Genomic DNA, 112,829 nt, shown 5'->3' with positions numbered 1-112,829 from the left:
GCTGTCCAAGTGCATGTGGCAAGCTGCTCTGGGCTGCCACAATGGGGGGACTTAAGCTGCCAGATAAAGAGGCAGGTGTTCTTCCTGTACTTAAGTCTGAGGAGACCCAGCTGTCTTCTGCATCCCTTGGAAGATCCTCCCTGTTGGTGGTGGGGCCTTCCGCAAAGTCAATCCATAGGACCACCCAATTTTTCTCCACAAAACTCTAATTTCCCAGGGCTTGGCAGAGCCACCACAGGTGGTGAAGGACATGACCCAGCACTGGCAAAGGGAATTCAGAACAGGGTGAATTGCACATCTGGAGCACACTCTGTGCTTTGTAGACCAATCTTCTGTGCTTTGGAGAAGAGAAGAGAGAGGGGAGGGGAGAGGAGAGAAGAGGAGAGAGGAAAAAAGGGAAGCAAGGAGGGAAGGAAAGAGAAAGAAAGGAGACAAATCATATTTAGTGCATTTATTCATTTTGAATGAATATTTTTACTTGTTTGGGTGGAGACAGAGAAAGAGAGAGACTTATAAACCTGTAGGAAGTTGCTACACACAATCACCTGCATATTTCATTCACAGACTATCTCTTGTAAAACTTACAAAGTACTTCATTTCACAGAATATTTGGGCTCCTCATGAGCAGCATGGTATGCATCAGCCATGTGTTAGAGCAGTATGGCCCCTGTATGGATTAGCATGCGTGGTAACTCATTGCGGTGCAAGTGCAGAGACAGGTCGATGTTCACATCTGCCTTAAGCACAGGGCTCTGCCCCACAGGGCCAGAGAGGTGTCCTGTGCTGGCCCAGGTTGCTCGGGTCTCCGGGCCAGTGGCACAGGCAGCCAGCTGGGTGCTCATATGGGGCTGGGCTGCTCTAGCTGTTACCCAGCATCAGTCCCCCTTGCTGGGGAGTGGGAGCTGTCGGGTCAGCACCCGCTTAGCTTCTCCACAGGAAAAAAAAATAACAATAAAAAAAAATTTTGCTTGGTCCTGAACCTAAGGCTGTTGAAATGGGTCTGGCTTGTCCTGTGGACTCAGTCATTCAACACCAGTGAAAGACACACTTTTTCTCATGGTTTGGGTGCACTGCCTGGGCATAGTCTGCCAGGGAGGCCAGGTTTATGTTTACCTCTGCCTGGAGCTAACTTCTAGAGTAAATGCAGTGAACTATACAAGTTACATGCTGGTATTCCAAGCCCCAGAATTTGGCTCACACAGAAGCCAAGCAGAGGGGCAGTGCTGACAGCTTAGATTTGAGCTGCATTTGAAGACCGGCAGGATGCGACACTGGAGCAGCCTGGAAGAGTCTGCATTGCTTGTGGTTCGTGGTTCACTGATAGCTACCAAGCCTTGGTTTCCTGCAAAGCCCCACTCATTCCTATGTACAATGACATTATTGTCCCAAGCTGTAGCATTTTATGCTTTTTTATATGTAGTACAGAGGTGTTCAAAACCTTTTTTTTTTAAAAAAAAAAAAAGTTTTGCAAAAAACATCAACATTTGAATATTGGTTTTCTTTCAAAATGTTTGAAAAAGACATTTTATTACATATATATATATATTTCCTTCTGAAAGCAGTATTAAATGAGTGATTACCTATATGTTATGCAACAGAAGCACAATTTTAATTACAAAATACACATTTAGTAGCATTTTGATCAGTTTGAAAAAATGGAAAAAGGCACATCTTTCCCCCAATTTTTATTATTATTATTTTTTTTAAGCCATCTTTTTCCCATGGAAAAATGTCATGTTAAAAAATTAGGATCATTTCTAACTTTGCACTAAGCGAGTCACAGCACTTAATTTTTTGACCCCCTGGAGGTTTTAAAGTCTCTCTCCCTCTCTTTTATATTTACATTTACTGCTATAGAGCTAAGTGCATTCTTCTGCCTGCCCTCACCCCCCACTCCCATGAGACAAGGTTGAATTCACAGCCCTGGGATAGCAGTGCCTCTTCTACATCACAGAACACTTCTGCTCAGCAGCCTGTTTCATTTCAGTGAAGGTGGCTTGTGCCTTTTCTTTGATCGCATCCATGTCCATATTCTGAATATTCTGCAACTGTCCCAGGATAGAGTCCTTGTCCTCTTCTTCTACCTGATCTTCTGCCACCATCTTCTGAAGGTCTTCTGGCAAACCCACATCATCTCCAGCCATCTGAATTTGATTCTCATCCAATTCACTCTGATACAAAACAAAATAAAAGCAGTACATGAGAGTATTTCTGCTTCCCCAGGACCTAAAGAGCCTCTTTTTTGTTCGTTTGTTTGGTTTGGTTGGTGTGGGTCCTGCCCACAGGGCAGCAGTACCTGGCACACCTTGTTAGGGTGCTCACCACTAGGCTAGTCTTTCCATGAGGCATGCGGCTGTCCCACTGCAGTTACCTCCTTGAGAAGGAAGGTGAACAGCCCAGGCTCTGCTGCCAGCATGCACAAGTTTTGTGCTGCATCTTGATTACCCTTCCCTTCAGGACTGGATGCTTTGGGTTTTGCAATTTTTCTTATATATATGTATGTATGTATGTATACAGGCAAATTAAGATACTACACTTTTAAATAAGAGGCTACATTGTGCTCCATGTGCATGCCAGGATAGCTGTAGCTGTGAATCTGTAATGCTTTCAGGTAAAAGTAGGCGGTGTGTCAGTTTGTAGAACCCAAGCCAAGATCAGGAAGAAAACCACTGGTATTCCAGTGGCCTGCTGGAAGCTGCCCCGGAGTCAGATATATGCAGGTGCTGAGTGACGGAGGTCAACTTCCTAGAAACTGGCCACTGGAATATCATGGTAGGTGTTAGCTCCTCTGACCTAATATAGAAAGTAAACTCACTTTTTCTGCCATTTCTTTTCAGGCTATTGACAGATTGCTGTTAATCCTCCATCCGTTTCATTATATGAAAATAAGTATGGCATTTGCCTGATAGACTACTTTTTTGTTTTCATTACAGCTGGGAAGGTAAAATAAATGGCAGTTAAAAACAGTGTGAATCTGAGCTGCTAAATGACATATATTTTGCTTAAAGTAAAAATAGGTCCTATTTATAATGCAAGCCTAATAGCCACAGGGCTTTATTTGATCAGCTTTACTGCTTTCTACCTTTTGTATTAGGGAATGGATCAGCAAGTAAATTCACCGTTTAGATATTTGCATTGAAACATGTTGTAGCAACAGGGCTGTCATGAATAGATTCTTCTGCCCCAGCACTGAATTATCGACCACTATCATGCAATGCCTAACTATCGCCTACAGTTACATAACGAATAGCAGCCCCCCTCCCCGCCCCTCCCAAATCAGGTGCTCTATACACATGTATGCAACGAGGTCTGCAAAAAACTCACTCTGCTAAGGTCTACCACAAACCCACAAGTATATCAGCAGCACTTTGTTCAATACTTCAGTTTCACTGAAGTCACACTAGTTGTGAAACTTCTTTTCTACTCCTGTTCTGCAGTTTCAACCTGGAAGGTTGCTATTACTTTTGTGTTTCATATACTTTCTGTTAGGCAGCAATTAAATAACAATAATTAAAAAAAAAAAAAAAAAAAAAAAGCTAATGCTCAAACTGTACAAAATTTTATATTAAAACAGAGAGCATTTCATCAGGATACCTGCCATTTTAATACCTAGACATGCTCAGGAGAATAGACTGGAAAATGGCCTGCAGCAGTTGCAATCGAGAGAGAGTAAGGGAGAGATGAGATCTGGTGATTATCAAAAACTGGTTTCAGCAAGGTTTGACACAGGCCCTGCAGTTCCCGTCTTGGCCATGCCAATGCCAAGTCCCTGTAGCAGCTCGCTGTTCTAGCAATGGGAAGGGACAGTAAATGACCTTCCCCTTTTAAGACCCTTTGCATTGGCAGAGGGGCATGAAGAAAGCTGCATTAATGCAAATAGGATTTCTGACACAACTGAGGTCTTTCTGGGTTTTCAGTGAACTGTAGAAGGAGCCTGCCCAGTTTGAGTGTTTAATATGAAGTATCTTCTACTTAGAACTTCGCACAATACAAAGGTCACACAGTGTAAGAAAACTTAGAATTACTGGAAAAAAGGTCTCCATCTTCACCAGACCATGTCTAAATCTTATCTAGGCCTTTGGTTGGCACTCCAAGTCATGACGAAGAGCAAGGGATGCCTGGCACATAATCAGAGCAACGCTGTAGTGCTGGTAAGTGGGATAATAGGAGGACTTAACAAAAGCAAGGATGGAGGTTTGGTGCACGTCTGAGAAAGCAAAAAGAGACAAGAGAAGGAACTGGTTAAGCAATTAAAAGGGCTGAGATGCAGTAGGCACTAGGCACACTTGCTTCCTGCCCGCCTGTTGAAACACTCCATCAGTGGGGCTATGTCAATTTTTCAAACAATGGCGATTTTGTTCACATTTTGTTGTGGATTCTGATGGATCCTGAGCACAGAAGAACAGGATATTTTGACACAGTTCACACATCAAAGATAAGCATTAATGCTTCATTACATCTCCAAAATGAAGCATGACAGCAGCAAAGGCCTGATATGAATAAGTAGCAATGCTGTCAGCAGGAGGTGTTTTTGAGAGTGAGAGGGGTCTTGGGTTTGCATGAATGAATGAATGCAAGGGTGAATGGAAGGATGTATATGAGCAATGGCTGTGTAGTTTCAGGCTTTTGCAAGAACAAGCAGGCTGGTATGCTTGACTGCATAGCCACTATTTACTGTTACATTTACTTGCACAGCATTATGCTTGTAATAACTATACTTCCCGTTAATCTGATTTCCCCCATTTCTTCTGAAAAATACAGAGAGGTTTATCATGATTGATGCTACTCAATCATGTAGCTAAAATGAGTAAGGAGATCTCTTGACCCTGTTGAATATGGTTTGCTGCCATCAAATCTGTGGGAGCTAGTAACAATATCCCAATCAGCAGAAGTGTTCTTTATTGATTGTGTAGCAGGAGCAACAGTTTAAGCTTTTAATCCACAAGCAATAGCTATCAGAGGAGTTTTCCTTCTGAAATTCTCCCACATCACAGTACAGGATGATAAAAAGATACTGGGCTACTTATTGAAGAAGTCTTCCTAAGCAGCCGATGACACGTTTTCTTTCCTTTAGAACTACTTATAATTTATCATCACTGCATGCTAGCATATATTTTGTGGAGAAATGGCCATATAATGCACATGAAGGCAATGTTGGCAAGTTGAATTACTGTTTGGCATGTTTTTGCAGCAATGTCCCCTGTCCTGCTGAAGTCTGAGATGTGATGCATGGCACAGTTTGGGGTTTCAAAGTGATCTCTGACCAAAGATGAATGTATCCAGATGTGGTTGAAAGCAGCAAAATTCTGTCAAAGTCACTGAAATTCCACCTGCTTTTATCCTCTTGATATATAGCCTGGCCTTGAGTAGAGTCAATACGAGCTCCAACACAGGAGCGTTGCTCAACAGCAAGCAAAGAAGCCAGCAAGATGCACATTGCCTCTTCTTTTTTCTTCTAAAAGTTGTCAGATCTGGTTCTGTTCCTTTGTTGTTTAAATGGAAATGTTACCTTAAATACCTGATTTTACCCAGTGTTGGGGGGGGGGAGGGAGGTTGTTTTGTTGTTGTTGTTTGTTTTTAAGCCTGGTGGAAACAAGCTTTGCTTTCTCACAAGAAGAGATGAGACAGTTTTCCCAAAGAATGTTCTTAAAGTCAGGTAAATGCTGCTGCAAGCATCTGTGTACACAGTGAGCATGCAGCTCCAAGCACACACTTTCAGAAGCCCAGAGCAGGAATGCGGTGCTGGAAATGCACAATTATGTCTGTTAGTTGCAGGCAGCAGCTTGGGATCAGAGTGCAAGCAGGGTCTGCAGCTCCCTGCTGCCCCAACATGCACACAGGTGGGGACTGTACCTTGCTCAAAGCCAGGTACGGCTCCAGTAGTGATGGAGGCACTACCCTGCATCAGAATACACCCATCTTGGACCACAGACAGCATCCAGATAGGCAGTGCTAGTGGATAGGACAGGTTAGGGGGTCTCTGACAAAGCCACACAGAAAGCCCCCCTTCCCTTAGTAAACCTACAGCAGGCTGGATCGTCTGTCTCCTCGTGAATTAGCTCTCCTATCCCCATAGTCTCCATGTCTCTGCAAGTGCTCAGCCACCCTTTTAGGGTCTCTGAGAACACAGAAACAACATCTATTCTTAGCAAATTAAATATACCTCGTGCTGGTCTCTTGCCCCAAGGCCAGCTGGCCTGCAACAACCCACGGCTATGCTATTGAGCTTTTTTGCCCTACAAAACAGGGTGGTCCCATCTAACTCCCTGTTGGGAATGCCTGTCCCAGCTCCCAAACCAGCCCTGGGAACTGCCTGGGAGAGTGCCCAGGCCAAAACTGGGACAGACACTATTCTGACAATTCAGCAGCACAGATGCTGGAGCCTGAGTGCCTGGGAGTGTTCTTTGACCCCAATTATGCACCTGGTGCAGTAATGCGGGTCAATGGATCAGACTCAGCCAGATCCATTTTGTTACAGGAGCGATCCAGCTCTGAGTTCTCTGTACAAATGTGGCAGGCAGCTGTAAGCAGAAAACAGGCTGTCTATTTTTACCAAGTCTGTAAGAAAAAGTGATGAAAGCTTACTGACTAATCCCCAGTGGAGCCAAACTGTTTTCCAGCATCACTAAGCGACACATAATTTTCCTTTTGGTTATCTTCCTGCCATAAAATTTACCTGTGCCTATACACAGAGACCCGTAGATAGGAGAACCCAGACCTGATCCTGTCTCTTGTCCCCTGCAGTGCACCAGCTGTGTACAGAACCAGAGCTCACCGACAACTTGACCTGCAAGCAAGAGCCGCCACGAGCGATGCAGCATCATGGTGCTGACCTGGCCTCTCCCCGCGAGCCTCTCCTGTGCCATGTCCATGGCCATGCTGGGACCACAGGTAGGGGCACCGGGCAGGATGAAGTAGAAGGCAAGAAGTGAATAAAAGGGTTTTTTGTTGGGTAGTGTTTTTTGGTTGGTTGGTTCGTTGTTTGTTTGTTTTTTGTTTGTTTGTTTGTTTGTTTGTTTAAACACACATTATTACTTGCATCACTACGCATTAGCGAGGTTTTAGCATATACATTTTTGGATGACACTCCTCTGACCATAAACACAGCTCTTCAGGAAAAACACAGAGGGGATAGTGCGATTTCCAAATTTCAAATACAAGGATGCTGAAAGTAATTTGTGTTCCCACAAACACAAACTCACCAGGACCATCTTCTTTTCTTGCCTGATCTTCTCTATTGCACTTACTTGTAATTACTGAATCTTTCCTGATTCTGGAAATGAAGTTTCTCAAGTTCCATAGTTAGTGGAGTTGCCCAGTCTAGTCCCACACTACTAGTATTTTAGATGAAAGCCTTCCTCTAAACAAAACTAAACTAGATGAGATCAAATCACTAGCTTGCAAAACATAGCATATGGTGGAACATCTCTTTTCACCCTATCTTAGATACCAGATTTATGCTAAGGTGACCCTGCCCTGCTGTGTGTGTAGAAAGCAGTTTACAAGAAAGCAAGTGGAATGAAATCAGCTGGCATGAATGTTCAAAATGGATGTTCAAACAAGTGGTAAAAATGCACTTTGTTTTGTATGGAGGTGATGCACTGAGTACTCTGCAGAGGCAAAAGTTGTCCACAGACTAAATGTCTCACGGCTAAAAACATCTTTCTGATGACAAACCTAAGTTGACAATTCTGTTAATAGGATTAGGTTCATTAAGGGACTGCTTTCTCTTATAAATGTGTCCCAGATAGCATGGAGTTTTAGATTTTGAACTGAAAAGGGGGCCCTGCTTAGTTCTGAGTTTCATGCTTTCATTTGCAATGTGTGCTAGTGAATGATACTGGCAATATTCAGAGTTTCTATCCCTTAATGCGCTACCTGATATGACTTGCAATTTTCAGAATAACTAATGTAGCTGGTCTACGTTATCACAAGTCTGAGAGCATTTTGCTGGCATAATTTTGTGTCATAGAATTGATTTATTATTTTTTTTTCAGGGACATACGCTATGTATGTAATAATATCTTTCTTTTTTTTTCCTGTTTTCATAAATGGTGGTGAAAAGAAAGGAGACCTTCATGCAATAAATGTAGAAGTATTTTCTATAAGTAGAAGAAAAAATTTGAAAAGAAAAGCATGTCCTGCTAAATTACTTGAAACCACTGAAAATCAGAGAAGCAAAGTATATGCTTAATAAATTCTTTTCTGGCTTAGAGCTCCTGTCCTACCTGAGAGGCAGGTCCTCTTGTTACTGAAGCTATGCTTAGTGTGTACCACAGACAAATCCTGCTGGAGACGGGGCAGGCCACTGCTGCATGCCCTGGGCATGATGAGGCAGCAGCGCACTGGTAGGAGGTCAGCCAGGGGCAGCTGCAGAGACCTTATCACCCTCCCAGAACTGGAGAGAGCACTGCAGATGGGAGACTTCCAAAACCACAGACACCTTGCTCCGCTGGCTTTTATGCGAGAGCTGGGTATGTGGTTATGCTTAAGCCTTTGAAAGAAGCATTTTTTAGGGCCTTACGGAGTGTGAAGAGGATGTGGGGAAAAGCTGTTCAGTAGCTGTCTCAGCACATGCTTCCAAAAAGGAAAACAAAGCATAACAAATGATCTAGTGTGATTTTACTACATGTCCACTATCTAGACTAATGTCTAGAGATTTAGGCCAACAATCCAATCAACCACTTAAAATCTTGTACTTCCCTGTTTTGCATAATTAATCTTTCAGTAATTAAACTCACCCCCAGGATATTTTTTTCCTCTTTCTGTTCTTGTCATTCTGCTGAGTACCTGCAGCCCAGAACAAATGGTATATTGCAGCTGATTAATACAGAATAGCATGGAGGATGCTCCTTATATCCCATGTATGACACTGGTCATGCACAGAGCTAACATATATGCACATTTCTCCAGGCATATCTCTGTCTCTTCTGGCTGGACATTCTGTTCAGAGGGACTCTCAAGATGAGTTATGTTTGGCTAGACTTTCCGACGCCAGGCTATAGCTGTGAGCAGCTGCCTACTGCTCCCTAGCACATTCCCTGCAGAAACAAAAAATCAGCTTTATTCACACAGCATGTATCCTGCACGTTCCTCGGGCCCTGTGCTGTGTGCAGGCAGCATGCACAGTCTGTCTGTCTGTCTGACTGCCTCATCAGGACTGCACGACTGAGCTGAGGCACTCAGTGGCTTTGGCTCAGCCCAGGCTGGTCCGATGGCCTGCAGACGGTCTGTGCAGTCTGTAGGAGGTACGCAGGTCTGGTACCTGCTGGAAACATCAGACTACACAGTGCAGACATGTATGTCTATTTAAAGGGACACTCAGCCATAATACCAAGACCTCTGGGCAGTGAAAAAGAGTAAAGTGTAAGTACAAGTACAAGTACAAGTAAGCGTGTGGCCTTGGGAGCAACCTGCAGAAGGCCAATCATACTTTGATTTAAAGGGGTCACTTATATGAGAAGCAATAGGCGTGGCAGAAGTCCTCCATTTTTGAAAATGACAAAATGTCTTCAGATAATTTTAAAAGCCCAATGCCCTTACAGAGAGTTTGTTGATCTGAAATGAGTTTTTATGTAATACTGCATTCATTGTAAATTTACGTATGAAAGCTTTGTTCAACATTTATACATTTGGAGGGAAGGGTGAGTGGAAGTAGCTTAGGCGAGGCTTTCTCCACAGAATATTTTCCCCTGATTTTTTTTTTGTAATCGTTTGTTTGTTTTTTGTTTGTTTGTTTGTTTGGTTGGTTGGTTTTGGTTGCAAAAAGACAAGTTTTTAAAAGCTAGAGAAAAAAAAATATTTTTCACCTCAGATTATGAATGAGGCCTGCCAGACTGGTTAAATACAAATGGTGTGATTTTATCTAAGTCACAAGATTCATTCATTTTTCAACCAAATTGCAAAGTTTGCCTTTAGGTTCAAGCAAATAATTGTGATTTCACATAAGAGTGATGTAGTTTTATGAAAATGGCACTAGAGGGCCTTCGACAGCTCAGGGTTAGACACAGCATCTACCACCTCATAGAAGAAATACATTATTTATAACTGGTGTTTACATTATATAATCACTTTCTGAGCCTAGGTTTCCTGATTTGTTTCCTAATTTGTAATTGTTTCACTGCTAAATCCTTTACTTCTGGCATTTCTGATGTTTTAGTAGGTAATTCTTTAAACAGTACATCAGAGATGGTTGCAAACGTTTTAGTATTTAGTTGTGCTTTCCACAGAAAACACATACCTATTTAATTTTATTCCTTACACACTCTAGGATAGTTTTTAAAATTACTCAGTTACATTTGACTTTGATCCCAGTACAGGGATCAGGCCAGGTAATGTGTCTGAGGGGCTAGCAAGCTGAGGCCAAAACTGCAGTAAGGACTGCTTATATCTAATCTAAATCTCCCCTCTTTCAGTTTAAAGCCATTCCCCCTTGTCCTATCCCTACACCCCTGACAAGGAGTCCCTCCCCAACTTCCCTGTGGCCCCCTTTAAGTACTGGAAGGCCACTGTAAGGTCTCCCCGGAGGCTTCTCTTCTCCAGGCTGAACGACCCCAACTCTCTTGGCCTGTCTGCATAGGAGAGGGGCTCCAGTCCTTGATCATCTTTGTGGCCTCCTCTGACTCACTCGAATACATCCATGTGCTGGGGACCCCAGTGCTGAACACAGTGCTCTAGGTCTGTAGCCATGCAACCTTGCATTTTTCTTCCTCACTTCAGTAAAACACTTTCCTCTGGTAGACATCAGAAGACATTATTGAAGCTTCAGCCTTGCACAAGCACTTTGCAATGCTTCTGCTTTGACAAAGTTAAAATTGCAGGACTCGGCAGCTCCTGGGAAGGTTTTTCTTTCAGCTTTTCTTTAAGTTGGGTCACCACTAGCCTTGGGGTGACTCAGTGTTCCCTGCTGTTACGTGACCTCTGTGATGGCAACCCTGAGCAATCACAAATGAAATACCCTGGGGTATTAATAGTTTATTAGTGGAGAATATTTTGAGTGTGTTGGACTTCCTGTTCATAATTAATCCCATTGCTACTGCTTAATTAATATAGAAACGGAGAAGTTTCATGGGTAGTTCTCAACCTTGACCAGGGCCATCATCCCAATTAAATATCTCATCCCAGAACAGAAAGGGCTGGAAAATGTGGGCTACTTACTGCTAGAATATTGTAATTACACTGGTATAATAAGAAAAATTCTATCTACCTGGGCTCAAAATCAATGAAGAATATGGGTTCTTAATTTTCTTGAAATTCCTTGGAGTTTATCACCTGAATACCTTTGCAGTTATGCATCACAGAGCAAGAACATAGGACTTTAGTTAAACACAACTGAGTTCATCCCATTTGGAAGCTGAGTGACATGACAAGGGCCACCAAAACACAGAGAAATCCATATCTTCATGTGACTGACGGACCAGCAAGCTCCAAAATCTGCTGACTGCAGGAGAGGCAAAAAAAAAAACAAAAAAAAAAAAAAAAAAACAAAAAAAAACAACAACAACAACACAGAGACCACACAGATCACAAGGTCGTAACAATATTTGTGAAGGTAAAAGCAAACAAGGAAATCCAGGCAACAGCCAGGAGGCATTTTCAGGAAGCGTTTGCTCAAATGACAAAATTTCAGTAAGTCACTGAAGTTGTATTTCACATAACTGTACCTGAAGCACATCTTAAGGAAGCTGGAAGAATAAATCTCTTAAGAAATCCTTTGCAAGCATTGAAAGAGTAACCAGGCTAAGAGCAGTTTAATAGCATATAAACCACTAGTGCTCAGGCTCAGTAATTCCTGGGAGAACTCACATGACTTTTTAACAATAGGGGAATAAGGAGGCTACACAAACTTGAGTCTGCAAAGCCCTTCCAGAAGTGACCTTTACTCAGTGCCACTGCACAGGCCCGAGCCCAGGGAGAGGCGCAGCCTGAGGTCAGCAGAGGGAAGGCTGCCTGCAGGGCAGCAGGCTGCAGGAGTGCAGCCACTGCTGTTTGTGTCAGGACGAACCCAGGGAAGGCAGTGCTTCCTGAGCTTCCCCCCTTCACCCAGTAAATCTGCCAGGCCAACAACAGCAGCTGGAGAAGCTGTGTCATGGGCACCTCATGCAGAGCCGCAGTGCTTGCTAGGCTGAACCATAGATGAGAAACCAGAGCATAGAATGAATAAATGTTATGCATGTGCATAGTAGAGAAATTCAGTAAGCTCAAGACACAAATATTCTTCTCCCTCCATGTAAGAGTCCAAACTACACAGTCTCTGGGAACTATTTATAACACTGCTTAAGACAGCATTGATTCAAGCAAAGACAAACTTCCTTGTTCTCCAGGAGACATCGAAGCCTTTTGGTGCATTGATTTCCTCACTGCAGTGCTCTACAGTGCCTGATAAACAAGGCCAAAAGTTGCAAAGCCATTCAAATCTTCTGCTCTTCACTGTCCTGTCAGTAAGACTTGAGATCACAACCTGATCTCTCCTCTTAAAACCAAGCTGGCAATGAACCCAGAAATTTGGGACACCCCAGCGTCTCACAAAATTCAGATGCAAGCTCAAGTTTGTGAGCATAGAGTGAAAGATGGGATTGTTCTGCTAATTCCAGCTAAAGCAGAGTATAAGAACCAGTGTTTTATGGATTAGGGGTGGAATGCTTCTCGCCTAACTTCAGCTAGTCTAACGTAGCAATGTGACCCCTTCTGTGGGAGGCATGCATCACTGGGAGGTGAGCCAACTCCACCTTAAACACCTATCTGGAGGTTTGGCTAGATGAGGTTTCGTGCTCATTTCTTTCCATTGATGACAGAGTCCCTGAGTGGCTGTATTGCATCAAGTGCTAATTTTTTTAGCAGCTAAGTGTACATATGATGGATTCTTCACCTTCCTCCATTTTAATTAACCAGAAAAACAATGAGAAATACTGACCAGAAAATAAATAGTAACGACTCGGAGCTGGCAGGCAAGTAGCAGTAATATAAGCAAGCTCCAAAACTGCTAAGAAGAAAATGCTTCCTTGGGGGATATAAATTAAATTTTCAAAAACACTAACATTTCTTGGCAGTAGCAGTTCTGAGCAAACACTGTTCCATACTACTGCTTTCCTGCCTGTTGAAGAAGCCTATGAAATAAACATAAAAACAATCTTTCAAAGCACAGAATCCCGAGTTATTTTCTCTGTGTTGGAGCAAACAGTGCAGCGTACTCTGGATAAAATGGAAAAGCATAACTAATGGACAACACCCACATGCCAAAAAACACTTGGTTGAACTAACTCATAGGCTTTCAATTCTGTGGCCCAGAGAACAGTCTCAAATTTTAGGGAGTCCCTAAGTGCATGGTAGTAATTTGCACACATGAGTCTTCAGTTACATCTTCAAAATGAATGGGAACTAAATGTAACTTCAACTTTACAGATGTTTGAGTAGAGCACCATTAAATGCTTCAGGATGACAGGGAGATATTGCATGAATTGGAAAACTATGTTCCTTGTCCTTTGGGGAAAAAAAAAAAAAAAAAAAAACGGGGGGGTGGTATTTCATATTTTCACTGTATATTCAAAGGAATTTAGACAACAAAAGTCAGAGCTTAGGGCACAGGGATGGGATTCATCTAATCTAACAACTATGAACAACTGTAAGAATACAGGTATCTAACCTAACATCAGCACTCAGGCTTCCACTAGTGATTGAAACTTTCTGTGGAATACTTTTGATTTCATCTGCTGTTTAGAAATAGTGTATTATTGTTCTCTATTTACTTCCTTTACAGTGGTCACGAATTGACACATCTCCATTGCATCCCCTCACAGGCACGTTTAACCGATGCTTGTGCCAAGGCCATTCGAAACTGCAGATTGCTTTTGTTGTTCTCCTATCATTTTGAGACAGAGTGATTAAAACTGCATTCCAGTTTCAAGTTGTTAAAGACTGCTAATGTAACCTAATAATGTTTTCTGATTTTGGTGTCTATCCCTTTCCTAATGATTCTTGAAATTTCTATTTTCCCTTGGACACCAGTGAGGACTCCTCTGATGTTTTCTGTGACTCATTTGCAATGACTTTGAGATCTCTTTCTTGACTGGTAGCAGTTCATTTGAAACCACCCATCCATAACACACAGAGATAGGGCGGGTATAACACACAGAGATAGGGCGGGTTTTTCTTCTTTCACTACTCTTGCAGTGCACCTCATGCAGTGTTTCACTGCCCATTCACTCACTATCATTATCGTTTCCTGTAACTGCTTAAGCAAGTTTTAATTTCAACACCCTTAACACTTCTGTACATTGAACTCCCTCAGCTAATTACTGAATATGTTAAACAGCTCAGATTTTTCGCAAAATCTTATTGCTTACCCTCTCCATTGTGAGGACTCATCATTACTGTCCTTTTTCTCCTAGCTTTTGAATATTTAGTACTTCATGGACCTTCCTTCCTGTTCCACCACAGTTTGTTTTTTTCAAAGAGCCTCTGGGGAAGGAATTTGACCAAAGGTGTATATATATATTTTTTTTTAATCTAAAACTAATCATTTTCACCTTTATAATTAGTCATCTCATCAGAGCATGGTGATCAGTTTGAAAGGTTGGGCTGTCTGATACAAAGGTCTTTTTACTCTTCTTCCCATCACATGATTTTTGTCCATATATCTGTTAGCTATCTTTGGTAGTTTTCCCCGTTTTCCCCACATTTCCTTTAAATAAGTCAGTTACTGATTTATTTTCCCATCTATATCTTATGGAGCCTTTTTTTTTTTTTTTTTTTTTTTTGAAAACATGTTCACATTTGCCACCTTCTGAGATTCAATGGCAGACAGAGTACCTCGGTAAGTGTGGCCATTCATAATCTGAAAGTCCTTTACAACTCTTGGGTAAATACCCCGTGGCCCTGGAGTACTGTGCATGGTGTAACAACCTCCTCTGACAACCCCGAGTGGAGAAAATTCCTCTGATTCACTCCCACAGAAGAGACTGACTGACTGTTCGCAACTTAAATTGCCACCTGGGCTTTCTGCCACGACCCAGAAGTTATCACGGCTGCTTCCTGCTTTTAACAAACCTCCAGATTTCAGTTGTTTGCAGCTTCTGATATCTATCTCTATATATTTGTTTTGTTTTGTTTTGTTTTCTGGGAATACTTTGCAAAATAAGGCAGCAATAAGGAAAAGCAGCACTAAAGAAAAAAAGAATGGACTGTTTGCCCTACTTGAAAGACGATAATACAAATGAGCACTCAGAAGTTTGGAGAGTTAGAGTGTACAGCTTGTAGAAGAGTTTTCAGTAGTTTTGCTTATTTACTTTCTGGTTTATTATTATATATATTTTTTATTTAACTGGTGTATGTTGCTGATTTAAGAACATATGTACTAGCTGCAAGGCTCAGTCAGACCAGATGTCCAGCTTGCCCGGTCTCCTATTTCAGATCTGACATTACAGAGATTACTACAAGAATCTTTCCATTTAATTCATCTACTGAGCAGGAAAAAAGGGATCTAAAACCAGCAGCCACTAGGAAAATCCATAGCTGTGGCCACCTTGGCTTCTATACTGAGCTGCAGCAAGGATCTTGCTAACGAAGGCAGTTGGCTGCTTTCGGAGTTCTGCACGGGCGCTGTCTGCTCTAAAAACAGCCACTGAGGTAGGTGAAGTCACAAACTACAGGCTTACCTTAGGGAGTCTGTACTTTTCTCTCAGATGAACCCTCAGACAGGCTCTCTCTGCCTTTTTCTGTGCAAAGGCTGCATCTCTTTCCATCCTGGAAATCAGAAAGGATAATAAAAAAAAATTAAAAAGGAAAAAAAAAAAGTTTCTTCAAGATACTGATGAAATACTGTCTGTTACAATGGCAGAAGTTATTCCTGAAGTCATGTAACTTGCTCACAGGCACAAAAAGAGTGATAACAACAAAGTGATGCTCAGGGGCTCAAATTCCTGAATCCCAAGCTTACTCTCAGTGCACCTCTCTTAAGTACTATGAAGAATGAAATACTGCTTGTCTGGAGTTTGTGTCAGTACAGGCTGTTATCGCTCACTGTAGCAATTCTAATACACAAAGCAGAAAATTTATGCTTGTTCCTTGTTTATCCCACCAGGTGCACTTACAGTGATGGCAATGTTCCTGTTCTGCAAGCAGGACATTCTTCTAGCTTGGAAACCCATGGTAGAGTGTTTTTTCTAGGTCAGACCAAAAAGTTCACCTATCCTAGAGTCCTGTCTACAACAGTGGACAGTGGCAGACAAAGACAGAATGTAAGAGCAGGATAGGCATCCTGTATCATAACCGACCAGCTTCCTAAATTCATTAGTTTAGGGACTGCTGGAGCTGGAAATTGGCCCTACATCATCTTCAATAGCTTTGGATGGTTTTTGTCATCTGTAAATTTTCCCAGTCTTTTCTTAATCATTTATTGCTCCAGAGCATCCTATAACAACTAATTCCACAGCTTCTCTCTGTGGAAAAGTGCTTCTTTTGCCTGTGATTTTATAAAATGCTTTAATTCAATTCAAAGATTCTTCATAAAAATTCTTTGTTAGATTACTTAGATATTTATTTCAAAATGTGTGTTGTCAAAGATGATTTCTGGTAATATTTGATATCATTCACCTTCCCCTTTTTTTTTTTTTTTTTTGTTTTTTTGTTTTTTTTTTGTTTTTTGTTTTTTCAGAAGAAGCTTCATAGAAATTCTCAGGCAAAATTGTTTTGTTCCAGTATAGATATTTTATCATGTTGAAAATTTGTCACATTGGAATGAAATATTACCTTTCCTCTGCTTCCACAAAAGAGTTTTTGCATCACTCTTCCTCTCTCTCATTTTTTAAAAGAACTAGTTCACATCAACTGCAAGCCATCTTAAACTTCTTTCATCCAGTAATAGATGGGATGATTGGGAAAAGGGTTTTTTTTTTGCACTTCCTGCACATTTTTGCCTTCTTTCTCAACCTTCCTCTTCTCCTGCCCATTCCTTCTCCACAGGAGCCCTTACTGGCCCAGGCTGGTGTTGGGATATGTTCCCACAGGGTAGTGCTCCCTGCGATGTTACAGATCCCTTTGGGTGCTCTGTGAGGCTCGGGGGAAGGAGGGGATTTTCTATTTAGGTAGATCTGAGCTTTTCACTTGTCCTGGCATCACAGGAAGACTTGGCAATCTTCCACCGTTGCCTGGGCCCTGATCTTACACCCTGTTGTTCTGGAGGATTTAGTTATTCCCAGGAACGTGAAGATTTGTGGCTACAGGAAACAGATACAGGGGTTGTTGCATGACAGCCAGGAGCTGATGTACAGCACAAACTGGTGCCCCCCCCCCCCCCCCCCTTGCTTTTAAACTCTTGTGGTGCTGGAGACAAACTCTAGAACCATGCTGGAAACTGCTGGCACAAGCCAGCTGTTTGTCTCTGCATATCACACACTTTGCTGAGAAACAGCAGTCCTTGAATTTTTGTGGGTTAGTCACAAAACAAAACAAAACAAAACAACAAAACAAACAACAACAAAAAAAAGACAGGACAGTCATGTATCAAGGTGCCTGAGTATGACTCCAGCAAGGCACTTTACATCCCTGACCTCCACTCTGTACAGCTGAAAGCTGGGTAAAATCCAGACAGCCCTTGAGCAGATGTTCTGCCTGTGCCGAACATTTCTGACACACATTTACATAACCACACAGCATGTGCTATCCTCAGCCACATCTTCTCTCTGAAAGTACTGCAGATGTTCCTACTGTAGTTCCAAATTGTACTTTCAGAAGTGCTCCTGCAGTGACTCCTCAATACATTTCTGTATGTAACAGACATGCCACACTTGAAAACTTCATACAAATAATAGTTTTTCCTGCATTCTTCCCATTCCAGGAATCCTGGTTTGACTCTGTCTCTTTCAAATATCCTGTGACAAAAAGACATAGCAAAACATTCTGCATTTTATTCAAAAGTGAGTATTACCCACTCAAGGTTTTATGATAGAAACAGCTGCTGCTAAATACAGACCTGGATACCTCAAATTCCGTCAGTCATTAGCCTTTCACCTATAATCATCTTACGTGAAGGATTTACACAACCATTATGTAATTGATCATTAGAAGAACAGATGCACCTGAGATTTAAAAGTCAATTGTTTTCTTATAAAGAAAGCAATTATAAATTATGCATGATTTGACTTACACTAAAAGTCCTTTATTTTACTTCTGTTTTGATATTGGAACATAACAAGGGGTGAAGATTATAACTACAGGAAAAAAAAAATTACATTCATGACATTTAATCATCTGAAAAGTTCTGCTTTATTCAAGTAGATTTTAGGAAAAGTAACTAAAAATGCAACTAGAAGAAATAACCATCTTAAAACTTATGTCTAGATAGATATTAGCTGTTTTACATAGCACTCATTACTTTTTCTGTGTCTGCCATTATAAACATGGACCAAGAAAGAACCATACATGTAAAGTGTACTACACATGGAGTTCTAGGAGAGCAAATCATATGGATTTTAAAATCAACTACTACAATATAACCACCTTTGTACATGTGAAAAAAGTGTTATATATAAGGCAACTCCAATTAATCCAACACATCAAGCTGTGGTGAGAGCAGGAGAGTGTAGGAAAGAGTTGTAGGATGAGGGGGGAGAAGGAGGAATACAATAGTTTATCATTTACAGTTGGTGAAGTTTTTTTTTGGAAAGCTTCTCCAAAAAAGACTTTTCTGCTAAATATATATATATATATATATGTTTGAAGCCCTAACCCTAGGAATGTCTGTCTTCTTCTTGGGTTATTTTTACCTGCACAAAGTCACAAAGAATCAGCCCCATACTGGTAATAAGGATCAGGTACTCACTTCTCCTCAACCACTTGCTTTTGATATTCCTCATACTCCTCTCTGGTCATTCCTGCAGCGGCTGCTGGGTCGGAAGGAGTGCTTTCTTCCTTGTTTTCTTCCCCTCCACCTCCAAGTCCCAAATTCTTTACCTGGTTGCTCAACATACTTTTCATTAGGAAGGCCATCCTCTCCTCAAGAAAAAAAAAAAAAAAAAAAAAAAAAAGCTACAAGAAAAAGCCAAGCCAAACAAAAAAATGTTTTCAAAACTGACAGTCATAAGAGAGTTTCTACAGCCACAGCAGCTCTTCAAGGGCACAGCACTAGTGAAACGTGAATGCCAACACCAGTTTGTCAGCCATAATCTGGATTAAAGAGTGAACTCCTTAATATCTAGAGGCAGATGGTTCAGATTACTCAAAAAAAAAATCATTAGATGCAGCTACCTACTTTTTATATTAATACCGTAAGCTAATTATATATATATGTGTGTATATATATATATAAAAATTATTGTGTGCAACATCCCTTTGACATCTTCCATCTCAAAACTCTCACAAAGACCAAAAAATTTTCCAAGGAAACAATCAATGTGAAATAAAAGCCTGGTTGACTAAATGGCTATAATAAAACTGCAAATTCTGGGCTACTGAGCAGAAAATCCTTTGAGGTTTACACAGTCCAATGAGATTTGAAAACTGGAATTCTTCATTAAGAAAAAAAAAAAAAAAAAAAAAACAACTAATCATTTTTATCCAGTAATATGTTATCACATTGGACAGAAAGTACATGGAATTTTAATTCCCTTTTCATATGATTTGTTTGTCTCACAGATGAATGGGGCATTACTGTCATCATTACTTTTTTTCTTTTGAAGGGAATCACATTGTGTTTTCTTAGTGTTCATTCCTTGTGGTTTATTTCACTCTTCCCTAGGCTCTATCCAATTAGATCACCACCTTGACTGGTGCTGCATACAATAAAGGAGAAATAAATCTTACTGAGCTATTATATGTGGGCTGCTGGTGCTAGGTTTCTAATTTGTCAAACTTTTGTTCACATCGTTAGCTTCATCAGGTTTATTCAGCTGAAGATCTGCAAGATCTGCTACCTAAATCATAGGCTATTTGACTACCTACTAAGCCTCAAATGTTCATGATTTGGAGTTTTGAATATTTATTGTACTTCGACTAGCTGCATGTGGCATAATGAAATATCCTGTCGTCTTGATTATCTAAGTGGTTCTCCTAGCACTCTCATAATTTCACTGAGAGATGGGAGGATTTCTAGTTTGCCTAATGCCTTAATCTGCATTAGAGCCTTTCTAATTAAAGCAGACCTGTTACTATTTTAAAATGGAAAAAGAAAAAAAAATACCAGGACCTTCTGTAATCCTGGATTATTAGTGATTAAACAAGAACCTTTGAATTTATTTTTGAAACAGAGTATCACTCAGCAGCAAGAACTCAAAGTCACAACAAAATTTCTTTGATAGAATAACTATACCTATGAAACAGTTGCTTTTTTTTTTTTTTTTTTTTTAAATCAAAATTGATTTTGATAATCACTCTGCACCTTCAGAGCTATGCATAAATTGCAAGAATTTGTTGGAAGAATCACCTTTTTGCATCTGATCAACTTTGACCTTGATTTCCAAACCTTATTGTACTTGTCCAAGTGCTTAACAGAACTGAGATCATACAGGTCAGATAGTTCATCCCAATTTAAGTAGAGAATGCTAAACCTGATTATACCTTACTCTGAAGTTGAAAGTGTAAAACTAAACACAATTTATGACCTGTCAAAATTTGAAAACTAAAAATCCAGCATTTAGTTTATACATAAGATGTCATTGCTTCTACTTCACAGAGAGTTACTTCAAAATGGACCTGGCAATAGTCGGTCTGATTTTCTTTAGCACCCAAAGACTTCCCTGTTTCAGCTTGCTGACCCTCTGAGGCATCCAAGGGCAGAGTGGCTGATGGTATCCTGCATTTCCCATCCTTCTGCATTTTAGAGAAGACTGTTCAAGCGAGCTGACAACTAGCCAGCACTGTGGGCCTACTGCTGGTCCCCTGTAGCTGTGCAGGCATGCTAGCTCCACCAGAATGTGACATGTTATTGCCTCATCATTCTGTACCTGTGCTTTAAGTGGTGCTTTTCTACTTTTTTTCTCCATTTACTGGATTTGACATGATGCATACAAGCAGGAATGGCTCTAACCTGCAACTCTTCTGCCTTCTGCTGAAGCCAAGACCTCACTCATTTTGGTGGTACTTGGAAAGCCCAGCAAACTGGCCTAATCTAGAGTCTGCCAGGAAGAAGCCGGCCTTTGGGTGACCACTATGACTGTGAGCAGTACAGCCACCCAATACAGAGAACAAGACCACAGGACCCCCTTTCCCTTACGCAGACAGCTTTGAGGGGAAGAAGCAACAAGAAAGGGCTATTTATAGATCATTTGACTTGAAGTTGACAGCTCTAAGCAGAAGCCTCTGGGGGGAAAAATAAATAAATAAATAAATATAATTTTTTCCTGAAGTGTAACCTGATTCACAAAGGTGTCTTGCCCCATGTTCCTCATAACACAGTGAGAGCAGAAGGTGCTTCATCAGTTCAGGTATATCTAGCAATAGAGGTGGCTAGAGAAAGAGGACATCACAACTCTGGATAAAAGTTTTTGTCCTGCTGACCTTCACACACACTGCTTGAGCAAAGCTAACAGAAATGTGAACATCAGAAGCTGGAGGATTGTCTTCTTGATCTGCTTCATCTCCAAGCTGTATCTCACCCAAGTTCACAGGACAAAAGGGTACCGTACAAACCATGTACGTATCACAAAGAGGCTTTTAGTGGCTTGCAGAAGCATTTGATTGGGCAGCCTAAAGTCATACATAGGCAGTGTTTATGCACAGATCCTAAAATTCACCTAAGTTCAGTAACAGTATGTTAGGCATCACAGACAATCATACTACAAGAGAAGTTTAAGATCAGATAAAATTACCTTTTGATTGTTATCATGTTCTCTGAGCTTTGACAGCCATTGGGTTGTTAGAATGCTGGCCCACAACATCACCACTTAGTGCCAACTGCTTCTCAAGTCCTCTTGAAGTGTTTGGCTCATCTGTATCAAAAACTCCAACAGGAGCAATGCGTTTGCACAGTGCGCTCAAAAATGTGACATGCAGCACTGATTTCAATTAATAGGTTTCAGAGACTTCTACTTCTGTTATTCTTTGAGCTACTGGTCTTTACTGATGAGAACTTTCCCTGACTTCAATCACTACAGAAATATTGCTGGTACCCCTTTCTGCCTAAAAGAGAAAGGAGAGGAAGGTTGCATAAGATGCATTCACACAATGAGAGACTGAGAAGGCAAGAAAGCTGAAAACTGTCTTGGAAAGTGGTTGCTATGAACCTGAGATCTTGCCCTCCAGGTCTTGAGATAGGTCTCATGAACCAAAGAGTAAAAGGGTTTCTAATGTCTGATTTGAAATGGAAGATAACAGAAAAGTACTTTGAAAGTTATTGACCCTACTGGCACTGGAAACCCTAAGAAACACAGACTAGCTGTGAAACTTTCTAAGACTAAATAAAACTAACTAGGGAACTGCTGACTTCATTATGGATTCAGCAAATAATAAACACTCGGTCCAATAAGGAACACATTGCTCGCAGTACTACCTAGTTACCTACCCTGGGTGTCAAGGACTGGAATCTCCAAAGTAATTCCTGCTCTTGAGAGGTGCTGTAACCACTGCCTGTACTGGTTACAAACCACTTACAACTTTTTGTTGATTACAGGAATCACAGGCTTAATAAAAGCATACAGTCGGCTGCTTATTAAGTACTGGTGTTGCTACTTCCTTGGCTTTAAATCAATGACCTTCCCCTATAACTTAAACGAAAACTTAATTAAAGGCTCATTTCCCATGTTATCTGAACTGGACAACGTGAAAAGAAAAAAAGCCCAAGTTCTGTATCTAAAGAACAGAGGCACCTGCAACCTCAGAATAGAATTTGGAGTCCCGAAACAGGCAATTCACAAAGGGCAAAGTCCAAAAGCCTCACAGACAAGACAGCACAAAAATGCTATTGACAGGCAAGCATCCAGACCTGAGAACGTGTTCCCAAAACAGGGTCACAGCAGACACCACCAACCACGTCATCCAGAAGTAGCTAAGCATTCTTTGAAAGGGCCCAGACTCTCCCACCTCTTCGTCCCTCTAGAACAGGATGTTGCTTTTATGTAAGTTTGAACTTCAGACCATTTGCAGAGAAAGACAGAAATAGGAATTTTAGGTCTTTCTCAGCTTGAACAGGTTCAAGTCAAGACCCACCCACCTATCAGGCAATTTGTTCCTGGTTGGGGAAAAATCATAGTCAATGAGGGGATGCTTAATCTTCCTGTGAGAGATTACTACAGATGATTTACTGGACAGAACAGTATAAATTAAAAACAACAACAACAAAAAAAAACACACACACGCACAAAACCCATTGAGACTATCTTGTTTTGGGTAGACATGCTGTTTTTTAATAAACCAGGGCAGAGCACGCAGATGAGGGCAATTTGGGGAACTTGGAAAATGAACTACAGACATACCAGCAATCTTCAGCTCAAAAAAATTAGGTACTTTGTATGATCAAAGCGGCCAGCAAACAACTTGATTTACTGTTAAGAGACTTCGAAGTTGACACAGTACTTTTCACCTGACCCTACATATCTGATACTCTTCACACAAGCTTTTGAGCAAATCCAGTTCTGATTAGAGTTATGTTTGAGTCTTTTGTTCTGAAGAACAGCATCAAGAATGCTTCCAATACACTTAGACTTCAGTAACACATACCAGATTAACCAGATTAAAAGAAAGAAGTTTACTAAAAATATGCATCTTTATTCAAATAAGGTTATTTCCAAACTCCAACCACCAATTTACATTATTCAGAAACAAACATATGGAAATGTCAGCTGTTCACTTTTTTTTTTAAAAAAACAAACAAACAAACAAAACAAAACAGTAGACAGTCTTCGGTGTTACAGTAATTGATGCAATCAATGATAAATGTCAGATTTTCTTCAAACAGGAAGTTAGGTAATTTAGAACTACTGAATTTTGCTTGAAAGATTCAGGTATGACTATTTATTTAGTATACTCTAATACAATGAGAATCCCTTGTCACAGCAAAGTATTTGCCACTTATCATTCACACTTCAAATACTGGTATTAGATTTGCTCTCCCATCATATTGTCAAATTGAATTGAAAGTTGTCTTCTCTTAGTCCTGAAATCTTACTTGACAAAATGAAATATGTTATCAGTGTTGAGAGAAACTTCATATCAAAAGGCTACATTAACTGACAAAAATTCTTAAAATCCAGATTTGTTGCTAGCACTTCAAGAGTAGCCAGAACAAAATTTGGTCTGTGTAATTGGGAGTTTTCCTTTGATCCAGTGAGTTGTGAAGCAATTACTGATGTTCCAGGGAGCAATGACTGTGAAATGAAGCATGAAGCAAAGTTATCGCTTGTAGGATGTTACACGTCAGGCCTTCTGCTCCCTAATGCAAATGTTTTCCACATGGGAGACAGGTCAGATATACTAGCAGGGTAAACACAGAAGCTGAACCCCATATGAGATATAGCTGTTGATGCAAGTTTGTCCCTAACCCCCAGTCCCAGCCTTCCCTTTTTCCCAAGAAACCACACAACAGTATGGGGCGTCCAGCTTTGAAACAGTTATAATTGGAGAAGTTCACAGTAACAAGAAGTACAGGCTTCCTCCAATACATACACTGGAGCTGTTCCTCATTACACCAGACCTATGCACCTAATTCACTAGGATACAGTCATTAGCCTTTCTGTACAAAGGGTCTTGCAAAGCCTGCTTTGGGAGAGGGAGTTCATTTAGGTGTTGCACTGATGCAAGAAAACTAGCAATGGACAAGAATAACAACGTATATCTTCAGAACAATTTAAGAAAATATATTAAGCTTAGTGAAAAAAGTCAGGGTTGTAATAGTTTGGACTCAAGGCACCTGTAAATATTTGCTGGTGTTAGAACTGAATGGATAAATTCCTGTGTGTTACTCTGCATTCTCTGAAAAGGTTTTCATTTACTTATCCTACTTATCCAGCAACATGAGCTTGAGGCAGTAGTTTCTCCAATTAGTACACCAAAATCTCAACTTCAGAAATGAATCTATAAAGCTATACCAGTATGCTACACAGCATAGCTATGTAAATAGGTGTGTAGGTAGTATAATTTTATTGGTATAGCACAGACACCCACTTTTGGGGCACTGCCTTTTCAGTAACAAAGTGTATTGCATAGATTTATCATTTCTCCAAATTGTCAGGCACAATGCTAGAAGTGTTCTTCGTAACAGTGAATTTGGCAGCACACATTGCACTCCCAGAAGAACAGACTGGAGAACTGCAGGAGTAGTATACTAGGTTCCAGACAAATTTTGCAGGTTTTCAGACAAATTTGTGATTCAAAGAGAAACATCCAGAGACATTTGTGTATTTTATAGAACTAGAAGAAAAACAAAACTATTCTAACTCTACACGAAAACAACTTAAAGACAAAAGTTACCACAGATATGTAAACAAGTCAAAACAAATTAATTTCACATTTCTAATTTGGGCTTTCTGCTTTGTTTCGTTTCAGAAACAAATGTTCATCTGATTAGCAACATCAAAAGAAAAACACGTTCAATCTTACACGTTAGGTATTAAACCAGGAATTGATACACAATACTGGTTCTACAATAGCTGCTGGACTAACAAACATTTCTGAAGCAACAGTCTGCAAGGAAAGTTGTTAACATTCAGTATTTGTAGTTTAGAATACTTGCCATGTCAATATTTAAATCAAAGCATCTGTATTTGATACATGATAGACACAAGACAGCTTTATAACAGTAAAGGCATATTTCCAAATTCAACATATCTTGAAATCAGATAGGAAATGGTATAAAGCAATGGCATCTCTGTTGAAAAAGTTCCAAAAAGTCTCCAAACAAGATTACAGACAGACTTGAAACTACAAAAAAGAAATCAATCCAAATATATCTGAAGAAACTACTTGATCATGTTTTTTTTGCTCACTGCCTAAAAACAGTACCCGAAATAAGGAGATAAGACTTTGTTTGCTTATCTTGTATAGTTTGTTCTATACCAGATATCAGCAGTCTAACTTAACAGTTAGCAGGACTGTCTTTGCATCCATGTACTAAAGAAAAGTTAGAATCTGTATATCACAAGGAGTTAGAATTTTCAAAATCATTCTTAAGCCATTAGATCCAAATAGTAAAGAAATGAAATGTTTATAACAAGTTTTCCTCCCCTCACAACAGAGAGGTGTAGTTTTGTTTTGATTTAAATTTTTGGTTTTAGAGGATTTTGGAGAATTGTGTGTGTTGTTGTTTTCTAAATCTGATACGTATACTTAGTGGCAAGTTTTCTGCACAAATCATCAATTCACAAATTCCCATTATCAACAGCCACCAAACATGCTTATTTTAAATCCCTCCTCTGAAATTCTAACAGAAGAGGAATACAGTAAACACCTTCCGGTATTTATCAGAAACCTAATTGAGAACAGAGCCCTAGATAGGGTCCGCAGCCTTCCCATTCCTAGCATTTGCTCTGCTGCTCCCCAGTCCATTTTTAACTTGAATATTAACAGTTGAAATGAGAAGATGGTTTAACAAAGTTAAATAATTTACAATATTGAAGTATATCAAACACTAAGTTTTCCCTCATTTACAGAGCTGTATGATTTTCTGTGCATACATACTGCTGTTATGTACACACAAAAGGAAGAGGTCATCAAAAGAACTTTTTGGCTGCTGCTTCTTGTTGACTCCTGAAAGAAAAACCAGGAGAGAATTCATTATGGATGTACAGTAAAAGATTACCTAACCGGTTGAGATAGTTCGTTCTTTTATTTTGGGATTAAAAGATTCCATTCCCCTTCAACAGAAGCTTAAAGAAATCAAACATAAGTTGTATCACAAAAACAGTATATAAGTTACTCTATTCACAAATATAAAGGAAGCATGACTATAGTTCCAATTTTGCATCAGATGGAAACATTCTGGGTAGAAAAAACTGTGGAAGAGCTTATTAATTTATTATTAAAATTCTCTAATTAATATTCTCTAAAGCTTCTCAATATCTGATTTTCCTAAAGATCATGACAGAAGAGGAAACGTGCAATTAAGCAGCATAAGAACTTGCTTGAAATAGAAATAGGATTTTTTCACTCTGGCACAGAAAATTATTTTCTTTAGTGGATATAGATACTGTACTAGATAGAGACACACACACACAAATAGAAGTACAAGGGTATCAGAAAGAATTGAAGGTGACCAGCTCCTCATTTATCTTGGAAGTCATTTCCCAGTTGATGAAATAACATGACATTAAAAAAAAACTCCCTACTTTGTGAAGAAGCAGACATACAATAAAAGTTGATGATATCAGAGCAGCATTTATATTATATTACTACTAGTTATTCTTCCATAAAGGTAGCAAACAGCATTTTCTCTTTGAAAAGCACTGCAGCTATTTTGGTCCTTTTATTCCAAAGAAGTGTCCATGTATGAGAGAAACAGGACCACCAAACAAGTAAGTCCATATTCTCAATAGGTTTCCCTTTCCACTGACATTTAATTTGAATGTTATGATGTTACAAAGAAGAAGAGAATACAGCAAACATCCCAATGTAAAAACCGAGCAACAACCACCAAAAAAAAAACCACACAACCCACCCCTCCAATGCTAAGAACTCCATAAAACATCAGTATCTCCTTATCTGTCTCTTACACAGGATATGTATCATAAAAAAGTTCACTGACAAATCTGTCAAATCAGACAAAAGCTGTTAGGCACATGTAGCAAAAACTCAGATCATGTCAGATTTTGTTAATAAATGTCAGTAAGTCCAGTAGGGGACCACAATGATGGTCAGGGGCTGAAGTGCATGCCTCAGGAGGAGAGGTATGAGGAACTAGACTTGTTCTTCCTAGACAAAAGAAGGTTTTGAGAGGTCTCATGGCAATTTCCAATACCCAGATGTTATTGAAGAGACAGGAGCTGTTTATTTAGAGATGCATGTTAAGACAATGATAGATAACAATCAAGTAGAACTTGAACAGGCTGAACTGAAGACCTCAAAAGGTCTCTTCCAATCTGAATGATTGCTTGTTTTAAAGAAGATTAATATAATCATATCATCGCAATTGCATTTCTACTCAGAAGTTCTAAAATCATTTGCCCTGTTGTCTTTCAAGAAAGATATACTTACCTATACATGATATAAGCAATGAATAACACTGTTTGCACTGCTACAAATATGAAGAAGTGCATTGTAGATAAGCATGATGGAAACGGTGGCAAGTCTGGACACTTTGACTTCTCACTGGATGGCTAAGAAATAAGAAAAGTGTTATCTGAGAAGAGAAACAACATGCCATCAAAAGATCGCTACGCAAGAAACAAAACAAGGTCTGTGCACCATGATCTAAAAATTGAAACAATCAGAAATCAGCCAAAAATGACAACTACTTTGAGAAAGTTAATTTAACTCCCTGTTTTTCACTTTCCCCTTTCCTCTTTGTTTCTCAGATAACCTGACTAACGATAACCGAAGGACCACAGGAGAAAGAAAATAACAACCTTGTATGGGTTCATAAGCTAATTCAGCCTAATTGCTATCTAGGTAAGACTAATGTGTTCCTGAATGTTAACACAGTCATCTTTAACATTTACGTATCTGAAGCAGAGCTTTCCTAAGTTTCCCCTGTTTAAACCTCTCCCTTCTCTGCAGAAGCTTACAAAGTCTCCTATATATGGAACTGTTAAGCAGGGGTACAAACACAAAAGCACCTACAAAACTTAATTGCTTGACCTTGTTTCCACAGGAAGCTAGACTAAAAATCATGCTCTTTGTGCAAAACTTCTCATCAAGACACAGATCATGCAGTTGGGTCAGGGCAGTGCAGTTTCAGCGAAGCAGCTTAATGAAGGATTAATTGCTCTGTAAATCGCATGCTGGCTCATCCCAGCTTTTTACCAACAGCCAAATAAAGAAGCATTACAGTCATGCTTTACACTAACAGCACACAAATTACCATATTTCGTTGTACTAAATGCTCAATGTCCCTTTTTACTACGTGAAGGTGTTCTTTGATGTCATTGAAGTGTTGAGTCGCTTCATAGACTCCTGCAGCAGAACCAGGATGTTGAGCTCCACTGATCAGCCTCAGAGTATCAGCCATGGAATTCCTAAAGCAAGACGGACAACAAAACATCATTCAATACAAAACATTTTTTATATAAACAGCATTTATGTTGGACACATTTCAGTCCATTAAAATTAGTCTGAAATACACAGGTACCCAAAAAGGCAGAAAACATTCTTCTGGCTTACAAGAATACTTCTCAGGAGGCAATTCCTTAACCAAACTATTGTCTTTAATATTTGATTCTGCAGACAGTTTCAATTTGTACAGTGTGCTACCTCCCAAAGTCACACAGAAAACAAGATCTGGCAAATATTCTATTGCTAGACATCTGCTTTGCTTGATTGATCAAGTCTAAAACAAGTCCTTTATCTAAGTCTCTTGCCAAGGCTTTAGGATAAACAGAGTATAATACAATCTTTGAAGAAAGCCAAAGCTGTTTTATAAAAATAAATAAATAAAAGCAGTCATGTAAGAAATAAAAATAAAGAAGCGGCTTTAGGGATAAGAAAAGATTTAGATACATCCTTGTTTCATGATTATCACTTATATGAGAAACTCATTTCCTATATGCACTGTCATAATACTTAATATTGTTACCATGTGAATTCATTTTGCTGCTCTAACAAATCATATTAAATCCCTGAAAAGTTGAGGTTCCATACCTAGTTTTGTTTGAGGTGAACTAATCAGTGAGAGAAAAACACTTAGTCTCTAGTCAATATGTTTATATAGTTTTCCCTTACTGTGATGTCTCTTTTCAGTTGCAAAGAGGATTATTTTCAGCTAAAATATTTATCATGTGAATGTTAATCTCTTCGTTATTAACAGAATAAGCACTCAAAATGTACGTCTTTGGATTCCTGTTTAATTTACTTCAAACTTCACATTTTCCTTCAGATTAGAGTTTACTTTAATGCCTTCAAGGTAAAGTCCTAACTCTTTGTACAGTGGTCAGCAATTTAACTTGCACCTTAAGAAAAAAAACACTAGAACGTCATTCCTTGGGAAAACTGGTAGCAACAATACATAAGCGCTTCACAAAATTTTATTATTGATTTTAAATGGTTTATATTCGTTGTGCAAATTGCAAGGTAAGCATCAAAACTTAGATGTTTACAAAGAATCTTCATAAAGATGGTGCTCATCTTTTAGCTTTGCATCAGTTGCTCTTTATGCCATTAAAGTTCAAAACACAGAATTAAAAAAAAAAAAAAAAGGTACCATACAGATTCAAAGGCACTACCACAAATCTAGGTAAAAACTGCAAAACGCAGATACGTTATTATTTAGTTTCACAGCTGCTGTCTCATCATGGCAAAAAATTTTGCAGCATGCTCAACTACTTGAAGTAGCTACATGTTAAGTCAGAGCTACACATTGAATTAATCTACTCAATTATATTAAGCTGCAGATACACCACTTTAGAGAAAAAAGGCACTTAGCAATTGTAGCCCCTCTTAAATGTAGGATTAACGATATACTCTTCTCCAAATGAAAGACTACTAGTTTTTCCTTTTAAGTATCACGCAGACAATCAACTTCACATGAGACAAACAATATTCTGCATACTTCCATAAAAAAAAAATCTCCTCACTTCCAATAATGATCCAAGAATTCCCCTTTTCCTTCCATGTTCGTGAAAAGTCAATCCCACTTCAGCACACTGGAAGACAACCCACTTTCCAGTTTTATTTGTTAAATACAGATAATGTGCTGCACTCTAGGTATGCATGGATTTCTGCAAAACTCTCAGTACTTGCAATATTAAAAACAAAGCTATTGAAGTAAAGTTATCAAAAGGCTTTAACAAAAGACAGCTGCTTGCTCCTACAAGCTGCTGCAAACAAAGATAGGTAAGACATCTATCACTCATTCTACATTTTTGTCTTTGAACCAATAGTATTTATACAGGCAAAATTAATGCAAAAAAAAAAAAAACACTTCCATCTGTCGTGAATTAAATGAACATATCCTGAATAGCATTAGCATATAATCCATACGTTTTATATTTTTATGTTATTAACATATAAAGTCAATTGGTTACTATTTACCTGCTGTTACAATTAATGTTGTAATAACTTATTTTAGAAGAAAGTTTTTCCACTGGAAATTGTTCCTAACTACCCCATGGAAACCCATGCAATGAACAGCGGGACCACTGCCTAATAATTGCTGATTGTTTATCTCGGCCCACTATTTTCAGTGCTAGAATGCAAGTGAGACTCATTTGGTACATCTCCCTCCTTGTACCAGAATCCCTGTGTAATGAACAGAAATCGGCATACCCGCCTTCCCCCAGATTAATCCACTTTGTTAAAAGCAAAATAACTTCCCTAAATAGACATGGTCTGTATCAAATTTAATTTACTTTACTTTTGCATAAACAATATCATGCTGTTCGTTTCTACTGTATGAACATGCAAGATTCTTCTGTAATCAGATGATTAAGAAATCCCCAAATCTTGACAAGAAAATTACTTAAGACAGTAAGTCCTTTTCCTCTGGGATGACCAGCAATACCAACAGCGGGCTGTTCATTTCTATCTATAAATAAAACATTTATTTAATCTAAGAAAAATATTAAGACGACGTTACACAAACTCATACCTAGTAAGTAGTCACTGAAAGGGCAGACTGCCAGTGTTAACAAGAAAATCTAATTTGCTTGTAAGGTATAAAGATTTGTCAAGAATATTAATGCTAAAGCTTCCGTGGAAGAACAAGTGCAAAAAAAAAAAAAAAAAAACAAAACACAAAACAGAAGCACTCTAATCTTCATTGTACAAAAACCTGACCTACTTAGATGAATGACAAGATCTGCCCCTGAACTAATACCAGAGGGGAAAAAAAACACACACACAAAAAAACACGAACAAAAAACAAAACATAACAAAACAACTGCTTATACACAATACACAATATCAAGTTGTAGAATTGATTATTTTTTTTTAAGCCAAAAAATAATGTTTTAACTACTGAAAATGAAGTAGTAAACCAACTTAAAGACATTCCAGCTAACAACAGCTATTGTTAAACATCTTGGAAGCATTATATAAACACCCCCTTGAAAGACAGGCATTTTCTCAAACCCACTTTAGCAGTATCGAACCTTAAACATGGAGATCTTTGCTTCATTTGGTAACTTAATTAGAAAAGTACAGCATACCTCTCAATTGATTAAAAAATATACACCTTAAAAGCTAAACTATTAATCATTTGGGAACTTGCAAGTGCCCTTGCAGATATAGAAGATTCCTGAGAAAGTTAAAAGTCCTGGCAAAAGTCCTGTGACAAAAGACAAAACAAGACAATAAAATCAGGAGCCTTAACATTTGATTCTGACAAGTCCCACAAGACTGATACACAACTGAACTCAATCAGGCAAGTTCTGTGTCTGTCAGTCTCCTTTACTGTGATTATCTTTTGCTACAAAAAGATGCATCAGTATCAGCTGATAGGCAGTTTTCACACAGCAAATAAACGTTAGACCATTAAATACTCACAAATTAGAAAAACAATTTTTTGACAACTTCCCTTATCACTAAACCAAAAAAGGTATTTTAAGTCATAGTCAGGTTTCCAGCATCTCCAAGGATGGAGACTGCAAAACCTCTCTGGGCAACCAACCGACTAAATGTCTCACTACCATCACAAGCAAAAATTTATTTATTTATTTATTTTTTACATCTGAAGAGCAAACAGAACTCCATGTATTTCAGTTTGTGCCCACTGCCTCCCATTCTGTCACTGGGTACCCAGTGAGAAGACTGGCTCTGTCTTCCTTCCCCTACCACCCACACCCCAAATCTTCCCCAGCCCCCATCATCTCTAAAATCAGATGTTTACACACATTGTTAAGACCTTGCTGAGCCTTTTCTCCAGTCTGTACAGTCCCAGCTCCCTTATCTTTCATTGTGTGCCCTTAATCATTGTCACGGTTGTTTACTGGACTCCCTCTACTACCATCCACCCAGACCCCACAAGGTGATGCCACCAATGCTGAGTAAAAGGCAAGTCATCACCTTTGACACACTGGCAACATTGCCTAATGCAGCCCAAGATGCTATTCGTGGTCTTTAACACAAGGGCACACTGCTGTCCCACATTCAACTCGTCTACCAGTAAAGTTCTTTTCTACAGAACTGCCTTCCAGATGATCAATCCCCTGCCTGTACTGATAGATGGAGTTACACAGCTGCAGGACTTTGCACTTGCCTTTAACTTCATGAGATTCTTGTTGGAACACTTTTCCAGCCTGTCCAGGTCCCACTGAATGGTTGCACAACCACGTGAGTATCAAATGCTACTCCCTGCTTTGCATCACCTGTAAAACTGCTGAAGATGCACCCAGTCTTACTGTCCACATCATTAATAAAGATGCTTGAAGAATAATGGCCCCACTACCAACCCAAGGTGCACCATTAGTGACTGCCTTCCAGCTGAAGGTTGCATCACTGATGACAACCCTTTCTTTGACCCTGGTAGTTCAGCAAGACTTTAGATTTTTGTTTATTTATTTTAAGTGGTATCTGTGGGTTTTGTTGTTGTTTGTTCTTGAACTCTTAGAAACAGAACCACCTTTTCATAAACTCCATGAATAAGAATTCCCAGTGGAAATGAAATCTGAACATTTTAATTTGCACAAAACTTCCCTTCAGAAGACCTACATGCCTTAACAGATTTTGCTTACACTAAAATATGTATATATATATATATATTATGTAACTCCTATTGTCCGCATACTCCTGATAAAATGACAAGATACTCCAATACAACATAATTTATTTATTAAGATTCACCAGCTATAATGTGAAGGCATTCATGCTCATGTTGTTATCAATGCTCTAAAAATCAGAGCAAAAAATTTTCATGAGGTAGCAGGTTACCAAACTAGTCATTCTACAGAAACCAACTGGTTCCAAAGGTGCTCGACTTACCTTGCTTTTGCAGCAGAACCTCATGATAAAGTGCTGCACGTGAGGGGGGCTTAACCACTGTATGGACACAAACTTACGTTTATTACAGAAATTGAACAATCATCACTAAGGAACACATACAGAAATTTCAAGTTTACCCACATTCTTCTACTGAAATAACAAATTTGGCTTAAAAGGTGGAAACTAATAAAATTCAAAACAGCCTTAATATTTAGAAAAGAAAGCATTTACCTCATTTCATTCACTTGTCTAATGACCTCTTCTTGAGTTTTCACAACGGTATCAATCTCTTGCTGGGAAACCTGGTGTCGGGGCAGGAACGGGTGAGAAAAAAAAAATCAACATATCTTGGAAAAAATAATTGATTGCACTTTCGAAATTAGGCAGAGATATCAACTGCAGTTTACTTTTTGAGTTACCTGTACTTGTTGACCTGGAACACCAGCTCCTCTTTTAGCAATCTCATCTGTGACTGCAGAGACGTATCTTCTCTGCTCATCCAGAATCATGTCCAATTGTCTATTTAGCTGCTTGATTTCAAGATGAATTCGATTCTGACCTTCAAAGATTTGCCTCAGTTCACGATCATTTACAGTTTCAAAAGGATCATCCGCTGGTAAGAAAAAAAAAAAAGCACAGGAAATAGTTAACACATATGGATTCATAGTAAGCTGCACTGGATTTTTCTTGCACCCTTGAAGTTTCCACACTGACATACTTTTCCAGTAATTAAATATATTTCTTCCAATAATTGGATATATCTCTAAAGTCTGTATATGTTTCTGTTCATTTGTTTTGTTCTCAATACAGGCATGAATCAGAACAGTTCAGTTGGATGGAACCTTCAAAGATCACAAAGAACAACTTCCTGACCACTTCAGGGCTAACCAAAATTTGAAGTATACTACTGAGGACTGTTGAACACTGACAGGCTTGGGGCATCAGCCACCTCACTGGTAAGCCTGTTCCAATGTTTGACCACCCTTACAGTGAAGAAATTTTTCTGAATATCCAATCTGAACAGCTTTCTGCCATTCCCATGCATCCTGCCATCAGTGTTCCTCCAAAGGAACACAGTCCAGCACATCCCTTTCCACTTCCTCTCCTCAGGAAGCCTGAGAGGAAAGAGATCTCATATTATGGAAACCATTTCACAAACACAAAGCCAAAGATTCTTAAATATGGTACAGGGATATAAAAATCAGTAGGAGCTTTGTTAAGATCAGCATGCCACAGTATTAGGCCCTAGTTTTGAACATCCTGGAAAGCAAATATTTTCCTTGAAAACTCAAAAACTGCTCAAATAACTTGCCTGGCTGTCCTTGAACATCAGGATGCTCCTTTTGAAATTCTTCTTTCTTTTTATCCAATTCTTGTTGAAAGTGTTCAAACTCTTCTTGATATTTTTCTTTATCTTTTTGAGGAATTTCTGCATCTGGTGTGGGCTTTAAAACATTATCAAAAGGTAAGGGGGAGAGAAAAGATTTTCTACCACTCCTATATGACACACTGTCCAGCAAATGCTGTCTAGACTTCAGGTCTGATGGCATGACAATTTGCGAAGCACATATATTAACATATGTTAACAATATATTAACGTGGAAGCAAGAAACCAGGCATTCGCATGGAAACTCATGGCTTTTTCCTGAAAAGCCTACTTTCTGCAATTATAAAGAAGTCAAGTTTTACAAGAACAGATGAGGATTAACAGTACAAAAGTGTTCTACAGGAATGCAAAGTTGAAAGTGAAAACAAATTTGTCCAAAGTGTACCTTTGTTTGTTTTCTTTGCATTTTTTGTTTTAATATCAGGATTATCATCAATTCAGTGTTACTTCAAGAGTTCTGGTCCTCAATGTAACTAAACTACTGAAATACTATAGTATTAATCTTATTTTTCCAAAACAGATGACAGCACAGCTCCATGCCAAAATTTAGAAACAGGGATGCTAATTATGACTGCAGAAAAAAATGCCAAGATCTGGTGCTATACATATATTAGCACATTTTACTAGTTATGCATAGAGACACTTACTACTTCCTTCCCAGGCTCAGTCAACTGGAAAGTCAGAAAAGACAGGACATCGTGGTCATCTGGATTAAACAAACAAACAAAAAAACAACAATACTAAAGAGTACTGCTACATATTATAAAATATCCTGCAACTTTTCAGGTCAACCTTCCAACTTATAAAGGATCTCCAGCTAAGAGTATCCTCTCAAACCCCTCCCAAGTTTATGCAGTAGCAAATGAGACTGATCAACATCTTTGTCAGGACAAACTAAAGGTATTTCTATTCTAGGCATGAAAAAGATCTACGCATTTCAGTTATTTGGGAACAGGAGGAGATTAGTTCAAACAGGAAGAGATTAGGTCAAAAATTAGTATAATGGATCAACACCAGCCATAAAAGTGTTTAAAAAAAAAAAAAAAAAAAAAAAAAAGGTCTCTTGCAAGTCTCCACACTGTCTGCCACAATTTAACATTTTCTACCTGCAAGTCCCCCTGTTGCTGCAGATATTCCAAAATATCCTTGTGATGGCAACACCATATCTTCCACTTTAGCACAAAATTCAAAATCTTCCTTATCCGGAGTAAATCCATTGTTAATTAATACCTAGAAAGACAAACACCTATAGTTTTAACCACAAAAATCTATTTGAGAAATTACTCAGGCAAAGCTATTTGCACGATCTGGTTAATTGCTTTGTTAATTCATACTAATGGACACAAATACAACTTATCAGGCAACTTCATAGTTTTTTGGCTTCTGAAAGCAGGTGTTTAATTTCTGAAGATGGTTCTACTAGAAAAAAAGCATAAGCTTTTATTTTTTTAAAGAAGAAAGGCCTGATTCAAAGTTCAACATGAGCAGAATTCCGTATTTTCTATTCATTGCTTAAGAGGACATATTATACAGACGTAAGAGAGATAAAAACTTACTTACCTGTTATAAGAAACAGCAAAACAGATTAATACATGGAAAAATTCATCAAGATCTAATAATACTAACTCTTGTTGAAGAAATCCGTGACTCAGTGATCACTAAAGGCCAATCTATCAAGTATATATCCCAATAGGATTCTGGGCAACTCGTGTTTTTGGTCCAGCCTAGTACAGTCATCCTTACTGCTCTTCAATCGATCCTAAGCTTAGAGATTCTCCCTTCCTCCACCAAAGCATTCCAAGAACCGCTAAGGTTAGCTGTACCACTTGGGTGAGGAGCTTCTAGATAAAGCATCAGCGACTGGGCATATTCAAAAAGAGAGCAGCCTCAGAGTCTGCAATTTAATTTTCATTAAAGACTAACACATAGCTTTTAGCATTACAACTGAGTACAAGGTCCACTTTTTTAGGTGCTCTCATGTTTACTTTTAGAGAAACTTTTACTAAAAAAATGATAGCCGCATGTTGTAACTGACTAATGCCTATGAACAGTATCTTTTCAGTAGAAATCAGAAGCCAAGAAAGAAATACTTCAGAGCTATTCCAACCCAGCACCACATTAGCATTTTTGTCCCCGTATCTAGGAGGCAATCATCCAAATAGTATTTAAGAAGTCTTAAATACCCCCTTACACCAGTGGTTTTCTATCTTCTTTAACATTCAAAGTCCTCCTGCTTCTTGGAGGTGGGAATTCTCAAGCAACAAATTTAAGTGTGCTGTCAAAGAGCTGTCTTTTCTTAATCATATTTTAAGAACCCCCTACAGTCAACTGGAAGCTCTCTGATCAGCTTGAGAAATATGCTCAAGTTCAGGGACTGCTCAACTGTGTGAAAGCTGAAGAACATACGCTGGCTTTGGGACACATTTACAGGCCGGTCAACAGCAACACAGCAGGGTCGGAGCACATACATGTATGAATACAGCAGCATGACTGAACCCCACGTAACATCAGAAAAATCAGCAATACCTGCTAAGTCAGCTCAGAAAGCTACAGATGTGCTGAAAGAACTTGTCTAGTATTCGAACATACTGCACCTCATTCCAGCTTCCAAGCTACTGAGCTCAACTTTTTCAAGCATATTGAAATTAGCGTAAGAGGCCTTTGTAGCAACTATTTCAAACCCCCAACCCCACGCTTGAAAAGCTGAGAAACATGAGTTAATTAGATCATTTCAGAGTACTTACAGTCAGTGTTTTTTGGTAGTATGTAATTTTTGCTCGAACAGGGTAGGGTTTATTACGGAAGTCCCTCTGACAGGAGGCCAATGCTTGAGTGGAACCATCACTATGCAAGAAGACAACTTGCATAAAACTATATCTTATGATATATCAGCTAAGACAAAAAAGCATCACTGTATCACTAAGAAGCATCACACTATTTTTTCAAAATGTAAAAGCTGTTGCAAAAGATGTCTCTCAGTTGTATTGAGCTTTTCTGAAGTCTGGGCTCAACAGTACCAGGTGGTTTACACAGGACACTATAGGTAGAAACAGCAATGGGAAAGTCTGCTTTTAAGACATATTCCTGCACCCATAAACTAACTATAGGCTGGACCACACCAGATAAACTAAATGCCTCTCTCCCCAAAAATACCTCCTCCCTTCCTCCCCCCCCCCCCAAAAAAAAAAAAAAAAGTAATTGTGCTGTTGACAACAGACCATCAGAAATCAAAATTAAACCAATTAATTTACTAAGAGGCAATTAGTTTTCAGCTAATCACTCGTCATCTATAAGCTGCATACGGAACACCCTCATAAGCAATGACGAGGTAAAGTCTGTACTTCCACTTCTCTGAGTTCACCCACACCTAAGGCCACATAACACTTAAATCAGTTGCCCATTTCTGTGCTGTTAAAACAGTGTTTTAACAAACAGAAAACCGTAGATATAAAGGAATACATAAACAGAGTTCCATATAAAATAACCCTTTAAAATGTTTCTTGGAGAGTTTCATGCAACACTTCATTCAAAAACAAACATTTGTCATTAACTCAACATTGAAAATAAACTTACTTCTGATGGTCATACAGAAGATTTCCATTGTTCCCTACAACAATCACTCCAGGATTGTTTTTCTAGAAAAACAAATAGCAAACAAATGGGATAGTTTAATTCAAAGAGAACTATGTGACATCACTGATAGCCTTCCTGTGAAGGAAAACCTAGAAGAATAACACCTTCTAGGTGTTATTCTTATGTCATCTTTAAGTACAGAAAGCAAGATGACTGAAGTAGTGTGTCATCCTGCATACTTTGCAAGAGACAGGTATGTTCTTTGTATAGCTAGGGGTGGGGAAAAAAATAAGTTCTTGGCTATGCCACTGAATAGCATCATTTGATAAATACAGAAATATAAATTCATCTATGGATTTTATATGTAGCAAATATACAGATCTTAGAACTCTTCGATGACTTACTACATCTGACTTTGTCTATGTAACTCAGAAAAACATTCAAACAGGCTGTATGTTGACATCTTGCTGACTTTATCAGTCACTAAAAAAAAGAACTCAGGAGCTATCTGTCACTGGCTAAACAAACATATCCCCAGTTATTTAAACTGCTAGAGAATGAGAACAAGCTGAAATGGGAAGAGCAGAACAAATTTACAGCGCTCTTCCAGATGCCTAGAGGAGTTTAGAAAGTTAACTCTAGTTGTTATAGGAGCATGAGTTTTCAGAGATAATCTCTACTTTCCCTTCAACATTACCATTCATTATTTCCCACAGGAATTTACTGTCCAATTGGACAGATTCCCAACTCTTAAGAAAACAAAACGTGGATTTCAAGAATCCAATAAATGACATATTTCTCTATTCACAGTGACAGGGAGCAAGTGGTCCTTTTTCTTTAATACTTTGAGACCACTACAACTGAAGTATGCGATTGCTTTCCCTCATCACTTACACTGGGACAACAGAATTGTGCATGGTGTAGAGAAATACGCCATAGTTTCTACTTCTCAACAATTGATTTTGATTAGATGAATTGCTTCAGTATCAGCATTACGCCTGCTCAGTACCACCAAAATACTTAAACAGCATCTTCTTAACAGTCTATTCTAGTGTAACAACAGTATTACTGTATTATTTCAAACATATTTGCATATATTCTGCAGAAAGTGTGTAAAACCAGTTCAATTTCATAGCATTAATGAATGCAACCCACGCCTAGTACCCTTTAGAGCATAGTAGACAGATACTAACATAGTATCTTTTCCAACCTAAATGATTCTATGATTCTATTTAGTGTGGTTCTTACTATTTCAGCTGTTCAGAGCTATAAAACTTTTTTTCCTTTTTGAAAAGCTCTTTTCACCATGTCTACAGAGAAATAAAAATTCAACTCTAGGATAGCCTGCAGCTTTAGAAAGAAGTGAAAAAAAAGGCTTTGCAATTTTTAGAATCAACGTCACAACTAGAGTGCTTTGAGTTGGAAGTACTAGGTGGAGTCTACTTCTGAATGCTAACATATTAGGCTGATGTTCAGCTACATCCTAGGCACCTTCCAGCAAACATATGAAAAACAGTACCAGGAAGGTTTTCTCCATACTGGGACTGAAGAAAGTAACAGGCTATCATCAAAGAAGTCTTATGGACTCCAGTATTTAAGACACGTCAGACCAATGCAGGCATGGCACACACTTTCGTTTTGACTAGAAATGATACATCATCACCTTCTTAAAAAAAAAAAAAAATTCACATCAGTGACTAAAATTAATCACTATTTTACTAAAAGAGTCCTGGAACTGGAAAACAGAACCATCCACATGCAAATTTTGACAGATGGTCTTTTCAGCCAGCTAAACTATGCAAAAGTCCACAACCCTGTCAGAAGTCAGAAAAGCTTTTAAAATTCTTAGCAAGTTGAACAACACTCCAATTCTTGTCTTTCAAGATCTAAATCATAAACGTCACCTTCAGTCTGTCAGCTTTTAAGTTTGCTGTATATTGAAACCCATCTGCAGGAAAAAGAAAAAACAACACACTAAACCTTTACACCTACAAATAAGTAGCTAGAACAGTAGAAAAAAGCCAAAGCAGTACCAGAAAAGCGAAGCAGACCAACTGCATATTGTTAGAGTTTCTGAGGACCTTTGATGCATTCTGGACTGGAAAACTGAAAACTCAAAAGCAGGTACCTATAGCAATGTTACTGATTTTTAGATGAAAGTAGGGAAAAAAAAAAAAAAAAAAAAACAAACAGCAACTATCATCATTGCCACAGATGCTACCAAGCTGCTCAAGGCAGATTTGTTCCACAAAAAAAGAGCATCTCTGCTAAGAGACACATAAATCTGCTTCCACAGTAGCATATTTTGTACAACACGCCTCTTCCAAAGCATAACTCTTCAGGTTTACCAACATTGCAAACTGTGCATGGACATTCCAAATTTCAGCTTATACATATGTGCAATGCATTTTCCCTCCAAACCTAACAGATGAGCTAATATTCAGTAGATTCATTATGTGTTACACTCCAACTTTCAAGCTTGAACTTCCTACCCACTCTCCCCCCCCACAAAAAAAAAAAAAAAGAAAAAGTGACACACTTGAAAAAGTATATAGAAGAGGTCAAGCTGAAATTGTATTAAGGAAAACATGACTATTTTAAACCAGCCCTTTAAGTGAAAGATGGAGGGAAATAGGAAAATGGCATTCTATTTTTTCCCCACAAAGCTATATGTACCAAACAGGCAGGAAATTAATTTTATCTCTCTGCTAGAAGAGTTTACTTCCAACTAACCTTTCCGTCATTGTCAAAGGAATCAAAGAAAATTCCAACACCATTCCACTTATCAGCTGCCCCAAAAACAGGACCTTCCATGCCTTGCTCTTCTGTAAACCAGATTGCCTATTGCAGAAAGAAATTAAGAGCTGTAAGTCAAGAGCCACTTTTTGAAGTACGTCTATTTTTTAAACTTAGATCAAATTTTTAATACCAGTCCATCAGCTCCAATGCGGCCTCTTCCTGTAACTCGAAAGGTCACTTCGACTTCCCAATATTCAAATATTGACTTGTTTTTTGTCCACACTGATCCTCTTTGGCTTTTCAAAGAAGTCGTTATTCGAATCTGATCTGCACTTGGTATTGCATCTAGAAAAGAATGGAACCAACGTTAAATAGAATAAAAAGTATTGTGAATGCACAACCAGCCATTTAACAAGTCCTCTAAATTCACAGAATTGTCCAGTCACTTCAGCTCGAGTTTTCAGAACAGCTTTTTAATGGAATACTCTATCACTTGAGAATTAAAACAAAACAAACGGAAAAAAAAAAACAAACACGCAACACCATCCTTACTCCTAATAAGTTAATTACAGTTCTTTTACAGAGTACTTGTTCACCTTCTATTTGGTAGCGCGATGTACAACGTGAATAGAACATGGGTCTTGTCGTTAAGATACTAATTAAGTTTTTTTTAAAAAAAGATTTTGTTTCCTGCCTTAAGCATCGTGTGATTTTTTCCACAAATCACTGTTTTCCCTCCTGCTTTTTACGAACAGATGTTCTAGCCTTCTGTTTAGCGGTTTAAAGAAAAAAGAGGCACGAGTTGAGGGAGAAAGAAGGGAGAAGTGAGGAGTCATTCACACTTATGAAATAACATCTATTTGGCTTAAAAAAAGCAAGCAAGAACGTAACGTGCAGACAGTTTCCTCCCTGTCACCTGTAACTTCACGTTAACATCGAATAGCCTTCAGAGCTCAAACGTAACGCTCTCGAGCCAACCAAAACGAGCTGAATTAATATCTGGCAGAAAGCGAACAGCAGCAGTTAGCGCTACGGCCGAAGCTACCGGCCAGGAAGGCCCAAAGCGCCGCCGCGATTCACAGCGGGAGGGGGGCGTCGGGACGGAGAACTCGCCGGCGACCGGGGGCGCTGCCCCGTGGGCGCAGCCGGTGCCCGGCGGAGCCGAGCCGCGCGGCCCTCGCACCGCGGCCAGCGGGGGGCTGGCGGCTGGCCGCCCGCAGGGACACGTCGACACCTCCGGACCGCTCTCGGGCAGCTCCGGAGCGGCCGCCGGCGCTTCCCCGCTACCGCCCAGGCTCCTCGTAACCGCCCCCGTTTACGAGCCCGCAACCTGCCCGGCTGCGGCCGGCCGGCTCCGGCCACCTGCGCCGTGGCTCCCGGCCCCGGCCCCAGCCCCAGCCCCAGCCCGCTGCGGCTCCCGCCCGCCCGTTCCGTTCCGTTCCCCGGGCACCGTCGCCGGCCGGCCGCAGCCCCCTGCGCGGTTGCCGCCCGCCCAGCACTTACTGCCCGTATGCGCCCAGAACGGCACCGTGCCATCCGCCTGCACCAGGTGCGGCCCCTTGAAGCTGTACTTGTACTCGAACCGGCGGTGCGGAGGCGCCGCCGCCGAGCCCCCCTCCGCCGCCGCCCGCCCGAGGGCGAGCAGGGCACCGGCCACGAGAGCCGCCGCCAGGCCGCCCCTCCGCGCGCGCGCCGCCATCTTGGGCCGTGCTGCGGGCCGCCGGGCACAGCCAACAGGGCGCCGCGCGATTGGCCGAGCGCGGGGCCGGGCCCGGCGGGGCGGGGCGGGGCGGGGCGGGGCCTCGCCCTGCAGCCAGCGGGGGCGGCGCCGCCGCTGCTCGGCCCGGCGGGTGCGCGGCCCTCCCGCGGGAGCGGGGTCCGGGCCTCTGCCTCAGGGCGCCTGAGGGGCCGTGCCACGGGGGGCCCCGCCGGGTTCCCGCCGGCCGGCGGCGTGCTCCTGGCCGCGGGCGGGGCCGAGGGGAGCCGAGCGTGGCTGAGCCATCCCCGCGGTCGCGCCGCGCCCGCCCGCCCGCCCGGCGTCCCGCTACGCGGCCGAGGGGAGAAGGGCGCTCCGGCCCTCGCCGCCGCCGCCTCGGCAGGGGCCCCGCTTACGCAGGCTCTGTCTGCGCCTTCCAGGCCGGTCGCGAGCCCCGTAGAAAGCAACCCAGCAGACAGGCACTGACACGGTTCCCTCACGGCACGAGCCCCGCCGCGCCGGGCCGCGAGGGAGCCGCAGGCCGCCGGCCGGGCGGAGCCGCCCAGGTGAGGACGCGGCCGCTGCCGGGCCCCGGGCGGCCCCGCGCCCCCGCCTCAGGCGGTCGGCAGGGGCCGGTTGCGCGCGGGAGCCGCCTTCGGTCCCGCCGCTCGCCCCCGCCCGCTCCCGGAGGCAGCGAGCAGCGGGGGGGGGCACCGTGTGCTCGCTCGGTTGCGAGGGGCCTTTTCGCCCTCGCCTTTCGTCCCGGCCTTTTCGTAGCCCCTCGTTTCCGAGCTCCTTTCTAGTCCGCTTGCCCAACCTGGGAGTGCGAGCGACTTAACGGTAAGCGGGTTCAGAGCCTCGTAAAGGAGATGGCCTTGGAGTCGTCCGGGAGAGATCAAGTTCGGTTTGTGCTGTTGTTTTCTGTTTGCTTGTTTTTGTTTTTTTTTTGGTAGTGTACGTGCTTCAGCATAGACAAAGTAAAACCTGACACATTAACTGGGAAAGGTATGTGAGCTTCCTCAATTACACAAAGCAAATACACTGATCAGGTGTTGTATGCCAGCAAAATATTTCTGAGATGAATTTTAGAAGAACTTAAATAAGCATATTTTGTATTCTTGATAAGTTAAATGGTAATATAGAGGAAGAAGCACTCGATTTTTGTTTCTGTGTAGTATCCCACTATATTCTAAAGTATCTCTAAATAAGAATATATATTGGTGGGGGGTTTTGGAGTACAGCAGTGGGGGATATTTAGGGAATCAAGAGTTTCTTCCTGGCAGCTAACTGGGCTGAAAACTTACCTGTTTCTCTCTTTGGTAAAGATCTAGAAAGTGATTTTCCTAGTAGAACCCTAGAGCACACTGGCAATACAATATGCTGCAATTACTTTGGGACGATAAAATGGCATATTCATCAGAGATCTGAATAGAACGACATGAAGCCCTGTTGTGTCCACATCATACGTTTGGCAGTAATCTTGGAATTTATCATGCCAAAAAAATAATTGAATCACACTAAAAGAATAAAAACCAAAAGCACTAGCCTTGAAACAAATCTCTTACCTACCCACATACATAAGCATGTCTGAAATTCTACCACTTAGAGGCACAAGCACAGAACAATACATGATTTGCAGAACAGACACTGTATACTGCAAAACTTCATGACATATGAAATTGTTTCAGCTAATTGTATTAGTAGATAAAACAGAATGTTATGCAGTTACTCTTCCATGCATCATTCTTGCTGTCAATTCACCTGTCATTTGATCGATTGTGTCCCTTTGTTTTACACAGTAATTCAGAGTTGTTTCATAATTGTCACACAGCATGTGAAACTCAGACAGTTTCACAGCAGTCCATAGTCAGGGAACAGGATTTCCCAGGTCACCATTTGTTTAATTCTTGCCATTCTGTCAAAACTCTACTTAGCTTGTACAGTCACTCTGCACTGAAAACTTCACTACATTGCAATAACTCTCACTTCAGCCAGTCATTTCCCTCGGCTGAAGAAGAAAATGAAGTAATCAAATTGTATGAACATGTGTAGACACAAATGATCTTAGAGACTACATATATAAATATTTATTTTACATATACATTGGCTAAATGACAAACTCTAGGGATGTCAAACTTCAAAATATTTTATTTAAAGGAATATTGAATAACCATTTATCGTCATACCTTCCCTGTGTGTCCTTTGCATTTATACTGTGAAACTCTCAGCCCTGCCATGCCAGAAAGATTTGGTTAATGCCATGGAAGTTTGACCCTTTCATCTGAACGTGTGGGTAACAGCGTTGCTATCCTGGGAAGGCCCCAGCAGAGCAAACTGCAATAAAAATCTTCCTTCAAGTCCACTTTCATTGCAATTACTACTGTCAAGGTCACTGCGGCCTCACTCGTAACTTCTATCTCAGAAAATCTCTGTCAAAGATATCTAGCTCTGCAAGCATACCTTGCACTTTGTACAATGTTTTGTTCACGTGAACGTTTTTATCATTGTACCAAGTCTGCAAAGGTGTTCCCCTCCACGTTTTTCTATAGAATGCACAGTACAGTGCACGCTTTACGCCAGCACAAAGGACTCCTTCATTAACGCATGTAAGTCATCTTCAGCAGCAGCCTAAATTATCAGTAAATGTCGCATGAGCATTTTTTTTGCATATTAAAATTGCACACACATGGGAAGGCTGGCCAGTGTAGCTTAGTTGAGGACATGATCCCATCATATTTATCAGACTCTCAGACTGGGCAGGGAGGGCAGGGAGTCCCAGGTGCCTCTGGTCCCCCCGGCCCAGCAGCCCCCCGAGCAGGGTGCCCAGCCCCACATCCCGGCAGCTGCTGGAGACCTCCCCGAGGAGCCCCCAGCCCCTCTCTGGGCAGCCTGGGCCAGGGCTGCGGCACCGCCTGGCACAGGAGTGTGGCCTGTCTTCAGTGCAGGAAAAATTTTGGAATGTGTCCATAAGGTAGCCTAAGGTAGCTAGTAACTGGCTTGTCTGTGGTTACATAGCAGATTAACCTCACTTTTTAGACATCTGCATCTACAGGATAGGCATTTACATCTGTTATGGCTGTTCTGGACTCCTTGTATAACCAGCATAGAAAAGTGAGCGCTTCAGGGGCAAGGGTAATCTCATTTTAAGTGGATGCTTAAAAGACATCAGCACGTACCTTAGGAGTCCTGTTTTCTTCCTATCAGTAATACAGCAAGCTAGGTCTGCAGTAGACATCTCTATCCCATGCCTTCATTTAAACGTCGAATCTCACATCGAATGGCTTGGTAGCTAACCCCTCTCTTTTTCTCACCATCCTTCAGCAGCATCACCTATTTCATCCTCTGCAGAGTTTTCTGCTTGTTTCAAACTGTGTTCAGGAGTCAAACTGTGGTCAGGAGTATACTTCTCTACATCATCTGCATTTGTTGAAACAAAAATAATTTGTTTTATCCATTAGATGAGCACTCAGCTCACTTCGGAGCAGCCAAGGACACTCCAACAGCAATGCTTTAGTCATGTACCACCTTTCCAAGAGGGAATTTTAATTTGGAGGTGAACATATTTGAAGACTTTGTAAAGAAAGCATGCACATTTCACTTACTCTCTGTCAGTGCCTATGGTAATGACCAGAAATGGTAGACCAGGGATCTCAACAAGCTTTTCGTGCATGGCTGTACAAAAGCAGAACACGATTCCTCCAAGTATTTGCAGTTTTCTGGAAAAGGAAGATCACAGACTGCATTTTTCTATAAACAGTATTCGTGGCTTTTTCAGGCCTTTCTCCTGATTTGAAGTTTTTGTCTATCCAGTCCAAGAACAGAAATAAACCCCTAGGCATTACACAGTCAAAGAGGTAACACAGCTTTGCACAGCTAAGGCTGTGTTCAGAACATGGAGTATCGTGAACAACCATGAACAACCACTGTTACAACCCCCACACACACTTGCTTTAACATTCTTAGTGCTGTTCCACCTAGAAGAAGAAAGAAACCAAGCCTATCTGTTTCCTAGGCCTGGGTTGTGACAGTGGGTCTGTTTCCCGTGGGACCTGAGCAGGCTGCTGAAATGGGCCTGCTGGAACCTCATGAAGTTCAGCAAACTGAAATGCAAAGTCCTTCACCTGGGGTGGAACAGCCCCACGCACCAGGAGAGGCTGGGGAGTAACCTGGTGGAAAGCAGCCCTGCAGAGGAGGACTTCGGGGTCCTGGTGGACAACAAGTTTGACATAGAACAGCGACAGCACCATCACAGCAAAAAAGTCCAACAGCAGCCTGGGCTGCATTAGGAAGAGTGTCACTAGCAGCTCAGGGGAGATGGGTTTTCCTCTCTACCGTGTAAATAATAACAATTTACATTCTATTCCTAGATTAAACAGGATAGTGCTCTTGCAGTTTGTGGCTTGCACAACCTTATGCATGTTAGATTGCTAGCTGATTCTTTAAAGGTCAGAGGAAAAAGAGTTCTGACTAAAAGCTGGCAAAATGTAGTTCTTAAAATTAATTGCAGGATTAACCTACTTGCTTTTGGATGGAAAGCTCCCAACGTCTTTCCAACACCAATACTCAGCAGCAACATAAAAAATTACCATGGATCAGCTGATGCTTCCACTAAAATCAGTGGAATTTTTGCTGTTGACTTGAACTGAAAACAACAGTGAATCCTACCTGCATGTTTTAGAAAACAGAAATATTCCATCATCACCCTTGAAACAAAGTAAATGCCCCAGCCTGCTGAGCAAGACTGCTCTGGTGAAGATGTTAAAAGGGTGCTAGAGGTAACCACAAGCAGAGTGTACTCAAGCCTCAGATAAATTTCTTTGTGGAAACTGCTGATAAAGCCATATTTGAAATTATATGCTGAGCTAAGAACGGGAACAGCTGATGTGCCAGCACGCGGCCCTTACCATTCCCAGCTGAGGCAGTGGTGATCCTGGAAGAGCCGGAGAAACACTGTGACGTGGCTGTGGGTTGAAGCACCACGGCCAGATTCCCCAGAGCTCATCTGCCATACCCTGCACTCTGGGAGACCGCATTGCTACAGTCTCTTGGTCACCATGAGACCCCTAAAACTCTTTGTATGTGAGTTAATTGCCAGACTGGGGTAAGTAAAGGATCTTGCTGCCTGCCTTGTTAGATCCCTGGAGCACTCTGTTTGCTTTGCTATTCTTCTTTTCTGAACTATTTTGCTCAGTTTTGTCATGGAGAATTGAAAAGTTTTTCCAGGCTGAACTGATCCCAAGCTGAACTGTACTTAATGTATCTTTTACCTGAATTGGAATATGCCATAGACTATAAGGCGTTATTGTACAACTGTTTTCTTTTCACGTTTCAAGATAGAGATCAAAAGGATATAAACCAACGAAATAAACCAGGGGTGGAGATGAAATAGCTCAAGAGCAGCTGAACACAATCTCAAGTGTTTAGGATATCATTTTTTTGTTGGTGGTGGTGTTTTTTTTTTTTTTTTCATATTGATTATCTTCATTCCTGGTAGAGATGTCAATCTAATGGTACAACAGAATCAGCATTTTTAGAAGTGATCTCTTATTCAGATACCTTCATTCCCCTGCTGGTTTTGCTCTGAGAGGAACCAATCACAGCTTGTCACAGCCTAGTAGCTTAGCACTTTAAAAGATTATTTTAGATGACAGCATATTCTCCTTTTCTATTCTTCCACTCCTTTAACCTACACAAAGGGATAGTAGAGGACACAACATTTTGCAGGTTCCTCTGTGTGTTTCCACTAGACTGACAGAGAAAGGTAATTCCTTTACCCCAGGGGAATCTGTGTCAGACCTATCTCTGGCCACCACACCCACCTCTGGCCACCAGACCCTGTGGTCTCCGTTTCTCTCTGTCTCTTCAACCCTTCTAATTTGCTGGTTTGTGTGTGTGTCTGTTTTCTTATGGTAGCCATGAGGTTCCTGTAATGAATGTGAAGATCTGACCCATGTTTCTAACAGACCCTTCTCCAAAGCAGGCAGTGGAACCAGGAAGTTCCCTTCCTTATTCCTGGTATTTTAAGGGGGACGGGAGGGGAGGGGGCAGCTTACTGAATATCAGTAATCCTTTTTTTCCATCCTGATAACTCCCTATACTTTGAATGCAGAAACTGAAAGAAGAGAAGGGTGGATTTCTTAAGAAATCATCTTAAAATGCTTTCTTTTTTACAGTGTGTATGTAAAATATATGTATCTATGTATTTCCAAATGCTTAAGAAAACATCTTAAAATGGTTTCTAATTCTGTGAAAATCAAAACTTTTGGAAGAAGTGCTTGGAAAGCTTCCTTACACCCCCAGATGTCATAGGGCTCACCAGACCCTGTCATTAAGGAGTTTTTCAGTGCAGATGTAATGTATGAATTCTAATACTCTATCGGAGGTGGAAAGGGTGCGTGCATATTTGTGTGTGTGCTCACATAAATAACTAGGTGGCTTTCAGTCATTTGGATGGCATCCAAAGATTTTATCATGGGTACTAGGCTGTCTTAATAATTGTGCATGGAGGACTCCTCACCACACCTCATCTGAAAATGGAAACTCACTCCTTTAAAGGCCGTATTTCCATGCACAGAAAGCTTCCCTGCAGTCCACCCTGACACACAGGAAAACACCCAGAGACTTCCAAATTACACAAATTAACAGTTAAGAAAGAGTACTATCCCTTCGAGCTGTTTTGACTACATGAGTTCACTACTGAGCTCACTGTTTTTTGTTTTTTTCCTATTAAGGAAACAGAAAATGTTTCTTAATTGTAAGAAAATTCTTCATTTCTGTCCTGAAAATGACATTTTAATTCAAATACAGTGACAGGGAAGTGATGGTTCAGCAAAGAGAGAGCGGAAAATGGTTCACTGGAATGAAACCTTCTTGAACTAGCAGGGACTGACAGCCTTTTCATTTGAGAAAATACTTGCCATCATCAGTCCAGTTACTAGTGGGTTGATGCTCACTCAGAAAAACATGATCGTGTTGCTGGAAGTATGAGCAGAGATGCCAAAGAAACTGTGAATATATAGTGCTCACCAATCAAAGCTCTCACACATCTAGAAATGCATCTTCATAAGACAATTATTTTTACGAAGATCCATCGACAGGATCATAAATTTCTTATAAACGTAATGGACCAAAAAACTGTCTCGGACCCTGCCAAGCAATAGATGGCATAGGTTTCTCTGTCATTATTCTCAGAAAAATGCCATCACATTTTTCAGAGGTCTCAGCAGGGAAGTCTAAGACCCTGTGACTATCCAGCGCCCATGAATGTGTCCTTCAGCCTGCAATGCTGTGAGCCCTTGGATACGCCAGAGACCACAATCCTAGGAGACAGGGGAAAGAAAATGGAAAAAAAAATTAGGCCACAGTGAAGCCTTTCTAAAAAGTGCTGGGGGAACCATTGCTTATTGTGCTAGTGACAAACTTCTGAGGTGTGTTGTCTTGTACTTAGCAATTCTGAGCAGGAATGGAAGCGACTGTATCCGTAACTGAAGTGTAAGATACAAGCAGGTCTTAAAGAGAAGTCTGCAATACTGCAGGCTATAGGCAGCACTTACTTGTCGGGGCTCTTCCCATCTTAATGATTAGTCACTGATTTTTATGTGTATCCATGTGAACAAGCATATGTGCACAGACCCGAACTACCTTACCTTTCACAATAGACAGGCATGTGCTGAGGCAGACAGCGCTTTTTTTTGGAACCATGACACTGCATTTTTAGCACAGCTTTATAAAGCTTCTCATGCAAGTGAAAGGCTCACTCCTTGTTAAGTAGCGTGTCACAGGAAACCAAGGAAAGGAAAACCACTGTGCACCTCTTGTAATTTCCATTTATCAAATTGGTGAAACAAGGGTGTATTTTCAGAAATCTTTAGCAATATTTTTACTGATAACCCTTGTTTCACCTCTACAAGGACACCTAGAAGTAGTAAAATCATTTTTCTTTTTGCATTAAGAGTATCTTAAAATGTACTGTAGCTTTAAAGAGGCAATTAGTATTTTGACTCCTTGTTATTAATTCCTTCATTTCCCTCTTACAACCTTGAGGATTCTCTCTTGTTCCTCCTCCACGTCCAGGAATCCATGTATGAAGTGTATTACTTAATTTCAGTTACAATGTTAATTACAGAAGACAAGCGGTTACTGAATCTTGCACCATAATTAATCAACCTGATATTTACTTACTACATTGTTCCTACCGGATTAAGCTGTAGCTAGACAAGCAGGGCAAGGAAAGTGAGTGACAGAAGCATTATCATGGCACTCTGCCTCCCATTGGGAAAGTTCGTCTTCCTTCTGAAAGAGACGCCTTCAGGGATCATGTAATTTGAATTCCCTGTGAATTTGGTGTCATCTTAGCTTGACCAGCTCTGGAAGAACATATTAACCTCCCCTTGTGATTTTCAGAAAACCATTCTAATTTAGCAAGTAATTAAGGGTCACATGTAGGATAAGGAGCTGGATAAGCTTGGATTACGCACAGGAAGCTTTGTCTCCACAGCAACCCCGGCGGAGAGCTGCTGGCGCCGGGTCAGGCCGTCACTGAAGCCCGCGCTGCATTTCCACCTGGTGAGCCAGTGCTGGAAACAAATGCCCGCAAAGGTGGTCATCGCCAAAAACTCCAGGACAAAGGCTGCAACCAGTGGGAGTGTGCTGCCGAGCAAGGTCGAGAGAAGTCCACAACAGTGACGCTTGACAGACCCCATGTCTTTGTAAGCGAAAATTTCCTCGGTCATCATCCACGACTTTCTCTCAGTGTGAAGCGGCCGGTGTCTGCGCAAGCTGCCGCCGCTAACGCTTGGCCTCCGCGCCTGACGTCAGCCTCTGGCTGGCTGCGGGCCATGCCCACGGGCAGCAGGGCACAGGGCACCCCAGCTCAGGGCATGGCTCCCCATCGCAGGGCTGCAGGCTCTCGGAGACAATCTCCTAGATCTGTTGGGGCGGGCACGGTGGGTTAACTCCACAGGCATGGCTAAAACATCCAAGCAGGTCGTTCGGACACGTACCTTTTATTTTTAGCTTTGAAACCAAGAAAACCGTTTTTCTTTCTTGCTCTGGAGAAACTTTCAGATTTCTATCCAATTTAAAATCAACTCCCCTGACTTCAGAAATTCCTTGTTCTCACCAGCATCTATTTCTATGAAAATATACAGGCTTTCCAGTGGAAGAGGCTTTTTAAAAAGCGAATAAGTTAACATTTTCTGTTAACATGCTGACATTGCTTAATGTAAGAAACATTAGGGAATCCAATTATTGTGCTATAAAGCAGCATTACTAAAATATTATAGGGTACAAAGAGTAGGAATGACCTATTGGATATGAAATGCTTTCTCAATTCATTTGTACCTTAGCTATCTCCTGTGATCTGTGAGGGAAAGAACCACACAGGTTTTTTTCAAAGCTCTCTTCAGAACAAATAAGCATTCTCTACTTTTTGCTAAAGTCAGATGACATTGTCATATTATCCCTTTTAACAGTTGGGCCATTCTTGGATCTGGAATGCAGGTACATCTAACTTTATACCATGCTTTTTGGAAATGCATCTCCATTGTGGATATATAAATGAGGACAATTTTTATTTCACCTTCTCTGCTGTTTTCATGTGCAGCCTTTGTTTCACATTAGACCACCGCTGCTGGCACTGTGGGAATTGAGACACTCCACTCTCTCAAACATATACGTTAGAACTTGCCATAAAAAGAAGACTGTGATGAAGGTGAGCTGAGAACCTGTCACGTTTGTGGCAGCCACTGGCCCCAGCGAGTCTGCAGTGAGCATTAAGTATACTGCTGCTCACAGAAAACTGACCAAAGGAGAGCACTGCATGGAGGAGAGATCTGGAAAACACAGCTATCAGTAAAGGCACACTTCTAACATCAGTGAAGATTAGATGAAGGGGAGCACACCACAACCCATAAAACATAAAAATGGTTCTTTAAAAAAAAAAGAAAAAAAAAAAAAAAACACAAAACAAAGGAATTTACCTTCTGTGTCAACAAGTAACTGTTAAAAAGAATAGTGACTTTAAATGAGTATTGGTTTTAAACAGGAAATTTTGTATTTGTTACAACTGCAGAGTACCTGGAGAGAGTGCTGACAAGGCATAGCATCTCTGCAAAAGCTTTATTAGGAAAAGTGTCTGTGCTGCAGTGTCTGCTTGGCAGACATACAGGACAGATCATCTCTGAGAATTCCTTCCTTTCTTGATAATCCTTGCTCTGCTTTATTCTTTATATTTCACAGTTCCAGGCTAAAAAAAAAAGTCACAATAGTATCTAGTTCCTCAAGTGGTATTACCAGGACAGTTAAAGGACTTGAGCAGTGTTGTTAGTAATAATTTGTTTGCACGTAAAAATGCTGTACAGACTGAGATAGGGACAGAGAACATTTTTTCTCTGGTTATTTTACTATTTTATTTATCATGCTACATCTTTGGTTCCCCTGGCCTGGACTAACATCAGAGTTTCTAAAATAAAGCATCCTTGTTCAAACATTATTATGATACCATTTTGTTGCAGAAAATGTTCTGTGGCTCTTCTCTTGGCTGCAAGTTGTCTACCACACCTTGTTGTGCACGGTATGCTATTGCAGGTGACTTCTGGGTGAGCTAAGGCAAAGCTTCAGCTGTGCCAAAAATTGCTTGGAAGTTCACTGGTATGAATTTATCTTGATATGGAACAAATAAAAATATCCTGCCTGACTTAACAAAGTTCAGGCTGCAAAGTAATTTTTGTACCTATCTTCGTATTGGTTATATTAGTGTATTTAGGCAGGATCAGAATCCCAGTGCCACTGAGGTACAAGGAAAGCTTAACCTGATTCCTGGCAGGACTCAGTTCAGCATCTGATCTAGCAGATGTACCAGCCAAAATTTTACCAAGGGTAACAAGTGAGCCCTAGGATCAAGTCAGACATTCCACAACTTAAGTAGTGTAAAATGCGCGAACAAGGTTATGGTGAAGCTTTGTAGCTTCCACATGGCTCTCAGATACTCTTCAGCAAGCGGTCAACTTCCACAATGGTTCCATTCCAGCCCTTTTCTCTTTAGCACTTTTATTAAGGAAATACTGTTAATGCTGGTGTTCCACAGTAAAGGAAGCAAATGCTTTTCACTGTGCAGAAGGCTTTGTGTTCATATTTGCTCTGGTTCCCAAAATAAATAGCAGGCTAGTTAGCAAAATCATGAGTATGAGGTGAAGGCAAGGCACGTCCTCTTCAGCCACCAGTTTAGGGATGCCATCACAGATTTAAAAAAATGGCAGGAGACACCATTTGCTAATTATTATTCCCAGATCAAAACTAAACCTTAGAAATAATGCTTAGTCATAAAATAATAAAGGGCATTGCTCTTTCTGTGACCTGCTTAGTAGATGAGGCTAGATTTCAAAAAGATGCATAAATTGGTTGGCTAATTCCACAGACACATGAGTTAATGAATTGCTAAGAGCCTAACATGCTTTAAAAGTCAAATGGCTTAGCCTAAATGTGGCCTAAAGGTGCAGAAACCCATGGTAGTAATTGTTATTTTGATAGTTTTAGCTTTCATACACATCCACTGGAAATTGGTGGGGGTATCTCACCATGCAAGGATCCTTTTTGGACCCCAGGAGGCAAGTGCAGTGGCACAAAAGCTCATCCTCTGTCTCATTCTTACCTTCTTTTGTGCTTTACTCAGTTCTAGGGCTGCAGACTGACAATATTCAGTCAGCTCTTCCCAGATCTTGTTGAGTATTTTAAATACCGAACATCTTCACCGCAGTGAGCCCCCTTCTAACACACTCTCCTGCAACTTTGAATGGCGAATTTTGAGTTATATTTTATTAAAACGAGCAATTGTCCTGTTCATGTTTATCTCAAGCAGGGACGAGCTGAGCTGATTTAAAAACATCTGAACCTCTTTGAGCATTAAAAGTTGACAAATTTAGAATCTTTTAAAGCAAATGACCTGGAAGTGAACCATGAAAAACATGGAAGCACCCCCAGCTTTGAACTTTGGCTTCTTGAGCACAGCCTCTGGACAAGCTGCTCGTGTGATCCTCGGCACAGCACAACACAACTAACACCACGCAGTCTTCTCACTGCTTCCCCACTCTACTTGATGAGTCCTTTTCACTTGCCAGGCATCTACCCCATGCTTGGAGTCTCACCTCTGCTACATTCGTTCTCTCGTTTGCTTTACTTCACCTCCCCTCCTTCCCCTGTTTGCTTTCTCCAGGATACTTATCTGCCTCCTGACAACAGGCCTTCCCTCAGCAGTTGGACACGTTTCTAGATACTTCATTGTTTCTCTAATGCAATATAACTGTCAGCCCTAATGGGGAGGACAATATAAGGAATGATCAATCCCTAAAGCATCGCTTGATGGCTGAAGGACCGTCCAGATTGTTTTCACTGCAAGCATGCACTTTCCCCCTTTAGTTTCTACATGCAAGCAGGAAGGAGCTCTTGGTAATTTTGGTACCCAAAGGATAACTAATCAGATAAAAGCCACATTCAATTTAACTTTGTCAAGAATTTTACTGCTCGAAGTAGAAGCAATGTGCAGAATTCAGGGGAAAACATACACTTATGCACTGAGACATGCTCACAGCATCCTGGTCACTCAACTGACTGGCTTCCAGGGACCTTGGATGGCAGGGCTCCCGACCGCAGCAAGCGTGCAGCCGTGCAGGCTGGGCTGCCCCAGCCACCCCACAGCAGCGCTGGGTCACCACACAGGTCCCTGCAGAAGGGTTCCAGAGCACGCGTCCAGCTCTCCTTGGACGTGCATGCCCCAGCCCTGCCCGCTGTGCCCATTTGGACTGTGGCTGTATTCTCTGGTGGCATTAAAACCCCATCCCTTCCATTTGCAGCAGTTCCTACTGAGCTTGGCTGCATCCCCCTTGTCTTTCTTCAGTTGCACTGGAAGCTGCAAAGCCTGTTTCAGGCTACCTGGCAACTGTTTTTAGCATCCAGTGTTACCTAAAGGATGGAGATACTTCTTAGTACAATCAGTATTATAGAAAGAGGTCATGCATTTCCCAACATTACACTTCTGTTCTTTTTACCAGAAGAAGTTAAGTAGTGTTGTTTCACAGGAGCCGCTTCTCACCTTTCTCTGAAACAATGATCACTTTTTCTGCAATGCTGAGCTTGTGACTAGCACTGCATGCAGTATCCTGAAGAATCCAGTTCCTGAGTTGTGAAGTCTGTTCCTTATTGCTGGTATGCTTGTTAGTTTCCAGTCACCGCTAACCAAATGACTAGGCTCTAGCAGCAGCACCTTGCCTGATGCTGTACTTTAACTCCTGGAAAGGCAGTAGCATGTAACGGGAGCACTTTAACAGCTTGTGAGATACTCCCCCAGTGAGCATAGCACGGAAACACAAACAGAAGATGAAGCTTGAAAAATCAGGTGCCTTTTGCTTTGCACACTTCACCAACTGCTGCTTTTGCTTTTTCAGGCAACCTGCATTCCCATGCCTTCCTTTAGTCAGTCAGTCCAGCTCACCATATGACCATTGCCATCAGTCCATCAGTCCTGTAGCTTTTCCAGCTGCTCACTGTGCCTGTGGTGTCTCAGGACACGGTACAGGGCATGTGGGCCTGACTCCCCAGCAACCTCTGTCCTGGGCAACCTATGCAGAAGAGGGGTTGGAAAGGACAAGAGTAAAAACCTGCCCACCTTTCCCTAGGGTTCTTTCCAGACTTGCTGTATTTTCAGTCTCCTGTGATACCCTTCAGGTATTTTCTTTGGAAATAGCAGTCCCTTACTGTCACCCCTTGGGCCTTTTCCCTTCACGTGAACTTCATGAACAGGCTTTACTTCCTTTGGAGAGGACTTAATTATTAAACATTAGCCTAAGAGTGTTTGTGGTGAACTGACATTTCCAAAACGACCAATATTCAGGAAGAGACATTTTCAGACTTTATTGTACAGAGCAGCAGGAAGAAGGATGAGGAAAGGCAGGGAAGTTTCACTCACCTGCCTCTCCTGTGCTACTTGCTTTCCCTGGGGACATTACCAACGGCAGCAGTGGCAGGCAAGTGGCTTTTCCACGTGAGGTGCTGTGCCACCGTACCGGGGATACAGAGGGACAGCTGACAAATCCCCTCTCAGGTCAGAGATGACAGATGTGTTGTCCACTGGTGGTAGGAGCCACTGGCCCAGGTTCACCTGTGAGCTGGCCTGAAGGTACACCAAGGAACCAGTCCCAGCAGAAACAAAAGGTGCAATGCTAATTACAGGTGTGATACTGCCTTTGCCGTGTGACATCTGCTCCATGCACTTTGCAACCACTAAACTGTTTACCACTTCTGCAGGAAAAGATAAGGCTTCCAGACCCAAACCTACCAACGAGGGGAGGTGGTTTAAGGCACCTTCATCTCCCGTGTTAGGTGTAGTAGTGCTGCATGTGCCCCCAGGCTGCCTCTGATGCGGCAACAGCCAGAGCAATAACGCCACCATCCAGCAGGACTGGGAACAGTAGGAGCTGAGTAGAGACCTCGGCTCTCTTGCCTCTTCGTTCCTTAGGACCAGGATCACCTTCACCTTCAGAAAATGAAGGTCATTCCTATTTAAATGTGTGCACGTGCTCATTAGGAAGGGAGGGGGCCTGGGAAGCACCTTGCTAACAGCAGCCAGGCGAAAAGTAAACTGGAGGAGGAAATGGAAAGAGGGTAAGATATGTTTAAGGATTACATCTTGGCATGCGCGGCATGTGATTTTACAACCCATGTCATACTGGTTTGGGGTAAACCAGAAACTATTAATCCCATGGGAAACACAGGAAACCCAAGGGACTACCTCCTGCAAGCATTCTGTGAGAACACAGCAGGTAGCAGTGGTGGGAGCGTCGATCTCTGCAGGCACAATCATACCTGCTGTGGAAAACACATGAAGATTTTTAATTTTTAAGTACATAAACTAGGAGCAGGGGGAAGAAAATATATTTGCTCAATTAGCCTTAAAGGGAACCAAGATGATTTTTTTTTTTTTTTTGTATTGTTTTGTTTTGTTTTTAGTTCTGCATCTTCTGGGACTTTTGAGAGCAAAGACCTCCGCTGAGCTTTAATAGGTGGATGGCTCTAGGAACACGTTTAGAGGAATTAATTGTAACTTTGTCCACTAGAAAGTTTCTTTCTACCAGCCAGCAAGAAATCCCTCGTTTTCATGACAACCAAAAGAAAAGCAAGTGCCCATGCATAAGATTGAACAGAATCCTGTTTAGAATGTGAATAGGGGGACAAATTACCAGGCATAAACACCTCCCCATGTAACTGGCTGTTTGCAAACTAATTGGTCTTTCCAACTGCTGAGGAAAAAAAAAAAAAAAAAAAAAAAAAAGATAAAAGTGATGAAAGGGGGAGCCTTGACTGTTGATTTCTCCTCAGCATGAATAGACCATCTGAGTTGTCTTAACAAAAGATGCATCGTTCTTGTATGTTTTATAGTTTTATCTGCTTCGTCCTTCATTTTATTTTTATTATTATTTTTTTGTCCAGTATGAAACTGTTCAGCCAAGCAGTTTTGAACGATTTAGAGAACTGGCTGGTGGTACTGAGTCTGTGACAGAGGGGACGAACTTGTCATCATCGGCCAACTTCTCTCCGGAGCCCATACATATGACGTACATGTGAAAAATGCAACCTTGCACCTACTGAAAGATCACGCCATATGTCTGTGTAGACTATATATAAACAGATTCAGAAATGGCACATTGTTTTCAGCAGTGATGTTTGCAGTGTCCCGTTCAAATAACTTGCAGGATAATTTTTGCCTGTTGCCAGGTGACATCAGCACTAGACCAGTTTTTTTTTTTTTGTACGTTATCGCTAGGACTCAGGAACGCTTTCAGTAGCAGGGAATTCCAGAATTGGTGTAGAAATTCAGGAGGCAATATCAGCCCACCTTCAAAATAGGTGTAAGATACAGACTACTCAGCATCACTCAAAGCCTTTTTTAGGAAATGTGTATGGATATGGCAAAACTGGGATCTAGGAGCTCCAGATGCAGTTATAGTTAACCATGCAGCCTCTTGCAAGAGGTTTAACACTGTACTCTAATCAAAATACTTTACGTAAAACTGGCAAAAAAAAAAAAAAAAAAAAAAAAAAAAGTAACAAACATGCAAAGCATTACGAAAAAAAAAAAAAAAGAAGTTTCTATCTTTTTCTTTTCTTCATGGGTTCAAAATATTTAGGGTATTTCCATGTATGAATTGTTGCTGAAAACGACGTCCGAGTTATTAATTGCATACCCTGTTTTAAGTAGCAAAAGACCAAAGTTTAAGCTTGCAAAACGCCAAATGCCGAAGCAAGGAGAACGGCAGCACGCTCGCCCCCGAGCACGGGCGCCTCTCCTTCTACAGGGGCGCTTGCAGTTGAGCGTGCCGCAGCTGCTCGTGCCTCGCTTCCCGAGGACAGCGAGCTCCTTGGCACCCGCAGCCCCCCGTGCTTCCGGGGCGCAGCGCCGGCACGGCCCGCTGCTGCTGCTGCTGCTGCTGCTGCTGCTGCCGCCTCGGCCTCGGCCTCGCCCGCGCCGTGCCGGGCCCTGCCGCCGTGCCCAGGCGCTGCCGGCCTTTCCCTTGGCGGCGGCCGCGGCTGGCACGCGGGCGGCAAAGCGGCGAGGGACGAACGCGGCCGCCCCGCCCCGCCCCGCCCGTGCCTTTCTGCGCGAGGTGAGTGTGAGCTGCCCCCCGCAGCCTCTGTCGGCGGGTGAGAACCGTCTCTGCGCGGTTCTTACCCGGGCCCCTGCGGCCACGGGGCCCGCGGCCGGCCCCGCCGGGCACCCGGCACCCGCCGCCAGCAGCCAGCCGCCGGCCTGCCCGCGGCGAGCGGGGCGCGGCTGCCGGCCCGGCACTGCCCCTTCCTCACACGGCTCGGGCCAGCGCAGGGCTGTACCCGAAGTCGGTCACGTCCCTTCAGCTCTCGGCTGCGGCAGGGGCACGGCCGTGCGTGCGTTCGTGTGCTCATACGAGGCGGAGGGGTTGCTTGGGTTTTGGGGTGGGGGGTGCTAAGCCCTCATTAACTCCACTCACGCTGTCTTACTCTGTTTGCCAGTGCTTAAGCACCGCTTTTTAGAAAGGCAACCAATTAGCACCTCATCAGCTCCAATTAGAGGAGACAAAAGCAGTGTAAAGATAACTCAATGAGAGGGGGTGGCACAACATCATGTAATCTCTTAAGACAGCAGTGAGCATTCACTGGGTGAGCTGTGCCGGGCCTATTCACTTTTTTTTTTTTTTTTTTTTTTTTCTCCTCTGGATGCATTTAAGACTTTTTTTTTTTTTTTTTTTCTCTTCTTCTGGGAAGCCGGGCCTCCCAGGAGTCCCAGAGTCTCTCATTCAGGGCTACCTGTTTACAGCTCACCGAACAGAAGGACCTAAACAATCCTATATTGTACGCCTGGTGCTTCCTTAAACTTAGGCCTCCACAATGACATGTTTTCAGAAGCTGGGCAGAATAAGTTAAAGGCCGGCTTTATACTCATTAAGTGTTCTACTTGTACTGTCTTCTAATTACATGGCAGGGCAACAATGTATTTTTTTTTCAATGGAGTTCTTTGGAGCAGTTAATTTGGTGCCTGTACTAAATGCCCCAAAACATTAATTAGTGTGGAAGGAACCCTAATTTCCTCCGTGGCTTTCCTCTCCATTTACTTCCCTTGTTTTCACATAGGCTTGGATGAGCCTCTATAATGAAATTACCTCATTAATGCCTTTATTCTTGCAGAGTAACTCATTCAAGATCTACCATTTAGTTTTAATTTAATGCTGTCAAAAGCAAAAGGTGCATTCATGTCTTTGATTAGTGCTTTTTTTTTTTTCCTCTCTAAAGAGTGGACAGATTTAAATTATTAAGATGGCAAGTAGTGAGTTATAATTGGATACAAGCAGCACTTCAGTGAATATTAAATGCTTTCAAAGCCTGGCCTATGTGGTCTGCTGACTATTAACTGTGTCCAATGAGTTACTCTGTGGGTTTTGAATTAACGGCACCTTAGCTACTGTGAAGCAAATTAAGTTTAATTTTGTTTATAAAAAACAGTGAAGTTGCATTTATCAACATGACATTTAGTTGTAGCAGAGTTCGGTTTTTCCCATTATGCTGTACTGACCGCATCACTTGGTTCCTCCTGCTAATGCAGGGTCTCATCCCATACGTCACAGTCATGCAAAGCCTAGCTGGAGACCTGTTTATGTATGGGCAGCAGGATTGAACCTTTCGTTTGCAAGAGCTCCTCAGTTCTCAACGTTGTCAAGAAGAAATCACCCCAGCCACACATGACTGCACTTTTTCTTTCCTCCACAGTTGTGTAATGCTTTCCAGGCACCAGTCTCATAATATTTTTCAGAGATGGGGACAATTTCACCTAAAACAGAACTGAATAAAAAAAAATAAAAATAAAAATAAAAAAATAAAAAGAAGAAAAGAAACGAAAAGAAGAGGGATATTGAACACTTCTCTTCTGTAGTGTGGAAAAAAATGAATGTATTTTCACAGCAATGGTTTTCTGTACTGACATTTGAGGCTGTGGGTTTGTACGGAAACTCTCCGTGAAGGTGGTAGCCGGGCAGGGGCTGTCCTGGATCTGCATGGACATCTGTACCCCACGTTGTTGCAAAGAAGCTTGCCTTCCCCATGCCTTTCCACCTTGTGCTGAAGGGGTCATTTCTACAGGCAAAAGTGTGATAACATTAATAGAAAACTCTGCTGTTCTGGGTTACGAGAAGCTGTATCCCAGGGTACTGAGGACTAGCATTAACTTCTGTAGATTTCAAATTAAGCCTTTTGGTGCTTATTTTTTATTAATCGTTTAATGTTTATATACAGATAAACAGATGTGAAGTGCTGCGTTTCTGTAACAATGAGGATTACTGGTTTGTTTTGCCTCAGGGAGGAATGCAGCAGAATCCTTAAGCAAATAGAAGTCTTCTGGTTTTTGGTCTTCAGGAATACTGATGTTTCCACAATACTGGGCTTGCCCTTTGAAGCCATAGCAGGAAGCATGCAAGAGAAGCATCTTTAGGGTGAGATATTTTTGGGTTATGATTTGGTATAAAATTTCAGTCTGGCTTTACCCACTGCTCAGCTTTAAGGCCTAAATTATGACAGTAATTTCATTCATATTTTTATAGATAGTAATCTTTAGTAAGTTTTAATTTAGTAAATTTTAATTTTTAATTTAGTAAATTAATTTAATTTAGTAATTTTTTAGTAAATTTTATAGTAATTCCCACTGCAGTTTTTTGATCACTTACAGGCACGATTAGAATCTGTTAAAAGACTGCTTGCAGAGTTCAGTGATACAAAATATGTCTGCTGTTAATTGTGAATGCACACTTACAAACTGTTTTCATACCAGCAAGTGAGCAAGCAGGATTTAACATCTGATCCTTGATCTTTAGTTCTCTCTCTTCTTCCTCCTTTCATTTTTACAACCCATGTCACAAAATAACAGAGATGCACTCAAAAAAAAAAAAAAAAGTGCATGTCAAAAGACTTGAGCAACCTCTAGTCTGCCTGGCATGTGTGTGTTGTAATTTATTGTGTGGCTGCAGTGCTCCCAGAGGTCAAAAATCAGAGAATCACATCCATGGAGACAGAGCCTCTGGAGGGCTCAGAGCAGGTGCAGGCGCATCAGCTTGCTCACAGCCTTGTCCACTTGTCCAAGGCCTTTAAGTTTTGAATACTGTGAAAGGCAGGGGAGCTCTCCCTTGGCCCCTGTTCCACCTGCATAGCAAAAACTTTTCCATATGAAATAATTTCCTTAGCAAGGAAAATTACCGTGTTTTCAATCTGAGCATTAAATATCATATGGTGATTTGTTATGATAAGGTTTTCTAGTGCCATCAATTATAAACCTATCATAGTTTGTGTTCTACATATTATAAATATTTGATATATTTATTCCATATTATACATTATATTTGCACAAAATACCGTACAATTATTATATTGTTGGTTTTGTATTATTTAAATAATTCAATATAATTACATAAAATTATTGTAGGAGTAACCAGGTTACCTTTCCCTGTAGAGTGCATATGTTCAGTTACCACCTTGTGTGGAATGAAGATGTGGCCGAGAAGGCTGTTGAGGTGGCTGAGGAAAGAGAAGGGGACTGACAGGTGTGACCCTTGAAGTGCCATGCAAAAGATCCCTTCTGCTGTCTCCCACCCTTTGCAGCACTTTGGGACCAGCTTGTTTGGCCTTTTGGTTCAGAAGTTGTGTTGGCTACGTCTGTGCTCCAGATGAAACAGCACCAAGAACTGCTTTCTGCCACAAGGCCATTTAGCACAGGTTGGGTAACAAGTGTTTCTCTAAGCCATGTGAAGGCTTCAGTCCAGGGATATTTCTGTGTAACATACACTGCCAAATTTAGGCTTCTCCTACCGTCCAACAGCATTCTCCCCCAGGTCCATGTTAGTCTACTGACTGAAGTACGTGCTCAAGAAGCAAGATAACCAGTCCAATTATCTCCTCATCTACAGGAAGTACACACATTTCAAATTATCACACCATAGCTTTTTAGGAAAAAGTGTAAGGAATGGTTCTTGCCATCCACTTCTTTCCTTTTGAAGCAGGGCATTATGCAGAAAAAGAGACAGAGAAGGCAGACAGGTCCCTTGTGCTGGGAGCTGGAGGTGCGTTTGGTCTCTGCTGTCTTTGTATTTCATGCTTGTATGAAAAAAAAAAAAAAAAAAAGTACTTGGAACAGAGACCAGGAGCCAGGAGTCTTCTCTCTAGGGCAGGTGTCCTTGCTGCAGGATAACCGCAATTGTAGGAGTCACCTAAAGAGCTCAGCTTCTGCTCCATCTGGTCCAGTGACTATCAGACATGGAGAGCAGCTAAGGAGCCCTTTCACCGAATGAGCTAGTTGTACGTGGTGAACCCAGTAAATCTGCATGGCTGCATAGCGGCTCAGTGAAAAACTGGGCGCAGTCTGAGTGCTGATCCCAAGACACAGCCTGAAAACGCTGTAGGACACGCAGATGGAATCTGACATGTGCCTATGCTCAGGCAGAAGGCTTAAGTGGATGTATGAGCCACAACAATCACAACCAAAAACCACTATGAGGATCGACTGAAGTGGCAGTTGACATACATTTTCATTCCTCAGCAAGTATGGAACAAAAAGCAACAGCAGACTCTGGGTATACAGGGCAGGCACACGGAGATCGGTGAGGGAAAGGTGTACATAGAGTAAAAGGCCAGCGGAGTTCTGAGGCAATGGGCCAGGCACAGAAGTCTCCAGGGAAGCTTGTGCTGCACAAAGATCTGGGCTGGCCTGGCTCTGATCTTGCTGGTCCACAGCAGGCACCTTGAGGCTGTGCTTCATGGCACAGACATGCTGCGTTAGGCAGCAGCCATGTACTCCCTGACAGCTGCTGCGTGCTGTTAAAGACCTTAACACCTTGGTGCTGTTAAACTGCTTGTGAGGCCACAACATGGGTTAGGTGAAGGAACTGAGGTTAAAAATAGCTGCTTCCCCCTTCTTTGACAGGTTAATTTCAAGTTCCCTGATGCAACTCATTGCACTGTGCCACCTGTCTGTGTACTGGCACTGTTGGGCAGGAGGGAGCAGAGAAGGATGAGATGAGATGAGATCACACGACCACTGAATCATACAACGGTTTGGGTTGGGAGGGATTGTAAAGATCTAATTCCAACACCTCTGCCATGGGCAGGGACACCTCCCGCTAAATCATGTTTCTCAAAGACTCATCCAGGCTGGCCTTGAACACTTCGAGGGATGGGGCATCCACAGCTTCTCTGGGCAACCTGTTCCAGTGCCTCAATTTCCTCCTTATGCCTAATGTCAGCCTACCCTCTTTTAGTTTAAAGCCATTGAGTGGCTAAGACAAAAGGATCTTTGCCACTGATGGAAATGCTAGCCTCTCCTCGAGTAGGAGACAGTGCAGAGCAACTTAAGTAAGCACGTGCACCTGAAGAGCATGTTTTTACCATCCATTTATGAAGAAGGATTCTTAACAGAGGCAAGTCAGTTTCAAACTGGAGAATTAACTACACAGTGACAAATTACTGCTGGTCAGAGCTCTTACACTCCAGGCAGCGAGTGTTAAACCAACATGGTCCATGCAGACAAGACTGCAGTGTGCGAGTGCCCCCTTTTGTTCTAATGAGACTTCGAGAGCTGTAAGGGAATCACAAGAAAGGTGTCACAGCACTGAAAGGTGACTTTTACAGCTAGCTGGAAAAGTAGCCTGTTAACATGGGAGGCTGACAAAGGCAGGAAGGTGGCTGACAAAGCCCTGGTACTGGAAGAACAGTACAAGGAAAATCAAGAGACATCTGCAACCACAGGGCAGAAATGTGAGCAAGCAGAACCTCTTTCTGCATTATGCTGGAAGAGAAAAAAAAAAAAAAGTGTGATATCAGCAGGCTCTAGGATCATGCATTGCTCAGGCATAGCGAAGAGTCTGAGGAAGAAGATCTCTGTCGCATAGCATAAGAGCACAGAAAACACCACCGGGTCCGACAAAGCCAGGCGCTCCGATGGGACAACGGGCAGTTCTGCCTACGGGCACAAACGGGCCCTACTGCTCTCTACAGCTCTGTTCCCTGTGTTCCCTGTCCTCCCCAGCCTCTGGATAGAGATGGCAGGGAGTGGAGGGGGCTGGCTGCACCCTGCGGGGAGGGAGCAAGGAGCTGCAGGGACAGCAAAGCTGTCAGGGTACGGAGGCTCCCATCACTGAGATGGGTAATGGGAGCTAAATGCACTGCCAAACGTCCTTCTTAGGAAAGAGAACAAACTCAGATGTTCAGAATGAGTGAGTGATGTGTCAGTGCAGAGCCTGCACTTTGCTCTCTGGTTCACAAGAATTGTCTTAGGTACACGTAGATACCTCTGCCTGCTTTCCACCTAGCAGGATGCCCTTGAAAGGTTTCTAAAGGCAGATACAGTCCTGCCCTGGCAAAAAAAAAAAAAAAAAAAACTTTCCTTTTGTCTGCTGGAACCCCAGACATCACCTATGCTGCATAAATCAGAGAGATTTTATTACTGCGTGGCGTCCCTGCACTGGTGAATTCCTTCATGTGACCCGGGGCTATGCAGAAAACCTGGTCAAGTCTTTTATTCAGTTTGATCAAAAGAGCCCTGACACAGACAAGCATTTAGCTGAATGAGCGTTTCACTATGAATAGCACAAACATTTGGATTCAAGTGTGTGTTAGCAGCAATCAACTGAAATCTTCATAATGAAGGCCTGTGGGAACTGAAGGTAGCTGAAAGAACGGGAAAAGATTCTTTGTGGGGCTAAGCTAAAGACCTGCTTCTTGTAGGCAGGTCAGCTGTGTTCCGCGCAGAGCCGGCAATGTGCAAACACGAGTATTCTGCCTGGCCCCCGCACAACACCGCTAACAATACGGTGGTTGTGGCAAAAGCAGGTCGAAAATTCCCATCGACCTACCGCTGGGGAACGGGGCGCAACGGCCCGGAACCGGTAGCAGGAGAAGGTCTGGCATGACTTGGCAGTGCTTGCAGGACGCAGTACCTTGCCGGGGAGCGCTCGCCTTCCCTCGGGCCTAGTTTACGTGCCCGTGTGTGAAACAGAGAGGGTTACCGGCGGCAGCGATCCTTCGGACAGCACCAGCAGCACCGTTAAAGAAAAGCAGCGAAGCGGCTGACGGCTCCCGCTGGGAAGACGCTCGATGCACGTCGGTTTTGAAGACCCGCATCGGGGAACCGCAGCAGCGCCGACAAGGGAAACGAGCAGCAAAAGGCTGCGCGCGAAGGCCGCCACCCGGGCTCACCGCTCGCGGACACAGCGGGGCCGCCGCCGGCTGCAGCGCCGGGCGCTGCGGGGCCGGACCCGGCCGCACAGCCAGCAGGAGCCGCGCGCGGCGCTCGGGAAGGGCGCGGAGCAGAGCGGCGCGGAGCAGAGCGGCACGGAGCGGTACGGAGCGGAGCGGCACGGAGCGGAGCGGCACGCCCGGAGCTGCGCAGCGCCGCCGGCTCGCCTCGGGTGCGGGCGAGCTCCGGGCCCCGGCGGCTCGGGGAGCAGCTGCTCGGCCCCCGGCGCCTCCCGGCCCGCGGCTACGAGAGCGCGCGGCGGGGCCCGGGGCGGCAGCGGGAGCCGGGCGGGGCGGGGCGGGAGCGGGCGCTCTGCCGGCCCGGGGACGCCGAGCGGGCGCCGCGGTCGGCGGCTGCCCCGCGGAGGCAGGCTGAGGGCGCCGGGCCCGCGCCGCCCGGGGCAGGGAGCGCCGCGGGCGGGCCTCGTCGCGGCCCTCGGTGCCCGAGGGGGCCCCGGGGCGGGCCGTGCGCTCTGCGCCCTGAGCGCGGCCGGGCCCCGGCGCGGCTCGGTGCGGAGGAGGGGCCCCGGGCAGCGCTCGGCGCTGCGGGGCCGGAGGTGCCGCCCGGTGCGCTGGAGCCGCCGGGCGTCGGCGGAGCCTCGCGCGGTGAGAGCGGCAGCGCGAGGCGCCGGGCTCCGCCCGCGGGCGGGTGGCAGCGCAGCGGCCGGGTGCGGAGGAGGAAGGCGGGCGGGGGAGGCCGCGCGAGAAGCGCCCGGCCCGCGGGACCCTCGCGGCGGTGGCGGTGAGCGCCGGGCCATCGCTGCCGTGCTCCGCGGCCCCCCGGGCTGCCCGTGCCCTGGCGCCGCCTGCTGCTCGTGCTTCTCGTCAGCCCCCGCCCGGCCGCCGGCTCCGTTTTTTGTTGTAGTTTTTTTTTTTTTTTTCCTTCTCACTCCTGTGAGGTGGTGCCAGGCCTTGTGAAAGTCGTTGGAAGATACCCACCGCATCCTTGTTTCGTGTGGTGCTTTATCTAAAAATAACGCTTGTAACAGGCCGTTTCTTACCCACCGTGTATTTTATTTTACAGGTACTGTCCACGCATGTAAACTTCCACGGTCCATTCTTCCAAAAACTAGGCGGTCTTCCGGAGACGACCACAGGAAAAACATGTAAATGACGAGAACGAAGCGTAGAGCTTAGAGGTGCCCCCGTCTGCTTTTCTCAGGCACTCTCCGTAGGTTGCCCGGCATTTACATGCAGGGCTCTGCTATGGAACAGGAGAGAAGCTCTGGGAATTCTCCTGGTGCCGTGGAGAGAAACACTTTTCCGAAACAGCCTCAACATGCAAAGAAAAACAGAGGGAACGGTGTTGTGAAGGGAAATTCTTTTCTGAAAATCTTTCCCTGCATGTACTGGGTCTGGCTGGGATGGAGTTCGCTTTCCCTGCAGCAGCCCATACAGTGCTCTGCTCTGCGCTTGTAGCTAGAACAGCACTGGTACCTCATCAGTGTTTTGTAGATTGTTGTAGCTGGCGTAGCACCAAGACTCTCTCCAAACCCCCCAGATCCAGCAAGCTTGTGGTGGGTAAGAAGTGGGGAGGGGACATCACCAGGGCAGCAGACCTAAACCAACCAAAGGGATATTCCATACCATCTGATGTCACACTCAGCAATACAAGGTGGGAAAGGGGAAGGAGGGGGGTGGCTCTCTTTTTGAAGATAGCTGTCCTCCCAAACAACTGCTGTGTGTATTGAGGCCCTGCTTCCTGGGATTTGGCTGAACACCACTTGCTGATGGGAAGTAGAGAGTAATTTCTTTCTTCCCTTTATGCTTCTGCACAGCGTTTGCTCATTTATTTATTTATTTATTTATTTATTTATATTTTTCCCCTTTTAATTAAATTATCCTTATCTCAACCCATGAGCTTTTCCTTTTCCTTTTCCTTTTCCTTTTCCTTTTCCTTTTCCTTTTCCTTTTCCTTTTCCTTTTCCTTTTCCTTTTCCTTTTCATTTCTTTTTCTTTTCAGCATACTTTCTTCTCCCTCCCATCCCTCTTTTGAAGAGGAGTGAGAAGGAGGCTGTAGTGGAGTTTAGCTGCCCGGCACTGTAAAACCACCACAGTGCAATAACTGTCTGTGTAGTTCTGTCGTTCTCAGTGGTGCTGCTCTTTGACTTTAAGCAGTGAAAAGCCAGGCTGAAATCTGAGGTGAGCTGTGCCTTCTGTAACTGAATGACAGGGCTGGTGCGAATGCCCCCCCTCAACACCTCATGTAACATCCATAGTGCCAGTGAGCACGTGTAGTGACCATCATCTCATCAGAGATGAACCAGCATCCGAAACCCGCGATTCAGGCTGCTCCCCAGTTGGCTGCCATACAAAGCCGGGCATTTCCGAAGTATCTGCTGAACTCTCTGAGTGGTTCTGGTTGCAGCAACAGCTTGAAAAAACAGCGTTCAGAAGGAGGGCAGGGAAGGCGCTTTTTCTTGTCTGGTGGAAAGGGAGATGGAATTTGGTGTGTAAGGGACCAGCAGGCAGGCTTCTTGCATGCTACATGTGGGTGCTTCCACATGTTGGTTTATGTCAGATGATGTGGCAGTTGGTCAGATTTTCCCTTGACTAAATTAACCGATTGTAGTGGAGATACTAGTGATTATCAGTTATTTGACATTTGCCAGAAGCCCTATGGCACACGGTTTGCTTACAAAAAGAATACTTTATAGTGCACCAGCCAAACAAGAAGTCAATGTATTTAACTAACTATAGAAAAGTCCAGAAAACAAAAGAGTTTGATTTCCAAACATATGTAGCTGAATTTTTTGTGCAAAAGCGCAGATCAGGCACACAGGCAAACTTGCTTTTGACAGGCATAGGTGAAATCTGGTGTGGATGGACAATTCCATCCTACCAAACAAACAAACAAAAAAGAATCCCAAAGTGAGTGGAAGGAACCAGGGTAGTTATATAGGGAAGCCTGAGAGCACGGGGAGTTTCAAGGCTTCCTCGTTCCTCTCATTACAGAGCGTCACCTTCAGTTGCGAAACTTCTGTCAGTTGGTTGAAGTGTTTTCACAGTCCATTTCTGCTTCAAGCTTACCACTACCTTTCCTCGCCTAGAATACTTCATCCCAAACAGTTTAGCTACTTCTAAGCTAGAATGAGTAAAAGTTCCTTAGAGTACAGCATTTCTGGAGTCTTGGATTCCTGCTCTGCCTGTCCCCCAGGGCCTTAGGGACGAGAAATCTTAGGCTTAATGTTTTTTTCCCTATGAAATACGGTCGCATTAAAGGGCGTAGCTGATTAACTTTGACTGACTGTTACTGTTTGGATTCAGGGTACTGGACTATCACGGTCACAGATTCACCTAAATGAGGTAGCACGCTCTCGTTCTAGTCGTGTTCAATGAGAACTGTCACGGCTAGGAACAGTGCATTGAAGGGCAGCGTTCAAACGTTACCCCACAGTGACCCAGGGTGGAGGGTGCCAGGTAGGGGGAAGAGAGGCTCGGCCCTTCGACTGCTCCCGGAAGTCAGAAAGGTGTCCTTCTGGGGGGTGTCTTCCCTAACATCCGCTTGCACTGAACGCAGCTTGCATTATTTCTCTCTTGTAGGTGGGGCCTGAGTGGCTCTGGTCGGGCACGCCGTGGTTCCGATTGGCGGGAGGTTTTCCCGCTTTCATGTACAGGTACGGGGGGGGTCTGAGAAATTCCTCCCCCAACCATCCCCCGTGACACCGGAAGAATATTGCACCTTAATGTTGGAAAAACTGTTAGAAAGTTGCGTAAACGCATAAAGCTGTGAGTGGTATTTTTTTGTTTGTTTGATTGCTTTTATTTATTTTTTTCTTTTTTTAGCTCGCACGTCAGCGCTGCTCCGTGAAGCCGTGCCTGCTGCTCTGCTTCTGCACATGCGCGGAGCCGGCCGCCTTGCCTGAGCAGAGGGAGCCGGGGGGCGCTGCAGGACTCCCGCACGCCGCAAAACGGCAGCGCCCTTCTGCGGAGCGGAAGCAGCACCGGCCGAGCCTGTACCGGGCTGGCAACCGGGGACGGAAGTGGTGTCAGGAAGTGCCTTAACTGAGGGCGGAAGCACTCCCTGATTTGCTGGAAACCCAGGGCGGAAGTGTCATCACGGTGTGCCTTAACTGAGGGCGGAAGCACTTCCTGATTGGCTGGGAGCCGAGGGCGGAAGTGGCGTCAGGACATGCCGGCACTGTGGGCGGAAGCTGTCGGGTCGGGCTGGGCCGGGCTCAGCCCTAGCCGCCGACGCTCGGTGCGGTAACGAGGATGGTGGTCGGGGCCGGGCCGGGAGGGGGCGAGGTGCCAGGCGGGCGGGACTGGAGCACCTGCACGTAATTAATATTTTCCTTTTAAACGGTAATATGCCAGTAGTAAGTGGCTCTTCAGATAATTTTATTTTCGGTTGTTCTCATTTAAAAACAGTCTCCTGCTCCTTTAACAGCTTTCTTTTAAAAGACAGGTTGAAGTTGTGCTGGCGTTAAGAAGCTCTTTACAAGGTACTGGGGCTGTCCTGAGGATTCCACTTGACCAGCCAGCAGAAGAGGCAGGGAAACATACTTACGTTGATGGCCTGAACTTCTCTTCCCATTACTCTTTTTAGTACTAGCCAGCGTGTGAGACATCTTTTCCTTCTCCTGTGAAGCAGTGGGCTGGTCTTTCTGGAAGAGGTTGTTTGACCATTGGAATTACACCAGTGAGATTCAAGAAGGAAATGAAATCCAAAAGCAGCAGCGTATCTTTATTATTACGTTAAGTGAGAAAGTGACACGTGGAACGAACTCGTTATAAACAATTCTGAACTCTTTTTCTTAGCGGGAACGTACTTATCTGTACCGTTGAACGTACTTGGGGGGAAAAAAACAAAAAAAAAAAAAACAAACAAAAAAAACCCCACAGGAGTACCTTGGAATACATAGGGCGATTCATCCCTTCAGGATCATTACACGGCAGCTGTATGTCACCACAATACACCTCTTTTGCTTAATGGTGGACTTCTCAGAGGGAATTTACTTGGGTCAGGTATACTGTGTGTATGTGGTTTTATGCACGTAGAACTGCCTGTACTACACTATCTTTTAAATAGGTGGTGGTAAGAGGAGACAGCTTTCTTCTAGTAGATTCTTCCTTAAGTTTCTTTAGTGATTCCGGGGGCGCTCACTTGACCGTGATGTGCCTGACCTGGTTAGCATCTAAACCTCCTCCTCTGATGTGGTACAGCTGTCTGCTAAATTAGTTACAGAAAGATGGTGACTTGAACTCAGCCAGTTCTCTCTTACCTCGCTATTGTTTTATCTGGATAATTTGAATTTGGATTAGAGCAGCGGAGGGAAAAGATGCCTTACACTGAAACGGACGCGAGTCTGTGAGAAGAAAGCCAGGCGTCCTTGGAGACTGTGCCAATGAAAAGGGGAAGAAAAATGAGTGGAATAAATCTGAGTGCACATAGTCCTGCATCCCGAAGGGAGCACAGAAGGAAGGTTGCTTGCTTAGAAGAGCAGTGGATGCTTCGTGCCCGCCTTAAAGAGAATATTAACAGAGAGAATTCTTTGTAAGACAAGCTGCCCCGCGGGGTGTGGGTAGCAAATACGTTGGAAAAAATACAGCCACAAGCTCCGAATGGCACAGTAGGCGAGCTGTGATCAGCCCGACAAGGCCTCCCGCGGGCGCCCTCTGCCGCCACCTGCTGGTGGAGAACGAGTACTGCAGGCGGCCGGGGGGCGCGCATGCGCGGTGGGCGTCCGGGGGGCGCCCTCTGCCGCCACCTGCTGTTGGGAAAAGCGTACTGCAGGCGGCCGAGGGGCGCGCATGCGCGGTGGCGCCGGCGGGCGCCCTCTACCGCCACCTGCTGCTGTTATTCGGGTACTGCAGGCGCCCGGGTGCCGCGCATGCGCCGTGACGCCGGCGGGCGCCCTCTGCCGCCACCTGCTGGTGGTAAAGGGGTACTGCAGGCGGCCGGGGGGGCGCGCATGCGCGGTGGCGCCCGCGGGCGCCCTCTGCCGCCACCTGCTGGTGGTAAAGGAATACTGCAGGCGGCCGGGGTGGCGCGCATGCGCGGTGACGCCCGCGGGCGCCCTCTGCCGCCACCTGCTGGTGGAGAACGAGTACTGCAGGCAGCCGGGGGGCGCGCATGCGCGGTGGGGTCCGGTGGCGCCCCCTGCCGCCACCTGCTGGTGGGAAAGGGGTACTGCAGGCGGCCGGGGGGCGCGCAACGCGCGGTGACGCCCGCGGGCGCCCTCTGCCGCCACCTGCTGTTGGGAAAAGGGTACTGCAGGCAGCCGGGGGGCGCGCATGCGCGGTGACGCCCGCGGGCGCCCTCTGCCGCCATCTGCTGGTGGAAAACGAGTACTGCAGGCGGCCGGGGGGCACGCATGCGCGGTGGGGGTCCGGTGGTGCCCTCTGCCGCCACCTGCTGGTGCAAAACGAATACTGCAGACGGCCGGGAAACGCGCATGCGCGTTGGCACCCGCGGGCGCCCTCTGCCGCCACCTGCTGTTGTTAAAGGGGTACTGCAGGCGTCCGGGGGTCGCGCATCCGCGGTGGGGCCCGGGGGGCGCCCTCTGCCGCCACCTGCTGGTGGGAAAGGGTACTGCAGGCGGCCGAGGGGCGCGCATGCGCGGTGGCGCAGGCGGGCGCCCTCTGCCGCCACCTGCTGGTGGTAAAGGGGTACTGCAGGCGTCCGGGGGTCGCGCATGCGCAGTGGGGTCCGGTGGCGCCTTCTGCCGCCACCTGCTGGTGGGAAGCGAGTACTGCAGGCGTCCGGGGGGCGCGCATGCGCGGTGGGGCCCGGGGGCGCCCTCTGCCGCCACCTGCTGGTTTTTATGTGGTACTGCAGGCGGCCGGGGGGCGCGCATGCGCGGTGACGCCCGCGGGCGCCCTCTGCCGCCACCTGCTGGTGGGAAAAGTGTACTGCAGGCGGCCAGGGTGCACGCATGCGCGGTGGGGCCCGGGGGCGCCCTCTGCCGCCACCTGCTGGTGGGAAAAGGGTACTGCAGGAGGCCAGGGTGCACGCATGCGCAGTGGGGTCCGGTGGCGCCCTCTGCCGCCACCTGCTGGTGTTATTCGGGTACTGCAGGCGGCCGGGGGCCGCGCATGCGCGGTGACGGCCGCGGGCGCCCTCTGCCGCCACCTGCTGGTTTTAATCGGGTACTGCAGGCGGCCGAGCGGCGCGCATGCGCGGTGACGCCCGCGGGCGCCCTCTGCCGCCACCTGCTGGTTTTAATCGGGTACTGCAGGCGGCCGGGGGCCGCGCATGCGCGGTGGGGCCCGGTGGCGCCCTCTGCCGCCACCTGCTGGTGTTATTCGGGTATTGCAGGCGGCCGGGGGCCGCGCATGCGCGGTGACGCCCGCGTGCGCCCTCTGCCGCCATTTGCTGATGGGAAAGGGGTACTGCAGGCGGCCGTGGGGCGCGCATGCGCGGTGGGGCCCGGGGGCGCCCTCTGCCGCCACCTGCTGGTGTTATTCGGGTATTGCAGGCGGCCGGGGGCCGCGCATGCGCGGTGACGCCCGCGTGCGCCCTCTGCCGCCCTTTGCTGATGGGAAAGGGGTACTGCAGGCGGCCGTGGGGCGCGCATGCGCGGTGGGGCCCGGGGGCGCCCTCTGCCGCCACCTGCTGGTGGTAAAGGGGTACTGCAGGCGGCCGGGGGCCGCGCATGCGCGGTGACGCCCGCGGGCGCCCTCTGCCGCCATTTGCTGATGGGAAAGGGGTACTGCAGGCGGCCGTGGGGCGCGCATGCGCGGTGGGGCCCGGGGGCGCCCTCTGCCGCCACCTGCTGGTTTTAATCGGGTATTGCAGGCGTCCGGGGGCCGTGCATGCGCGTTGCTTATTACGTCGTCGTTTTTTTTGATGTGTAATTTCCTACGCTCCTAGATTTTTCTTCATATGTAAATCACACAGAATCACAGATCTTCTAGGTTGGAAGAGACCTCAAGATCATTGAGTCCAACCTCTGACCTAACACTAACGTTTGAGCTAATTCCCGTGGAAAATATTTCATTTACTTTCTTGGTTGTATTGTCCTTTCTATGTTCAAAGCTGAGGCATAAATACGGTAAATTTTGCTTCTAGAAACACCCCAGTTCTTTTGTCTGCACTCTGCATGCTGTAAACTAGGGATAGGCACAAAAAAAAACAAATAAATAAATAAATAAAAGAACACAGCTGCTGCTGCTCCTGCTCTCTTTCTTGTGGTTTGCCCCCTCCCCTTTCCCAGGTGATTGGGTTTGGGTGCTGGGCAGGGCCAAATGGTATAGGAGCCCCAGGCACGGCATCAGAGAGCTCCTTCTGCCCGGGCTGCTCTTTGGGGTCAGTGCTTTGTTGATGCTTCTGTTAGCTACATGCAGGGTTCTTTTGGTGGGTCAGGGTCTGGTACGATCTTTTAGAGGAAACCGATCTAGTAGTATGTGCATTTATTGCTTGAAGCTCTTTGGAGGTGATTAATTGTTATAGCACATTTATGGATAGGATGTCAATGTTACTTTGTGCGTTTGCTTTGTTGTTCTAGGTCCCTCGTGATTTTTGCAGGGTTACAGGGCAGATGCCACCAGATCTACCCCTTTTGTTGTTTTTGTTTTGTTTGATTTTTTTTTTCTTGATTTTTCTTTTTCTTTTTTGGAAGGGGGTTTGGGATTTGAGCGTCCTATTTTTTTGGGTTTGGGATTTGAGCATCTCAATTTTGCGGGTTTGGGATTTGAGCGTCTTAATTTATTGGGTTAGGGGTTTTAGGCATAGGACTTCAGGGGTTTAGTGTGGTAAATAGTTTGGGTTAGGTCCGTAGGGGTTTCGAGGATGTTTAGGGATAGGGCTTGAGGCTTTTTTGTGTAAGGGCGGGAAGGGCTAGGGTTACAGTGAGTGCTGTTAAATGTAGTTCTCGAAAACTCGGCCTCTGATTGGCCGTGCTGGCTGTCCAGGGAATTCTGGTAGGTGTAGTTTTCCGGCACCAGGCTTCCGGTAGGCCGTGTTGACTGCCCGGAGCATGCCGGGAGATGTAGTTCTGGGACTCCGGACCTCCGGGAGGCCATGTTGGGTGCCCGGAGCATGCCGGGAAATGTAGTTCTCGGGAACCAGGGTTGGGCTTAGGGACTAGGGCTGGGGCTAGGGTTAGAGTTTAGGGTGAGGGTTGGGGTTAGGGTTAGGGCTAGTGAATGCTGGTTCTCTGTGTTTGCAGATGACGGTGAGCGTGTTTAAACTAATTCCAGTTGAAGAAGTTTCAGTTACTTGCTTGGTGCCGTTATCAGTTCAACATTAAAAGCTGCAGCAAAAGCAAAAGGGGATTTTTGCTTCTAGAAACACCACAGGTCTCTTGTCTGCTCTCTGAATGTTTTTGAGATAAAACAGATTTTAAAAAACAAAGGAAAAGAAAGGAAAGGAAAACAAAACAAAACACAGCCGCTCCTTTTGCTCTCTTCCTACTTTCATGTGCTTTGCCCCTCCCCTTTCCCAGGTGATTGGGTTTGGGTGCTGGGCGGGGCTAAATGCTATATGAGCCCCAGGCATGCCATCAGAGAGCTCCTTCTGCCTGGGCTGCTCTTTGGGGGCAGTGCTTTGTTTTTCCTTCTGTCCGTTGCAGGGTTGTTTAGGCAGGCTGGAGTCTATGGATTTCTGGATTTTAAGTGCTTGGAATTCACTTAGTAGAGGGATGTTTAGTAGGGGCTGCTGGCTCAGTTTGGGGCGCGGTTGTCACTGCAGTTATTTTCCTACAGCCAATAGAGTAAAATTCCAGTTTGCCTTTTAGAGGTGCTATAAGTGGGTAAAGAGAACAGATGGAAGCGTGTGCCACGTGGGGTAGGCAAGCGGCTGAGGTACAGGAGGGGATGAGAGCATGTGATTTTTTTTCTGGGGATGAAATGGACTCAATTTTGTTGGTGTATAATCTGTTCTGCTCCTAGATTTTTCTTTCAAGGTGAAGAAAAGTTTGAGCTAATTCCAGGTAAGAAAGTTCCAGTTACTTGCTGGGTCGTATTGTCCTTTTAATATTCAAAGCTACAGCAAAAGCGTGGGGATTGTGGCTTCTAGAAACACCCCAGTTTTCTTGTCTGCACTCTGCATGCCGTTGAGCTAAAGCAGACTAAAAAAATAAATAAATACAGGAAACACACACACAAAAAACAACAATAACAAAAACAACAACAACAAAAAACCACACCATTGGGTGATGTGTTGTGAACGCAACGATCATTTAATCCCTTTGTTTTCCCAGGTGGTGTGGATGATACTGGTTGCACTGTTGGAGCTTGGATTTGGAGAGGAACAGGTGAGCATAGTTGTATGTTGCATCAGCAGTAGTCAGCGTTGTGGAGAAGGTGGGCATCATGACCGGCATGCTCGTGAATGCTGGTACTCTGTTTTTGCAGCTGATGATGAGCCTGGCAATTGACTAAGATGACGACCAGTGCCTGTGTATTTCTTGAGGTGGAGGGAATTTACCATGCAGCAACCTGAGAGCTAAGTTGGGGGGCACCTGGTATTTGCATATCTGGGGTGGCTAATGGGAGCTGGGAGCCAGAGCAGCGTGGAGCCAGCTGGCTGAAAATACTTGGTGCCGCTGCGAGGGTGGTTCAGGCTGGGTCACGTTCAGGCTGCTTGTGGCTGGGTCACCAGGCTAATAGAAGCAGCGGGATTATTTTGTAGCGTGAGTGCGTGCGCCAGGCGGGACAGTTTCCTTCTGTTCGTCTGTCTTGTAGTGTTGCTTCTGCAGCGTCTGTTCTGTGCTTCTCGGGTCTTGATATCCTTCTAGCTTTTTACACTGGACTGACCAGACAGGCGACTTGGTAGCGGTGCTGAAGGGCCTCAGTGCTTGTTTTGTCATCGTGGCTCTGATCCGAGCACTTCTTGTCTTGCAGTCGCTGCTTGAAGTGCAGTTCTGTTTCAGGTCTCGTGCGTCATATTCGGTTTGAGATCGCATCTGTTTCCATCCTCGCTCTTGTGGAAGTCATCTGGGCCGCATCAGGAGCTCTTGCTTGGGAATTGATTTCCTAAGCGTCGTCTTATGTGATTAAGGAGGTATTGGGGAGGCAAGGACAGTCCCCAGACAAGGACTGTGTATCTCGAAACAAGACACCGGAACTCACGATAAGGAAGCGGCAGACGGACAGAGAAACAAATGTAAGGACTATAAATCTCAAAACTGGACGTTGGAATTCATTATAAAGACACAACAAAGGGAAGAATTAGCAACAGCCAGCTCTTGCGATTAAGAAACATGCCAACTCAGCGGATTCCTGACCAAAGGTGAAAAGTACAATGTGAGGAAGACTCGGGGTCTTCCTCCCAAAGACCCCTGCCCACGTCCCAAAGGCCCCTGCCCACAGTTCTTGGGAGGCTCTGCTCAGGCGCAAGGTGCCAAAAGGCTAATTAGCATGAGAAGCGAGGGAAGGCGGGGGTAGGCAATGAATATGTATAGGCGCCGGTAGAATATTGATAGATTGATTGTATAAATTCAAGACTGCTTTCTGCTTTGGGTATGCACGATAGGTGGAGAGATCCCCCCGTGCATCCAGCGCTGCAATAAAGAATATACCGCTTAAAGGAATTTCGGCTTCAATCTTTGAATCATATGGGGTTTTCAGTCCCCATCCTTCTGGTCTCTTGTCTTGAAGGAAGGCTTTTTAGGCCTCCATCACCCCAGTTCTGGCAGTGTCTTCCAGTCGCGTGTCGTGACATTTGAGTCTCTCCTTGGGTCTGGTGCAGAGCACCTGTTGTGACTTGCTGTTGCCATAGGGCTTCCCTCCGGGGGTCACTTTTTCTTGCGCCTTGTGTTGTGTGTTTTGTTTGTAGTGTTTGTGGCGTGGCTGTGTGTGTATGTGTTTGGTCTGGAGCTGTCCTGCCTGGCAGTTAGTGATGACAGCTAACGTGGCAGTGCATGGGTGTGCTAATACATTGTCCGGACTGTGTTGGCGAAGACATCTGGTCTGCCTCTGCGCACGTACTGAAGGGCAGCAGGCACAGTCATCTCTGTGGTGTTTGTCAGATGTGCGTGTGGGGGGGAAGAGTTGAGCTGCTTGTGAGCAGCTGCTCGCATAGTGCTTGAACGGTGTGCTTGAGGAGGAGGTCTGTGGAATCTTGAAAGCTTACAGATAAGGGGTTTTTGAAACTTTTATTTTTATTTCTCTCCTGTCCCCAGTAGAGTGTAAACCTTTGGAGGAACCTGTCGCAGGAAAGAGCTCCTTCCGGAACTGTTCAGCGCTCCGTAGGCAGCTCGGTGACTGGCTTGGTCTACTTCTGAGGTGTGCTGAGGTATGGGGGCTGCTGTTTTGAAATGATAATATTGTAAACGGGGTCCCTTTGTGTTGTTGAGGGATGGGTGCTAATGCTGGCAGCTGAATGATTATCTTGTGACCGTTTTCATTTGTTAAAGCTGAAACACAGTGTACAACGCGGGACTTGACCGGAGCTGCTTTTGGCAAGGTGAGCGATGAACAGATGTAGCAGGTACTTTAGGGGTGCAGTTGTCACTGCAGTTACTTAACTGCACAAAGTACAGTAAAAATCCTGTTTATATTTCAGGGGTGTTGTAGCTGGCCTAAGAGAGCAGATGGAAGCATCTGCCTCGAGGGCAGGTGAGGGAGCAGAGGTTAGGGAGCAGATGAGAGTAACTGTCCCAGCTGTGCTGTGGCTTTGGATGCTGCTTCAGCCTATGCTTTTCTTTTTGTTTCACAGGTGTGTCGCACAGGCTCAGAGGGGCCAAGCTGCACTCTGAAGAGCAGCACGGGAAGGGCGGGCTGTTTGTGAGCTGGATTGGAGCAGAACTGCCAAGTAGCACGAGGTGACTGCGAAGGGTCTTGCTTTGCAGGTGCCATGGCAGGCTCTCCACAGAAGCGGTTGAGGATTTGAGAAGAGGTTGCAGATCATCGAGGAGCGACACGTGCAGGGACGGCTTGAAAACGGTATGGCTGCTTTCTCTTCTGTTTATCAGGTGTCCCAGGCGACGTGGGCTGTGATGTTAGCCTTTAGGATCGGAACAAAGCAGGTGCTGATGGCGGTCTTCTTCGGTAGGCAAAGAGGTGCCCGAAGCCCCCTCCTGTGCAGCCTGAGCACGCCTCGCTGAGGATGAAGCTTGCTTTCCAGCAGTTCTGGAAACTGTGTTGAGGCTGAAATGCTGCGTCTGTGTTCGGGTTGGGGTTGCACCTTGGTGAGTGTAGGGATGGGTTTTAAGTGGGTGCAGCGGAGGGCCCGGCCCCAGTGTCCTGTAGTGTGTTTTGACCCATCAGCATAGCCTTTTGGTTCTCAGATAGCCTGCTGAAGTAAGTGATTTTTGCTGCGAGTGGAACGGAATTGATTTTGTTGGCGTATAATCTGTTCTGCTCCTAGATTTTTCTTTCTGCGTAAATAAAAGTTTGAGCTAATTCGAGCTGAAAAAGCTTCAGTTACTTGCTTGGTTGTGTTGTCCTTTCAATATTCAAAGCTGCAGCGAAAGCATGGGGATTGTTGCTTCTAGAAACACCCCAGTTCTCCTGTCTGCCCTCTGCGTGCTGTTGAGCTAAGCCTTATAAATAAGTAAATAAACCACAGCTGCTGCTCCTCCTCTTTCTACTTTCATGTGCTTTGCCCCTCCCCTTTCCCAGGTGATCGGGTTTGGGTGCTGGGTGGGACCAAAAGGTATATGAGCCCCAAGTATGCCGTCAGAGAGCTCCTTCTGCCTGGGCTGCTCTTTGGGGGTAAGTGCTTTGTTTTTCCTTCAGTCAGTTGCCGGGTTCTCTAGGCAGGCTGGAGTCTATGGATTTCTGGAATTCTAAGGGCTTGGAATTCACTTCATAGAGGGATATTTAGCAGAGGTTGCTGGCTCACTTTTTTTTTTGGGATGGTGGGATGATACGCTCCTGTGTTTGATCTGTATTTTAATCTCTAGATGAATCAACCCACTTGTGTAACTCTCCAGAGGACTAAAACCAGCTTGATGACGTGCTACAAGAGGCTTGACCGCGTTGGTGCAGTATTACCAAGAGACTGAGCAGGGTCACCTTTTTCATCTGCAAAGGGTATGTCTGTCATTACCCCTGCCGGGGCTGCTATGCATTCATGGCCTTGTGGCATTTGTGGACTTCAGCTTGTTTGTTTGTTTTTTTTTTTTTTATTTGTCTGGCTCTGGTCTCTGTGTTTGAGTCCTCTGCATGTGCCGCACTGTTTGCGTATCCATTGTGGATGTGACCTTCTCTCTTTGTTTCTTGTAGCTCAGGGCGTAGGCACGGAAGCTTGAACGAAGCATGAGGGTGAGTGGACAGCAGTGGGGGCCCCGAGTTGCTCGGTGGACTGTGTGAGTCTGCTTCAGCTGTCGGGCCGGCTTTGCAAGTGCCTTGCGACAGCAGAGTACGTCTCCTGCCACGTTTCTGACACGTGCCAGACGTCAGCGGTTCCAGGGTTCCAGTTCCTGAAATGCTGGAGATGCTCGGAGCACGAGAGGGGCTGGGGGAGAGGGGACAGGGGAGAGGGGGGCGGCTGCGGCTGCGGCTGCGGCGGCGGGGGGGGGCAGAGAGGGCAGCAGGAGGAGGTGCCGTTGCGTGCGCGTGGCCGACGCCCCTCTGGATTGGCTGGACTGCTCCGTCCCGAGGCATGCTGGGAGCTGTAGTTCTGCGCTGCCGGGCGGCCACGTGGGCTCCGGGCTGCGCGGCCGGGCCGGGGCCGGGCCGGGGCCGGGCCGTGCGCGCCGGGAGGCGCAGGTTGCCGCTGGCGGCGAGCGCGGTTGCCGGCGGTGAGGCGAGCGAGAGCCTCCGGGGGTGCCTCCTCGGAGCGTCGGGCCGGGAGGGGCGGGGGGTGTTGAGGCCGGGCGCGGGTCCTCGCTGCGCTTGATCGTTGGGCTGCGCCGCGCCGCGCCGCGCCTCGGAGGCTTTCCTCTCCCTGCGTCCTGACAGCCGGCTCTCTCCTTGTGCTGCGGTTCACCGGGGCAGAAGCAGCTCCCCGCCGCTAGGACCCCTGCGGGGTTTGTTGCCGAGCGAAGGTGGCGCACCGGGTAAAGCGAGGAAAGCCGCAGCTGGCGTGCTGCGGTCGCAGGGTTCTCAGGAGAGAGAGCAGCCCGTCCGTCCCGACTGCCCAGGTAAGTCGCAGCGACCTCGGGGTGGAATCAAGGCGTGCTCGTAAGCTTCCTGCAGCCCCGGCTCCAAGGCTTCATTGAATTTGCGGAAGCGCGAGCTGCTCGGCGCTGGGAAGCGCAAAGGGAAGGAAGGCACGTAGTGCCTGCCGAGTCGTAGTAGCCTCTTAGACCTAGAATGAACTGGCCTGTCAGGCTCTGTCTGTTGCTCAGTCTTTGGTACGAGAGGCTAAACTTTGTCCCGCCTCAGCTTTCGGAGTTGTCCTAGGAATAGACCGGTGCTTGCGGGGCTTTCCAGGACGCTGGTTGCGGTCAGTGAGGACAGACGTGAGAGGCAATTTCTGTCTGTCTGTCTGTCTATTGGTTATGTCCCAAGAGTTTTGCTTGAACTGTGTGCAATAAAGGAGGCCTTGGGCCTGTACTGAGCAGCGAGAGAGAGCAAAACTCTGCGTAAGCACTGGCCGTGGCAACGTTGCTTGGGAGTTGAGCGGCTGGGGGTCTTTCCAGAGGTGGGGGGTCTTCCCAGCGGAACTCGGTACGCAGGCAGAAACGTGACCTTCGAGGTCTTTGTTTGTCTTGCGCTGCAGCTGTGGTATTTGCCCCATAACTGTATGGAGTTGCTGAATTCTAGAGGGGATGATGATAGAGACGTCCCTGGTTCAGCCTTTTTTTGCCGCAGTCCTTGCAGAAGTTGTGGAAAAATGAGTAGTATCCTTCTCTTTAAGTTCACCTTTTAAAGAGTTCTTCCTGCAGACTCCTGTCTCCGTGGTTTAGGTACGTGATTTGTGTGAAACAGAGCCAGGCTTTCCTGTTAACGAGTGCCCTGATTGAAATTCCCTGTTGTTGGAGAACAAGAACCATCAGTGGTGCTTGGCAGTTTAAAACCTCTTGGCTTACGCAAAGGCTAACTTGCCAAAGCGAATGGGAAGTAGCCTAAAGTTCAGTAAATGCGCTGAATAGAAAAGGCCGTCTTCTTGACGGGAAAAGAGCTTTGCAGAACGTGAGCTTTGTTTCCCGTAGGGCTCCCTGCTTGCCCACCTGTTCAGCGATTACTGCAGGCTTTGACTGGTCCCCTCAGGCCCAATATCGCACACGTGCTGTGCTGCAGACGGTGCCTTAGCTTCCATGCCGTCTCGTGCTGCGTTACTTGTACCTGCGGAAAACTTACTTCAGTGTCACAGAAACCCCGTGGGAAGCGTTCCCGACTCACGCCGGTAGGACCATCCCGTCGCGGCTGGTAAAATCCAGGAGCAGGACGATGCTTGGAAGAACGTCACCTATGGAGGAGAAGACAACAGTCTCCTTCCTGTTAGGCAACAGGTTTCCAAGACTGGTTTCCCCACCCCCCTGTGCGTTTTGAAGGAGGCAGTCCCTAAGCTGATGCAATCCAACTATCCAACTGCATCTAAGATGCTGGTTGTTACTTCCATAAGCTATAAAGGAACTTAGTGTGTTCTGTGTTTTTAGGTCGAGGCTTGTGTGCGTGAGTTTGGCTTGTCGCGATGGCCGGTGTAGATGATCGCTCACGTGCCCCAAAGCTCCTTGTGCTGATGCTGGATCTGCCCCACGGTAAAGGACCGCATGCTGTGTGTTCAGCTTTTCTTCCTTACCGTGTCGTCCGTATGTATGTATGTATTTACTTCCCTGAAGGAAAGGGTGGATTTTTCGTGGGTCCCTCTGTGCGCGTCTCGAACCAGGCTGCAGTAAATACGCGTAAGCGAGTAGGCTGCTGCAGCGCGTCCTGGACAGTATCAGGGTGCTACTCTGCTAGCAGTGGAGAGCTGGGTGAAGGTGCCCAGGGTAAGGGCTTGTTCTGCCTCAAGTTGAACAGAAAGTTTCAGGAGTTGAGCATCCCAGGGGATGTTTGTAGGACTGCTGTTAGACGATAAAGGTTCGGATGGCTGTCGACGAAGGGGATTTTGTTGGTTCTTTTTCGATAGCTGTTCCTGCCAAAGATCGCGTCGGTCACAAAAGGTAGTAGTAACCTTGCGGTTTCTATGTTCTGTAGCGTTTGTACTAAAATACACTGGCAGATGAATAAATGAGCAGGTACAAATACACGTGACTCTGTAGCTGAGACTAAATAACGTGCAGTTTCTTCTGTGTTTTATCTTTCAAAGCACGTTGTTGCTGAGCGCCTGAGCTTTTTGCTCGCGTTACCGAGGAAAGGAATGGCAGTGCTTCTTCCCCCCTCATCTCTCTTTTTTTTTTTTCCCCCCCCCCCCCCCCCCCCCCCCCTCTTCTTCCTCGATGACAGGGACTCGAAATGTTTTCCTCGGATGTCCACGTGGAAAAACGAAATAAATAAATAAATGCTGATGGTGAAGACACTGACAGAATTGGGTGACATTTTCAAGGTAGAGGAGGGGCGAAGAATGTGGAAATTCCTGGTACATTAGTGGTGCTCTGTTAACAAAACTGACGTATACGCCACTTGCTGTTCCTTATTTTTTGGTTTGGTTTTCCTTTCAGTAGTCTCCCCGAAGGCTTTTGCGGACACACGGTGTATCTTTTCTGTTCTTCCAGTATTCGTTTGTCAGGAAAGACGACCATGCAATCCGAGGGCTGTGGACAACCATCTACCAGGTGGTTGTTGCAGCCTCCATCGGTCATGTTATTTGTGCTTTTAGCTCGCCCTCTCCTATATCTTGAGTTGAATTTTTTTTTTTTTTTTTGGCAACGCTATGTTTGCAGTGATAGCATTGCTGCCGAGGTATTTTTGACTAAAAATGATCTTAACTGTAGTAGTGAATTCACAGAGTGTGGCTTTGTGTAACGACTCCCGCGATCACAACTTTTTTTTTTTTTTTTTTTCCTTTGTCACAGATAGGAGGAAAGCTCTTTCCAGAGAGATGGAAAGAAAGTTGTTTCAGAGTACGTTCAGAATGTCTGAAGTTGTTTTGGAATTTTTTGTTTTGTTTTGTTTTTTTTTTAGTAGTTAACGGTAGTACAGCCCACAGAGCAATTTCTTTGTGCGTGAGAACTCGCGGGTTAACTGAAAGTTACTTGTTTTATTATAAAACTAGGATTTGAAGCCACGGGCATTCAGAAATGCATATGATATGTCTTGTCACAGTCTTCTAGATCAGCTAACCGGAATGAGAACCAATCTTCTGAAAACACGCAGGGATATCGTGGGGCAGGATGAAGGTAAATGGACACAATTATTTATTAATATTCTGGTACAGCTATTTAATTCACCTAAGTGTAGTGTTTCTGTCCTCGGTGTGGGAGAGGAAGTAGACTTTGCATCGTTTCTTGGGTCAGTCGTCCTTCCCTAGATTCCGAAGGAAAAGAATGAAATTTCTGCCTTCTGTCACAAAACATGTTGTGCGTGCTTGGAATTTGAAAATTAAGTTTCATGGGTGAGCTTTCCTGTGCAACAGGATGCAGTAGATGTTCTTATAGTGATGGTGAAAGGAAAGAGGGGCTTTATTTGCCTTTTGCTTTTCCTTTGTTTTGTAGAGGGAGGAAATAGTGATTTCTAGATCTTAAATGCTAACACTGGAAATGGAAGCATGCGAGGCTTGTATTTCCTTAGTCTTAAGGTAGACTAAATTTAGATACCTTGTTCTGCTGCAGACTGCCTTCACGGCGTTCCTGTTGCTCAAAGGGGAAATCATCAGGAGTAGTTGAAAATGATGCCTTCACCCCTTCGGGAGATTGATCCAGATCAACCAAAAAGGCTTCTTCATACACTTGGCAGTCTGTTCAAACAGGATGAGAAGGTAGGAGAAGTCTTGCTATCTGCTGTATCACTATTTGAAAAGTAACTGAATTGTAACACGGAGGCAAATACTCTGGTAGTGAATTGACGAAGCAATTGTTTTTTACTTATATTAAAAAAAAAAAAAAAAAGGTCTTTTCAGGGTACGATGATAGATGAAGCAGATAAATTTGTTGCTGGGCCTCAGAATAAGATCAAGCGTCCTGGAGAGCCCAATACTCCAGCATCACTAAAGAGAGAAGGCGTAGCACGTCGCCGCTATTGCGACGGCCACAGTCACTGTTGTGACAAACCATGTTGGTGGGAAAGGGCCACCCTGTGCTGCTGGATCTCCGTCACCATATCTGAACCTCAAAGGCATGCCAACAAATAAAAGTATGTTGGAGTTGTTGTAGTACAGGAACTTGTGTGGTCATAAATGGACATAGTGTGCAGGAAAAAAAAAAAAGGTCTCCGTGCTTTCTGTGTTAATTCAAAAGGACACGTAAGTTTTTTAGAGTTAATTGGGACTGAATTTCTTTGGTCGGCTTAGACAAACAGGCTGTTGCTATAGGTAACGAAGTCCTGAATGAGCAATAATTTGGAACTGTTTCTAAAAAGTGCTGAAACCTTTCACCACGATGGTTTGGCGGTAGCAAGGATTTCATTTCAGCTTTTAATTCTCATTTGTGTATTCTATAGTGGGGAAGGGAGAAGTGGGGAAGGAAAGTGTGTAAAAAAAAAAAAAAAAAAAAAATTTAAATTTCTCACAAATAGTAATTTACCCACCTGTTGCAGCAGAGTCGAAAGAAAAATTTGCTGGAACTGGGGGAAGGAGGGGAAACTTTAGTTTACTTTAGTCACTGAAATGGGAATACAGCAAATAACTTCACGACAGTCATATGAGACGGTAGCAGCCCAAAAGGAGGTATTCCTGTGGTTGCGTCAAAGGGTGAATAAAACTACTGAAGTGATCTGACAGTGCTGAGTAACTCTCTCCACAGTACTTTCAACAAGAAGGGATGCAGAATAACGTCCTTCTGTGTTTTTTGATCCTGCAGTTATATGCACTACTAAGCTCCTTCTTAATTTTCAGACACTGGTATCAGTACTGTCCAAGATGGTAATGGAGAGAAGAAAGCAGAAAACTGTCAGTTGCTGGAAAAGCAAATTGATGGCTTGTCTGTGCAAATGGCTTCTTCGGTTCCAGCTGTTAAGGGAGAGGATGAAATGTCACCTGGTGACTTAGACTCTCTACATGATGAGTTCAATTGCTTAAATGATGCAAAGATGGCTTGGATCGTAAACCTGGTACCAATGCACTTGTTCGAGGGCCTCTAAATTACGGCGTGCCTGGAGATGACCAAAAACGAGTGATGGAGTCTACTTCTGAATCTGTGCCAAATTGATTTAAAATAACACCTACAATGTTGGAGGGAAGCGATGCTGGTATTAAAATCAGAGTGGTGAAAGAGGTTCGCAAACGTGGAAGAAGTAAGTTCTTTATTAGTGTATTAAAAATAGGCTAGGGGTACAGCAGACTTTTTCTTGAAATGAGGATCTGTTTTGAAAATAAAACCTCAGATTTGGAATGATTTTTGATTACTCGTGCACAAGTAGTGGAAGAACAAGAAAGTAAGTACATGTATTCACAGTCCAACTTTATATCCTCACCGTCCTTACTGCAGCACTCTTAAGCAGGCTTAGTCACAGCACCATTCGTGTTTTCATAGTTGGTTCAGAGAAGAAAACACAGAAACCAATGAAAAAATACTGTTGTTTCACATCTAAGGTGTCCGGTTCATTCTTTTGCGCTACTTTTTTTTTTTTTTTTTGTTAAACTTTATACGAGACAATCGTGCTCATGCTCCACATAGATCGGTCATCTTGTAAAGAGTAGTTATCTTAAACCTCTGCTTTCAAAAATGACAGCTCTAGGTTGAAACATGGCTCGGTATCCCTTTGTTTCTATTAACTGCTGATCATGGCAGCGTGTTCGTGGAGATGCAAGGCTTCTCTGCTGATTAAACCTAGTCTGCATTTTCCAAGGGCAGGTGTTTCTAGATACTGCTCTTTTAGGAGAACAAAATTCAGCGTTACATTTGAATATCAGCTAATCGATATCACTTCAAATTATTGGTATGCTGGCTTTTTTTTCTTACGTGCATTACTGTATGCAGAAATGGGAAACTCTAGGCTTTGTTGTTTTTCCTTTGGCTGTTGAGATTTACTGAAAATGCATTTACAAGATCTGTTTCTAATATCTGTTTGGATCTCTTCTTTAAGATCGTGAAAAAAATCTTCTCTCTTCTTGAGGAGGTACGTACAAGGACGGATGGAAACTCAGAAGTATTTCATTGAATTTGCTATAAGGGAAGGAGCAAGGTTTGTATAGATACGAATGATTCGGAGTTAAACGCTAACGTTGTTCATGATAGCAAATCTCAGTCTTTTCCAAAACAAGTGTTTTGTTTTGACATACTTAAATTATTACAGTTTCAGCGGTCAAACTGCCGTTGTATTTTCTGAAGTAAATGGTCGTTACCTAGAGCTGAAGTGTGAAATAGAAAGATACGGGTGGTTATGGAAGAAAGACCCAGAATTTGCGTGGGTTGGGGAAAGGTGGCTGTATCAAATTAAATTTGCCATTCTGATGTCAGAAATGAGGGAAGCTCTTCCATGCTGGAAACAGAGAGCCTCTGCTAATACTGTTTGTCGTGGCAAAATAATACTGAGTTATTTAACTGCTGTTTTTGGAAGAAGAAATGAAATTACTTCCCTAGGTTTAAAAATCGTGTCTTAATACAGCACTTAGAGAGAACGCTAGAGGAGCTAGAGTTCAACAGCCTACCCAACAGAGTTAATCAGGTGAACGGTAGATAATAGTGTACCAGCCAGAGGAATACGGACCGGGAATGAGTTTGCTGTGCCGCAGAAGAGTGGAAGAGGACGTAGCTGTTGCCCTCGCCATCCTGGCGGTCAAGTGATCTTACTGTCAGAGTCCGAGAAGAAGCAGCAGAGCTTTAACTTTACGAACCTCTATCGGCAGAAGCTGGGCTGTAACCTTAAGGACGTGCTATGAAAGGTGTGGCTTTTTTCCTGTGGAGGGTGCTCTTTGCTCAACAGGCTGAAAAAAATAACCATTGCTGCCCCTCCTGCAGGTGGTGAGAATTTACTCACTTGAATACTGTCATTAGCCGTTTTACGTGCAATAGGCAGTGGATCGCACTAAAATGGGGCACTGTCAAATGCACACAGTGTCTGCATTGTGGAGAGATCCCATCTGTTGTGTGTCCCCCCCCCCCCCCCCCCCCCAATAAACAAACAAACAAACAAACAAAACTCCCAGAAACACCTGCACTGGTAGTATTGCATGTTGCCAGCACAGAGACGAGGGCCTTGTTCCCGAGAACTGCTAGCCATGCCTTTAAACTTGAGATTCAGCGTAGATCGAGAGTAAAGAAACTGCTGTTGTGTTAATGAAAGCTAAAGACAGCCCTGTGACTGTTACCACTTGGTGGTTACTAAACAATCTACCTCAGACTCTCTTCTGTTTTTATCTGCAGACATTATGAAAGCGCACCTGAGGCTTCCCAGGTCCCTGACTTCAGTTCTCTTTCATCCCGTGAGGAGGACGGAGATTCTTCAGGTGGCCTTGCCTTGGCACACGCTGTGCTTTGGAAGCACTAAAAAGAAATGCTTTTAAAAGTGTGCATTTATTTTAATGTTCATACAAAAGAGATTGGTTTTGAACAGTGTTGTTACCGGATCACTAATTTGATATTTTAACTGTATACATTTTTTAGAACATAGGTGGGTGTGTGTGTGTGTATATATATATATAAAAAAAAAAATAAACCGTTTTATTAATTCTCGTTAAGTGCTGATCTGAGGAGTCTGTAATGGGCAGCGCTGAATTCCTCGAATTGTCTGTCACCAACAGACCGCTAATATTTTTTGTGAAACCAGTCTGCATATCCTGAAACCCCACTTCTGGTAATAGCTGCGGAATGTGTTTGTTACTTACCTCCCGGTAGCACGTACCCTGGAGCACCTGCCTCATCAGTCAGCTCAGCCTGTACAGGGTGTACATTTTTGCTCCAAGGCTAAAGTGTTAAAGACACCAAGTTCCAGCTTACCAAATCCTTGGTTACCCGAGTTAATATCCTCCCTTCCGTTCCTCTTACTCTTTTGTTCAAAGGTAATGTTGTGAATCACAGAAAATGCAACGAAGACTGGAGCACCTGCACGTAATTAATATTTTCCTTTTAAACGGTAATATGCCAGTAGTAAGTGGCTCTTCAGATAATTTTATTTTCGGTTGTTCTCATTTAAAAACAGTCTCCTGCTCCTTTAACAGCTTTCTTTTAAAAGACAGGTTGAAGTTGTGCTGGCGTTAAGAAGCTCTTTACAAGGTACTGGGGCTGTCCTGAGGATTCCACTTGACCAGCCAGCAGAAGAGGCAGGGAAACATACTTACGTTGATGGCCTGAACTTCTCTTCCCATTACTCTTTTTAGTACTAGCCAGCGTGTGAGACATCTTTTCCTTCTCCTGTGAAGCAGTGGGCTGGTCTTTCTGGAAGAGGTTGTTTGACCATTGGAATTACACCAGTGAGATTCAAGAAGGAAATGAAATCCAAAAGCAGCAGCGTATCTTTATTATTACGTTAAGTGAGAAAGTGACACGTGGAACGAACTCGTTATAAACAATTCTGAACTCTTTTTCTTAGCGGGAACGTACTTATCTGTACCGTTGAACGTACTTGGGGGGAAAAAAACAAACAAACAAAAAAAAAAACAAAAGAAAAAACCAAACAAACAAAAAAAAAACCACAGGAGTACCTTGGAATACATAGGGCGATTCATCCCTTCAGGATCATTACACGGCAGCTGTATGTCACCACAATACACCTCTTTTGCTTAATGGTGGACTTCTCAGAGGGAATTTACTTGGGTCAGGTATACTGTGTGTATGTGGTTTTATGCACGTAGAACTGCCTGTACTACACTATCTTTTAAATAGGTGGTGGTAAGAGGAGACAGCTTTCTTCTAGTAGATTCTTCCTTAAGTTTCTTTAGTGATTCCGGGGGCGCTCACTTGACCGTGATGTGCCTGACCTGGTTAGCATCTAAACCTCCTCCTCTGATGTGGTACAGCTGTCTGCTAAATTAGTTACAGAAAGATGGTGACTTGAACTCAGCCAGTTCTCTCTTACCTCGCTATTGTTTTATCTGGATAATTTGAATTTGGATTAGAGCAGCGGAGGGAAAAGATGCCTTACACTGAAACGGACGCGAGTCTGTGAGAAGAAAGCCAGGCGTCCTTGGAGACTGTGCCAATGAAAAGGCGAAGAAAACTGAGTGGAATAAATCTGAGTGCACATAGTCCTGCATCCCGAAGGGAGCACAGAAGGAAGGTTGCTTGCTTAGAAGAGCAGTGGATGCTTCGTGCCCGCCTTAAAGAGAATATTAACAGAGAGAATTCTTTGTAAGACAAGCTGCCCCGCGGGGTGTGGGTAGCAAATACGTTGGAAAAAATACAGCCACAAGCTCCGAATGGCACAGTAGGCGAGCTGTGATCAGCCCGACAAGGCCTCCCGCGGGCGCCCTCTGCCGCCACCTGCTGGTGGAGAACGAGTACTGCAGGCGGCCGGGGGTGCGCATGCGCGGTGGGCGTCCGGGGGGCGCCCTCTGCCGCCACCTGCTGTTGGGAAAAGGGTACTGCAGGCGGCCGGGGGGAGCGCATGCGCGTTGGGCGTCCGGGGGGCGCCCTCTGCCGCCACCTGCTGTTGGGAAAAGGGTACTGCAGGCGGCCGAGGGGCGCGCATGCGCGGTGGCGCCGGCGGGCGCCCTCTACCGCCACCTGCTGCTGTTATTCGGGTACTGCAGGCGCCCGGGTGCCGCGCATGCGCCGTGACGCCGGCGGGCGCCCTCTGCCGCCACCTGCTGGTGGTAAAGGGGTACTGCAGGCGGCCGGGGGCCGCGCATGCGCGGTGACGCCCGCGGGCGCCCTCTTCCGCCACCTGCTGGTGGAAAAGGGGTACTGCAGGCGGCCGGGGGGGCGCGCATGCGCGGTGGCGCCCGCGGGCGCCCTCTGCCGCCACCTGCTGGTTTTAATCGGGTATTGCAGGCGGCCGGGGGGCGCGCATGCGCAGTGACGCCGGGGGCGCCCTCTGCCGCCACCTGCTGGTGGAGAACGAGTACTGCAGGCGGCCGAGGGGGACGCATGCGCGGTGGGGCCCGGGGGCGCCCTCTGCCGCCTCCTGCTGTTGGGAAAACGAGTACTGCAGGCGGCCGTGGGGCCGTGCATGCGCGTTGCTTATTACGTCGTTGTTTTTTTGATGTGTAATTTCCTACGCTCCTAGATTTTTCTTCATATGTAAATCACACAGAATCACAGATCTTCTAGGTTGGAAGAGACCTCAAGATCATTGAGTCCAACCTCTGACCTAACACTAAAGTTTGAGCTAATTCCCGTGGAAAATATTTCATTTACTTTCTTGGTTGTATTGTCCTTTCTATGTTCAAAGCTGAGGCATAAATACGGTAAATTTTGCTTCTAGAAACACCCCAGTTCTTTTGTCTGCACTCTGCATGCTGTAAACTAGGGATAGGCACAAAAAAAAACAAATAAATAAATAAATAAAAGAACACAGCTGCTGCTGCTCCTGCTCTCTTTCTTGTGGTTTGCCCCCTCCCCTTTCCCAGGTGATTGGGTTTGGGTGCTGGGCAGGGCCAAATGGTATAGGAGCCCCAGGCACGGCATCAGAGAGCTCCTTCTGCCCGGGCTGCTCTTTGGGGTCAGTGCTTTGTTGATGCTTCTGTTAGCTACATGCAGGGTTCTTTTGGTGGGTCAGGGTCTGGTACGATCTTTTAGAGGAAACCGATCTAGTAGTATGTGCATTTATTGCTTGAAGCTCTTTGGAGGTGATTAATTGTTATAGCACATTTATGGATAGGATGTCAATGTTACTTTGTGCGTTTGCTTTGTTGTTCTAGGTCCCTCGTGATTTTTGCAGGGTTACAGGGCAGATGCCACCAGATCTACCCCTTTTGTTGTTTTTGTTTTGTTTGATTTTTTTTTTCTTGATTTTTCTTTTTCTTTTTTGGAAGGGGGTTTGGGATTTGAGCGTCCTATTTTTTTGGGTTTGGGATTTGAGCATCTCAATTTTGCGGGTTTGGGATTTGAGCGTCTTAATTTATTGGGTTAGGGGTTTTAGGCATAGGACTTCAGGGGTTTAGTGTGGTAAATAGTTTGGGTTAGGTCCGTAGGGGTTTCGAGGATGTTTAGGGATAGGGCTTGAGGCTTTTTTGTGTAAGGGCGGGAAGGGCTAGGGTTACAGTGAGTGCTGTTAAATGTAGTTCTCGAAAACTCGGCCTCTGATTGGCCGTGCTGGCTGTCCAGGGAATTCTGGTAGGTGTAGTTTTCCGGCACCAGGCTTCCGGTAGGCCGTGTTGACTGCCCGGAGCATGCCGGGAGATGTAGTTCTGGGACTCCGGACCTCCGGGAGGCCATGTTGGGTGCCCGGAGCATGCCGGGAAATGTAGTTCTCGGGAACCAGGGTTGGGCTTAGGGACTAGGGCTGGGGCTAGGGTTAGAGTTTAGGGTGAGGGTTGGGGTTAGGGTTAGGGCTAGTGAATGCTGGTTCTCTGTGTTTGCAGATGACGGTGAGCGTGTTTAAACTAATTCCAGTTGAAGAAGTTTCAGTTACTTGCTTGGTGCCGTTATCAGTTCAACATTAAAAGCTGCAGCAAAAGCAAAAGGGGATTTTTGCTTCTAGAAACACCACAGGTCTCTTGTCTGCTCTCTGAATGTTTTTGAGATAAAACAGATTTTAAAAAACAAAGGAAAAGAAAGGAAAGGAAAACAAAACAAAACACAGCCGCTCCTTTTGCTCTCTTCCTACTTTCATGTGCTTTGCCCCTCCCCTTTCCCAGGTGATTGGGTTTGGGTGCTGGGCGGGGCTAAATGCTATATGAGCCCCAGGCATGCCATCAGAGAGCTCCTTCTGCCTGGGCTGCTCTTTGGGGGCAGTGCTTTGTTTTTCCTTCTGTCCGTTGCAGGGTTGTTTAGGCAGGCTGGAGTCTATGGATTTCTGGATTTTAAGTGCTTGGAATTCACTTAGTAGAGGGATGTTTAGTAGGGGCTGCTGGCTCAGTTTGGGGCGCGGTTGTCACTGCAGTTATTTTCCTACAGCCAATAGAGTAAAATTCCAGTTTGCCTTTTAGAGGTGCTATAAGTGGGTAAAGAGAACAGATGGAAGCGTGTGCCACGTGGGGTAGGCAAGCGGCTGAGGTACAGGAGGGGATGAGAGCATGTGATTTTTTTTCTGGGGATGAAATGGACTCAATTTTGTTGGTGTATAATCTGTTCTGCTCCTAGATTTTTCTTTCAAGGTGAAGAAAAGTTTGAGCTAATTCCAGGTAAGAAAGTTCCAGTTACTTGCTGGGTCGTATTGTCCTTTTAATATTCAAAGCTACAGCAAAAGCGTGGGGATTGTGGCTTCTAGAAACACCCCAGTTTTCTTGTCTGCACTCTGCATGCCGTTGAGCTAAAGCAGACTAAAAAATAAATAAATACAGGAAACACACACACAAAAAACAACAATAACAAAAACAACAACAACAAAAAACCACACCATTGGGTGATGTGTTGTGAACGCAACGATCATTTAATCCCTTTGTTTTCCCAGGTGGTGTGGATGATACTGGTTGCACTGTTGGAGCTTGGATTTGGAGAGGAACAGGTGAGCATAGTTGTATGTTGCATCAGCAGTAGTCAGCGTTGTGGAGAAGGTGGGCATCATGACCGGCATGCTCGTGAATGCTGGTACTCTGTTTTTGCAGCTGATGATGAGCCTGGCAATTGACTAAGATGACGACCAGTGCCTGTGTATTTCTTGAGGTGGAGGGAATTTACCATGCAGCAACCTGAGAGCTAAGTTGGGGGGCACCTGGTATTTGCATATCTGGGGTGGCTAATGGGAGCTGGGAGCCAGAGCAGCGTGGAGCCAGCTGGCTGAAAATACTTGGTGCCGCTGCGAGGGTGGTTCAGGCTGGGTCACGTTCAGGCTGCTTGTGGCTGGGTCACCAGGCTAATAGAAGCAGCGGGATTATTTTGTAGCGTGAGTGCGTGCGCCAGGCGGGACAGTTTCCTTCTGTTCGTCTGTCTTGTAGTGTTGCTTCTGCAGCGTCTGTTCTGTGCTTCTCGGGTCTTGATATCCTTCTAGCTTTTTACACTGGACTGACCAGACAGGCGACTTGGTAGCGGTGCTGAAGGGCCTCAGTGCTTGTTTTGTCATCGTGGCTCTGATCCGAGCACTTCTTGTCTTGCAGTCGCTGCTTGAAGTGCAGTTCTGTTTCAGGTCTCGTGCGTCATATTCGGTTTGAGATCGCATCTGTTTCCATCCTCGCTCTTGTGGAAGTCATCTGGGCCGCATCAGGAGCTCTTGCTTGGGAATTGATTTCCTAAGCGTCGTCTTATGTGATTAAGGAGGTATTGGGGAGGCAAGGACAGTCCCCAGACAAGGACTGTGTATCTCGAAACAAGACACCGGAACTCACGATAAGGAAGCGGCAGACGGACAGAGAAACAAATGTAAGGACTATAAATCTCAAAACTGGACGTTGGAATTCATTATAAAGACACAACAAAGGGAAGAATTAGCAACAGCCAGCTCTTGCGATTAAGAAACATGCCAACTCAGCGGATTCCTGACCAAAGGTGAAAAGTACAATGTGAGGAAGACTCGGGGTCTTCCTCCCAAAGACCCCTGCCCACGTCCCAAAGGCCCCTGCCCACAGTTCTTGGGAGGCTCTGCTCAGGCGCAAGGTGCCAAAAGGCTAATTAGCATGAGAAGCGAGGGAAGGCGGGGGTAGGCAATGAATATGTATAGGCGCCGGTAGAATATTGATAGATTGATTGTATAAATTCAAGACTGCTTTCTGCTTTGGGTATGCACGATAGGTGGAGAGATCCCCCCGTGCATCCAGCGCTGCAATAAAGAATATACCGCTTAAAGGAATTTCGGCTTCAATCTTTGAATCATATGGGGTTTTCAGTCCCCATCCTTCTGGTCTCTTGTCTTGAAGGAAGGCTTTTTAGGCCTCCATCACCCCAGTTCTGGCAGTGTCTTCCAGTCGCGTGTCGTGACATTTGAGTCTCTCCTTGGGTCTGGTGCAGAGCACCTGTTGTGACTTGCTGTTGCCATAGGGCTTCCCTCCGGGGGTCACTTTTTCTTGCGCCTTGTGTTGTGTGTTTTGTTTGTAGTGTTTGTGGCGTGGCTGTGTGTGTATGTGTTTGGTCTGGAGCTGTCCTGCCTGGCAGTTAGTGATGACAGCTAACGTGGCAGTGCATGGGTGTGCTAATACATTGTCCGGACTGTGTTGGCGAAGACATCTGGTCTGCCTCTGCGCACGTACTGAAGGGCAGCAGGCACAGTCATCTCTGTGGTGTTTGTCAGATGTGCGTGTGGGGGGGAAGAGTTGAGCTGCTTGTGAGCAGCTGCTCGCATAGTGCTTGAACGGTGTGCTTGAGGAGGAGGTCTGTGGAATCTTGAAAGCTTACAGATAAGGGGTTTTTGAAACTTTTATTTTTATTTCTCTCCTGTCCCCAGTAGAGTGTAAACCTTTGGAGGAACCTGTCGCAGGAAAGAGCTCCTTCCGGAACTGTTCAGCGCTCCGTAGGCAGCTCGGTGACTGGCTTGGTCTACTTCTGAGGTGTGCTGAGGTATGGGGGCTGCTGTTTTGAAATGATAATATTGTAAACGGGGTCCCTTTGTGTTGTTGAGGGATGGGTGCTAATGCTGGCAGCTGAATGATTATCTTGTGACCGTTTTCATTTGTTAAAGCTGAAACACAGTGTACAACGCGGGACTTGACCGGAGCTGCTTTTGGCAAGGTGAGCGATGAACAGATGTAGCAGGTACTTTAGGGGTGCAGTTGTCACTGCAGTTACTTAACTGCACAAAGTACAGTAAAAATCCTGTTTATATTTCAGGGGTGTTGTAGCTGGCCTAAGAGAGCAGATGGAAGCATCTGCCTCGAGGGCAGGTGAGGGAGCAGAGGTTAGGGAGCAGATGAGAGTAACTGTCCCAGCTGTGCTGTGGCTTTGGATGCTGCTTCAGCCTATGCTTTTCTTTTTGTTTCACAGGTGTGTCGCACAGGCTCAGAGGGGCCAAGCTGCACTCTGAAGAGCAGCACGGGAAGGGCGGGCTGTTTGTGAGCTGGATTGGAGCAGAACTGCCAAGTAGCACGAGGTGACTGCGAAGGGTCTTGCTTTGCAGGTGCCATGGCAGGCTCTCCACAGAAGCGGTTGAGGATTTGAGAAGAGGTTGCAGATCATTGAGGAGCGACACGTGCAGGGACGGCTTGAAAACGGTATGGCTGCTTTCTCTTCTGTTTATCAGGTGTCCCAGGCGACGTGGGCTGTGATGTTAGCCTTTAGGATCGGAACAAAGCAGGTGCTGATGGCGGTCTTCTTCGGTAGGCAAAGAGGTGCCCGAAGCCCCCTCCTGTGCAGCCTGAGCACGCCTCGCTGAGGATGAAGCTTGCTTTCCAGCAGTTCTGGAAACTGTGTTGAGGCTGAAATGCTGCGTCTGTGTTCGGGTTGGGGTTGCACCTTGGTGAGTGTAGGGATGGGTTTTAAGTGGGTGCAGCGGAGGGCCCGGCCCCAGTGTCCTGTAGTGTGTTTTGACCCATCAGCATAGCCTTTTGGTTCTCAGATAGCCTGCTGAAGTAAGTGATTTTTGCTGCGAGTGGAACGGAATTGATTTTGTTGGCGTATAATCTGTTCTGCTCCTAGATTTTTCTTTCTGCGTAAATAAAAGTTTGAGCTAATTCGAGCTGAAAAAGCTTCAGTTACTTGCTTGGTTGTGTTGTCCTTTCAATATTCAAAGCTGCAGCGAAAGCATGGGGATTGTTGCTTCTAGAAACACCCCAGTTCTCCTGTCTGCCCTCTGCGTGCTGTTGAGCTAAGCCTTATAAATAAGTAAATAAACCACAGCTGCTGCTCCTCCTCTTTCTACTTTCATGTGCTTTGCCCCTCCCCTTTCCCAGGTGATCGGGTTTGGGTGCTGGGTGGGACCAAAAGGTATATGAGCCCCAAGCATGCCGTCAGAGAGCTCCTTCTGCCTGGGCTGCTCTTTGGGGGTAAGTGCTTTGTTTTTCCTTCAGTCAGTTGCCGGGTTCTCTAGGCAGGCTGGAGTCTATGGATTTCTGGAATTCTAAGGGCTTGGAATTCACTTCATAGAGGGATATTTAGCAGAGGTTGCTGGCTCACTTTTTTTTTGGGATGGTGGGATGATACGCTCCTGTGTTTGATCTGTATTTTAATCTCTAGATGAATCAACCCACTTGTGTAACTCTCCAGAGGACTAAAACCAGCTTGATGACGTGCTACAAGAGGCTTGACCGCGTTGGTGCAGTATTACCAAGAGACTGAGCAGGGTCACCTTTTTCATCTGCAAAGGGTATGTCTGTCATTACCCCTGCCGGGGCTGCTATGCATTCATGGCCTTGTGGCATTTGTGGACTTCAGCTTGTTTGTTTTTTTTTTTTTTTTTTATTTGTCTGGCTCTGGTCTCTGTGTTTGAGTCCTCTGCATGTGCCGCACTGTTTGCGTATCCATTGTGGATGTGACCTTCTCTCTTTGTTTCTTGTAGCTCAGGGCGTAGGCACGGAAGCTTGAACGAAGCATGAGGGTGAGTGGACAGCAGTGGGGGCCCCGAGTTGCTCGGTGGACTGTGTGAGTCTGCTTCAGCTGTCGGGCCGGCTTTGCAAGTGCCTTGCGACAGCAGAGTACGTCTCCTGCCACGTTTCTGACACGTGCCAGACGTCAGCGGTTCCAGGGTTCCAGTTCCTGAAATGCTGGAGATGCTCGGAGCACGAGAGGGGCTGGGGGAGAGGGGACAGGGGAGAGGGGGGCGGCTGCGGCTGCGGCGGCGGGGGGGGGCAGAGAGGGCAGCAGGAGGAGGTGCCGTTGCGTGCGCGTGGCCGACGCCCCTCTGGATTGGCTGGACTGCTCCGTCCCGAGGCATGCTGGGAGCTGTAGTTCTGCGCTGCCGGGCGGCCACGTGGGCTCCGGGCTGCGCGGCCGGGCCGGGGCCGGGCCGGGGCCGGGCCGTGCGCGCCGGGAGGCGCAGGTTGCCGCTGGCGGCGAGCGCGGTTGCCGGCGGTGAGGCGAGCGAGAGCCTCCGGGGGTGCCTCCTCGGAGCGTCGGGCCGGGAGGGGCGGGGGGTGTTGAGGCCGGGCGCGGGTCCTCGCTGCGCTTGATCGTTGGGCTGCGCCGCGCCGCGCCGCGCCTCGGAGGCTTTCCTCTCCCTGCGTCCTGACAGCCGGCTCTCTCCTTGTGCTGCGGTTCACCGGGGCAGAAGCAGCTCCCCGCCGCTAGGACCCCTGCGGGGTTTGTTGCCGAGCGAAGGTGGCGCACCGGGTAAAGCGAGGAAAGCCGCAGCTGGCGTGCTGCGGTCGCAGGGTTCTCAGGAGAGAGAGCAGCCCGTCCGTCCCGACTGCCCAGGTAAGTCGCAGCGACCTCGGGGTGGAATCAAGGCGTGCTCGTAAGCTTCCTGCAGCCCCGGCTCCAAGGCTTCATTGAATTTGCGGAAGCGCGAGCTGCTCGGCGCTGGGAAGCGCAAAGGGAAGGAAGGCACGTAGTGCCTGCCGAGTCGTAGTAGCCTCTTAGACCTAGAATGAACTGGCCTGTCAGGCTCTGTCTGTTGCTCAGTCTTTGGTACGAGAGGCTAAACTTTGTCCCGCCTCAGCTTTCGGAGTTGTCCTAGGAATAGACCGGTGCTTGCGGGGCTTTCCAGGACGCTGGTTGCGGTCAGTGAGGACAGACGTGAGAGGCAATTTCTGTCTGTCTGTCTGTCTATTGGTTATGTCCCAAGAGTTTTGCTTGAACTGTGTGCAATAAAGGAGGCCTTGGGCCTGTACTGAGCAGCGAGAGAGAGCAAAACTCTGCGTAAGCACTGGCCGTGGCAACGTTGCTTGGGAGTTGAGCGGCTGGGGGTCTTTCCAGAGGTGGGGGGTCTTCCCAGCGGAACTCGGTACGCAGGCAGAAACGTGACCTTCGAGGTCTTTGTTTGTCTTGCGCTGCAGCTGTGGTATTTGCCCCATAACTGTAAGGAGTTGCTGAATTCTAGAGGGGATGATGATAGAGACGTCCCTGGTTCAGCCTTTTTTTGCCGCAGTCCTTGCAGAAGTTGTGGAAAAATGAGTAGTATCCTTCTCTTTAAGTTCACCTTTTAAAGAGTTCTTCCTGCAGACTCCTGTCTCCGTGGTTTAGGTACGTGATTTGTGTGAAACAGAGCCAGGCTTTCCTGTTAACGAGTGCCCTGATTGAAATTCCCTGTTGTTGGAGAACAAGAACCATCAGTGGTGCTTGGCAGTTTAAAACCTCTTGGCTTACGCAAAGGCTAACTTGCCAAAGCGAATGGGAAGTAGCCTAAAGTTCAGTAAATGCGCTGAATAGAAAAGGCCGTCTTCTTGACGGGAAAAGAGCTTTGCAGAACGTGAGCTTTGTTTCCCGTAGGGCTCCCTGCTTGCCCACCTGTTCAGCGATTACTGCAGGCTTTGACTGGTCCCCTCAGGCCCAATATCGCACACGTGCTGTGCTGCAGACGGTGCCTTAGCTTCCTTGCCGTCTCGTGCTGCGTTACTTGTACCTGCGGAAAACTTACTTCAGTGTCACAGAAACCCCGTGGGAAGCGTTCCCGACTCACGCCGGTAGGACCATCCCGTCGCGGCTGGTAAAATCCAGGAGCAGGACGATGCTTGGAAGAACGTCACCTATGGAGGAGAAGACAACAGTCTCCTTCCTGTTAGGCAACAGGTTTCCAAGACTGGTTTCCCCACCCCCCTGTGCGTTTTGAAGGAGGCAGTCCCTAAGCTGATGCAATCCAACTATCCAACTGCATCTAAGATGCTGGTTGTTACTTCCATAAGCTATAAAGGAACTTAGTGTGTTCTGTGTTTTTAGGTCGAGGCTTGTGTGCGTGAGTTTGGCTTGTCGCGATGGCCGGTGTAGATGATCGCTCACGTGCCCCAAAGCTCCTTGTGCTGATGCTGGATCTGCCCCACGGTAAAGGACCGCATGCTGTGTGTTCAGCTTTTCTTCCTTACCGTGTCGTCCGTATGTATGTATGTATTTACTTCCCTGAAGGAAAGGGTGGATTTTTCGTGGGTCCCTCTGTGCGCGTCTCGAACCAGGCTGCAGTAAATACGCGTAAGCGAGTAGGCTGCTGCAGCGCGTCCTGGACAGTATCAGGGTGCTACTCTGCTAGCAGTGGAGAGCTGGGTGAAGGTGCCCAGGGTAAGGGCTTGTTCTGCCTCAAGTTGAACAGAAAGTTTCAGGAGTTGAGCATCCCAGGGGATGTTTGTAGGACTGCTGTTAGACGATAAAGGTTCGGATGGCTGTCGACGAAGGGGATTTTGTTGGTTCTTTTTCGATAGCTGTTCCTGCCAAAGATCGCGTCGGTCACAAAAGGTAGTAGTAACCTTGCGGTTTCTATGTTCTGTAGCGTTTGTACTAAAATACACTGGCAGATGAATAAATGAGCAGGTACAAATACACGTGACTCTGTAGCTGAGACTAAATAACGTGCAGTTTCTTCTGTGTTTTATCTTTCAAAGCACGTTGTTGCTGAGCGCCTGAGCTTTTTGCTCGCGTTACCGAGGAAAGGAATGGCAGTGCTTCTTCCCCCCTCATCTCTCTTTTTTTTTTTTTTTTTTTTTTTTCCCCCCCCCCCCCCTCTTCTTCCTCGATGACAGGGACTCGAAATGTTTTCCTCGGATGTCCACGTGGAAAAACGAAATAAATAAATAAATGCTGATGGTGAAGACACTGACAGAATTGGGTGACATTTTCAAGGTAGAGGAGGGGCGAAGAATGTGGAAATTCCTGGTACATTAGTGGTGCTCTGTTAACAAAACTGACGTATACGCCACTTGCTGTTCCTTATTTTTTGGTTTGGTTTTCCTTTCAGTAGTCTCCCCGAAGGCTTTTGCGGACACACGGTGTATCTTTTCTGTTCTTCCAGTATTCGTTTGTCAGGAAAGACGACCATGCAATCCGAGGGCTGTGGACAACCATCTACCAGGTGGTTGTTGCAGCCTCCATCGGTCATGTTATTTGTGCTTTTAGCTCGCCCTCTCCTATATCTTGAGTTGAATTTTTTTTTTTTTTTTTGGCAACGCTATGTTTGCAGTGATAGCATTGCTGCCGAGGTATTTTTGACTAAAAATGATCTTAACTGTAGTAGTGAATTCACAGAGTGTGGCTTTGTGTAACGACTCCCGCGATCACAACTTTTTTTTTTTTTTTTTTTTCCTTTGTCACAGATAGGAGGAAAGCTCTTTCCAGAGAGATGGAAAGAAAGTTGTTTCAGAGTACGTTCAGAATGTCTGAAGTTGTTTTGGAATTTTTTGTTTTGTTTTGTTTTTTTTTTAGTAGTTAACGGTAGTACAGCCCACAGAGCAATTTCTTTGTGCGTGAGAACTCGCGGGTTAACTGAAAGTTACTTGTTTTATTATAAAACTAGGATTTGAAGCCACGGGCATTCAGAAATGCATATGATATGTCTTGTCACAGTCTTCTAGATCAGCTAACCGGAATGAGAACCAATCTTCTGAAAACACGCAGGGATATCGTGGGGCAGGATGAAGGTAAATGGACACAATTATTTATTAATATTCTGGTACAGCTATTTAATTCACCTAAGTGTAGTGTTTCTGTCCTCGGTGTGGGAGAGGAAGTAGACTTTGCATCGTTTCTTGGGTCAGTCGTCCTTCCCTAGATTCCGAAGGAAAAGAATGAAATTTCTGCCTTCTGTCACAAAACATGTTGTGCGTGCTTGGAATTTGAAAATTAAGTTTCATGGGTGAGCTTTCCTGTGCAACAGGATGCAGTAGATGTTCTTATAGTGATGGTGAAAGGAAAGAGGGGCTTTATTTGCCTTTTGCTTTTCCTTTGTTTTGTAGAGGGAGGAAATAGTGATTTCTAGATCTTAAATGCTAACACTGGAAATGGAAGCATGCGAGGCTTGTATTTCCTTAGTCTTAAGGTAGACTAAATTTAGATACCTTGTTCTGCTGCAGACTGCCTTCACGGCGTTCCTGTTGCTCAAAGGGGAAATCATCAGGAGTAGTTGAAAATGATGCCTTCACCCCTTCGGGAGATTGATCCAGATCAACCAAAAAGGCTTCTTCATACACTTGGCAGTCTGTTCAAACAGGATGAGAAGGTAGGAGAAGTCTTGCTATCTGCTGTATCACTATTTGAAAAGTAACTGAATTGTAACACGGAGGCAAATACTCTGGTAGTGAATTGACGAAGCAATTGTTTTTTACTTATATTAAAAAAAAAAAAAAAGGTCTTTTCAGGGTACGATGATAGATGAAGCAGATAAATTTGTTGCTGGGCCTCAGAATAAGATCAAGCGTCCTGGAGAGCCCAATACTCCAGCATCACTAAAGAGAGAAGGCGTAGCACGTCGCCGCTATTGCGACGGCCACAGTCACTGTTGTGACAAACCATGTTGGTGGGAAAGGGCCACCCTGTGCTGCTGGATCTCCGTCACCATATCTGAACCTCAAAGGCATGCCAACAAATAAAAGTATGTTGGAGTTGTTGTAGTACAGGAACTTGTGTGGTCATAAATGGACATAGTGTGCAGGAAAAAAAAAAAAGGTCTCCGTGCTTTCTGTGTTAATTCAAAAGGACACGTAAGTTTTTTAGAGTTAATTGGGACTGAATTTCTTTGGTCGGCTTAGACAAACAGGCTGTTGCTATAGGTAACGAAGTCCTGAATGAGCAATAATTTGGAACTGTTTCTAAAAAGTGCTGAAACCTTTCACCACGATGGTTTGGCGGTAGCAAGGATTTCATTTCAGCTTTTAATTCTCATTTGTGTATTCTATAGTGGGGAAGGGAGAAGTGGGGAAGGAAAGTGTGTAAAAAAAAAAAAAAAAAAAAATTAAATTTCTCACAAATAGTAATTTACCCACCTGTTGCAGCAGAGTCGAAAGAAAAATTTGCTGGAACTGGGGGAAGGAGGGGAAACTTTAGTTTACTTTAGTCACTGAAATGGGAATACAGCAAATAACTTCACGACAGTCATATGAGACGGTAGCAGCCCAAAAGGAGGTATTCCTGTGGTTGCGTCAAAGGGTGAATAAAACTACTGAAGTGATCTGACAGTGCTGAGTAACTCTCTCCACAGTACTTTCAACAAGAAGGGATGCAGAATAACGTCCTTCTGTGTTTTTTGATCCTGCAGTTATATGCACTACTAAGCTCCTTCTTAATTTTCAGACACTGGTATCAGTACTGTCCAAGATGGTAATGGAGAGAAGAAAGCAGAAAACTGTCAGTTGCTGGAAAAGCAAATTGATGGCTTGTCTGTGCAAATGGCTTCTTCGGTTCCAGCTGTTAAGGGAGAGGATGAAATGTCACCTGGTGACTTAGACTCTCTACATGATGAGTTCAATTGCTTAAATGATGCAAAGATGGCTTGGATCGTAAACCTGGTACCAATGCACTTGTTCGAGGGCCTCTAAATTACGGCGTGGCTGGAGATGACCAAAAACGAGTGACGGAGTCTACTTCTGAATCTGTGCCAAATTGATTTAAAATAACACCTACAATGTTGGAGGGAAGCGATGCTGGTATTAAAATCAGAGTGGTGAAAGAGGTTCGCAAACGTGGAAGAAGTAAGTTCTTTATTAGTGTATTAAAAATAGGCTAGGGGTACAGCAGACTTTTTCTTGAAATGAGGATCTGTTTTGAAAATAAAACCTCAGATTTGGAATGATTTTTGATTACTCGTGCACAAGTAGTGGAAGAACAAGAAAGTAAGTACATGTATTCACAGTCCAACTTTATATCCTCACCGTCCTTACTGCAGCACTCTTAAGCAGGCTTAGTCACAGCACCATTCGTGTTTTCATAGTTGGTTCAGAGAAGAAAACACAGAAACCAATGAAAAAATACTGTTGTTTCACATCTAAGGTGTCCGGTTCATTCTTTTGCGCTACTTTTTTTTTTTTTTTTTTGTTAAACTTTATACGAGACAATCGTGCTCATGCTCCACATAGATCGGTCATCTTGTAAAGAGTAGTTATCTTAAACCTCTGCTTTCAAAAATGACAGCTCTAGGTTGAAACATGGCTCGGTATCCCTTTGTTTCTATTAACTGCTGATCATGGCAGCGTGTTCGTGGAGATGCAAGGCTTCTCTGCTGATTAAACCTAGTCTGCATTTTCCAAGGGCAGGTGTTTCTAGATACTGCTCTTTTAGGAGAACAAAATTCAGCGTTACATTTGAATATCAGCTAATCGATATCACTTCAAATTATTGGTATGCTGGCTTTTTTTTCTTACGTGCATTACTGTATGCAGAAATGGGAAACTCTAGGCTTTGTTGTTTTTCCTTTGGCTGTTGAGATTTACTGAAAATGCATTTACAAGATCTGTTTCTAATATCTGTTTGGATCTCTTCTTTAAGATCGTGAAAAAAATCTTCTCTCTTCTTGAGGAGGTACGTACAAGGACGGATGGAAACTCAGAAGTATTTCATTGAATTTGCTATAAGGGAAGGAGCAAGGTTTGTATAGATACGAATGATTCGGAGTTAAACGCTAACGTTGTTCATGATAGCAAATCTCAGTCTTTTCCAAAACAAGTGTTTTGTTTTGACATACTTAAATTATTACAGTTTCAGCGGTCAAACTGCCGTTGTATTTTCTGAAGTAAATGGTCGTTACCTAGAGCTGAAGTGTGAAATAGAAAGATACGGGTGGTTATGGAAGAAAGACCCAGAATTTGCGTGGGTTGGGGAAAGGTGGCTGTATCAAATTAAATTTGCCATTCTGATGTCAGAAATGAGGGAAGCTCTTCCATGCTGGAAACAGAGAGCCTCTGCTAATACTGTTTGTCGTGGCAAAATAATACTGAGTTATTTAACTGCTGTTTTTGGAAGAAGAAATGAAATTACTTCCCTAGGTTTAAAAATCGTGTCTTAATACAGCACTTAGAGAGAACGCTAGAGGAGCTAGAGTTCAACAGCCTACCCAACAGAGTTAATCAGGTGAACGGTAGATAATAGTGTACCAGCCAGAGGAATACGGACCGGGAATGAGTTTGCTGTGCCGCAGAAGAGTGGAAGAGGACGTAGCTGTTGCCCTCGCCATCCTGGCGGTCAAGTGATCTTACTGTCAGAGTCCGAGAAGAAGCAGCAGAGCTTTAACTTTACGAACCTCTATCGGCAGAAGCTGGGCTGTAACCTTAAGGACGTGCTATGAAAGGTGTGGCTTTTTTCCTGTGGAGGGTGCTCTTTGCTCAACAGGCTGAAAAAAATAACCATTGCTGCCCCTCCTGCAGGTGGTGAGAATTTACTCACTTGAATACTGTCATTAGCCGTTTTACGTGCAATAGGCAGTGGATCGCACTAAAATGGGGCACTGTCAAATGCACACAGTGTCTGCATTGTGGAGAGATCCCATCTGTTGTGTGTCCCCCCCCCCCCCCCCCCCCCAATAAACAAACAAACAAACAAACAAAACTCCCAGAAACACCTGCACTGGTAGTATTGCATGTTGCCAGCACAGAGACGAGGGCCTTGTTCCCGAGAACTGCTAGCCATGCCTTTAAACTTGAGATTCAGCGTAGATCGAGAGTAAAGAAACTGCTGTTGTGTTAATGAAAGCTAAAGACAGCCCTGTGACTGTTACCACTTGGTGGTTACTAAACAATCTACCTCAGACTCTCTTCTGTTTTTATCTGCAGACATTATGAAAGCGCACCTGAGGCTTCCCAGGTCCCTGACTTCAGTTCTCTTTCATCCCGTGAGGAGGACGGAGATTCTTCAGGTGGCCTTGCCTTGGCACACGCTGTGCTTTGGAAGCACTAAAAAGAAATGCTTTTAAAAGTGTGCATTTATTTTAATGTTCATACAAAAGAGATTGGTTTTGAACAGTGTTGTTACCGGATCACTAATTTGATATTTTAACTGTATACATTTTTTAGAACATAGGTGGGTGTGTGTGTGTGTATATATATATATAAAAAAAAAAATAAACCGTTTTATTAATTCTCGTTAAGTGCTGATCTGAGGAGTCTGTAATGGGCAGCGCTGAATTCCTCGAATTGTCTGTCACCAACAGACCGCTAATATTTTTTGTGAAACCAGTCTGCATATCCTGAAACCCCACTTCTGGTAATAGCTGCGGAATGTGTTTGTTACTTACCTCCCGGTAGCACGTACCCTGGAGCACCTGCCTCATCAGTCAGCTCAGCCTGTACAGGGTGTACATTTTTGCTCCAAGGCTAAAGTGTTAAAGACACCAAGTTCCAGCTTACCAAATCCTTGGTTACCCGAGTTAATATCCTCCCTTCCGTTCCTCTTACTCTTTTGTTCAAAGGTAATGTTGTGAATCACAGAAAATGCAACGAAGACTGGAGCACCTGCACGTAATTAATATTTTCCTTTTAAACGGTAATATGCCAGTAGTAAGTGGCTCTTCAGATAATTTTATTTTCGGTTGTTCTCATTTAAAAACAGTCTCCTGCTCCTTTAACAGCTTTCTTTTAAAAGACAGGTTGAAGTTGTGCTGGCGTTAAGAAGCTCTTTACAAGGTACTGGGGCTGTCCTGAGGATTCCACTTGACCAGCCAGCAGAAGAGGCAGGGAAACATACTTACGTTGATGGCCTGAACTTCTCTTCCCATTACTCTTTTTAGTACTAGCCAGCGTGTGAGACATCTTTTCCTTCTCCTGTGAAGCAGTGGGCTGGTCTTTCTGGAAGAGGTTGTTTGACCATTGGAATTACACCAGTGAGATTCAAGAAGGAAATGAAATCCAAAAGCAGCAGCGTATCTTTATTATTACGTTAAGTGAGAAAGTGACACGTGGAACGAACTCGTTATAAACAATTCTGAACTCTTTTTCTTAGCGGGAACGTACTTATCTGTACCGTTGAACGTACTTGGGGGGAAAAAAACAAAAAAAATAAACCAAAAAAAAAAAAAACAACCAAACAAAAAAAAAACCACAGGAGTACCTTGGAATACATAGGGCGATTCATCCCTTCAGGATCATTACACGGCAGCTGTATGTCACCACAATACACCTCTTTTGCTTAATGGTGGACTTCTCAGAGGGAATTTACTTGGGTCAGGTATACTGTGTGTATGTGGTTTTATGCACGTAGAACTGCCTGTACTACACTATCTTTTAAATAGGTGGTGGTAAGAGGAGACAGCTTTCTTCTAGTAGATTCTTCCTTAAGTTTCTTTAGTGATTCCGGGGGCGCTCACTTGACTGTGATGTGCCTGACCTGGTTAGCATCTAAACCTCCTCCTCTGATGTGGTACAGCTGTCTGCTAAATTAGTTACAGAAAGATGGTGACTTGAACTCAGCCAGTTCTCTCTTACCTCGCTATTGTTTTATCTGGATAATTTGAATTTGGATTAGAGCAGCGGAGGGAAAAGATGCCTTACACTGAAACGGACGCGAGTCTGTGAGAAGAAAGCCAGGCGTCCTTGGAGACTGTGCCAATGAAAAGGCGAAGAAAACTGAGTGGAATAAATCTGAGTGCACATAGTCCTGCATCCCGAAGGGAGCACAGAAGGAAGGTTGCTTGCTTAGAAGAGCAGTGGATGCTTCGTGCCCGCCTTAAAGAGAATATTAACAGAGAGAATTCTTTGTAAGACAAGCTGCCCCGCGGGGTGTGGGTAGCAAATACGTTGGAAAAAATACAGCCACAAGCTCCGAATGGCACAGTAGGCGAGCTGTGATCAGCCCGACAAGGCCACCCGCGGGCGCCCTCTGCCGCCACCTGCTGGTGGAGAACGAGTACTGCAGGCGGCCGGGGGGCGCGCATGCGCGGTGGGCGTCCGGGGGGCGCCCTCTGCCGCCACCTGCTGTTGGGAAAAGGGTACTGCAGGCGGCCGGGGGGCGCGCATGCGCGTTGGGCGTCTGGGGGGCGCCCTCTGCCGCCACCTGCTGGTGGAAAACGAGTACTGCAGGCGGCCGAGGGGCGCGCATGCGCGGTGACGCCGGCGGGCGCCCTCTACCGCCACCTGCTGCTGTTATTCGGGTACTGCAGGCGCCCGGGTGCCGCGCATGCGCCGTGACGCCGGCGGGCGCCCTCTGCCGCCACCTGCTGGTGGTAAAGGGGTACTGCAGGCGGCCGGGGTGCACGCATGCGCGGTGGGGTCCGGTGGCGCCCTCTGCCGCCACCTGCTGGTGGTAAAGGGGTACTGCAGGCGGCCGGGGGCCGCGCATGCGCGGTGACGCCCGCGGGCGCCCTCTGCCGCCGCCTGCTGATGGGAAAGGGGTACTGCAGGCGGCCGGGGGGGCGCGCATGCGCGGTGGCGCCCGCGGGCGCCCTCTGCCGCCACCTGCTGGTTTTAATCGGGTATTGCAGGCGGCCGGGGGGCGCGCATGCGCAGTGACGCCGGGGGCGCCCTCTGCCGCCACCTGCTGGTGGAGAACGAGTACTGCAGGCGGCCGAGGGGGACGCATGCGCGGTGGGGCCCGGGGGCGCCCTCTGCCGCCTCCTGCTGGTGGAAAACGAGTACTGCAGGCGGCCGTGGGGCCGTGCATGCGCGTTGCTTATTACGTCGTCGTTTTTTTTGATGTGTAATTTCCTACGCTCCTAGATTTTTCTTCATATGTAAATCACACAGAATCACAGATCTTCTAGGTTGGAAGAGACCTCAAGATCATTGAGTCCAACCTCTGACCTAACACTAAAGTTTGAGCTAATTCCCTTGGAAAATATTTCATTTACTTTCTTGGTTGTATTGTCCTTTCTATGTTCAAAGCTGAGGCATAAATACGGTAAATTTTGCTTCTAGAAACACCCCAGTTCTTTTGTCTGCACTCTGCATGCTGTAAACTAGGGATAGGCACAAAAAAAAACAAATAAATAAATAAATAAAAGAACACAGCTGCTGCTGCTCCTGCTCTCTTTCTTGTGGTTTGCCCCCTCCCCTTTCCCAGGTGATTGGGTTTGGGTGCTGGGCAGGGCCAAATGGTATAGGAGCCCCAGGCACGGCATCAGAGAGCTCCTTCTGCCCGGGCTGCTCTTTGGGGTCAGTGCTTTGTTGATGCTTCTGTTAGCTACATGCAGGGTTCTTTTGGTGGGTCAGGGTCTGGTACGATCTTTTAGAGGAAACCGATCTAGTAGTATGTGCATTTATTGCTTGAAGCTCTTTGGAGGTGATTAATTGTTATAGCACATTTATGGATAGGATGTCAATGTTACTTTGTGCGTTTGCTTTGTTGTTCTAGGTCCCTCGTGATTTTTGCAGGGTTACAGGGCAGATGCCACCAGATCTACCCCTTTTGTTGTTTTTGTTTTGTTTGATTTTTTTTTTCTTGATTTTTCTTTTTCTTTTTTGGAAGGGGGTTTGGGATTTGAGCGTCCTATTTTTTTGGGTTTGGGATTTGAGCATCTCAATTTTGCGGGTTTGGGATTTGAGCGTCTTAATTTATTGGGTTAGGGGTTTTAGGCATAGGACTTCAGGGGTTTAGTGTGGTAAATAGTTTGGGTTAGGTCCGTAGGGGTTTCGAGGATGTTTAGGGATAGGGCTTGAGGCTTTTTTGTGTAAGGGCGGGAAGGGCTAGGGTTACAGTGAGTGCTGTTAAATGTAGTTCTCGAAAACTCGGCCTCTGATTGGCCGTGCTGGCTGTCCAGGGAATTCTGGTAGGTGTAGTTTTCCGGCACCAGGCTTCCGGTAGGCCGTGTTGACTGCCCGGAGCATGCCGGGAGATGTAGTTCTGGGACTCCGGACCTCCGGGAGGCCATGTTGGGTGCCCGGAGCATGCCGGGAAATGTAGTTCTGGGACTCCGGACCTCCGGGAGGCCATGTTGGGTGCCCGGAGCATGCCGGGAAATGTAGTTCTCGGGAACCAGGGTTGGGCTTAGGGACTAGGGCTGGGGCTAGGGTTAGAGTTTAGGGTGAGGGTTGGGGTTAGGGTTAGGGCTAGTGAATGCTGGTTCTCTGTGTTTGCAGATGACGGTGAGCGTGTTTAAACTAATTCCAGTTGAAGAAGTTTCAGTTACTTGCTTGGTGCCGTTATCAGTTCAACATTAAAAGCTGCAGCAAAAGCAAAAGGGGATTTTTGCTTCTAGAAACACCACAGGTCTCTTGTCTGCTCTCTGAATGTTTTTGAGATAAAACAGATTTTAAAAAACAAAGGAAAAGAAAGGAAAGGAAAACAAAACAAAACACAGCCGCTCCTTTTGCTCTCTTCCTACTTTCATGTGCTTTGCCCCTCCCCTTTCCCAGGTGATTGGGTTTGGGTGCTGGGCGGGGCTAAATGCTATATGAGCCCCAGGCATGCCATCAGAGAGCTCCTTCTGCCTGGGCTGCTCTTTGGGGGCAGTGCTTTGTTTTTCCTTCTGTCCGTTGCAGGGTTGTTTAGGCAGGCTGGAGTCTATGGATTTCTGGATTTTAAGTGCTTGGAATTCACTTAGTAGAGGGATGTTTAGTAGGGGCTGCTGGCTCAGTTTGGGGCGCGGTTGTCACTGCAGTTATTTTCCTACAGCCAATAGAGTAAAATTCCAGTTTGCCTTTTAGAGGTGCTATAAGTGGGTAAAGAGAACAGATGGAAGCGTGTGCCACGTGGGGTAGGCAAGCGGCTGAGGTACAGGAGGGGATGAGAGCATGTGATTTTTTTTCTGGGGATGAAATGGACTCAATTTTGTTGGTGTATAATCTGTTCTGCTCCTAGATTTTTCTTTCAAGGTGAAGAAAAGTTTGAGCTAATTCCAGGTAAGAAAGTTCCAGTTACTTGCTGGGTCGTATTGTCCTTTTAATATTCAAAGCTACAGCAAAAGCGTGGGGATTGTGGCTTCTAGAAACACCCCAGTTTTCTTGTCTGCACTCTGCATGCCGTTGAGCTAAAGCAGACTAAAAAATAAATAAATACAGGAAACACACACACAAAAAACAACAATAACAAAAACAACAACAACAAAAAACCACACCATTGGGTGATGTGTTGTGAACGCAACGATCATTTAATCCCTTTGTTTTCCCAGGTGGTGTGGATGATACTGGTTGCACTGTTGGAGCTTGGATTTGGAGAGGAACAGGTGAGCATAGTTGTATGTTGCATCAGCAGTAGTCAGCGTTGTGGAGAAGGTGGGCATCATGACCGGCATGCTCGTGAATGCTGGTACTCTGTTTTTGCAGCTGATGATGAGCCTGGCAATTGACTAAGATGACGACCAGTGCCTGTGTATTTCTTGAGGTGGAGGGAATTTACCATGCAGCAACCTGAGAGCTAAGTTGGGGGGCACCTGGTATTTGCATATCTGGGGTGGCTAATGGGAGCTGGGAGCCAGAGCAGCGTGGAGCCAGCTGGCTGAAAATACTTGGTGCCGCTGCGAGGGTGGTTCAGGCTGGGTCACGTTCAGGCTGCTTGTGGCTGGGTCACCAGGCTAATAGAAGCAGCGGGATTATTTTGTAGCGTGAGTGCGTGCGCCAGGCGGGACAGTTTCCTTCTGTTCGTCTGTCTTGTAGTGTTGCTTCTGCAGCGTCTGTTCTGTGCTTCTCGGGTCTTGATATCCTTCTAGCTTTTTACACTGGACTGACCAGACAGGCGACTTGGTAGCGGTGCTGAAGGGCCTCAGTGCTTGTTTTGTCATCGTGGCTCTGATCCGAGCACTTCTTGTCTTGCAGTCGCTGCTTGAAGTGCAGTTCTGTTTCAGGTCTCGTGCGTCATATTCGGTTTGAGATCGCATCTGTTTCCATCCTCGCTCTTGTGGAAGTCATCTGGGCCGCATCAGGAGCTCTTGCTTGGGAATTGATTTCCTAAGCGTCGTCTTATGTGATTAAGGAGGTATTGGGGAGGCAAGGACAGTCCCCAGACAAGGACTGTGTATCTCGAAACAAGACACCGGAACTCACGATAAGGAAGCGGCAGACGGACAGAGAAACAAATGTAAGGACTATAAATCTCAAAA

At 45.0% G+C, this 112,829-nt stretch overlaps 3 protein-coding genes across 12 annotated transcripts; 1 reads left to right on the top strand and 2 right to left on the bottom strand.

The window, feature by feature from the left end:
* Positions 1 to 1,943: 1,943 nt before the first annotated feature.
* On the bottom strand, positions 1,944 to 18,984 carry LOC309889560 (complexin-4; the record flags this gene model as incomplete). Its single annotated transcript, XM_082782424.1, has 3 exons — positions 1,944 to 2,171; positions 15,654 to 15,741; positions 18,818 to 18,984. The coding sequence occupies 3 exons, from the start codon at positions 18,982 to 18,984 to the stop codon at positions 1,944 to 1,946; spliced, it is 483 nt and encodes a 160-aa protein (XP_082638550.1).
* A 4,332-nt stretch (positions 18,985 to 23,316) lies between these two features.
* LOC309889442 (protein ERGIC-53-like) lies at positions 23,317 to 43,435 on the bottom strand. Its single transcript, XM_082782290.1, has 13 exons — positions 43,193 to 43,435; positions 41,880 to 42,034; positions 41,684 to 41,791; positions 38,951 to 39,012; positions 38,122 to 38,221; positions 36,484 to 36,607; positions 36,025 to 36,083; positions 35,303 to 35,435; positions 34,410 to 34,603; positions 34,222 to 34,292; positions 28,940 to 29,093; positions 28,114 to 28,235; positions 23,317 to 26,670 (listed from the first exon to the last, which is right to left on the bottom strand). The coding sequence occupies exons 1-13, from the start codon at positions 43,386 to 43,388 to the stop codon at positions 26,634 to 26,636; spliced, it is 1,515 nt and encodes a 504-aa protein (XP_082638416.1). The 5' UTR covers positions 43,389 to 43,435; the 3' UTR covers positions 23,317 to 26,633.
* Positions 43,436 to 43,454: 19 nt separating this feature from the next.
* On the top strand, positions 43,455 to 72,838 carry LOC309889443 (uncharacterized protein). Of its 10 annotated transcripts, none has more exons than XR_014319244.1 (5): positions 43,455 to 43,951; positions 68,203 to 68,793; positions 70,722 to 70,795; positions 70,965 to 71,379; positions 71,587 to 72,838. XR_014319244.1 is itself a non-coding variant. In XM_082782291.1 (5 exons), the coding sequence occupies exons 1-3, from the start codon at positions 59,669 to 59,671 to the stop codon at positions 70,730 to 70,732; spliced, it is 465 nt and encodes a 154-aa protein (XP_082638417.1). In that variant the 5' UTR covers positions 59,653 to 59,668; the 3' UTR covers positions 70,733 to 70,795; positions 70,965 to 71,379; positions 71,587 to 72,838. The 10 variants fall into 10 exon arrangements, 1 of the variants encoding a protein (XP_082638417.1); XR_014319245.1 differs by having other exon boundaries at positions 43,460 to 43,951; positions 68,203 to 68,284; XR_014319246.1 differs by lacking the exon at positions 43,455 to 43,951 and adding an exon at positions 59,653 to 60,040.
* The last annotated feature ends 39,991 nt before the right edge of the window (positions 72,839 to 112,829 follow it).

The sequence above is a fragment of the Aythya marila genome, assembly GCF_965140915.1.
Source record: "Aythya marila genome assembly, chromosome: W".
NCBI classification, from domain to species: Eukaryota; Metazoa; Chordata; class Aves; order Anseriformes; family Anatidae; genus Aythya; species Aythya marila.
The sequence above is the reverse complement of the archived record's forward strand: the minus strand, read 5'-3'. Positions and strand labels throughout refer to the sequence as shown.

Excerpts from the sequence above, each read along its gene's own strand:
- LOC309889442 (XM_082782290.1), bottom strand. The coding sequence starts at position 43,388 with ATGGCGGCGCGCGCGCGGAGGGGCGGCCTGGCGGCGGCTCTCGTGGCC. Across the intron at positions 38,222-38,950 it reads CTTCTGTATGACCATCAGAA|TGATGGTTCCACTCAAGCAT; the intron begins GTAAGTTTATTT and ends CTTCTTGCATAG. Across the intron at positions 34,293-34,409 it reads TTCCAGGTCAACAAGTACAG|GTTTCCCAGCAAGAGATTGA; the intron begins GTAACTCAAAAA and ends CCCCGACACCAG.
- LOC309889443 (XM_082782291.1), top strand. The coding sequence starts at position 59,669 with ATGCCGAAGCAAGGAGAACGGCAGCACGCTCGCCCCCGAGCACGGGCG. Across the intron at positions 60,041-68,202 it reads CCCGTGCCTTTCTGCGCGAG|GTACTGTCCACGCATGTAAA; the intron begins GTGAGTGTGAGC and ends TTTATTTTACAG.